The sequence below is a fragment of the Narcine bancroftii genome, chromosome 9 (assembly GCF_036971445.1).
Source record: "Narcine bancroftii isolate sNarBan1 chromosome 9, sNarBan1.hap1, whole genome shotgun sequence".
NCBI classification, from domain to species: Eukaryota; Metazoa; Chordata; class Chondrichthyes; order Torpediniformes; family Narcinidae; genus Narcine; species Narcine bancroftii.
In genome coordinates, this window is record NC_091477.1 from 118127884 (window position 1) to 118272062 (window position 144179).

The 144179-nt window shown below is 43.5% G+C and overlaps 3 protein-coding genes across 7 annotated transcripts; all 3 read right to left on the bottom strand.

The window, feature by feature from the left end:
• Nucleotides 1-7778: 7778 nt before the first annotated feature.
• LOC138742712 (succinate receptor 1-like) lies at nucleotides 7779-39798 on the bottom strand. Of its 4 annotated transcripts, none has more exons than XM_069897471.1 (4): nucleotides 39676-39798; nucleotides 31471-33114; nucleotides 17585-17870; nucleotides 7779-12553 (listed from the first exon to the last, which is right to left on the bottom strand). In XM_069897471.1, the coding sequence occupies exons 1-2, from the start codon at nucleotides 39676-39678 to the stop codon at nucleotides 32137-32139; spliced, it is 981 nt and encodes a 326-aa protein (XP_069753572.1). In that variant the 5' UTR covers nucleotides 39679-39798; the 3' UTR covers nucleotides 7779-12553; nucleotides 17585-17870; nucleotides 31471-32136. The 4 variants fall into 4 exon arrangements, with proteins under 4 accessions (XP_069753572.1, XP_069753570.1, XP_069753571.1 ...); XM_069897469.1 differs by having other exon boundaries at nucleotides 7779-12570; XM_069897470.1 differs by having other exon boundaries at nucleotides 7779-12237; nucleotides 12425-17870.
• Nucleotides 39799-42594: 2796 nt separating this feature from the next.
• On the bottom strand, nucleotides 42595-59538 carry LOC138742711 (succinate receptor 1-like). Its single transcript, XM_069897467.1, has 3 exons — nucleotides 59364-59538; nucleotides 50845-52153; nucleotides 42595-42744 (listed from the first exon to the last, which is right to left on the bottom strand). Exons 1-2 carry the CDS (start codon nucleotides 59502-59504, stop codon nucleotides 51191-51193), a joined length of 1104 nt encoding a protein of 367 aa, XP_069753568.1. The 5' UTR covers nucleotides 59505-59538; the 3' UTR covers nucleotides 42595-42744; nucleotides 50845-51190.
• A 5525-nt stretch (nucleotides 59539-65063) lies between these two features.
• On the bottom strand, nucleotides 65064-72594 carry LOC138743078 (succinate receptor 1-like). Of its 2 annotated transcripts, XM_069897894.1 has the most exons (3): nucleotides 72294-72594; nucleotides 71400-71571; nucleotides 65064-67503 (listed from the first exon to the last, which is right to left on the bottom strand). In XM_069897894.1, exons 2-3 carry the CDS (start codon nucleotides 71406-71408, stop codon nucleotides 66493-66495), a joined length of 1020 nt encoding a protein of 339 aa, XP_069753995.1. In that variant the 5' UTR covers nucleotides 71409-71571; nucleotides 72294-72594; the 3' UTR covers nucleotides 65064-66492. The 2 variants fall into 2 exon arrangements, with proteins under 2 accessions (XP_069753995.1, XP_069753996.1); XM_069897895.1 differs by lacking the exon at nucleotides 71400-71571.
• Nucleotides 72595-144179: the final 71585 nt, after the last annotated feature.

The window sequence follows — 144179 nt, forward strand, 5'->3', positions numbered from 1 at the left end:
GGTAAACAGAGGCTTGGCTCGGCAAATCAGACTGGAGCTGACTTTCAGAGGTTATGGATGATCATTTTAAATGGGGTTAGTGAATGGGTGCATTTGGAGTCGTCATTTCAACGAAACAGACAGCAGGACTGAAACTGATCACTTATACTTTGTAGTGAATTTGCTTTGATGAAAATAAATTCTGGCAGTGCCTTCCACAGAGAATGAATTACTGGAGTTGAAGGAGTCCTGACACATCATTATAAAATGATCACCAAAAGGAAATTTAGAAGAAATTCTTTTAGGATTCATTGGGCCACATTTTTCAAGCTGTGTACTTGATACAGTTATTCACTAAGTTCCAAGTTGAGTCATGTCTTTCTCCATCACACGTAATGATTTCAACATTGATCATGCAATTCTTTGACGATTGCCGTTTCTTCACCTCCCACTTCCTTCTCTCCCCCACCTCGCCATCATACCCCTCCCACCCCTCTCAGGGTGACGCACGATTACATTGCAGGATGATGCCAAATTCCTGCTGTGAGCCAATGGCCCTTTGGTAAAAGCAACAAGATCATGTTCTTCCAGATACCAGGGGAGTTCTCGATTGGAAAAATGTGCATTAACTTGGGAAGCACAAAGAAACTACAGTCAGTAGCTAAAATGTGCATGTGTCGTCATCGAAATAAGAGAAAGATTACGCTGGTGAAACAGGATAACCTGGCTGATATGGATTCATTATGCACTCCATTGTAGCCATTCTCCATCTATTCTATCTGTGGCCCCTTTTGGACTCTGATCAAGGTTTATGGCACCCCCATCCCTCTGAAGCAGTCAAGTGTAGTTGGTTTCTTCCATACTTCTACCGGAAACATTAAAATATTTTATGATTTCAATCCGTGGCCCCCTCTTCAATGTGCTGTGACCCCCCTCCTCCCTCCCCCCCCCCCCAGGTGTAGCACATGGCCCCCGTTGAGAATAGATGATCTCTATTGAATTTTATGCTCATCATTCAGAGTCAAAATTATTTCCATTGATGTTTTAATTTTCACTCATTTGTTCCCAGTATAATACTGATGGAGCAGAAAATAAATTGCTGGAGCATCTCAGCAGGTCAGACAGTGCCCATAGGTAGAAATGGCCTGTGAACATTTTGGGTCTGCACCCTTTATCAAGACTAGCCAGTTTCAGGTGCATCCTCCGCCTTGAGGGCAACTGCAGGAGTGGATCCCAGCCTGAAGACTCAACTTTCAAGTGACAGCCATAAAAGGCTGAGGACACAGGCTCAGAGGGGTATGCAGAGGGGTCTCTGATGGAGACGGAGCAACTGATGCTGCAGCAATGGGCATCTTCCCTACCCATAAACCCCCACTCAGTTGGAACCGCTCTGTGTTTCCCACACAGATCCAGCTGCGTGGGGGTTTATCGGTAGGGAAGACCGCCATTACTATGCTGCATTTTGAGCAGTAGAGAGCGGCCCCAGTGCAGTGACAGCCCGCACCGGCCGCCCACTGATGGCCCCGCCGGCCGCCCTGATGTCCCCCACCGACCGCCCCCTCCCCGCTACCCGACAGCTGCCCCTCACCCTGCTGCCTGAAGCCCCCCCTGCCGCTGCCCAACAGCCCCCCGCCCCACTGCCTGCTCTACTGCGGAGGGGAGATCAGAGGTACATTGGGGCAGGTACTGCCAGTGGTGGATGTTGGGGCAGGGGCAGCTGGCGGGGGATTTCGGGCAGCGGGGAGGGGGGCTGTCGGGCAGCGGGGAGGGGGTTGTCAGGTCGTGTGATGGGGGGCTGTCAGGCAGAATAGAGTCATCAGCCCGCCCACATTCAGGTGCCTCGGCACCGGCAATCTGCCGATTATCCCTCCCGGAGGAGTGTTGGTGTAGGTGCCTCAGGCGTTCATTCAGCCCATTCAGGTGGGTACCTCATCAGCTGCATAGGGGTAGAATATGCGGCTTTACATTAGGGTATTCTGGTCACCTGAAAGAGCCTTCTGAAACAGAATAGGTGAAATTACATATACACAAGAAGCTGGGAGAAGGGCCTCAGAAGTGATAGAGCAGAAGGTATGGGTGGTGAAGAGACAGGTCGAGGGATTTGGAAGGGAAGTTGAAGAGAGAGAGAAAAAATCAATACAGGTGTGGGTAAAGAAGAAATGGGAAAAGTGGAATCAGATAGGGTGGGTATTACATGAAATTAGAAAAATAATCAATGTCTGTGCCATGAGGTTTAAGCTGAACTCCTGGTAAACCATTATAATCAGTAATTGGAGACAGATGTGGCCCTTCATCTAAATAGAAACTTGGCTGCACCTATTGGCATTTTTACACAGAAAGTAGAATTATTCAGAAAAACAAAATTAGCATACTTGCCTCCTGTGTGTCCTGATGTGGTCGTTTACACAAAGGCACTTTTACACAGCCTTCCTGTGTGGTTGAGTTTGTTGGAGGGGGAATGTCATATTCATTAGGCCTGTTTCTCAAGGAGTGGCTGCGGTCATTTTAAACTAGAGCCGCTCTGTAAAAATGTGCAGGGGTCCCAGGGGAAAAATTACAGAATGGAATTTACATAATGAATGCGCGTGTGTAAAAGTGCCTTATATCGCCTCACACAGGCTCATGCTGCAGAACAGGCAGTAGTCTTATAAAGGGAGCATTTTGTGGTCCTCGAATGGATACTACAAGGTCCACTTTGCATGTAATGATTTCCTTAAAGAAGCACAAGCTAGCTGCACTGAACATCTTCATGAGGATGTCTTGTAGAGTCATGGACTTTTGTTACATGGTAATTTGACCACTGACCAAATTGTTTTCCAAATCTGGTTCCATTTGACTGCATTTGGCCAATATCCGTCCAAACCTTTCCTATCCATGGAATGGTGTAAAGGCCTTTTAATCACACCTGCGTCTACCACTTCCTCTTGCAGCTCTTTCTCGATGTTCACCCCTGTCTCAAAGTGTTGGCCCTCAGGTTCCAATTAATCCTTTTTTCCCTCCCCTTAAATCTATGACCTCTAGTTTTAGACTCCCTTAAATCTAGGGAAAAGGCTATGACTATTTCACTTATCTATGGCCCTCAGAATTTCAGAAACCTCTCCAGCATTCCCCACCCATCCTGTCAACCTCCTATGATCCAGGGAAATGAGTCCATCAGTTGTTCCTGGCAACAGTGAAGCAATTAGTCATCCTTCAAGTTCAATCCCTGCAGCCATAGCTGGTACACTACTCCCTATATTTTGTCTAGGAACTATCCAACCAGATGGCATTAACATCAACTGGTGTCTGCTAACCAGTGGCCTGTTCTTCCTCTCTTCCCTTTCCCTCCAGCTCTCCATCCCCTTCCCTCTCCTTTCACAGTCCTCCCCCCTTTCCCTGTTTGCTGGAGTGCTCTCCCTCCATTATCCTGTTGGTTGGGACTGTGCTCCTCCCCCTGCCTGTCGCCCCCACCATTTTCTTTTGGCACCTGCCTGCATTTTATCTCTTACCTTGATGAAGGGGCTCAAGACCTAAACGTTGGTTATGAATCTATCTTTGCTGTATCAAGTTCATTGTTGCCTCTTCTGAGTTTCTCCAGCGTTGTGTTTTTACTTCAATCACGGTGTCTGAAGACTTTTTTTTATTCATATCAAATGTGACCTCTTTTATTAAAAAAAGGTTTATTTTCCATTTTAAAAATTAATATCATTATTTTAATTAATTTACATAATTATACTTTTAAATACATTTATTTGTTCTTATTTTTAAAAGTAATTTTCTTAACTCACCCAGGCATAAAATGTTATGGACCTCACACAGATAAATGGTGGCTTGGTTACCGTAGTGTTTAGTGCAATGCTGTTACAGTGCCTGCGTTGTTTGCAAGAAGTTTGCACGCTCTCCCTGCATCTGCGTGGGTTTCCTCCAGGAGCTCCGATTTCCTCCGACCATTTCAAACGTGCAGGGAGTTGTAGGTTTATTGGGTGTAATTGGTCGGCACAGGCTTCTGGGCTGAAATGCCTGTTACCGTGCTGTAGGTCTAGATTGAAATGCGATTAGTGCCCAATGGGCAGCATTCACATGATGGGCTGAAGGGCAAGTCTTACTCTATGACTCAATTAACCATTTAATTATTCAGCAGCCACAAAATGATTCCAATTATCTGAATAGTTAGGATATCAAGGGTTATGGAGAGAAGGCAGGGGAGTGGGGATGAGTAGAAGAATGGATCAGCTCATGATGGAATGGCAGAATGGACTTGATGGACTGAGTGGCCAACTTCCATTCGAATGTCTTATTTAGAAAGAGTATGAATAGCCTGAATCTGGTCAGAGAGATATCTTGCCCCGGGTTCACCAATCCCCCACAAGCCCGTGCCTCACCTTGCCCACTCTCTTCTACTTGCACTAGCTTTCTCCACTCTTCATCATGAAACTTGAAGAGTTCCAACCCCAAACCTTAGATCAGGCACTAGTAAGAACTTACAGAATGTTGTGAGCAGTTTTGGGCTCTACATTTATGAAAGGATGTGCTGACGATGGAGAGGTTTCAGAGGAAGTTCACAAGGATGATTCCGGGAATGAAATGGGGGCGTTTTCAGCTCTTGGCCTGTACTCATTGTTGAAAATGTTGAAAGGAACGGATAAAGTAGATGCATCGGAACTCCTGTCGAGGTCTCATCTGCATTGGTGAGACTGGACGCTGATGAAGATGGCAGTGCTGCCGGACCCACTGCTGCCACTGGTCCCTACGGGTCTGCAGTGCTCCCGTGGGGTCCAGCTGCCCAATTGACTGCCATCAGATCCACACGGGCTTGGAATGGCCCATTGAGGGAGGAGACGGTGGTTTTGGTTGAAATCCTGCGCCCGAGGGGCTGCAGACTCTGGGGAAGCAGAGGACGGGAGCAAGGCACCAGAGGAACATGCCCCATCTGAGAGGGAGAAGCAGAAGAGATGACCCATGGGGACGGTGACCATGGGGCTCTGCGGCTGAGGAAATCAGTGCATGCTGCGGGCTGTTGGTGACTCGAGGCGAGGATCCTTTGGAAGCCAAGGGCTGCAGGAGACTGCTGTCGGGAGACTTGCGTCGGACTTAAATTGGCTGGAGGGGTATTGGTACCGGGATGGGAGGAGATGCCAAAGGTACTGGAGGGTCACTGACGGTGTCGGAGGTTTGGATCTGGAGCTCAGGTCACCAATGGTTTGGACTGGACTCTGTGTGGCTGTGAAGGCTCCGGAAGTGCTGGAGGCGAATCCACGGACTCTCGGTGACTCAATTTTGCTTCTCTTTCTCTGACTGTGAGGAATGTAAGAGTCACTTAGGCAATTCCTGCCGATGGTGAATCTGTCTGCCTTACAGCAGGCAAAAAGGAATTTCATGTAATCGGACACTGTTTATTACTACGACAGTAATTTGAATCTTGAATCTTGAATTTTGAATTTTGACTGTGGGGGGGGGGGGAAATTTCATTGAGTACCTTCACTCTGTCAGCTACCACAGCAAGGACCTCCCAGTAGTCAACCATCTTAAGTCCATGCATATTTGTCCATTGCCTTGTGTTCTGCCATTTCATGATTACCTGCAAATTGGATGAACACCACCTGATATTCTGTCTCTGCCCTCTCCAACATTGTTTTCTCCAGTTTCCATTAACCCCCTCCATTTTCCCCATCCCTTGGCCTCCTTTCCTCTGTTCCCAAAGGAGCCAGCTCAAGTCTTTATACGGGCCAGAGATCAACAGTCAGCAGGTGGGGCCAGTCTCCCAGGTTGCCTACCTGCAGGTAGAGTGGTTGCCCTCTGCAGTTGGCCAGTAGGAGTGCGACCAGTGTAGTGATTGTATCCCCACACCCTCTTTCCTATCAGAGAGTGACCCTTGACCCACACCCCCATCTCCCCATCACCCTCACCCTACCTTTCCACCTGTATCAACCTCTTATTTGTTACCCTGTGCTCCTCCCGCTTCCCCTCTCCCCCATCCTCCTTCCCCCACCTTTTCATTCAGATGTCCATTTGTTCTTCCTCGTTCCTGATGAAGGGCTCAGGTCCGAAACGTTGAGTGACTTTTACTGTGATAGCACAGTTAACATAGCATTTAGCTATAACAAGGCCAGTGACCAGTGACCAAATCCACCATTGTCTGTAAGGAGTTTGTGTTCTCCCCATGCGCTCCGGTTTCCTTCCACCTTTCAAAAAGTACAGGGGCAGTAGGTTAATTGGGATGTATGGGCAGTACGGCCTTGTGTGCCGGAAGGGCCTGAGTCCATGCAGCAGGTCTAAATTTAAAAAAAAACTTCCTATGGATGCTGAGTTCTTTCAGCTCTTTTGTCCTGAACCAGACTGTGGCATCTGCAAATGTTCTTGTTTAACATTTACTCGTGGAGAAAGCAGCTAACCGCTGGCCACAGCTCCCAAACTTTGGTCCCGAGCAGAAGGGAAAAATCTCAGCAACCACCTGCTGACAGGAAGTGGTTGGACCAACAGCGGCAGAAGTCAATCAGCCTTGTCCTAACCGCAACCTGCTATTTCCGAACCTGAAGGTTAAGATCGCAAGCATCCACTGAACGGGCCCTTTGCCCCCTCACCTACTGCACTGTAACTTAGGGAGAGCATCAGTTCTGGAAGTGTTTGCTTTTAGATCTTACTACCAGCAGACTGTTTGCTCCGGAGGCTGTTGATGACACCACAGGGTGTCATCTATGCTTGCCCTTGTCAGAAGGTTTGGTTCCTTCAAGTTCGTTTATTGTCACAGGTACTGAAGTCCAGTGAGAAAGTTTGTTTTTCAAACAATCAGCTTATCGCCTAAACATAGCACAGCCCTTAAAAAGGTCTTGCCAAAGCATAGAGAATTACAGAAAGAGAGAGAGCGAGAGAGCGAGAGAAGATCAAAGGTAACAATAAAAACAACGATGGAGAAATTTGTCAGGTCATTGTACTTTATACAGCAAAGATTGAGAAGCATATCAACATTTCGAGTTTGTGACCTGACCTTAATGAAGGGCTTCAGCCTGAATGGTTGGTTATGTATCTTCAACTTTGTATGTATCTGTCTCTAGCAGATTGTATCTTCCGTATCTGTGGTTGTACACCTGCACCCCACAGTTCTTACTAGTGGTAACGTACTCTTCAAAACAAACTCCCCTGTATCGTATCATATCTTGTATCATATCTTATATCAGTCTCCTCTCATCCTGCTTGCAGTAGGCCTGTGATACATCGCAGCAGGTGCTAAAGACTTACACAAGGTCCCTGAAATATTTATTGCTGTTTATTATTGATAATTTGCTCTGGAATTGCACTGTTCCCCCATCCTGGGTTCTTTCACAATGTCTTTCTCCTTAATAAATATAAAGACAAGGGAGACTTCATTTATCACCTTACCTCTCTCTGAAGGCTTCAGAGCCTCGTTGATCCCTTAGAGACTTGATAAGAGAGATACATATACTGTATATAGATATATATAAAGAGAGAGAGAGAGAGAGAGAGATAGGGAAAGGAGAGTGGGAGAGAGATAGCAAGAGAGACGGGTTTATAAAGTGAGAGGGAAAGTTAGAGAGATAGAAAGTGAAAGAGAGAGAGAAATCAAGAGAAAAGAGAAAGATGGGAGAGAGATAGAGAGAGAGAGAAATCAAGAGAAAAGAGAAAGATGGGAGAGAGAGAGAATATATCTGACCCCACAGAGGATTATAACATAACGTTCACTAGACTATATTTCTATCTCTGATCAGGTTTGTGCTGAGATGGTTTTAGCAATGTTAATGTGCCTGAGCTGTACTCATGACACAATGTGTCTGGCTTGGTTCAAAGCAGGGAACACATTCTGGGAAGTTTTAAAGTTTGTTTTTATTCTTCTTTCATGTGGTATTGACAACGTCCTTTGTTCTCTCTCTTTAGAGCAGACTGGTAATGCAATTATTCCTGCTGTGCAGAAATACTGAGGGGAGAAAGCAAACTAAATAAACACAATTCTGTATTTTAAAGTGGTAGCCCTCCTTGCAATAAGATTACACCAATCTTCCAGTTATAGCTGACAATCTGATGGCCCTCCCTTTCTCTCTTCCTCGCCTTGCCCTGCGCTGAAGCCTACATGTACTCACAGGAGTGAATTCACCATAGACTGGGGGAGGTGTAACACTCAGGGCATGAGCAGTTCATTTCCAGAATGCATTTCCAGTGCCAGTAAACCCTGCCTCTACCATTGCTGCTTGGTGACAAGTTTGACCTTCCTGACTGCAGTGACGTTGTGGCTGATGAAGTAAAATCCCACAGGCACCAATGACGGAAACTGTTGCGGTCTCTTTGATTTAATACATTTTGCATTCTTCTTCCCCTCTTTACCTGTAGAAATGGTACTTCAACTCTCTTCCCCTTTCCCATCTCATTCCTGCTCCTCTTTGCAGTCATAAAACTTGAGTCGCAATCTCTCATTACATTACTGGTGATTTAAATGTGATTTCCATGGTTAAAATGGGTACATCTTTGGTGTTGAACTAGAACTTTAAAATCTTCCAACCATTTCTGAACGAAAGCAACTGTGTAAATCCCGAGATGTTGGTGACCATAGCGATGGACCAGTGAGGGGCTCTGTAGCTGAAGCACAGGCGAACTATTGGTAACTCGAGGTGAGGAACCTACACAGGCTACTGTGGTCAAAAGGCTGACGGATTGCTGGAGACTGGCTTCAGACTGCCTGAAGGGGGTTTCCAGGCATCGGACTGGGATGCGAGCGAGTGCTGAACACTTCCTGATCATGACGGAGGTTTGGATCTGGAGCTCAGATTGCCGGTACAACAGGGCTCTCTGCCCACTCCCCGCGAGTCCTCAGCTCCGTAACCCGGCTTGCTTGCAGTGTGGATCTGCCCACCACAGGAACCCCCCCCCCTCCACCAGAACCGGTGTTCGGAAGTGATGAGCCAATTTGTACATTCAGATGGGTGACCCCTCCACTGCAGGCACGGTACTGTCACTGGTTGGCTTTAAGTCATTGTGTGCCTGCTTGAGCTGGTCGACGGTGAAGGTTTCTTGCCAGCCACCAATGTCCAGGACATGTGTCATGCCGTTGTGATGAAGGACCCACCTATGGGCGCTGAAGCGCAGTCACCTCGTGAAAACCTAATAGCAGTCCTTGAGCTCTTTTGAGACATAGGAGGCAATTACACCATGTCATAAGGTTGGGTTAGGGGCTAAGATGTTAACTTTTTCCTGTAGCTGCATCAGGAGTGCCGTGGGCGAGTCTTCCTGTCCCCAAGCTGCTGGCAGGAACTCACCCGAGACAGTAAGTGGAGCCATGTACACAAGCTCAGAAGAAAATGTGGCCAGATCCTCCTTCGGTGATGATCATATGCCCAGTAGCACCCAAGGCAACTCTTCTATCTAATTTGGGTCTTCAAGGCACCCCATTAGGGCTGTCATCAAATGGCAATGGAATTTCTCCATTGGACTGTGGGTGGTAGATCATGATATGATGTAACTGGGTGCTGAGGAGCTGGGCTAGTGCCCTCCATAATGCTGAGGAACTGCGCTCCCCTGTCCGAAGTTATGTCAGCTGGTAATCCAAAAAGAACTACCCAGTTCACAATGAGGGTCTTGGTGCAGGGTGTCATGGAGGTGTCCAAGAATGGGACAGCATCCATCCATCTTGTGAATCTGTCGACAATCGTGAATAGGTACTTGGCACCTCTCCAAGGTGGCAGCGGTCCAACGATGATCACGCGAATGTGGTCAAGTTGCCTGTGCATCAGAGGAAAAGACTGGAGAGAGGCTTTCTCATGTCTCTGTATCTTGGAGGCCTGACAGTGCACACAAGTTCCGGCCCAGTGGTCAACCTGTTTCCGCAGGCCATGCCACATAAACTTGTCTGCGACGAGTTGTGTGGTTGCTCAGATTTATGGGTGTGCCAGGCCATGAACTGCATCGAACACATAGCATCTGTAAGTGACAGGTACAATGGGTAGAGGATGGCCTGTGGATACATCGCAGAGAAGCCTAGCCCTGGAAGGTCCGAACTTCCAGTTTGAGCCCTGAAATGGCAGTACGATAGGATGGTTTCTCACCGTCCTGCTGCTGCAAAAGCTGCGTAGTCAGTCCCTGGAGATAAAGAATGGATTGAATGAACGGGCGTCCGAGATAGTGCACCCGCCATGAGATTCTTCTTGCCCGCAATGTGTTGAATGAAACTAGGAGATATAGGAGAGATTCCCCTGTTGCCTTGTCAACCACGGGTCCAAATCCTTGGCAAAAGCTATTCTGAGGGGCTTGTGGTCTGTAAAGACGGTGAAATCTCTTCCTTCTAGGAAGTGCTGGAAATGGTGGATGGCGAGGTAAAGGGCCAAGAGCTCACAGTGTATTTTTTGTTCGGGGGGGGTCTTAAGAGTCTGCTGATAAAGGCGAATGGTTCCCAATTTCCATCAACCAGCTGCTCTAGGATGGCACTGATGGCCGTGCTAAACGCATCGACCGTGAGGGCTGTGAGCACATTGATTCGGGGATGGACCAACATGGCCTATTCGAAAGCTGCTGCCGATTCTTCATCCCATTTTAGATCTTTGGGCTGTCCGGGCAGACGTGTGAAGAGGGGTTGCATAATTCTGGCTGCTGGTAAAAAATCGATCGTAGAAATTCACCTATAGACCCTTCATAATGGCTGGTTTGGAGAATTTGTGTATGGCCTCTACTCTGGATGGAAGTGGCACTTCTCCGTGTCAGTCGATACAGTGCCCGAGGAATTCGATGCAAGGCAAAACTGCCATTTAGTTGGATTGATAGCCATGTCATTCTCATTGACCTGCTGGCAGAGTTGACGCAGGTGCGTGCTGTGCTCCTGGCAATGAAAATGTTGTCCAGATAAATGAACACGAAACCTAGGCTGTGACACATTGAATCAATAAGCCTCTGGAACATTTGTCCCACATTCTTCAGTCCAAATGCCACGTGTAGGAATTTGAACAGCCTGAATGATGTGATGAGTGGCATTTGGGAATATTGTTGGGGTGCACTGGAATCTAATGGTATCCCCGAACCAGGTTGATCTTGGAGAAGACCTTAGCGCCGTGAAGGTTAGCGGTGAAATCCTGGATCTGAGGAACTGGGTTCCTGCCTGCAGTCATGATATCTTTGAGTTGGCAATAATCTCTGCACAGTCTCCATCCTCCAGAAGCCTTCGGTACCATGTGTAGGGGGGATGCCCGTGGACTGCCCGAGTGACAACCTATCCCCGTTTCTACCATCTTCCAGAACTCCGACTTGGGGAGCTGCAACTTGTTAGGAGGCAGTCAGCATGACCGGACGAGTAGTGGTGATCCTTCCGTGGGAATATGGTGCTGGACGCCGTGCTTGAGTACAGCTGCAGAGAACTGTGGGGGTGACAATGCTAGGAATTATGCCAAGATTTTGGCATTCTTGTTCTGAGGAAAAGTCACCAAGTCCAGATGGTGAGCTGCTAGAGTGGCTTGGCTTAAAGGGAGTGATTCAAAAGTTTTGGAATTGTCCAATCGACGTCCCTTCAGATCCACCAGGAGGCAGTGAGTTCGGAGGAAGTCCTCGCACAGCAAGGGTTGTGACACGTCGGCTAATGTGTAGGTCTTCTTAAAGTGACTGGATCTGAAGTCAAGCAGTATGGTCTGCTTTAATATTGCTTTTGTTGGCAGCAGTGAGGGATGCCTAGACTTTCCAGCATGGGTGTCCTGGCTCGTGGGAGGCAAAATGCTGACTTCTATTCCTGCGTTGATGAGGAAATGTTGACCGAAATGCCGGTCCCACAAGTAGAGGAGGCTGTCTGGGTGGCTGGCCATCGTAGCCATTAGCGACGACCAGCCCAGGCATTTCCCAGGTGTGAGCAAAGTGGGTGGTAGCAGCAGGCCGCAGAACCCCATCTCTGGTGGTAGTAGCACCACTGCTCCTTTTCCAGGTTTTTATCCGCTGTAGCTGCCATCTTCCTCTTCTCTGGGGCCGGGGTTAACCGAGTGCCCTGGCGCGATGCAGCAACTTGGACGACGGTCGAATTGCCATGTTGCTTGGGGCCAGGAGAAGTTGAATGTCCTCTGGCATCTGCTCCAGGAATATTTGTTTGAACAGCAGACAGCTTATGTGGGTTGTCCATAAGCGCCAACATGTTGTTCATGAGGGCGGATGGTGTTTAACCTCCCTCCCCCTGTCCTCAGTCAAGCACTTGGAATCGGGCCAGCTACAAGTCTAAAGTGTAATAAAGCCCATCGTTCCTCACTCTACGGCTTTGAGTCTATCAGGGCGTCGGGCAATTTCTGCTGATGGTGAAACTTTGTCCACCTTACAAGAAACAAAATGAAATTTCATGCAACCTGTTTTATTGCATGACAATAAAAATAATCTTGAATCTTGAATTTCTAAAAGCTCCGAGGACAAAATGCAGATTGAAGGAGCCTCTAGTTTACCACAGCATTGAAAGCATTAACTGTGTGGATAACTAAACGACATGGGATTTCAGAGATCTTACTGTGGCAAAGCTGTCTTCTTGCTCTTCGAATGTGGAAGAGTTCAACACAAGAGGAGTTGTTGAGGAGTTGATTATCATGTGCAGTGTGCAGACAAGCCAAAACTCTTAATTGCTGCAGTCAAACAGGTACTTGGAAAGAAAGAAACCTAAAACAGTAAACTGATTGAATTAATTAAATTAAGAGAGACAATAAATACATGATAAAAATAAATATTCACGGACATTCAAGGGCAAAAAAAGAGTGACTTGCGCGAGTGCAGACAGTCCATGGTTGGTGCCAAGTGTCTGATAGCTAATAGAGCAGCATGGTTAGCAATGCTACTACACCTGTACAGCGCTAACGACCCAGGCTTGAATCCGCCACTGTCTATAAGGAGTCTATACGTTCTCCTCATGACCTGTTTGGGTTTTCACCCACCTTCCCCCCACAAAAAAAAACATATGGGGCTGTTAGGTTAATTGGCTGTTATGGTTTCATGGACTGGGGCTGGGACTCATTCCTTGCACCTTATATGTCAGTGATTTGGGTAACAGAATCGATGGCTTTGTGGCCAGGTTTGCGGATGATACAACGATAGCAGGGAGGCAGGTGGTGTTGAGGAAGCCTCGAGTCTGAAGAAGGACTTACAACAGGTTAGGAAATTGGGCAAAGAAATGGCAGATAGAATGCACTGTGGAAAAATGTGTGATCGTGCCACATTGGTGCAAGGAGTAAAGGTGGAGACTATATTCTAAATGGGCAACGAGTTCAGAAGCCGGAGGTGCAGAGGGACTTGGGAGTCGTCATGCAAGATTCCCTGAAGGTTAACTTGCAGGTGGAGTCGGTGGTGAGGAAGGCAAATGCAATGATAACATTCATTTCGAAAGAGAAAGAAGATAAAAGCAGGGACGTAATGCGAAGGCAGTGGTTCTCAGCCTTTTTCTTTCCACTCATATCCCACTTTAAGCCATCCCTCTGCCATCGGTGCTCTGTGATTAGTAAGGGATTGCTTAAGGTGGTCTGTGAGTGGGAAAGGAAGGTTGAGAATCACTGCTCTAGACCCAATTGTTACTGAAATATTTTGCTTGAGAAAAATTGTCATTGCCCCATTCCCTTTGGAGTTCTGAAACCGTGCGCATAACGAGTCAATGAGGGACGATTAAAACAGTGGTTTTCAAACTTTTTCTTTCCACCCACATCCCACCTTAAGCAATCCCTCACTAATCACAGAGCACCGATGGCATAGGGATCACTTAAGGTGAGATGTGAGTGGAAAGAAAAAGGATGAGAACCACAGCCCCTAATCTAATGCACCCATTCACTCGATGCCCGTGATAACACAAGCTGGTTTTAGCAACCATCTGGAGTTTTTTTCTCGTCCTGTGTGCTGGCAACTCCGTGCCACACCAGCCAGAATGCTCTCCATGGTACACCTAAACTTGAAAGGCCTTGAAGGAAAAGGGTCTAATGAAGGCAACAAGGAACTGGTGTGGATGGACATAGATGTGATGGGATGAAGGGTCTACTCTGTGAAGCCTCAGTAACACCATGTCTCTCAACCAGTCTTTGTCCCATTGCAGAATAACAGTACCCTCTTAGAACGTATTATAACAAGGTACATTGTTTTTTAAAGGAGATAGATTGTGGGGGTTTAGTGTAGGTCACATAACACATAAACACCTCACAAACAGATCTCATTTAAAATGCAAGAACTTCGCTGAAAGTGAGAGATTGATGCACCAGTAATTTTGAAAAAACTTTGAAGAATCTCTATGGAGACTTCACAAGTAGATGTTAATTGGACTGATGCTGTGGAGTAAATGGAAAGTAACAGATGGCCAGACCCAAGAAACTGATTCCAGTGCCGCAATCTGTCTGGTTGCAGTTTGCTGTTCTAAGAAGGTCATGTGGTTTTGTGAGGGGAAAGCTGGGTACGAGAGGGGGCGAGAGGGGGCGAGAGGGGGAATTGGAGTTCTGCAGCATGACAAACTGGCAGCTTGTGAAGACCCCATTTTGAAGACGGGTTGTGAGTTCTGAGTTCAGCCTGTTGAAAATCCCTTGTAGTCCTTACAAGAGGAAATGGCTGGCTAGAGTGTTTCTCCTGAATTAAGGGAAAGAAGAGGAACTCTGTGGTGACCTGGAAGAAGTGGTTATCATTTGGAAAACCCAAGGTGGGGCAAGTTCCTTTGACAAGTCACTGAAGTGGCTGATCGGAGGAAATCAGTCTGTGTGTGTCCAACAAGCAAAAAATCTCTCTCTTAAACCAACCTTCCTGAGTGGTAACCATTTACCTTTTCACAGGAGCCTGGTGAAAATTCATAAATGTTCAACTCTGTGCACAGTATTACCTGATACTGGTGAACTTGGAGAAGTGGGATTGGGCTGTGAATCAAAAAACTTTCCTGAACATATACTCATTACATACACATGTACTTAGAATTGGAAGGGGGTTAAGTTAATAGTAATAAATTAAAGTTTGATCCTGTTTTTATGTTTCAAGAAAATTGAAAGCAACTTTTGTTTAAGTAACCATTTGTCTTGGTGAATTTCTATTGCTGTTGGGTTTTGGGGTCCTCTGGGCCCGTAACAGTTCCCTTCCATCTATTTTGGCGTCACTGGCAAACTTGAATGCATTGCACTTGGTCCCCTGCTCCAAGCCTGGCTATTTATATGCCTAAACTTGAAGACGAACAGCTGATCACCATGGAACCTCCTTGCCCTTCCTTTTATTTCCTGCAGCTCCTTTGTTTGGTGTGTGAAACACTGAAACAGATTGCAATCTACTTCACCCACTCGGGAACTTAGAGTCAAAGCAAATTGCAAATTATCAAACAAGTTCAAAAGTAGACTGAAATTTGCAACTAGTTGGAGGCATGCATCTAAAGGGGAAATCATGAATTCTTCCTGTTTTATTGAGCAAATGAATTGTTTGCTCAACAATAGAACATCGGAACATAGGAAGTAGGAACAGGAGTAGGGCAAAAATGGCCCATCGAGCCTGCTCCGCCATTCAATACGATCATGGCTGATCTAATTTATGACCTAACTCCACCCACCTGCCTTTTCCCCATATCCCCTAATTCCTCTATCATGCAAAAATAGATGCATTCTCCCTGGAAGGATGTAATGCCTGGAAACAATGGTTTTCACAATTATACCAACTTAGCTGGCTGCCTTTCCATGATCATGAGGTGTCATAATCAATTTTTTAAACCATCGCTATTTTGTAAAGGTTTTGTTTTGTCACATTATATCTGATAAATTGAGAAGGAATGTAATTTAAAAAAAGATACTTAACGGTAACAGGCCCTTCCAGCCCAAAAGTCTGTGCTGCCCCAAATACCAATCAGCCTGCTGATCCCATATGCTTTTGAACTCGGGAGGAAACCGGAGCACTGACCCACGCAGATCACAGGGAGGTCATACAAACTCCTTACAGACGATCCTTAGTACAGTAATAATATTTTGTTAACTGTGAGCAGGTCAAGTCTAACATCGAAATGGCCACACAGAAGCAAGGGCTCGGTTACAGAGGTGTTGGAGTGAGAAAGATTAATGAGTACATTGTTTCCACCAGATACTTGTGGCTTTTGCCGCACAATTACAAAGTACAGGTAGTTCCTGACCTACGAGACTCACAACCGTCCACACATACGACTAAATTTAAAAAAATATAAAAATATATAACATTTACGTGGTTTATGTTGCCTTTCACCAACTATAACAAAGATACAGGGCATGTAAGAGCCAAAATGTAGGTCCTTACCTTCTTACTCGGCATTTCAGGATCCCGGGGCTGGGTGTGGCCATCTTGATTCCTGTGCAAATGCGCGAGTCTCCAGTAAGCGCATGCGTGGTTGATTCACGTATCCGAGTTTGGTTGGCACATGCGCGAGAGTTAAGGACGTGTTCCAACCGAAGTCTGATACATGAACCCTCCGAAAGCTTGCTCATGCGCCAACCGAACTCCAATGCAATAACTTACTGCACATGCGTGGTATATTCGCTTATTGGAGTTCAGTTGGCGCATGCGCAAGAGTTAAGAATGCAATTTCAATATCGTCAGGGCACTTAACCCTCGCACATGTGCCAACTGAACTCCAATATGCGAACCCACTGAAGACTCGTGCATTTGCCAACCGAAGACTCAAGCATGCACACAGGAATCAAGATGGCCGCACCTAGCCCTGGGACCCCAGAACACCGACTAAGGAGGTAAGCATGAACCAGAATGTGGAAAAATTTGCCAAGCTTGATCGGCAAATTCAGGAACCTTCAAGTTACTATTGTCAAATTTGAGATGAAAAAAGATTTAATTAAAATTTTGCTTTAAGATTTCAGTACTCCACACGTACAATTCCAACTTGCATCCGTTGTGAGATCCAACCAATTCTTTAGTCCCCATTATGATTCTCCTTTCAGTGAGAATGCATTGATTTAAATGGAGCACTTCAGCCCCTTGTTGAATAAACAATCTATTTGCTCAATAAAACAGGAAGAATTCATGATTTCCCCTTTAGATGCACGCCTCTGACTAGTTGCAAAATTCAGTCTACTTTTGAACTTGCTTGATAATTTGCTTTGAATTTAAGTTCCCGAGTGGGTGAAGTAGATTGAAGTACATGTATTCCATTGGCTGCCAAGTGCTTTGGAATAACCTGAGGTCAAGTAAGGCACTTCCCAGGAAGCTCCTACAGTCCTCCACTCTACCAACTGAGCTATCGAAGGCACTGTAGTAAGGCACTATACCAATGCAATACTTTCTATTGTTCTGTTAAGTGACAGCGTAGTGTTTTATGGTTCTATGGTTCAGTACTATGGCCTTTGTTATCTCTGCTGTATTAATTGTGACATTAACTTGGCTAATATAATATTGCTCTGCCACCTCGTGGAAACTCTTGGTATTTAATCCACATTCCCAGGACGTCAAAAGACGACAGTTCTAAGCTGCAGGAAGGTCCCTTGGACTCCTTTATTCACTGCTCACGCTTCCATAATTTCCATGGATCCTTCAGGAAACTTAAGATTCATTCATCGTCATGTAATGAAACATGTGTAACATTACACAACATTCAATTTAGTCTGCCAGAAGGCAGACAAGGATTCGCCATCTGCGGAAATTGCCCTGCACCCCATACAGTCAGAGAGAGAGAGAAGCAGGAGAGTCCCCCCAGACTCACTGAGCGTCCATGGATTTACATCCAGTGCTCCTGCAGCCTTCGTAGCCACACTTGACCTTCAATCCAAACTTGACCTTCATATCCAAACCTCCAACATGATCAGGAAGCCTTCAGCGCTCCCGGCACCCTCTCACATCCTGATACTCAGTACCCCTTCACCCAGGCTCCAGCAGTCTTCGTGGGTTCTTCGCCAGCCTCAGAGCCCCTCGCTGGCCTGCCTCCATGATCACCAACATGTAGGGTTGTCTCCTCTGCTTGTCCTCAAACAGTGGGTGGCTGTGGTGCACTGCAGGGTGAACAAACAAGCACAAACAATGAAAGGGTGTACTACAGGCTTTAATTGGCCTAAAACTTGCACACTAGGTTCTGTATCCTTTCTAGATCCGTGTGCTCAGGGGATGGTGTGAGCCTTTATGTGGGGCCGGTGATTGGCAGGGAGTAGGTGGACCCAATCTCCCAGATTACCTCCCTGCAGGTACAATAGGTTGCCCCCTGGAGTAGGCAGTGCAGGAGTGTGGACAGGCACAGGCAGTCACCGACCGTCCAGTAGTTGTATCACCACAGTGCTCCTCCCATTTTCTGGTGCCCTGCTTCCCTGGAGTCCACAACTTCTCGAACTGGGATACTCATATCAATTAAGATCTGTACAGTAGTAGGTCCTTAGACACCTGACTAAGCACAATCTGCTGGGAGGACTGGAAGAGCTCAACGGGTCAAACAGCATCAGTAGGAGAAAAAGAACAGTCGACGTTTGAGCTGTAACATCATTGAGGCATTTTATCATCTCGATAAAGAGATGACCATTCATTTACTGTTTGGCCCGCCGAGTTCCTCCAGCAAGTTGTGTTAAGCTTCAGATTCCATCTTCTGCAGTCTCCAGCATGTCTCCTTCAGCCCCTCATGCCTGAGCCTAACAAGATACCCAAATTAAACCAAATCGCTGGTGCTTGCTGATAATACATGTTGCCTGTTCCACCCACATCCCACCTTAACCATTCTAGTCTGTACTGAACTATTATTCTCCCAAGCCCCATTGACCTGCACCCTGATCATAGCCTTCAATCAATGTACCTTAAAATTCTTCTTAAAAATTAAAATTGACCCTTCATTCACCACTGCACCTTGTTCCACACCCTCTGTGTGAGGAAATTCCCCCTAATGCTCCACCAAATCTTTCCTCTTTCACAGTTAACCCATGTCCTCTGGTTTTGTATCTTACCTACCCTCAGTGGAAAATTCCTACCTACATTTACTCTGTCTAGACGCCTTATCATTTTAAATACCTCTAACAAATCTCCCCTCATTTTTCACACTCCAGGGAATAATCCGTTTAATGTTTCCCTGTAACTCAGATCCTGAAGTCTGGGCAACATCCTAGTAAATCTTCTCTGCACTCTTTCTATCTTGTTGATATCTTTCCTGATGTACTGGCAACACATATTTTTTGTTAATTTAAATTTAGTTTAAATTAAAATCATATGGTTATCAAGAAGCCTCTTAAGTGCTGTTTCAAAGCTGCTGCCTCTACCATTCCTGGCAGCCCATTCGAGGTACCTACTCTCTGTATAAAAATGTTGCCCTCCTTTAAACTTCCCCACCACAACCTTTTACTCCAAACCTACTCTAACCCATTTTATTGCCCCTACCTTCCCAACAACTCTCTCCACAATCTAGCACTCACCTACAACCTGGGGGGCTATTTACCATGGTCAATCATCCACACAAAAGTGTGGGCAGTGGAAGAAAATTAGAGCACCTAGAGGAAATCTGTGAGATAAAGCAAAATTAATTTTTATATCTGAATTTACGTGGAGCATATCTGTCGTTTGCCTGTGTGTAATGTCTGGGTATGTGTTTGCATGTGTTTTGCCTTGAGGACTGGAGAACACTACTTGGTCAGGTTTTACTTGAGCAATCAGATGATAATAAACTTGAATGTTAACAAAGGAAGAATGTGCAAACTCCACATAGACAGCATCTGTCATTGGGATTGAACCCACTCCACTGGACCTATGAGACTATGCAAAACATGTAAAATTATGAAAAGAACTGATAATCTAGAAGCAGGGAGGTTGTTTCCACTGGCAGGTGAGACTAGAACAGTGGTTTTCAACCTTTTTCTTTCCACTCACATCCTCCTTTAAGTAATCCCTATGCCATCGGTGCTCTGTGATTAGTTAGGGAGTTCTTAAGGTGGGATGTGGGTGGGAAGGGAAGGTTGAGAATCACTGCTCTAGACCCAATTGCTACTGAAATATTTTGCTTGAGAAAAATTGTCATTGACCCATTTCCTTTGGAGATCTGAAACCATGCACATAACGAGTCAATGAGGTACGATTAAAACAGTGGTTTTCAACCTTTTTCTTTCTACCCACATCCCACCTTAACCAACCTCTTACCAATCACAGAGCACCGATGGCAAAGGGATGAATTAAAGTGGGATGAATTAAAGTGGTATGTGAGGGGAAAGAAAAAGGTTGAGAACCACAGATCAAAACCTTCTTTCCATCATGCCCATAACCCTCGTTTTGCTTGCTATTTTTCCAAAAGGTGAAAATAAATCTATAAGGGGGAAAGAAGGTTGGAGAGTGGCCCAGAGGTGATATGCTATCGGACAGGAAAAGTGGTTGAGAGAGAGACTAGTAGGTAAGACAGGTATAAAAAAGAGGCAACTAGGAAGGTGAGGGGGTGGAAATAAAGGTTTGAGAGAAGGAAAAGAGTAAACACAGGTGTAGGTGAGGAAGGGAAGGAAACGACAATTCCTGGAGGGACTCAGCAGGTCAGGCAACATCCTTGAAGAGAAAAGGACAGCCAATGTTTCAGGTTGGGACATTTTTTTTGCAACTGAAAACACTAGTGCCCCAGAATCCTTAAGATGTGGAATTTTAAAAAAATAGGAGCAGGTAATCCTTTGATCCTCTTAGAAGTGCTCATCGTGCAACTACACCTCCCTCACCACTCTTCGGGGACAGCATGGTTAGCGTGGAGAGCACAGTTAGCAACGCAGTTAGCGTAAAGCTGTTACAGCAGTGGTGACCGTGGTTCGAATCCAGCACTCTCTGTAAAGAGTTTGCATGCTCTTCCTTCATCTGTGTGGGTTTCCTCTGGGTGGTCCAGTTTTCTCCCACCCTTCAAGAATGTACAAGGGGTGTTGGTCAATTGGGTGGACTGAAAGGACCTGTTACTGTGCTGTATGTCTACATTTTTAAAAACTTCATTTAATTTAAGAAACAGTACTTTTAAAAGAAGCAACTCTTCACCTGTGGATCAACTGGGGTCATTCTCTCCATCTGGTGCTCCAGATCTGGTCTCCTCTTCATCAGGGAGACTGGACACAGACTGGAGATCGCTTTGTTGACCACCTTCACTCTGTCTACTGTAATAGCAAGGACCTCCCAGTAGCCAACCACTTCAATTCCACACCCCCTTGGCACATTGCCATGTCTGTCCACGGACTCTTGTACTGCCAGGTTGAACCCACACGCATATTGGAAGAATAACACCTTATATTTGTCTTGGCTATCTCCAACCTGATGGCATAAATATAAGCCTTCAATTTCTGGTAACCCCCCTCTAAGCAGTTGGAGTAGGTTATTCAGTCAGCAAAATAGGGCCTGTATTATGCTGTATATTTTTTGTTCCATGTTCTATGCTCTTAAACCTCTGGCCCATCCCCCTATTGCCTCTCAGTACCTTCTTTCCTCTCCCACCTGTGCCCACCAGCCAGCTTGTGCTCTTCCCCCTTCTCATACCCCCACCCCCACCTTCTGATTCAGACGTCTGCTGTTCTATGACATTCCTGATGAAGGGCTTAGGCTTGAAATGCCGACTACCTACGGCTTTCCATGGGTGCTGCCTGACCTGCTACATTCCCCCAGCACACATGTGCATTGTTCCACTTCTCCAGTACCTGCTCTGCCTTTCGATGTGACCATGACGGTGAGAATGTATGTTTTAAAGCAGTAATCAAAATAATATATTTGGCAAAGGGAGAGAAAGACTACCATATAAACGTAAAATAGTCAATTCCACCCCCCCCCCCCACCCCGTTTTGGTCCAAATATCACATTTTCTGTATGACTCGTGTCAAAGTTGACACCCCTAATTTTTGGCCCTGACCGTCCGCCCATCCGAGCTCCTGATGCCCCGACTCCGAGCCCTCACCTCAACCGCCCACCCATCGGAGCTCCTAACACCCTGACTGCCTGCCCACCGGAGCTTCTAATGCACCAACTACCCACTCAATGGAGCTCACGGCACCCTGGCTATGAACCCTTGCCTCAGCCGCCCACCCATCTGAACTCCCGTCATCCTGATCGCGGGTCCTTGCCCTGGCCACAGAGTCTCTCCTGGACTCCGGATGCCCACCCCTCCAAGCTCCCAACACCCCGAATGCGGAGTTACCAGCCAGTCCCAGCCATCCAATGCCTTGAACAATGCAGGGGTACTTACATAGGTCAAAAGGATGACCCGTGAAAAATTTGACCCCCCCCCCAAAAATTTGACCCAAAATATTGATCAAAAAACTTGACGATTACACGAGTATATATGGTATTAACCATTGTGTAAGGGACACTACCTGGCTAACGTAACTCAAGAGAATTCTGAAATGTCATTATAGGGAGAAATTTGTCTGAATGTAGAATGTAGTCAGCTCATTGAGTGGAGTCACGCAACATCAGCAAAACCAAGGAGATGATTGTGGACTTCAGGAGGATAGCAGGGGTACATGGGTCAGTCTTGATCGAGGGCTCAGGAGTAGAGAGGGTCAAAAACTTCAAATTCCTGGGTGTCAACATCTCCAAAGATCTGTCCTGGAGCCTCCACGTTGATGCAATCACGAAGAAGGCTCATCAGCGGCTATACCTTGTGAGGTGTTTGAGGAGATTTGGGATGTCACCGAAGACTCTCCAATACTTCTACAGGTGGACCTGGGGAGAGCATCCTGGTTGGTTCCATCACTGTCTGGCATCAATTCTCAGGACAAGAAAAAAAACTCCAGAGGGTTGTAAACTCAGCCTCCGACATCACGGGCACCAGACTTCACTCCATTGAGGGCATCTAGATGAGGCACGTCTTATGAAAACAGCCTCTATCCTCAAAGACCCCGACCACCCAGGCCACGCCCTCTTCATTCTGCTACCATCAGGGAAAAGGGTACAAGAGTCTAAAGACGAGCACCCAGCGGCACAAGGACAGCATGTTCCCCGCTGCCATCAGATTTCTGAATGATCAATGAACCAAAGTCACTTTTCATGCACAATTGATTTATTGTTGTAATGTTTGCAGTACGACGCTGCTGTAAAACACTGAATTTCGGGACTTATTCATAACAATAAATTCTGATTCTGAATATTAAGGAAACCTAGACACTCATCTGGATAGATATGTAGACCACGTGGCAGACTCCCTGGTGGTGAGACCAGCTGTAGGTGGGAGTGCCTCTTGTTGTAAAGCAAAAATAAATCACTTGGCAGCTGCATTTGTGCTTGTTTGTCAAATGTTTGCAGGTCCACCTTCACAACAAAAGGTTCTGCCCCAAAGTATTAACTGTCCATTTTTTGCCAGGGGTGCAGACTGACCCGGTGAAACACTCCCACTTCCCCCTTTCTTGTTCAAGGAAGCTGCTGTGGTGTGGAACATACCGCCTTGAAGATGGGTGAAACAAATGGAACAGTAACTTGTGAAATGCTATTGGAACAATGCCCAAACAAGAAATTATTTTTGCAGTATCTGAAATTCAAGCAACCAGCAAACACAAAAACAAAAAATTTGCAGAAAATAAATAAGTAAAAAAATGCAGGTTTAAAATCGGGGCACCTTGCCATTATGGTTATATGCGATGAGCGGGAGGTTTGAGGTAGTGGAGTTGTTCTAGTTGTTCTATTGAACCAGTGCGGACTCGAAAGTTTCCGCTCCATAAATGATTATATGGTTTTATGGTTATTAGTTGGCGAATCACCCAACACACAGCCTCAAGCAACCAGAAAACTTACTTATCTGGCATCTACCAATCCCCACAGGTGTCGGATACCAGGGGTTTTACTGTATTTTTTGGGATAAATGTGTCACTTTCAAGGCTAGCATTTACTGCCCATCCTGAATTGTCCACATGATGATCTTCAACCATTGTAGTCCTTTAAATTTAGACATACAGCATTGTAACAGGCCATTTCGTCCCACGAGTCCATGCCAGCAAATTTATGTCCAATTAACCTACATTCCCGATGCATTTCGAATGGTGGAATGAAACCAAAACCCCGAGGGAAACCCACACAGACACGGGGAGAATGTGCAAACTCCTTTCGGACAGCATAGGATTTGAACCCTGGTCCCAATCGCTGGCGCTGTAAAGGAGTTGCACTAACTGTGCCATCCTGGAATAGAGACATTCTATCAATACTGCAGTGTAGTGTTCCGAAACTTAAATCCCACAATGCAGCAGGGGCAGCGATCTATCACCAAGTCAGGATGGTGTGCAGATTGCAGTGGAACCTGCAGGTGGTGGTATTTCCTCTTCAAAGCCAATTGAATCGGTCGCTCGGAGTAACACACAAAAATCTGTAGACGCTGTGATTGTGGTAAAAAGACAGATGCTGGGGAACTCAACTAGTCTCGCAGTGTCCATAGGAAGTAAAGATATATTCCCAAAGTTTCGGGCTTGAGCCCTTCCTCAAGGTATGAGCAAAAAGCAGGAAGGTGTCTATATTTAAAAGCTGGCAAAAAGGGAAGATTAGGAGGCGAAGTGGGGAGGAGTACATGCCAACGGACAAAAGGTGTTAATAAGATTTGATCAGAGGACAAGTGAAAATTGAGAAGTGGAAGGGGATACTTTTTAGCTCTGTAAAAAGAGATAAAGTAAAAAAAAAAGGGGAGAAAGAGAGAGAGAGGGGGGCAGAGCTAGAGGAAAGCAGGCAAGGAAGAGATGATGGACAATGACAATGCCATCCTGTTGGAGGGTGCCAAGACGAGGTATTGTTCCTCCAATTTGCGAGTGGTCTCAGTCTGACAGTGCACGAGACCATGGACAGACATGACAGCAAGGGAATGGGGTGTGGAGTTGAAAGGAGTGGGCACACCATTGCGGCGGACAGAGCCGAGGTGCTCAATGAAGCGATCTCCCAGTCTCTCCGATGTAGGGAGAACCAGATGCAGTGGACAGTCCCTGAAGATTCACAGGTGAAGTGTTGCTTCTCTTGGAAGGACTGTTTGGGACTCCCGAATGGTGGCGAGGGGGGGAGGTGTGGGCGCAAGTGGAGCACCTCCCACAGTCACAGGGGTAGGTGACAAGGGGGTGATTCGTGAAAAGAGAGGAGTAGACGCAAGAGTCACGGAGGGAGCGGTCCCTGTGGAAGCTGGAGAGGAGGAAGAGAAGGGAAAACATGTCTGGTGATGGGATCATGTAGTAGGTGGATGACATGTTAGATGTGGAGCCTGATAGGTGAGGACAAGGTCTCTCAGTGAGGCAAGCAAGTCACCCTCTCTTGAATTATTACCATGAAAAAGAACAGGGATTGGAAATCCTCCCTTTGTTCACAATTTCTGGAATATTGAACATTGAGTTGATTCGGGAACACACACAAAATATCCCGCAATTCATCAAACACTTGCAAGAAATAAATTCCACCCATTGTTCAGGCTTTTGACAGATCGCAAAAAGTGCCTTTAATTAGCAAACAAACTGTAAATTTTCAGTCACATAAATTCAAATTAATATTTCATGACCTGACATAAACACTGGGGAAATGTGGATTCCATTTACTCTTAGTGAAAGGCCGAGAAAAAGCAGCAAAACATCTCTGCTACTGAACGTTATTCAGCAATGTTTTCATATTGGATCCGTTGCGTTGAAAACCCTTTTCTGTGCTGCGAACATTCTGTCTTATGATATGTTCAAAATGATAAGAAATAGGAGCAGGAGTAGCCCATTCAGCCCATCAAGCCTGCTCCACTCTTCAATGAGATCACGGCTGATCTGATGATCGGCTCATCTCCACCTACTTGCCTTTTCCCCTTATCCCTTAATTCTCCTTCTATGCAAAAATCTATCCAATCTTGTCCTAAATATGTTTACTGAGATAGCTTCCACTGTTTTCATGGGGAGATGTGGATGTCAATGGCCAGAATTGACACTGCCATTTTAATTGAGGGGAAACTTAACAGTTGGGCAGTGAATCTGGAGTCACACAGAGGCCAGATCAGGAGTCACTACTCCCTGCTGTTTCGGTAAAGCAGCCAACATATCAGAAGTTTTATTGCATCCCTCTCATACTCCCTTTATCCTCCTTTCCATGGGAAGAAGATTCACGTCCGAAATCACACACCACTAGATTCAAGGACATGTTTCTTTTCCACTGTAATTGGACTCCTGAATGAACCACGCGCCAGTAATTTTTTTTGTTCAGGCGCCTGCCTACATTTTGCTCATACCTTGATGAAGGGCTCAAGCCTGAAATGTTGGTTCTGTAACTTTATCATTGCTACATAAAGTACACGGTTTGATCTGCTAAGTTTCTCTATTATTGTGTTTTTATTTCAATCACTGCAACTGATGTCTTTCATTTTTACACACCATATACAGAGCACAGGATTGCAATGAAGAGGAAGATCAGTTAGTTCCAACCAAGGGCAGCTCACAAGTCCTGTTAAGGGGTTCAAATAGGAATCTGATGGTTGCAAGGAAGAAATGGTCTTTAACCCGGTTGGTGCGCAGTTTACCATTCTTCAGCTTCCTTGATAATGGGAGGAGGGAGAAGAGTGTATGACCGGGGTACAATGGGACCAGTATATTGGCTGCCTTTCCCGAGAAGTGGGAGATGGAGTCCATGCAGGGGAGGGATGTTTGCATCATGTTTTTACCAGGGGAGGGGAAGGGCAGGGTGAGATGCACTAGCTTGGTCCTGTGACAGAGTATATAGATACGTTTTTGGGAGATAAATTGGGAAAGGTTTCTTAGAGTAGGTCACATACAAACACTTTAAAACAGATCTTATTTAAAATATTGGAGCTCTACCCCATGCTAGACATGTCGGGGCCTCACAGCTTTTGCAAGAGCTTTGAAGAGTACTCAAGAGACTTCACTCATAGATTGTTGTTTACAAAAGGCAACAGATGAAAGATCGTGCTGGAGCCACAGATTGTCTGGAAGAGCCTTTGTTGTTTTAAGAAGGTCATGTGGTTTTGCAAGCAGAGAGAGTTAAACAGGTTTTTTTCTCTGTGAGCGAGAGAGAGAGAGAGAGAGAGAGAGAGAGAGAGACACACACACACACACATCAGTTCTGCAGTGTTACAGTCGGTAACAGCAGCTAGGACTGGAAAAGGACAAGATGGCCAGCTGATGGAAAGCCCATTTGTAAGACAGCCTGATCAAAGCCCTTGTGGTTCATGCAAGAGGAGAGGACTAGCTGTCTAATATTTCACTTGGAATAAGGGAAACAAAAAGGAACTCTGAGGTGACCTGAAAGAAAGAGGTTATCATCTAGAAAACCCTGATGGGGCAAGTTTCCTCATAAGACACTGAAGTGGCTGATGGAAATAAAAGGAACACTAAATCTCTCTCTGAAAACTGACAAGAACCTTTCTGAGCGGTAACCATTTACCTTTCAAGCACCAAAGCCTGTTGAACTTTATAAATGTTAAATTTTGTGCACAGGGGATGCCCCCTGGTGACCTAGTGGTGTAATTACATACCCTGAGCATAAAAGCTCTCAGTCAAAATCAAAGCTCGTGCCACTTTACTGAGATGCCTGTTCGTGATGTTTCTTCGCTCATTTCCACATCCTTGGTTCTGTTTTAAATTAATGAGTCACATTTTTCATGGTTTGTCTGTGTTTTAACTATAAATATTATAGTTTACTGACACAGCAGGTACAGTTATCAGCATTTTATTATTCATCTCAAAAACGAGTCTATTTCCAAAACAGTTACATCTAAAAAACAAGTAATTTCCATTGGAAATTAATATCCAAATTGAGATAAGCACATCAAATAACATAAGAGAACACCAATTTTATTGCAATTTATGAAGGGCTCATCTTCTGAATAACTACCATACATAAAATCACGGTCTGTTAGTTTATGTTTCATTTATCTCTGTCGGGTCAGGATGTTTCCTTGCATGTTAAAGGTTATTCATTTGCTTGCAATAGCTACATAAATTGTAACACATCCTATAACCACTCCATCCTCTACAGCAGGGGTGTCAAACTCAAATTCACGGAGGGCCAAAATTAAAAACTTGGACTAAGTCGAGGGCCGAACTAAATATTTATTGAAAATTTTCAACAACATCTGCATGTTTTCTCTTCTTTCAACATATGTAATTTAAACTTTTTCTTATTAAAATAAATGTTTAATAATAGTTTTGGATAAACTCTTTCCAGAAGCATTAACAAATGAGAAATAAAATATTCAATAAATAATATTTCTCTATAGAGGATTTGTCAAATGTTGCTAGTGTGCTGTCGAATAGTACAATCTGAGGGCTATGAGAATGTGGGAGAATAACATGATTCCTGAAACAATCAAATGGGTGACTGATTGTGGGCATGAACTCTAGCAGGGTTATTTGCCATGCCCTTTTTCCATTGATTTACACACTTTTCAAGTTTTATGCCTAATGAGCTTGTATCCAGGTGCAGGACCATTTTTAACCAGGAATATATTTATCACTGTGACATGAAACTATTGGAAGATAGTTTTATCCTGAGATTAAAGTTCATAATCCTTACTCAGGCCTGTGTGTGGGAGGGCGGGGTTTGCGGGCGATCGGGTTGGACAACGACAGTGCGGGGGCATCGGCTCTCGCTGCAGGGCGGCATCTCGGTGGATCAGCGGCCCCGTCACCGTGAGTCGCGGGTCGGCCTGCGGCAGGGAGGGGGAGTGGGCAACGGTCCTGGCGAGGTTAAGCCCGAGGCCTCCGGTTCCGGGCGCTGGGAAGCAGCCTTGGCTTCCCCTGACACCGGCCAGGCCCCAAAACCAGAGTCCACGGTGAGACCCTGCAACGTAAACAGAGGAGGTGGGGGCGATTAGCAGGCTGACGCCAATGCATTCTGGGATTTGTTGTATTACTGTGCATGCGCTATACTGGCGCGGCGGCCAGCGGGCCACCTCTAATACATTTTTGAAATTATCTTGCGGGCCAAATATAATTATATTGCGGGCCAAATTTGGCCCACGGGCCAGAGTTTGACATGTGTGCTCTACAGGGTAAATCTGTGATGAAAATTTTGCAAGAATAATTTATATTCATTTTTAGCGGAGAAATGTGTGTCTTACCTTACAAAGGGGGGCCTCTTGAGTCTTGACTGAAGTGAAGATCGACAAACAGTAAGAAGACAGAAAACCGCACACTTCTGAGTCAGTCCGAGTCTGTTTTGTGCGGAGGTCTCACAGGACCTGTGACTGAGTGTTGAGCGCTAAGCCGCTTATGTTGAGAGATGGCTAGGTGGTGTTGCTAACCTCAGAGGCAGGTTGCTCGCCACCCCACCCAAGGTCACCTGGGAAGTCCGAGACATGACCTCAGGCCCACCCTGACCCCAGTGGGTTGGGAAGTCTCCTTGGCCCACATGGAAATACGCCTTAGCCCACTGGTTGAGAACAACTGGCTTGGAAGTGTATGAACCAATGCAGGGACTGGCCTCGATTGCTAAATGGGTTGGCATGGAGGAGTTGGGCTGAAGCGCTTGTTTCGGGCTGTTCTAGAATCGCGGCACAATTCTTGCACCCAGTGCTTGAGGCTCAGTTTATTTCTGCCTATGTGTTAAAATGGGCCCACTGGTCTCTCACCCCACCCCCTAGTCACAGTTTTGTTGAGGAAGAATTTTATTTAGAGAAAGCAAGTATGGGAAACATTAACAGATGCAACACACACACACACAGACACACACACACACACACACACACACACAGAGACACACACACACACACACACACACACACACACACACACACAATGAACTATTACATACAATGATCAAGGAAACATCACTACAATGTCCCACCACCCCTGACTCAGTGCAGGACAACTCTATGCTATAAGGGACACTAATTAAACACTCCCAACCCTTTTAACAGTGCACATCTTACCAACAGTTTCTCCAACACCCTTTCACACTTCTAGGTCAGGAGTGAAGCAGGGTAGTCATTAGTTGGCAAAAAAGAAAGAACAAAGAACATATAGTGCTGGAGGGTCCAGCCCAGGTCATTAGCAAGAACAAATGGTTCAGTGTCAGGAGGATTAATCCAATTACAACAGCCAATAGCCCAAGACAAAGTACAGGCAGGCTGGAGAGTCTAGTCCAGGTAATTTACAAGGATAAGGCAAGGTGTGCATTAATGGGTGGGGCGGAATTGCACCCTTGAACTGAGGAAGAGAGACTGGATTGGACACAAGAGTTATAGGCAAGAGGAAGGCAAATGGTCCTGAGGCCAAGTTCAGGCTTGGTGAATTTTGAAATTGGTCTTGGATTCGAAATGGCCATACCTGACACGACTATGTCAGGGAAGGCAGGTTAGCAATGCACAAAATAGTAGCAGCAATGGGCCATTTTCCCCCTCACTGATCTGACCTTGGCCTCAATTCACGTCGCACACTTCGCTCCCTCACTTCTTATTCTGAAAGCCTGTCATGGACTTCCAGCAGGTCCCAGATACCCTTCACCCCTCTGCTCCCTGAATCTCTCCACCACCCCACCTTTACCAATTATTCCCGCACTCAGCATTCCTCCTCATTGTTATCTCTTTCCTCCGAGTTGTGTCTGGTCCTCGATCTTCCCTATGGATCTTTTCATTTTGAATAGTTTATTTAAATTCAACGCATGTATTAATATCTAAATACAAGATTGTCTTCCATTCAAATCTAAACAATAGTACATATGTTGTATTTTATTTTGTACTCCCAACCCTTCCCATACCCTCCCCCCAAAATAACAACCCCCCAGAAAGTAAAACAAAAAAAAAAGAAGAAAGTATAGAAAAGAAAGAAAAATACATCTGGTTACTAAACTTACAATCAATTTCATCAAATTTTGCCTCTACAATATTGAACCTATATACACCAAGACATAGATAAATGTTCGAGGTTAAGGGGTCTTCCCTTTGGATCTGTACTCAGGTTCTTCACCCTCGCTTCCACCATCAAGGTCCTGATTTCTAATACCCCACCGAGTCTCTACAGCACTTTTCGTCTAACACAAGCATTGCTGGGATGATATGATGTCCTGGCTGCCAAGACTGCCGCTATCATCGGCTTTCAACAGTGAGTTAAGATTGAACTCTTATTACTTTCCTATTTCAGAACAGCAGAACACTTCCCATTTCCAATGTATTTACCTTCATTAAAAAAGTCAATCAACCTGCAGTGAACCAACAGAATTTGTATTTAATTTGATATGCAAAAGTTCACATAATATATTTGTTTGAAATAATTATTCTTATTTAAATAACTGACATGATATAAGCACAGATATTATCTACAGGACAGTTGGAAGATAAAAGGAGTGTGACTATATATTTGACAGATCGGATCAATGTATTCAGAAAACACAATCTGTTTTCAGGGAGAAGGCTTAAGAGTGTGAAAGGGTTCACCGAGAGATTTTTTTTTTCACCCACAGCCATCAGGCTCCTGAATGAACCCCACATCCATGCTTTCATGATGTTATTGTTTGGTGCAAATTCATCTTCTGTTTCAGAGTAATTTGTTACTTTATATACTTATAAATTAAATTTGCAGAAGAAGTCTTGTCATTTTACAAGGTACTTTATGACAATTAAACAGAAACTTGTTCTCCAGAAAAATACGATGATTGGAGGATGGTTATATGTGTGACTCCAAATAAATTTTTGACCAATAGACTCCAATGTAGGAATTTAGGACTTCTTACCTTGTTACAGGTGCCTCATAAATCCAGGTTGCCATTGCATAGAAGCAGAATTTTCCTAATGTTTTAAACAATACCATACAGAGGAGGTTTGAAATAAACGTCGAAAGTATCTCCAACATCTGCAGTTTTTATTTATGGCTGGAATTCACTTCTTTTTAGGGAGGAACGCTTGCTTCTCTGTCCAGGGGGATCTCCACTTCTCCCTCAGTGGCCTCTGCTTCCCCTTTTAATCTTCAGTGGGGTGTTGACTAATCAGGATAAACCTGACCTCACATGATTACTGAAGTTCCCGTCATTCTCGTCCTCCCTGCCCCTCCTTCTCCGCAACTTAAAACCAATTGGTCTTTCTCTCTTTTGCAGACCTGAACCTCACATGCAGAATGTTTTCAGCATAATTCTGATTTTGGATCCTATTTCATTTATCTTTTATCTTCTAAGTTAGCTCAGGCCTGTGCAGTAATTGGATCAGGGGTTACCATGGGAACATCACATGGCTGACCAAGGATCTCAGTCACAGCACATTGAGTAAATGGTATACAAGACCAGTTACCATCCACACATCTCCATCCGCAGTCTTAATATTCCATTGATAAGAAGAGATGAGAATAAATAGGGTAATCCCCCCCCCCCCCCCACCGCCCCGGGCCAGTCTGAACGAAAGGCCCATTATTGAACATTGCTGGTGGCTGAAGAGTGCAAAGAGATCAGCTTCGGCCCAACGAAGGGCAATTTCTTCAGAAGTGTTTCTCTGAACCGGTCTCCGAGCAGGAAGTAGAAGATGGGGTTTATTGCAGAACTGAGGTAAGCAATGGGCCTTGAGATGGCGTAGGTAGCCTTTATGCCTTTGTAGAGGCAAAAGGGCAGGTCGCGGTTCATTCTGGAGGCAATCCGCACATTTCGCATGATGTGATAAGGGGTAAAGAGCATTGTGAAAATGACTAACGCCAAGATAACTAGGCGATGGGGCTTTTCGAGCTTGATGTTCCTGCGGCGTTGCGCATCTATCTTCTTTAAGCTCTGCGCCGTTTTAATACAACAGAAGCCCATGACAGACAGCGGGAGGAGGAAGTCAACAATGGTGAGGAACAAGCTGTAAATTATACTGTCCCAGGCATCCCCTGAGCTGGCATAGTCAATGCAGACCACAATTTGATCCTCATTATCCGTGATGTTTTTTGGGCCAATGAAAGTGAACATGGGCACCAACTCCAAGGTGACAAAAATCCACAAGGTGAAACAGATCACCACTGCTGTCCGCTTTTGTTGGAACCAGTGAAGTGTGGTCGGGTTCCTCACCAGCAAGTAGCGGTCAATGCTTATGCAGGTCAGGTAGAGAACACTCAGGTAAAGGTTACAGTTGAGAAAGTATCGATTAAACTTGCAGCAAAGTTCGCTGTAGAACCATTCGCTGTTGTTTGCATACTGGATAACAAACATGGGAAGCGTGCATATAAATAAGAGGTCAGTGATGGAGAGAAAGAAGAGGTAGATGTTACTGCACTTCCACTTCTTCAGGCAGAAGATATAACCACATATTACAATGAAGTTCCCAATGAGTCCCATAATGAACTCAATGCTGTACATTGTCGTGAGGTAGTACCTTTCTATACCCTCATTGATGTCTACGCAATCCTTGTTCCTCACCTGCAAGGGACAAAGAGGGAACAGAGTTAACTGAAGGAGGCACATCAAATAACAAGTAGAGCACTGTCTAATATAGAATCAGCTCTGCTTCAGGGGGTTCAAGCACCTGTTCTGAATGTTAGCGCATAACCTGTACTGCTGAACCATCACACTTTTTCCTCTCTATCTATCCGTCAGTCTGTCTAACCATCTATCTCTATTCACCAGATTGATTCCTGGGATGGCAGAACTGATGAATGGAGAGACTAGGGTCATAGGAATGTTGAAGAATGAGAGGGGATACATTTCTGACAGGACCAGACAGTTCAGATGCAGGAAGAGTACTCTTGATATTGGGGAAGTCCAGGGCAAGCGGTCACAATCAAAGGATAAGTGATCAGCTATTGAGGACTGAGGTGAGGAGAAACCTTTTCATTCAGAGCATTGGGAACTTGTGAAACTCCCTGGCATGGTAAATTGCTGTGATCAGTTCATTAGATATATTCAAAAGGAAGCTGGATGTGGCCCTTATGACTAGAGGGACGAAGGGGTGTGGAGAGAAAGCAGGAATAGGGGATGGTGTGCCACGATCGACTTGAAGGGCTGAATGGCCTACTTTGACACCCGTTTTCGATAATGCTATAATTCTAAGCTCAAAAAGAGCAGCCAAATAATCACTCATGCAACCAGACCATCAAATGGATTATGAAGAGTTGGAGACTGTATTCAGGGCCAGTCCTGATACATCTCTTCCCCAAAGATGGACCCGTCTCTGTGGGAAGGATGTGTAACATGACGACAAATAACTCAGATTACCACGTAGTCTTCATCTTTGATCCCATGCACCTGTTAAGAAGGTGGTAAATAACACAAAGCATAAATGGAGGAGGAGTAGAGGGTGGACAAATACAATCTGGCATCGCCAGGAGTGAAGTCGAGAGCTGTCGAAATGTTAGGGGTTGCATTCAACATTGAGTCCAGAAGGCTGTAATGCGCACTCTCCCACCAAGAGCTATTACTCTTCTTGAGATTGTATTAGGTTTCATGGAAAAAAAATATAAGAGACTGAGGATAGACTGGGTGGTAATTTGCCAGGATCCAGGCTAGATCTTGACCCCAGTTGCTATTTAGACATTTTGAAGTTCCCCATGACTGTGTGGAAACTCTGATATCCATCATTCCAACGATGTCCTTGCAAGTTTATTGGCTGCTGTTAAGTGACTTCTTAGCATAGGTGCGTGGCTAAATGACTGCCGGGGACCTGCTGGAGATATGAAAAAGAACTCTTCAGGGTGAAGTGTTATGGTCTGCTCTCACAGTCCCAGCAAACCGGCTTTGGATCCTGCATTGCCTTTAAGGAGTTTGCACATTCTGCCTGTGACCTGTTGGGATTTGCCCAGAGTTTCCTCCCACCCTCCAAAACATACGGGGCTGTAGGTTAAATGGGTGTAACTGAGTGGTTTCATTGGGCCAGAATGTGCTTCCACTGTGTTGTTGATAAAAAATTAAATTAAGTTTTACAGGAGTGGTTTGGCTAAGAGGTTTCTCGGCTGAGCACTGACATTGAAACATCTGAAATGAATGATGGAAGTAAAACATGAAAATCTGCTGACACCGTGGTTGAACTATAAACACAATGATGGAGAAACTCAGCAGGTCGAACTGTGTCCTTTATACAGCAAAGGTAGAAATACATAACTGACATTTCAGGCTTGAGCCCTTCATCAAGGAATGGGAAAATATCGGCAGAGTTCCAAACGAAAGAGTAAGGAGGGAAGGTGTGGTCACAAAGGCAAGAAATGATAGGTGGAGAAGGGAAGGAGAGGACAGCAGGGATCAAGGGGAGGAGGGAAGGCTGTGTTAAAGGAGAGGGAAGGGAGGGAGCAGAACTGGAAAGGGGAAGGGAAAGGAGGAAGGGGAAAGAGGAGAGCAGGTGAGCAGAAAGCAGAAAAGTCAATGTTAGTGCCATCTAGCTGGAGAGAGCCCAGATGGAAATTCAGGTGTTGTTCCCCCAATTGGCAGGTAGTCTTGGTGGGAGAGTGCATAAGGCCATGGGCAGATATAAAGGAAGGAAGGAAGGTTCAGAATCAGAATCAGAATTTATTGTCATGAACATGACACGAAATTCGTTGTTTTGCAGCAGCGACACAGCGGGAGTTAAAGTGGTAAGAAACAGGAGGTTTGGACAGTGTAGGGTCCTTGGATCGTGAGGAAGGAAGAGAATAAACAACATGTCCAGCAGGTACATAAAAAGGTGGTTTGTAAAGGTGTGGCGATCTAATAACTTTACAAAAAGCAGTTTGTGGTGATCACTGGTACTGAATCTGGAACAGCAAACTTCTGCTTTTAAAAATTTTGAAACATCCTGTTTTACAACAGTGTGTTTCACAACCTGTGGTTGAAAGTGGGCAATTCCATGATCCTGGAACACTCCTGAATCTATGTTCTCCTCAGGATTATAAATAGTTATTCCATATTCTATGGATCAATATTCCTTCCTCCAGAGAAATGCAAAAAAAAAACCTATTGATGCTAGGATCTTCAGCAAACAACGATCTACTTGGGGGAGTCAACGAGTCAGGCAGCATGCATGGTGAGAAATGGTCGGTCAGTGTTTTGGATCTGGTCCCACGATCGAGACTTCTCCTTCATTTGCTTAAGCCCCATTGCATCCCTCCAATGTACTCCCTTTCCAAAACTTCCTGACTCCAGGAGAGACCCAACATCTGTAGATTTTCTTGTTTACTTCCAGATTCCAGAAACCTTTTTGAGGTTGCTTAACCCTTTGGACTCCAGCCATTTTTAACCTCTCATAATATACCCTCCGGACTGGGTCCATGGGTAAACTACAGTATGAACACCAGTATGACCTAGCTAATGATTGGATATAAAACCTGCCCTGGAAATCGGTGACACGGAGTAGATACACTTGTCGGTGGTCCATGAAAACCGGGACATGGGGTACATGCGCTTGTTGGTAGTCCCTGAAATTAGAGATATGAAGTCCAAAGGGTTAATTTTTTAAAAAAAAGTTTAGATATACAGTATTGTAACAGGCCCTTCTTGCCATTAGTCTGTGCCCCTCAAAAGAATCAATTAAGCTTCAATCCCCATATGTTTTTGAAGGGTGGAAAGAAACCAGAGGAAACCCGCACAGACACGGGGAGAACATACAAACTCCTTATAGACAGAGCCGGATTTGAACCTGAGTCAAATGCAGTGTTATAGTGTTGCGCTAACCGCTACACTAACCGTGTCACCTTCTTTGGAAGTTACTTTTCCCGTCTTCCTGCCATGAATTCCAAGCAGTACCAGATTGTGTTTTTCAGTAGAGATTGACGGGAATCCTATTGCAGGATTTCCTATAATCTCTGCAGCCCTGGCCCATAACAATCTCTCAGATTGAATCACAAGAACAGATTATCTGATTGTTATGACATTGTTATTCAATTGGAAGTTTCTGCATGCAACATTCAGTCTTCTGTATTGTAACCGGAACATTCTTACAAATGCTTTCTAACCGTGAAATGCTTTGAGCTGTTCTGTGATTATGGAGTGTATGAGATAACTATGCATTCTTCCTCTTGAGGGTAGGAGAGATTGGAACGAAGGGGTAGCAAGGTCAATTTTGTCATTGGATGAGTGCATGGATGTGAGGGGGTTGGAGGATTAGGGGCATGGAGTGGGTAGGTGGAACTCGTGGAATTCACTTAAATTGGTGCGGACTAGAAGGGCTGAGATGGCCTGTTTCCATACTGTAATTGTTATATGGTTATAAGGTCATTCTTTAGCCATCCTTCAATCCAACTCAAAAAGAAATGAGTGGCTATTTAAAAATTTAAAAATAAATTGAATGAACAATTTCTTTAATTTTATTAAGGTTTGTATCTTTGGCAAGTACTGACTGATCACTAATTAATCATGTTAATTCTCAGAAAAATATTATTATTATATTAAGGACGAGAACCTATTAAAAGTGCTTTTCGTTGAAACTAGACTGCAAAAGCACTTCATTCATTGTATACTTTACTGGTCTTTCAATTAGAGATTTACGCAGCTTGTAAGTCTGGGAAGTTCGCATTAACTTGCATTCTTATTTCTAATTACATGGATGGAAGAGATCTGGAGGGTCATGGAGTAGGAGTAGGTCCGTGGGACTAGCAAAATCAAGGTCAGCACAGACTAGAAGGGTCAAATGGCTTGTTTTCTGTGCTGTACCGTTCGATGGTTCTGTTATCAAAGGTCATGAGGGGAATGGGGCTGAGTGGGAAAATGGATCAGCTCAGAGTGCACTTGATGGGCCGAATGGCCACCTGCTGCAATATTTTATGGTATTAAATTCCATGGAACAATTTTATGATGATTTTTTTTGTGAATTGTTGTTTATTTCTTCTGCTGAAACATCTGAACCTCCTGAGCATTTTTCAGTTTTCAATCAAGAAAGTCTGCAGGTTGCTGTTGTCGAGTGCAGTACACCAACATGCTGGGGAAACTCAGCAGGTCACACAGCACCTACAGGAAGGGAAGGGGTCAGGGCTCTCAGTTTCCGAGAAGTTCCTCTTCAGACCTGCATTGTGAGTGGTGGTGATAAGAACGAAGGGTGTTTTCAGCGAGTTAAAAGGTGATAAGGTGGTGTACACACTGGTTGCGTCTGTCACAGATTCCTATGGCCCATTGCTGTGAGCCAGTGCAGGTACAATGGGATGCCAAATACAAAACAACGGGGCTTTCCTTTCGGTCAACAGCCATGGCTTTCAGGCAAGGAATCTGTGTCAAAGGCACAACTGGTGTGTGCCGGCAGAATGGGCACCGCAATTTCAAATCCTAGTATGAAAGCTTGAGAGTTTGAATCCAGATACAAAATGCAAGCATTGGGAAAAGTGTACCCTTCTTTGTGGATGTTATTTGGGATGGCCAGCTATAGGCTTTTTACATTTAAATTAAATTTATACAAACAGCACAGTAACAGGCTCTTCCAGCCATTGAGACCTGTTCCACCCAAGTACCCCAATTAACTACAACCCCGTACGTTTTAAAGGGTGGGAAGGAGGACTCAGAGCAAACCCATGCAAACATGGGGAGAATGTACAAACTCCATACAGACAGCGAGGGATTCGAACCCAGTCGCGGGCACTGAAATAGCTAATCGTTATGCTAACCACACCACCCTGGCATTATTTATCTGGCACTTATCTCCATGTAGCCTTGGCCTCATTCCAGTGTCGGTAGCTCTTTACGGACATTTAAAGAGGCTTAACTACTCATGCAATCTGCACTACCAAGTCTTGCCAACATCATAAAGGATCCCCCATCACCCTGGACACAACCTCTTTTCACTGCTACCTTTGGGCAGAAGGTAAAGAAGTCTGAAGACTAGCACCTCCAGGTTCAAGAACAGTTTCCTTCCAACAGCTATGAGATTCTTGGACTTGTTTCACTAATCAATCACTAACCACAAATCAGTGACTCCTCTGTAGGACCAAAAGTGACATTTTATCATTGGGATCGCTGTGAATATTTATTATTCATCTTATGTATTTATAGTCTAATTTAATGCAATTAGTTTGCTATTATTGTAATCCTTTACAAGCACCTCTTCGGCTGTACCAAGCAAGAATTTCAACGCATATGCACATTGTACAATAGACTCAACATTAGAGGGATTAAATTCAGGAGTAGAGAGATCATGTTGCTGCTCTACAAATCTTTAGTGAAACTACACTTAGATGAGTATTATGCTCAGTTCTGGTTGCCACGTTATAGGAAGGATGTGGAAACTATGGAGAGGGTGCAGAGGAGATTTACCAGGAAGTTGCCTGGATTGGAAAACAAGTCTCATGAGGCAAGGTTAGCAGAGCTGGGGACTTTTCTCTTTGGAGCATAGAAAGATGAGAGGAGCCTTGATAGAGGTCTACAATACTATGAGAGGCATAGATAGGGTGGACAGACAGCACCTGGTTCCCAGGGCAGGATCAGCAAACACCAGAGGACATCTGCACAAGGGACATTTAGGGAAGACATCAAAGATAATTTTTTTACACAGAGAGTTGTGGGTGCCTAGAAACTGAAACATTGGGAGCACTTAAGATGCATAGATTTAAAAAAAAATAGAGGGTTATGGGGTTGGGAGGGTTTAGTATTTATTTTTGGAAGGAATATATGGGTCGGCACAACATCGAAGGCTGAAGGGCCTGTGCTGTTCTGCTCTATGTTCTATGTTCTATTACCATCAATGCCTGGACATGCAAATTCTCAATGCCTCTAAATAAACTTGGAAGTAAGAAACTTTCAGGGAAAAGGCATCGACAAGGGGATTAAGATGGGAAAATGAAGAATGAAGGGGAGCTACTTCAGAGAAGGTGGCTCAACTTGGCTTCAAACATTTCCACCAGTGCAGCTAAGGATGATGCCTTTTAAACTGATCTCAATCAGGTGACAGATTTTAAAAGAAATTTATTTCTGCAGATTTGCAGAAATTATTTTTTTTATGCAGCCTTACCACATCTTTCAAACCTACCTTAAAATAGGTGAATGAGCAAACTTGAGTCCATTGAAAAAGAGGAAAATGAAATATTTGCTTACCATAACTTTAGCTTGAAAGTCTGTAGCTCTGGATTATTATCTTCCAATGGTTGGCAGATAAGATTCATGCGACCTTTCAATGAGGCCACTTGCCAACCAATGTCACAATGCCAAGTGAACCATAGAGTTAGAGGTGGAGAAAGTTTTAATGGTTTTGATTTGAAGATGTTGTTTGGCAACTCAAAACACACACGGCAGCCCCGCCTTCAAACTGAGGTTGGAGGCCAAGAAGAAGAAGTAAGTGTTTTCAAAGTTTGAAAACCATTGTGAGGTAAGATGCAGTTGAACAAGGAAGTCAGCAGATGCTGTGATTGTAATGCAATGCGCGTATGTCCTGGAGAAACTCACCAGGTCATGCAGTGGTGTCCGTAGAAAGCAAAGGGTAAAGTAGTAAGTAAGTTTCAATTAGGAGAAGGCCCTTCAACTCCTCACAACTTGTTATCCAGCCTCTCCTTAATGGTGTGGTTTTTAAAAAAAAATCAAGTCTGTTATTCCTACATTTTGTTGGACGAAGTGATGTAACATTTTTAAGAAAGTTAGGTCAGCAAGTTCAAAGTTCAGATTTATTGTCAGTGGGCATACAGGGCATCACATACAACCCTGAGATCCCACTGCACTAGAGCAAAAAAAAAACCCTTTTCTCAAGAAGGTACATGTAAACAAATAAAGAAATGTAAACAAACCGGTTGGACAATAAATCGATGAAGTGTAAAAGTGAGAGTCCTTAAATGAGTCCCTGACTGAGTTTGTTGTTGAGAGATTTGATGGTGGAGGGCGAGTTGCTGTTCCTCAACCTGGTGGTGCGATGAAATATGAAATCAGATTAAGGTCAAAAAGCTACTTATTTAGAACATCGAACATTACAGCACAGTACTTAGCTTGTGCCAAGCTAAGTAAACCTAATCGAAACTTCCCTTACCTCATCCCCATAACCTTCTGTTTTTCTGACGTTAGTGTGACTATCTAGGTGTCTTTTGAATGTCTCTATTGTAGCAGCCTTCACCCACCCCCCCACCCCCCTCGGCAATGCAACTCAGGCACCCACTACTATCTGTAAAAAAAAAGTACTTCTGACATCTCCCTTAAACTTCCCTCCATTCACATTAAATAGATGTCCTCTGGTATTTGCCATTATTACCCAGGGGTAAAAAGGTGCTGGCTGTCCTCTCTATCTGAGCCCTTTATAATTTTATACACCTCTATTCAGTCACATCTCATCCTTTGTCTCTCCAAAGAGAAAAGCCCTGGTTCTGTCAACCTTGTGTCAAGTGACACAATTCTCCAATCCATCCTCTTTAAATCTTTCAGAGCCTTCCTGTAAGAAGGTGAGCAGACCTGAATGCTATACTCCGAATGTGGTCTAACCAGGGTTTTATAGAGCTGCGACATTACTTCACGGCCCTTGAACTCAATCCCCTGACTAATGAAGGGCAGCATTAACACAGCATCTTTCATGATGCCAAAGTATTATTTTTATCACTTGTTCATTTTTCAGGATTTACACAAGTCCAGTTTTTATCACTCATTCCTAATTGTCCTTGAAGAGATAAAAGCATTTAACTGTACATTCTTAGAGTAGGAGGAAGCCACTTGAGCCTGATCTGGGTGATTTAACTGTGACTGGATATTCATTTCCCTCAAATCTTGGTAATATTTCATTTCTTATTAATAATCTTTCTACCCCTGCCTTAAAGGTTCCCCCCCCCCCCCCCCCCCCACCCCACTCACTCTACCAAGCTGCCTAAGCCTTTTGTCAGCAATGCTTGGAGAGCTGCTCCCAGCAGTCTTTCTCCCTTCATGGTCGTGTGAAGAAATAAACGGGCAGACTATTTTCTAAATGGGGAGAAAATTGAAAATACCAGATGCCAAGGCTCCTCGAACAGGATACCCTGAAGGTAAATTTGCAGGTTGAGTCAGTAGTGAAGAAGGCAAATGCAATGCTGGCATTCATTTCAAGAGGAATAGAATATAAGAGCAGGAATGTAATATTGAGGGTTTATAATACACTGGTGAGACCTCACTTGAAATATTGTGAGGAGTTTTGGGCTCCTCATTTAAGAAGACACATACTGACTTTGGAGAGGGTTCAGAGGAGATTAACAAGGACGATTCTGGGGATGAAGAGGTTATCTGAGGAGCGTTGAACAGTTCTTGGCCTGTACTTGGAATTTAGGAGAATGAGAGGGATCTCAATGAAACATTTGGAATGTTAAAAAGGGAGGGACAGAGTGGATGTAGAAAGGCTGTTCCCCATAGTGAGAGAGTCTAGGACAAGAGGGCACAACTTGAGGATTGAAGGGGGTCCACATAGAAAAGAGATAAGGAGGAATTTCTTCAGCCAGAGAGTGGTGAATCTGTGGAAGTTGTTGCCGCAGGTGGCTGTGAAGGCTGTTGTTGGGTGTATTTAAGGCAGAGTTTTTGATTAGCAAGGGCATCAAAAGTTATGAGGAGAAGGCCAAGCAGTGGGGCTGAGCAGGAGAATGGATCAGCTCATGATTGAATGGCAGTTCAGACTTGATGGGCTGAATAGCCTATTTCTGCTCCTATGTCTAATGGCCATATGGTCTTTTGGGTCTATTCTTCCATCCCTCCACACTAGCATTTTAATGAGTAACTCTGGTTTTAACTTGGCCTGCAAAATCACGGGCATCTGCCTTCATTTCATCGAGAACATCCACAAGGAGAATCAGCTTCTATCATCAAGGACCCTTCCCATCCAGGCCGTGCCCGCTTCTCACTGCCACCATCAAGGAGGAAGTACAGGAGCCTGAAGGCGAGCACTCAATGGCAAAAAGAACCAGCTTCTTTCCCTCTGCCATCAGATTTCTGAATGGATAACGAACCATAGACATTGCCTCACATTCTCTTCTTTTGCTCAAATTTACTATTTTGAACTTTTCTTTAAAGTTATTTACCTTTGCTCTGTTACTCTGCACTCCTGCACTTACACGAGAGTTTAATGGACTCACAGTGGAAATGCTGTTGCGATGCTTGATGTTTAACTATAGAAGCTCACTGTAGCCTTGTAACTTCAGAAGATTCTGGATCTGCCATGATTGTAGAAAGAAGCTATGGAAGAGGAACAAATTCAATAGTTTGATGTTAAAAGGATACCTGCAAATCACCACTAGACTTCACTGAGCATGCGATTGGCACCCAATCTTACATCTGGTGAGAGTAAGAGCTGGTTGGGTAAGGGGTTGGTTTATTTTTAGTTTTGTAAACTTCCTTGAATAAATCTGAAATGGAAATGTCTAACCAAGACCTGTAAAGTTGGTACTGATTTTAAATAACATATGTCTGCTTTCAGTGCAGGTGAATATTCTCAAGTTAGCACATTAAACAAAACTTTTGATCCTCGATTAGGAAAATGAAGATTTATATGAAGGGTGGGCAACCTTTTTTTTAAAAACTCACATTCCATCTTAAGCAATCCCTATGCCATAGGTGCTCTGTGATTAGTAAGGGATTGCTTAAGGTGTTATGTGTGTGAGAAGAAAATGTTTGAAAACCACTGTTTTAATCGTCCCTCATTGACTCATTATGTGCATGGTTTCAGAACTCCAAAGGAAATGGGCCAATGACAATTTTTCTCAAGCAAAATATTTCAGTAACAATTGGGTCTAGAGCAGTGGTTCTCAACCTCCCCTTCCAACCCACATCCCACCTTAAGCAATCCCTTACTTATCACAGAGCACCGATGGCATAGGGATTACTTAAAGTGGGATGTGAGTGGAAAGAAAAAGGTTGAGAACCACTGCTTTAGATGAACAGATGGTCTAGTCCAGTGATTCTCAACCTTTTTTTCCCACTCACATCCTACCTTAAGTAATCCTTACTAATCACAGAGCACCTATGCCACAGGTTAGTAAGAGATTACTTAAGGTGGGTATGTGAGCAGAAAAATAAAAGGTTGAGAACCACTGGTCTAGTCCCTACATTCAACTTTTTAATCCCAATCTTTAGATTAAAAAGTGGGATGAAACATAAAAGTCTACAGACCCTGTGATTGTAGTAGCATGGAGAGCAGGAGTCAATGTAGCACAGGTAACTTAGATCCTGGTGTGAGCCAGGCTAGGAGGCCTGGAAACAGAGTTGAAAACCAAGTGATATTGGATGTCAGTGGAGACAAGTAGTGAGGAAGGCAACGTGGCTGTGGAAGTGAGTACACTGGGTGAGTACATTGTCGAGGAGCTTGAGACCAGCAGGAAGTGCAGAGGGGGAGCAGTGAGAGAAGCTCTTAAGTGAAGAGATCAGGAGTCAAAGCAACACATTGTGATCCTTGTGGGGGCCAAACTGGGAAGCCTGGATGAAAATGCTAACACTTGGTCAATAGATTTTTTGCTGACAAGAGATTCTTTTGATGTTTCTTCTTTTATTTACATGATGTCCCCAAAAGAATGTGTGCAGATAAGACCTCAGTTATGCTGAACTACCTTGGAAAGATCTGAAGATAGCAGTGAAGGAGGTCAAGAGATTCAGGAAAGTCTGTTGATACTGTGATTGTAGAGTAATACACAAAAGTGCTGAAGAAACTCAGCAGGACACACAACATCTACTGGAAGCAAAGGCATATAAACCAACGTTTCAGGCCTGATTTCTGTAATGTTCTATGCTCCACATTCTTAAAAGTGACTGTGATATTTGACAATCACTCTGCCCTTCCCTCACAAGCATATATGTGACTCCAGACCAATTACATTGTCTTTTGATTACATGCCGAAGGGGCCTATTTCATAGAACATAGAATATTGCAGTGCAGAACAGGCCCTTCGACACTCATTTTGTACAGATGACCTCTGGTGTTTGCTATTCTCACACTGGGAAAAAGGTGCTGACTGTCTACCTTAATCCGGTCGAATTCTATTAACTCATCTCTCATCCTTCTTCGCTCCAAAGTTAAAAAAAAACCCTAGCTCTGCTAACCTTGCCTCATCAGACATTTTTTTCCATCCAGTCAACATCTTGGAAAATCTCCTCTAGCACCCTTTCTGTATGTTCCACATCCTTCCTGTAATGAGGTGAGTAGAACTGAACACAATATTTATTCTAAATGTGGTCTCACCAGAGGTTTATGCAGCTGCAAGGTGTCATTGGGCATTGGAAATGTGCATAAACTATTCTATCAAAGCAACTGGTGCATTTCTTCATTGGAAACCACTTCTTTATTTTACAGGATGTTTCTTCAACAAAAGATGAAGAAGCAATATTTCATATATAGTTCCTGATTGTGTTAATAGCATGAAACAAATGAACATTTACAGTATGAAGTTTCAAAGAACATTTAATGTCCTTCAGAGTAGGAACAGCTTAATCTACTGCTGCTGGATGCCAACAGAGAACACTACAGCCCTTCAGCCCAAAACATTGTACTCCTAACAAAACAAAATTAAATCCGCCCTGCTACATAACCCTCTTTTTCTTTCATCCATGAGCCTGTCTAAGAGTCTCTTAAACTTATGGACAATCAGGGATCCCATTCTGTAATCAACACAGTAATTAGGTCTTTATAACTCCCATTCCATGATCAAAACTTAGTTTTACGTTTAAGAGAGTTACACCAAATATGTCCATGAAGTGTATAAACCCTGCACCAAAATCACGCATAGATCAGCTTTGACTGGTCTCTTAACGTTCTACAGCAGTTTGACCAAAACCACCATTGTTTCAAACACCAGCTAAGCTTGGCCTTCTGCTTGTTCCCAAGATTCATGCAACTCTTTCTTTTTCAATCTTTTTATTAAACATATTATAAGTAAACAATACGTGAGGAGAATAGAATCCAGAATCGAACAATAAAAACAGAAACATCAATATATTACAAAACGTAATACAATGTATAACATTATAACAGATTGAACAATATTATCCCTATCTCTGCAATTGGTGACACGTGGATTTTTCTCATCAAACCGTGTGCAGAAGGTATTCAGCCTGACAGAAAGGGAGGCTTCATTGTCACTGACTCACAAGATTGGCATAAGACACTGCTCTCCCTCTGGATTCTTCAACTCGTACGTCAATCCTGTGAGTTGGTTATGATTTGAATACTATGCCACATGTTCCTCAGGTTGCTGGTATCACAGAGGTATCTGGAGATTTTCTGGGCATACCCCCAATCTGCCTTCCTAATTGCACGGGGGAGTTCAGCCTTCGCTGATCTCAGTGCCATCTTGTTGCCCAACCTGAAAGCAGGGTCACGAATTCTGAGCAGGGCATTGACTTCCGTGTCCAGCCATAGTTTCTGATTTGCCCTGGCTATGTAGCATTTGATCACCACATCGTCCTCAATAAACTTGCCTGTGTAACTAGTCACTGAAGCCGTATGTGCATTGATGTGGATGTGGTGATCGTAGGTGGCTCGCTCCCTACATCCACTCTAGTCAGTGGATTCAAAGCAGTCATGCAGTACTGCTGTGGATTCCTCTAGCCAGGTCTTGATCTTCCTGTGAACTGGTTTGGTTCATTTTATCAGCGGTCTGTAAGCAGGGATCAAGAGGATGGATACGTGGTTTAAGCATCCAAGGTGGGGATGGAGGGGGAGCGGCTTTGTACACTCCAGGGACATTTGTGCAGACCAGGTTTCTACCTGGCAGCAAAATCGATTTACTGTTGGAACTTCGGCAGAACTGTTTTTAAAGTTGACATGTTGGAAGTTACTGGCAGTCAAACAACCATCAGGGAGAGTTTCCTGGGCTTCACAGATGGCCCCATAAAGCTCCTTCAATGCTTTCCTGACATTCATAGAAGGAGGAGCATCAACTGTTGTGATTAGAGAGGCTGTGATTTCCCCAGGTAAGTGGAAAGGCCTGGACTTCACCATTAACCATTCTATCTCTCATGAGCAGTAGGCTTTACCTCTGAGACATTTGTACACCAGTCCTTGTTTGAGATATATGCGAATCTTCCCAGGAGTAGTAGCATTTCTGTCTGTCCGGGAGGGAACATGACCTTCTAAATGGATGGCTGATCCCGAGTGGAGTCCCAGAGACATCTTTCCATTATTAAAAGGTTGCACCAGTCCTTCATTTCTCAGATGCAACAGCAGATTATCCAGTTTATTTTTCAGAGTGCCTACATTTGCAAATAAAATTGTCGGGTGCGCAGGCTTGGATGGATTTGCTTTGAGTCTTGCCAGCCCACTTACTGCACTCCTACTTCTGCGCACGCCATTCCCAACAACCTCTTCCCTGAGCTTCTGTAGTAAGTTTCAGTTTGGTGTTTGGGCATACTGCCCTCTGTTATATTTGCACAGTACCTCTAGATTGGCAGAACTAAACAAGCCTTGGGCAGTTTGTTTAGGCACCAGTTTCCAGATGAAGGTTGGATGAGGGGAATGTTTTTATTTGGTGACCATCTTAATTCCTTCATTTTGTAGATGAAAAAATCCATCCAGTTACCTCATAATCATTTATAGCCTCATTTCTCTATGTTCTCAGAAGCACCTCACAACTAATCAATTTAGAAGGTCTTATCTACTTTGAAATAAGGACCTCACAGAGGTTTTTCAAATCATGAAGGGCATAAATAAACAATAGTAATGACGTGTTTCCCAGGACAGATGATCCTCTGTAGCCAAGTTTGAGGACCATATACTGAGTCCACAGAAGGATTTAGACCGGTTGGGAGGTTGGGCAAAGATATTGCATATGGAGTGAAACATGAAAGTCTGCAGATGCTGTAATTGTAGTAAAAACACAGAAATGCTGGAGGATCTCAGGCCCTTCAGCCCATGATGTTGTTCTGACCTATACAACTCTACTCCCCAACAATCTAATCCTCCCTACCTCTTAACCCTCTATTTGCCTATGGGAAGAAGGGCTCAGGCCTGAAACATCAGTTAAATATCTTTACTGAGTTCTGCTGAGTTCCTCCAGTATTTCTGAGTTGTTAATTGCAGATGGAACACAGTACAGTATGAACATGCACTTTGGTGGAAGGAATAAAGGTGTGAGCTATTTTCTTAATGAGCATTGAGTTTGGAAATCAGAGTTACAGAGGAGCTTGAGAATCCTCGTGTAAAATTCCCTGAAGGTTAACTTGTGGGTAGAGTTCTCACTTCTCACGGGCAGTGAGAACCCTGAACGACCAAAGGAGCTGATCACACTGACCATCCAAGACTCTCATATTCATGAAACTAAATATTTATCTATTTATTTGTATATATGTATAGTTGTACTTTTGTCCTGCATGTGTATGGTTTGTCTGGTCGTGTGTCTGCCTGCTTTGCACTGAGGACCGGAGAACGCTGTTTCGTCGGGTTGCACTTGTGCAATCAGATGACAATAAACTTGACTTGGTAAGGAAGGCAAATACAAAGCTGCCATTCATTTCCACAAAAATGGAATATAGAAACAGAGATGTAATAATGAGATCAGTTTTGGGCTCCTCAACTGTGGAAGGAGGATGTGTTGGCATTGAGAGAGTCCAGAGGAGCTTTACTAGGATGATTCCCAAAATGAAAGGGTTACTGAATGAGGAGCCTTTGATGGCTCTGGGTCTGTACTCACTGGGTTTAGAAGAATGAAGAGGGATGCAATTGAAACCTATTGAATACTGAAGGGCCTGGATAGAGTGGACATAGAGAGGATGTTTCATCAGGTTGGGGAGTCTAAGACCATAGGGCTCAGCCTCAGAATATAAGAACGATTATTGGGAACAGAGATGAGGAGGAATTTCTTTAACCAGGTGTCCTGAATTTGTGGAATTCATTGCCACGGACGGCTGTGAAGGCCAAGTCACTGGGGATACCTGTATTTATGATGGAGATAAATAGATTCTAAACTTGGAAATGGACAAGAAAACCCCATTTTAAATTTCAGGGAGGGTGGGGAAATCTAAGAATGTGGTCAGCATTGAAATAGGAACAAATCATTGATTGATGGAAAGAAATAAGTCCGAGCATTGGCCTTCTGGCCTGTCAACCCATGAAAAGTTACTGATAATCTCAGCAATATTACAATAGGTGGCGATTATTCGGTCTCAGGTATTTGTTCTACCTTGACATTATGTTTGACTTATAACACCGCATAAAAAGGTTTTATTTCCTGAATACTTTTGGATTTTGTTTTGTAGATTATGGACCGCAGATCACGAAAATCATCTTAATATTTTCCTTTAGATATAGCCTATTATGTGATTCCTGTAATATTTTAAGTCTTCTAATCTATTGTCCACAAAGCAAACTGCTTTGGTCAGTCCAAGCATGTCTGGGCATGAGCTCAGTGCAGATGCTATGCAAATATTGTCTTAGGTCTGGGCATGCTTAGTCAGGATAGATGCAGACAGGCTATAAAAGCAGCTCATATATACAGATGTTGTCGACATAGATGATATGCATGTTGATGCACGTGCTCTTCAGCCAATAACATAGCGAGTGTACTTTACAATAGCATTTATTGTCTTCAGGAAGATTCAATACAACAGAAATGTCTCGTCAATGTCGCAATAGCTGTGATACATTCTGTTCTATTTGTCGTAAGTATATGCTAAAGGCTCCAAAACACAACATGACAACAAGCCTCAGCATACAAAACCATGAGGTGCAACATGCCATTGAAAATTCATTTTCTGCATTCGCACTTGTTCCCTCCAGATCTTGGTGCAGTCAGTGACGAACACGGTGAAAAGTTTCACCAGGACATTGCGACCATGGAAAAGCAGTATCACGGCAACTGGAATGCATGAATGCTGGCTGCCTATTGTTGGACACTGGCATAAGGGGCATCAGATGCTGAGTACAAATGAAAATCAGCGGCAAAAGATTTTTAGGTCACTTGAACTAATGTAATTACATGATTAAACATACTAATTCAATAAAAGTTAATTTAATGTTTCTCCAACTTCCTACATGATGCAACAAATCTGAAATTATCTTTGTGCTCAGGTTGAAGTTGCATAATTAATTCCAATTTTTTTTTCAGGATGCAAAACCTTTTGAAAAGATTTGTTATCCAGTGTAATAGGTCTTCTTCATGTCACTTTGGTTATTGAGAATTTACTAAACCTAGCAACTAGTCCAAAATGGTTTATCCCTTATCTTTAAAATAACCCTTTTTTCTGACAGTGGTCTTATTTTGCAGCCCCGACTCGAGAAAGCTTGATTTCCACAGTGCCCAAAAATCTATCAATCCCGATCATATCAGAGGTTTGGATCTTGAGTTTGGGCTGCTGATGGTTGGAACAGGAGTCTGTGCAGCTGCAGAGGCTGCGGGAGAGCTGGACGAGAACCCATGGGCACTCAGTGACTGAAGCAACTACCTTTTGCTTCCCTTTCCCTCTTACTGTGAGAGGCATCGGGCAATGCTAACGGTGACCCTTGTTTTCCTTATGGCAGACAAAAGGAAATTTTGTGTAATTTACATTTTTTGTCGCATTACATGACAAATAAAAGGAATCTTGAATCTTGACCTCGCCATGCCCTGAGGTAGCCTCTGACTTCTCTCCTGACAGCAAAACAGAAAAATGCCTGAAATAATCAGTGGGTCAGACAGTATCTGTAGACGAAGACACAGAATTAATGTTTTAGTTTAATGACCTGTCTGTCTTCAAACAAGAATGGGTTTTACTCTCAACAGAATGAGTATTTCTAGCATTTTTCCAATTGTATGTCATTCTTTAGTTTCCTTTACTTGATTCCACTCTCAAAGGCCTTGCCCTGTGAGTGCACTAAGAAGCCTAGGGATCCAAGAGATCGAGGTGTATTTTTCAAGAGGGCACCTTGCCATGAGTTTGCATGCTGACATTTTAAACTGACAGTCTGAATAGTGGCAAAGCTTCTATGTGCGCTCATAACGAGACTTTGCCTTCAGAATGAAACCGTCAGAATAGCGTGCACACACACCTTGAAAGCAAATACACCATGTTCTGCCCTTAACAATACATCATAGGATTGACAATAATTTTTTTTTTGGCAATGATTCCTAATTCTCATTGCCCTCAGCCACAAAAGTTATTTATTTCTATCTTCCTCTTTCATTCCCCCTTATCCCCAACTTCAATCAAATGGCTCGTTACCTATTTATCTATTTATTTGTATATACATACTTGTCATTAGCCTTTTAAGTTTTACATCTATAATCCTGGATGTACAATCACATCCTTCATTTCAACTGAGACCAGATGCCACTCTACTGAATGTACACTGCCTTTCTTCCAAAACCAAAATACCTTTCAAAGTCAGGTTGAAGTAAAGACTTTTTCTTTTTTCCGCGTCAGTGACAATTCTGAGGAGGTTGAACAGATCCTTTGTCCTAGTCAGGAATATCGATCTTATTTATTTGTTGCCTCTTTTTGATCTAATTTAATTAGATTAGTATCATAATTTGTCTTTGCAAGTATCTGTTCAGCTGCAGTAAGTAAGCATTTCCGTGCATATGTACATTAAACAATATGTATGACATCAAACTCATTATTACCATCATGTGACTGAGTGATGAAAATTTATTTAAATAATTAACAGTCCCCGGTCTTCAGTAGAAAACTCCATGCTTGTCTCCCTTCCAAAGCAACAGCCCTATTTCGGATGTTGAACAGTGTTTTTTAACCAATGACACTTCAAGCTGTTTACAATCGTTTCCCTGAATCTGTCACCAGAAAAAAAGTAGAAAATGGGATTGGTAATGACGCTGAGAAAAGCCACAGGTCTTGAAAGAGCATAAGCAGCCTTTATGCACTCGACCACCCCCTTTGAGATATTGATATTTTCCAATCTGGACACCACGCGAGCATTTCTCATGATGTGATAAGGGGTGAATAGTACAGAGAATATAGCAATGGCCAAAATGACCAGGGTGAGTGGCTTCTCGAGAGGAACGTTCCAGGTTCTTTCTTGTCTCAAATTCTTCAACTTGCGAGCTGTTTTCACGCAGAAAACTCCCATGATGCTCATCGGTAGCACAAACCCAAAAATGGTGAGGAACACATTGTAAATGAGATTGTGGACTGGGTTCCCGGAACTTGCATAGTCCATGCACTTAATGATGGTACTGTTATCAATAGTGGTATTGTCGGAATCAATAAACATCAATAAAGGGATTATTTCCAAGGTGACAAAAATCCATAGGGTGACACAGATGAAGATGGCTCCCTTTTTCCTCTGAAACATGTGTTTCTTCAATGGGTTGCTAACAAGCAAGTAGCGGTCAATGCTAATACAAGCCAGGAATAGCATGCTTAAGTACATGTTTGTGTAGAGAATGTACCGGTTTATCTGGCAGAGCAAACTACCGAAAATCCAATGTTTGCCATTGGCGTAATAGACCACAATCATTGGGAGCGTGCAGATGAAGACCAGGTCCGAGATGGAAAGGTTGAAGAGGTAAATGTTGCTGCATTTCCAATTCTTCAGGCAGAATATGTAACCGCTTATCACAACAACATTCTCTATCAGTCCTAAAAGGAACTCGATGCTGTACATGGTTGTGAGATAGTAGGAATCAAGGATGTCATTAATTCTGGAGCAAGTCCCATTTATTTCCTAGAATTTCAAACAGAAACAGGTGACTGGAGTTATCATTTAGTTAGAAAGCAAAGAACTCCCAGTGGCCAACCATTTAAATTTCACACACCATTACCGCACTGACGATTTGAGGCTTGCAAAATGGAGTAACAACACCTTAGCATCAATATTGATTTGCCCAGTTTCTCTCTTCCACCCTCTCTTTTCTACATTGGAGAAACTAGACGCAGACTGTGAGATGACTTTATTGTCTGCCTCGGCTCTGTCCACCCCAGTGGCCATCCATTTCCATTCCCCATCCTATTCACTTGCTGACATGTCCGTCCATGGTCTCGTACACTGCTAGACTAAGACCACCCGCAAATTGGAGGAACCTCACCTTGTCTTCCTGTCAGCACCCTCCAACTGGATGGCAGTAATATCGACTTCTCTGGCTTTTGTTAAACCCAACCCCCACCTCCCTCCACCCCAAGCTTCTCCCCTTCATTTCTTCCCCATCACCTTCTCCCAGCTCTTTTTCTCTCTTCCCTGGCTCCTTTCACACAGACATGATAAATTCTCACCTCTCCCCTTATCATGTCCAATTAACACCTTCTGTTGTTCTGGATTCCTTCCCCAACCAGCACTGTCTGAATTTTGAGATTTCCTGGGACTTCCTGCTTCTGGTTCACTCTGCTTTATTTCTTGAAAAAGGGTTTAGGCCCGAAACGTCGGCAATAAATCTTTGCGTTTTATGGATGAGTTCCTCCAACATTTCAGTGTTTTTTCACTCATCCTCTGTTCTACTGCTCTGAATCTTTCCCTCTCTTTCTCCGCCTTTGTTTCCATTTCTGTTAACCACTCCCTCCTCTCTTTCTCTCTCTCTCTCTCTCTTTCTTTCCCTACCCTTCTCTCCTCCAGCTCCCACCCCCATCCTTCTTCAATCAGAGAGCTCCCTTCTTAGCCCACTACCTCTCACTTCTCTTTTCCCCTCCTACCTGGATCCACCTAGTACCTCTTACCTATTAGCTTGTACTCCTCTCCATTATTTTCAGGACTCCTGAAGATGGGCTCAGGGTCAAAACGTCGACTGTCTTTTTTTTCCCACTGGACGCTGCTTGAACTGCTGAGTTTCTCTAGTGTTTTTGTAGTAATGTAATAAACCCCAGCATCTGCAGATTTTCTTGAGGATCAGAAGATATAGGAGCAGAAGTAGGCCATTTGGCCCATTGAGTCTGCTGCGCCATTCTAATCATGAGCTGATCCATCCTCCCACTCAGCCCCACTCCCCGCCCTTCTCCCAATAGTCCTGACCGATCAAATACCTGTCAATCTCTGCCTTAAATACACCCAACGACCTCACTTCCACAGCTGCCAGTGGCAACAAGTTCCACAGACACATGACCCTCTGACGAAATAAAGTCTCTGATTTAAAGTGAATCTAGAAATTACGTCCCTTTGTCTGAGAGTCGCCAACCATAGGAAACATCTAATATTAAAAACAAGATAACAAGACAAATGATTCCAATCAAAGTGATCCTCAAAAATGTTAAAATAAATTTCGAAGTTTGGTTGTCTCAATCTATTTGTTCTTTTGGTTGATTTTTGAAGATACTAACATGTTATTTTAAAGTGGAGACTGACACTTGTAGGACACCTAAGAAATTCTTGTCGTCATGTGGTGATACAACCATTACACTGGCCGCACTCCTACCGGCCGACTGCAGGGGGGCAACCTCTCTACCTGCAGGTAGGCAACCTGGAAGGTTGGCCCCCACCTGCTGATCACTGACCCGCATAATGACTCGAGCTGGCCCCTTCGGAGAGCCAGACATGTGGAGCCAGCAATGATACTGAGACTGGTGTTTACAGGTTTAAGCTAATTGAAGTCTGTTGTACAGTCTGAGGACTTTGCGTCAGATTTATTTCCACAGCAGCGCTCACAAGTCATTTTTGAAATCATGTCTTGGGATCAGCTGGAAGGGAAGGCCAGCTTTAGTTTAGTACTTCACTAGAAAGACCCCTCAGAAACATTTTAATTTAATTTAGACATGGTAACAGACCCATGAGCCCGTGCTGCCCTAGTACCCCAATTAACCTACAACCCTGTATATTTTGAAGGGTGGGAGGAAACTGGAGTGCCCAGCGGAAACCCACGCGGACACACGGGAGCATGTGCAAACTCCTTATAGAGTGGCGGATTTGAACCCTGGTGCTGTGATTGTGTTACACTAGCAGGGCTTCTGTACTTCATGTACTGGAGATGATCGTACTTTTTCTCTGTGCACTGTGTAACGTACAGCAAGAAATGAAAATAAAGAAGATGAAAACAGTGTTCAGGAGGATTCCAAATGGACACATAAAAGTCAGAATCAGGATTTATTGTCATGAACAAGCCATGAAATTTGGTGTTTTGCAACAGCGTCATCGTGCAAACATTCATAATATAGCCATCTTATAACATTATTATATAAAAGATAATGCGTGAAAAGTAAGGCAGTGTCTTTGGTTCATTGATCGTTCAGGAATCTGACGGCAGAGGGGAAGTAGCTGTCCCTGTGCCGCTGAATGCTCGTCTTCAGGCTCCTGTACCTTTTTCCCGATAGTAGCAGAGTAAAGTGGGCATGTCCTGGATGGTGGGGGTCCTCGAGGATAGAGGCTGCTTTTTTTAAGGCACCATCTCATGTAGACGTCTTCGATGGAGTGAAGTCTGGTGCCTGTGATGTTGCAGGGAATGTAGGGAATGGAAAGATATAGATCTTATGCAGACAAAGAATTTCCAGAAGAACCGAAGGGCCAGCACGGTGTGCAGTCATGAGCACAAGGCTATTAAAAGCCAGCGATCAGGGTTCGAACCCTATGCTGTCTGTAAGGAGCTTGTATGTTCTCCCCATACCTGTGGGGGTTTCCTCCAGATCCCTGCCTTCAAAAGATAAGGGTTTGTAGGTTAATTGAGGTATTTTGGTGGTATGGGGTCTTGGGCCAGAAGGTCCTGTTACCATGCTGTTTGTCTAAGTTAAATTAAAAATTAAACTCAGCAGGTCAGAGAGCATCCATGGGTAGAAATGATCAGTCAGCGTTTTGGGTCTGATGCTTTTATTTTTAATTAGGCATCACATAGGGCGAAGACTTTGTGGGCCAAAGGACCTTATCCATGTCATGTGTCTTTTGAGCTCTGATGTCTTTTGTGGGACCTCTTGGCCACTGAATTTGGGTAATTAAACTCGTCGCAGCCAAAACAAGCAATGTAATCTTATAATGTGCTTCACTTGCTGTTTGGATTCCCAGGATGGGAATTATGCCAATTCGGCTAAAAGTTACAGTCACACTATTTCCAGCTTTCCCATTTCAGAAGGAACTTGGTGGTCTTGTTTTAAAGAAGCTGCTTGGTTCATTTCATTGTTGTTTACAATAATTTGCCTTAAGATCAAAATCAGAATCAGAATCCAGTTTATTGTCATTTCAAGATTTTTTTATTGTCATGTAATAAAACAGAGAATGTAATATTGCACAAACTTGCCTTTAGTCTCCCGTAAGGCAGACTAAGATGCACCATCAGCAGGAACTGTCTGGTGCACCTTACAGTCAGAAGAAGAGAAGAACAAGAGAGTCCCGTCCACAACCCCCCTCCCCCCACCCGAGTCACAAAGTGGACTTGCCTCCAGCCCTCCCGCAGCCTCCTCAGCCATACAGGCTCCAGTCCATCCGAGCTCCAGATCCGAAACTGCCAACACGATCAGGAAGCCCTCAGTGCCCTCGGCACCCTCTCACGTCTCGGTTCCGATACCTGGCACCACTTCAGTCTGTCTCCAGCTGTCCACAGCCTGGTGGGAGTCCTTTGGCCACGGTGGCCAGCAGCTCGCAGCCTGTGTGGATTCATGTCCTTGAGTCACAAACTGTGTGTTCTTCAGCCGCAGAATATAATGTTTTGTTTTGCGGCAGCAGTATTGCACATTACAGATGCAAAAATTGCTGAAAATTATATTTTCATAAATATACAATTTAAAATGAAATACATTAGTCCAAAAGAAGAGAAAAAAAATGTGAGGTCGTGTCTGGTTCATTGTCAAATTAGAAATATGATGGCAGAGGAGAGAAGCTGTTACTGTAACGTAAAAGATCTACCTTTTGATAGGAGAAGTGAACGATCGCTGCCATGAACCAATAGTAGAAGTGAAACATGAAGGTCTGCTGCTAATGTGAATGCAGTAAAAACACAAAGGTTGGTGGAACTCAGCAGGTCTTGCAGCATCCACAGAAGATAAAGGGGGCAGCAAGGTTGGCGTAGCGGATAGCACAATGTCTTTACAGCGGCAGCGATTGGGACCTGTGTTTGAATCCCGCGCTGCCTGTAAAGTGTTTGTACGGTCTCCCTGTGTCTGTGAGGATTTTCCACGGGGATTCCGGTTTCCTCCCATCATTTGAAACATACCAAGAGTGTAGGTTAATTGGGTGCAAGTTGGATGGCACGGACTCGTGGCCGAAATGTTCTGTCACCGTGCTATATGTCTAAAATTTAATTTAAAAAAAAATTAATGTAACCAACATTTCAGGCCTGAGCCCTTCTTCAAGGTACGAGGTGATAAAAGCTGGCAGATGCCTGACTTAAGGGGGAGGGAGGGGCGGGATACAGACCAACATACAAATTGGATATGGATAGGACAGAAAAGGGGAAAGGTTGAGGGAGGGGGGTGGGTTTGGCTCTGTGAATGCTGAGCTGGGGGAAAAGGGAAGAGAGAGAGAGGGAGAGAGAGAGAGAGAGAAGGAGACGGTGCTTGAGAAAAGGAAGGACAGGGATAGATGAGATGGAGGGCTAACAGAAACCAGTGAAGTCAACGGTATCCATGGTGAATGGATCTCCTGAAAAAGAAAGGAACTTTCTCTGCCGATTATGGAGAGGTGCTCAACTGTATGAGGAACCAAAAATATATCTTCCTGTTTCTGGAAATTACTTCACTGTAATCTATTGTGCTTTGTTATCTTGTGTTGAAGGATGGGATAGTCCCATTTAATGAGGTGAAACTGAAACACTTCAATGAGCATAAAATTAATTCATTTGATTCATTCTCATATTGTAGTTGAAAAATAAATAAAATCCATTTCCATTGTGTTTTTTCACCAGTCCAGGACATTCCAAATTACTTTGCATGGAATACAATTTTAGGGAATACAGCAGGTAAATAACGTACAGCAACAGCTTCAAATACATGACCAGACCATTTCTACGCTACAGATGAACAAGAACCTCGAGGGTGGGACGGTTAGTGTAGAGTTTAGCGCAACGCTATTACAGCGGCTGGCACCGAGGCTTGAATTTGCCACTGGAGTTCGTGCCATTTCCTCCAGCGTCATCCCACATTCCAAGGACGTACGGGGGATTCATTAGGTTAATTAGCCACGTGGGTGTATTTGGCCGATATGGGGCTTGTTGGCTGGGAGGGATTTTTACTATGCTTCATCTCTAAGTTATAAATTAAATTTAATTAGGAGTTGAAGTAGTTTATCTGTTGAGTGGGCTCCACCATTCATGAGAGCCATAGATTACCTACTTTACTTCACTTTTCTGGTGCTATCCCACAATATCTTGATTGCAGGCTTCCACTGATTGAAAGAATTGAAAGGTTGAATTCCCCACACCAGATCATCACATATCTACTGAGGGGAATTCCAACTCCTCACAGGCAACACTCTCCGCAGAGAATCGACATGGAACGCTGTCGTCGGAGGGCAGCAGCAATCATCAAGGATTCACCCCCCCCCCACCCCCAAGGACACGCTCTGTCCTCGCTGCTGCCATCAGGAAAGAGTTGCAGGTGCCAACAGGAACCCCTCCACCATCAGACTCCTAAACAGCAAACTCAATCATGGTGAAACACCAAAATCTGCAGATGCTGTGTCTGCAGTAAAAACATGGGAATGCTGGAAGAACTCAGCAGGCCTCGCAGCATCCATAGGTGGTAAAGTTCTATTACTGACATTTCACGCCTCTATCCTTCTTCAAGATTCAGTCAGAGACTTATTTAAGCTCTCTTCCTTTGGATATTATTTATTACTGAACATTTTTTTTCTGCATTTGCACAGTTTGGTTACATTACTTTCTTTTGTATACAATCTTTTTCTTGAATACAGTTTACACTAACGATAAGTAGAAATTCTGCCTAGCCCACGGGAAAAAGAACCTCAGGGATGTTTGTGAAGTTATGTATGCACTCTGACAATAAACCTAAACTTAGAACTTTGGAATTGAGGGAGAGAGATGGAGGTTAGAGAGGGACCCCAGTGGTCCTGAAGGATAACTCGATGGCCTTACAGCTGCAGTGATTACTAACTTCACCCTCAGCTGCACAATTGGCTGCTTGGTTTGTGCACTCTCCCTGTGTCGACTGGGTTTCTGCTCCTTCCACCTCCCAGAAAAGGAATGCCGGCGGATAGATTGCCCACCCTCTTGTGAAGGCAGATGGTGAGGAAATCAGGTGGAGGTGGGAGTTGGTAAAAGACCTGCTAGAAAAAAATAGGTGACTGGTCAACAAACTGGGGTGGGTCAGGGCTGGTACAGATTTGATGGGCTGTATGGTCTTGAGAAATTTGAGGTGCAGGTCAATGGGACCAGGCAGAATAATTCTTCAACACTGATTAGAGGGGCAAAGAGCAGCAGTGCCCTATAGTTCTAGAAGATAAGGAAATTCAGGAAAATTATTCAAAATGTCAGACGAAATATTTATCTTCTTTTTCTCTCATATAAAAAGGACTAAACCTTTTAAGCTTAATTTCTTTGGCTGTGGTAATGAAATGACAAAATACAACTTGAATAAATGCATGGGTGTAAATTTCTCTGCCTGAAATTCTAGTCCCCTCCTTAATGCAGATTGCATGTTTACAGATTAACAGCCGAATTGAGATTGTGCAGACAGGAATCGGCGCCAATCTCTGGAAGATGCAAATGGAAAGTGAGCCCATAAATTTGGAGATTTTTCTCCGGTCAGCAACCCAGGGCCATAAATCAGGCAGACTGACTCCCAGTCCTGATGGCTGATCTTGGCTCCAGCCGGGCAAGACTCTGTTCTGGAGGTACAGTGAGAAGCTGGTGCTCTCAATGGTTTGGAGATGACACCTGCACATTTCAGACTCTAGAAACATTGCAGGGCAGATGTAACATGTGGAAAGTACACACGTGGTGTCTCCGAGAGTATAAGTGAAAACGCTTGAGGGTGAATTAAGCTTCGACCCTGAGACAGGGCAAAACACTTACCATTAGATGCATGAATCTGCTTCTGGAACCTATGGAGATGGCCCGAGCTAGGCAAAAGCAGAGTAAATGGTTGTACACTGCTTTTTCTGATCTCACCATGGAACTAATTATTCTGCCGACTTGAAGCTGGCTGTGTTGCATCTGAATCTTTTTAGGTGGAGTTTTCTATCCTGTTCTACGTCCTCCCCATGCAATTATTTCAGAGACCATTGACATTGTTCTATAAATACGATAAATACTGGGTTGCATCTTTTGTTTTCGAATGAAAAATGAGGAAATGGTAGCTGAGTATTTTAAAGGCAAATGGAAAAGTAAATACGCAAATATGCACTGTCTGAGCCAGAAAAGAACTTCCCTGTTGCCTCAATACAACTTGCACTGCCCATGATTGTTACCCCAGGTATTTGGCTCAAATCGAGCTGGACCTCATACAAGCTCAGTGTGTTTGGCACAGAGTTGGCTTTCCATTCATTTTGCTGAGAATTTAAAGGGACAGAGCATGGGCAATATTAGCACCAAGGGAACTGCCGGCAGCGGACCCATGGTCTAGGCAAAGAAGACCCAACCACATGGGCACAGAGGAGGGACTACAGGTCAGGCTGATATGCTGGGACCAGAGGCTTCCACTCTTTTTCATCTTGCTGGCCAATGTAGAGTCCCTGCAGAACAAACTTGATGAAGCCAGGTTTCAACATTAGAGAGTCATCAGGGAGTGCCGTGTGATGTACTTTACAGAAACATGGCTAAACGTGGACATTCCCAAAATGGCGCTGCAGCCCAAGGGCCACGCCCTCCATTGCGCTGACCGAACACCAGCATCTGGAAAAACCAGGGGAGGCGGCATTTGTGTCATCATCAATTCATCGTGGTGCACAGACGGGATGGTCATGTCCCAGTCCTACTCCCCCGACCTGCAATATCTGGTGATCATGTGTCACCCATTCTACCTGCCCGAGGGAGTTCACTGCCATCATCCTGGTTGCAGTGTACGTTCCACCCCAGGCTAACATCAGGTTGGCAATGGAGGGGCAGAGCACTGGGATAAACACCCATGAATCAGCGCATGCTGATACCTTCCCGAACATTGTCGGGGACTTCAATCAGGTTTTCCTGAAGAAGTTTCTGACAATCTACCACCAACATATCACATGCAAGACCAAGGAACCAACACACTTGCCCACTGCTGCACCACCAGGAAGAATGCATACCGAGCTATACCACGAGCGCACTTCAGCATGTCTGATGACCTGGTTGTTCTTCTACTTCAAGTGTACATGCAGAGATTGAAGATCGCAGCACCAGCGGTGAAGATGGTGAAAGTATGGTTGAGGGAGGCAGGACCTCTTGGAATCAGTGGACTGAAACATATTCAAAAACTCATCCATAGATTTGAATGAATATGCAACTGGTGTCACCTACACGGATGAGTGTGTGACCATGCACACATACAGGGTTCCCCAACCAGAAGCCCTGGATGAATCAGAGAATTTGCAACCTACCAAGGGCCAGAAAAAGGGTGTTTAAAACCGGGGATCGGTATCTTTACAAGAAGTCCAGTTATGACCTGCGGAAGGCCATCTCTGAAGCAAAGTGGCAATTCTGGAGGAAGCTAGAGACAGTGACAGATGCACACCAGCTATGGCAGGGAGTGCAGGCCATTATAGCCTACAAGGTGAGGGCAAACACTATAGATGGCTGTGATGTTTCATTATCCGATGAGCTGAACACTTTCTATACCCGCTTTGAGAAGAAGAACCAAACAGTGCCTATTATAATCCCTGAACAGGCTGAGGACCCTGTGATATCTGTCCCTGAGGGTGACATCAGAACATCATTCAAGAGGGTGAACCCTCGCAAGGCATCAGGCCCTGACGGCGTGCCTGGCAGGGTACTGAAAATCTGCGCCAACCAACTAGCCTGAGTGTTCACGGATATTTCCAACCTCTCATTGCAGCAGTCAGGGGTTCCCACCTGCTTCAAAAGGGCATCAATTATCCTGGTACCCATGAAGAGCAGGGTGAGTTGCCTCAATGTCTACCACCCAGTAGCAATAACTTCTAGTGTGATGAAATGCTTTGAGAGACAGGTTATGGCCGGAATTAACGCATATATAAGCAGAGATCTGGACCAACTGCAATTCGTCTATTGTTACAATCACTCCACGGCAGATGCAATATCACTGGATCTCCACTCAGCTCTGGATCACCTCGAAAACAGCAACTCACACATACGGCTGCTCTTCATTGACTATTAGCTTGGTCTTTGATTATTCCCTCAGGGCTGGTCAGAAAGCTACAAAATCTAGTGCTCTGTACCCCCCTTCTGCAACTGGATCCTTGATTTTCTTATTGGAGATCATAGACATTACGAATTTGAAACAACATCTCCTCCTCACTGATTATCAACACAGGTGCACTCCAAGGATGTGTGCTTAGCCCACTGCTCTACTCACTCTACACCCATGACTGTGTGGCCAGGCACAATTCCAATGCCGTCTACAAGTTTGCCGATGGCACCACAGTTGTCGGCAGTATCACAAATAGCAATGAGGAAGTGTACAGGAGAGAGATAGGTGTAATGCCAACAATCTTGTACTCAACATCAGCAAAAGCAAGAGGATGATTGTGGACTTCAGGATGAAGTTAGGGAAACAAGACCTAGTCCTCATCGAGGCCTCAGTAGTTGAGAAGGTCAAGAACTTCAAATTACTGAGTGTGAACATTTCCGAGGATCTGTCCTGGAAATTCCACGTTGATGCAATCACAAAGAAGGCTCACCAGCAGCTATATTTGATATGTCACTGAAGACTCTCGTTGACTTCTACAGGAGAGCATTCTGGCTGGCAGCAACTCTGTCTGGTATGGAAGCACCAACTCTCAGGCCAAGAATAAACTCCATAGGGTTGTTAACTCGGCCTGCACCAGACTAAACTCCATCGAGGGCATCTACATGAGGCGGTGTCTTAGAAAGGCAACCTCTATCCTCAAAGACCCACCACCACCCAGGCCACACCCTCTTCATTCTGCTACCATCGGGGAAAAGGTACAGGAGCCTAAAGACGAGCACTCAACGGCACAAGGACGGCTTCTTCCCCGCTGCCACCAGATTCCTGAATGATCAATAAATCAAAGACACTGCCTTACTTTTCATGTACCATTATTGTTATTTTTATTTTATTCTTTTTTTATATAGTAATGTTGTAGGATGGGTATAATCTGAAGATTTTCTCTATGACGCTGCTGTATAACATCGAATTTCATGACTTGTTCATGACAATAAATTCTGATTCTTCTTTGAAGAATGGAAGGAATTGCACCATCTATTGGAAAGGTGGCCCTATTGTGCCAGTAGTTTCCTGTTTCATTGAGTACCTTTGCTTTGTACACTGCAGTAGCCAAGTTGTCCCAGTGGCCAACCCTATTAATTCTTCACTCTGACATGTATAATGGATCTGTGTTAATATTAATCCTTATGGCAGGAAGAAGGTATTTTTGTGTAATATTACATGTTCTGTGCTATTACACGACCATAAAGGAAAGGCTTGTTACTGTGCTATAGATCTTCATTCTAAAGAAAAATTCCTCCGCTTCTCTGTTTTAAATGGACGCCTTTTAATCCTGAAGTTGTGCCCATTGTTCCAAGACTCCCCCAGCATGGGAAACAACTTGGTCACCTCCACTCTGTCCAGGGCTTTCTTTTTTATTTGAATATTTTATTTGCATTTTTTTAAAGCCAAACATGCAATGAACAAGAAAAAAATAATTTCACGTACATGTATCTATGATACATGTTGACTAGGATCCCTCATCCCATTTACCCTCCCACCCTCCCAAAGAAAAGAAAGAATTAGTAAAGGATAAGAAATCCCAAGGAAAAGAAAGAAAGAAGAATTGGCACGGATCTGCCATCTGCTCCACAGGCATTAAATGTCCGTGAATTACTGTCCAATCCTTTCAAAATGCTTCTATGTGGGATGGATGAAAATATAAGAGATCTAAGGGCAACACACCAAACAAAATCCACGCTGACTTCTTATTTGATTATACAAATTGGATTATTTTCCTATCTCATTAATTGTTATTGAACCATCATCCTCAAGTCACGCAGTGTGGTAAAAGGCCCTTCAGCCATTCAAAATGTCCCACCCACACCAGCCCCACCTGCATCCATCCATGGATCTGCTCTTCCACATCAGGAAGAATTAATTCCTCATTCTATACTTTGCAAAAGAAAGCATTACCATCATAAATGAACCTGAAGGCTAAATTTTAAATTGATCCCAATTTACCCGCTCTTGTAATCCAGGTTCAATACTGACCTTGACTGTTCTCTGTGTGCACATCAGGATTAGGTGGGTTGCTCCCAGATGTTTTGATCCCTTCCCTTATTCAAGATTCGCGATTTCTTTAAACAGGAGGAGTTGTTGCTTATTGTTAAAAAGAGTTGAAACTTACGGAGTTTCCTCCGTAATCACCCCCATTAAGTGGGGATGAGGAAAATTGAGATCCAAAGCATTATAGACCATTAGGTAAAAGAGGGTATTTTTGATGTGTTTTTAAAAAAGTTTCCTGAGAGTAAATCTCTTGAGAAGCAATCATGGCTGAGAGAGATGGAGTTAGAAAAATATAAAATTGATAACATGAGCTAGAGAGAAATAGAAAAAAATTAAATTAGAGGGGAAAAAAGGAACAGAGGCAGTTTGATGTAGAATTAGAAGTTCGCAGAACTGAGGAAGCCAATTAAACAGAGAGATTTTGAACGAAGAAATAAGAGAGAAGGAGATCAATCTCTTGGTTCTCGAGAGAGTTTTATGACAACTGAGGAAGTGAAGTTAGTTCCTCCATTTACTGAGGATAATATCGATAAGTATTTTCAACATTTTGAGAAAGTTTCTGAGAGTTTGAAATGGCAAGAAACCAATGGTCCCTCATGTTTTAGAGTGTAATTAGAGGAAAGGCCCAGCAGCCTTACTCTGCCCTCACCATCCAGCAACTGATTATGTACCAGGAAAAGAAGCTGTGCTTAAGGCTTATGAACTGGCTCCAGAGACATATAGACAAAAAATTCAGGACTTTGAGGAAAGCTGTGAACCAGTCTTATATGGATTTTGCGGATGTTAAAGCTGTGTGCTTTGACCAATGGTGCACATCAAAATAAATAAACAGCGACTATAACAGACTAAAAGAGTTCATGTGAGATGATGGAATTAAAACGTGTGTTTATAATGATATAAAAACATACTTCAATGAAAAGGGAGTGAAAACTTGGCAGGAGCCTCCTAAGTTAGCCGATGGATCTGCAACGACTCACAAAGTGAGATTTGTGCCCAATTGACCTTTTTCAGAAGATAAACCTTGTCAAGAAGGTCATCTGAAGTATGCAGTTAAGGTAAAAAGTAAGTGGGGGAATAGTGTTAGAGGTAAAGAAGAAAGAAAGCCAAAGAAATAACCTTTCTGGTCCATTTTGAAATAATTGTCAGTAACCTGGTTATGTGCTTTTCTTTGAAGGGAAAGCTAGGAACAGGAAACAACATCAGAAGCTTGAATTCAAAGAAGTGAAATGCCGAGAAATAAGCAGGAATTTACTGGTGAAGTTATGAAGGAATTTAAATTTTTTTTTGTTATGAGCCCACAGGACCCCAAAACCCAGCAGTAATAGATATTCACCAAGGCAAATGGTTACTTAAACAAAAGTTGCTTTTAATTATCTTTAAACATGAAAATAGAATCACACTTTAACTTATCACTATTGACTTACTTAACCTAACTTAACCCCCTTCTAATTCGAAGCGCACGTGTATGTAATGTGTGTGTAAGTCCAGAAAAGTTCTTTGGTTCACAGTCCAAACTCACTTCTCATTTGCCAAGTTCGCTGGTTGCAGGAAATTCTTATACGGTACACAGAATTAAACATTTATAAAGTTTGACAAGTATTGGTGCTTGAAAGGTAAATGGTTACCACTCAGGAAGGTTTCAGAGAGAGATTTGTTGTTCCAGGACATCCACAATTGATGTACTTCCATCAGCCACTCCAGTGCCTTACTGATGAAACTTTCCCCTTAAGGGCTCTCCAGATGATAACCCCTTTCTTTCAGGTCACTACAGAGTTCCTTTTTGTTTCTCTTATTCCAAGTGAAACATTAGACAGCCAGTCCTCTCCTCTTGCATGAACCATAAGGGCTTTGATTAGGCTGTCTTTCAAAATGGGGCATTCTACAAGCTTGCAAGCTTGTCCTGTTCCAGTCCCAGTTGCTGTCTACTGGCTGTAACACTGCAGAACTGATCTCTCTCTCTCTCTCTCTCACACACACACACACACACACACACACACACACACACACACACACACACACACACACACACACACACACACACACACACACACACACACACACACACACACACACACACACAAAGTCTGTTTAACTCTCTCTGCTTGCAAAACCACTTGACCCTCCTAGAACAACAAGTACTCTTTCAGACAATCTACAGCTCCAGCAAGATCTTTCATCTGTTGCCTTTTGTAAACAACAATTCATTAGTGAAGTCTATTGAGCACTCTTCAAAGCTCTTGCAAAAGCTCTGAGGTCCCCAAATGTCCAGGATGGGGCAGAGCTCCAATATTTTAAATAAGATCTGTTTTTAAATGTTTTTATGTGATCTACTCTAACAAACCTTTCCCATTTTATCTCCCAAAAACATACCTGTATACTCAATTTTAAACTTATTTTTTGCCCATTTATTTTCTGCGATTTTGTTTTTGCTGGTTGTTTGAATTCCAGATAACAGGCGTCTAACTGTACTTCTCAGCCTCCGACACCCCAGGGATAAAAGTCCCAATCTATCTATGCTTTTCTTAATATTCAAACCTGCTGGTCCCAGTAACACCCTCGTGAATCTTTTCTGTGCCCTTCCCACTTAACACAATTTTTGTGATGTAGGGAGGTCAAGAAAACTTGGAAATTTGGGCAGCCGCACAGACAGCTCCAAGGAAGGATATCAACCCTGGATCCTTGAAGCTGTAAGGCAGCGACCCGTGATGAATGGCAGATCAAGCTGAGGAAGCAACACAAGTCAAATGCACTTGGCGCAACAATTTATTCCAGTTGACCATCAATATTGTTGTCTTATTACAGAGCTATTTCGTCTGAACCTTCTATGGAGTTTGTGACCTTGGCAGCATGACTTTCCTTCTTATTTTCAGCCTCTGGCATTCTCAAGAAGATTTTTTGCAGCAGGTTGACAATTTGATCCTGAAATTTGTCGCCCAACATGAAGTAGAACACAGGGTTTATAACTGAATTGAAGAAAGCCACTGGCCGAGTGATGGTGTAAACGGCCTTCACGACTGACTTGTCGCATTCTGACATTTCGACCACGTCTATTCGCGACATGATGCGGATATTACGCATGATGTGGTAAGGGGTCAAGAGCACTATAAAAATTGTGATGGCCAGTACAACTATCCTACAAGGTTTTCTCAATGGGATTCTGGATTCTTGCTTCATTTTCTTCAAGCTGCGCACAATTCTATTGTACACAAAGAGCATGATACACAGAGGTGCAAGAAATCCGAAAATGGTGAGGTACAGGCTGTAAATCAGATTCCCCAAGGCCTCTCCTGAACTAGCAAAGTCAGAACAAATGCAGTCCCTACTATTATTGGTGTTAACTCCACTAAAAATAGTACCAAGAGGAAGTAGTTCAATTATAACAAACACCCAGATACTCATACAAATCAAAACAGCATTCACCTTTTTTTGAAGCCAGTGGAATTTCAAGGGATTCAGTACCAGGTGATACCGATCCACACTGATGCAGGTGAGGAACAGAATGCTTCCATACATGTTAAAGTAGAGGATGTATTTATTTATGATACAGAAGTGATGCTTGTAAATTTGACAATTGGTGTTGCTGTAATAATGTACCAGCCAGGGAAGGGTGCAAGTGAATAGCAGGTCTGAGATGGAAAGATTGAAAAGGTAAATGTTGCAACTTTTCCAGTCCTTCAGACTGAATAAATAGACCAGGATGACAATAAAGTTGCCTAGAAATCCGAAGATAAACTGGATTCCGTATACAGTTGGAAGGTAATACTTCTCTAGTTGGGGATTGATGTCCATACAGCTGTTGTTTGCTGCCTGAAAATTTTAAAAAAGACACAAATCAATACAGGCACAACAAAATGCCCCACAATGTACAGTGGGAATGGCTAATAGCTTTTAAGAAGTAGCTATGATTTTGTGGAATGAAATATACACACTTTTAATTTTGTTTTAAATTTACGGTAATGGGTCATTTTGGCCCATGAGCCCATGCCACTCAATTACACCTAATCGACCTACAATCCCCGGTACGATTTGAACAGTGGGAGGAAACCAGAGCCCCCAGAGGAAATCGAGGCTGACATGGGGATAAATGTACCAACTCTGCAAACAGACAGAGCTTAAAACACTGGTTCCGATCACTGGTGTTGGGCTAACCACGACCCATACTGTGCCGCCCCCTACCCAAACTGTGCCGCCCTCTACCCAAACCATGCTGCCTCTTGTACATACCATTTTCCATTTTATTGTTATAAAGCTTCACTGTGCCTGCATGTAACTGGACTGCCATTCCAATGTTGATCAATTGAATATTTTATTCATTTGTTTTATTGGCACATGCTGAACTACAGTGAGAATCTTACTGCTATCCAGGCATGGCAACTCGTGCAACAAATAATTCACTAATAACAAATAAGCAGGTCAAGTAAGTGTGGGGGAATGAAAAAAACAACACTGGAGAAACTAACCAGGTTAAACTGTGTACTTTATGTAGCAAAGATAAAGATACATAACCAATGTTTCAGGCTTGAGCCCTTCATCATGGTATGAACAAAATATAGGCAGGTGCCTGAATAAAATGGTGGTGGGCGGGGGTGAGCGGCAGGCGGAAAAGCACAGACCCACAGGCAGAAGGTAAAAGGTGAGTAAGGAAAGGATGGCACATGAGAAAACAGGAGGAGGTAAGGATAGCTCTAAATGGAGAGGGGAAAGGGTGGAGATCAGGAGAAATGGAGACCAAGGGATAGTGAAGAGAGGGAGAACAGGGAGTGGTCTAGCAGAAACCAGAGAGGTTGATGTTAATGCCATCTGTTTGGAGAGTGCCCAGATGGATGATGAGGTGTTGTTCCTCCAATTTGTGGGTGGTCTTGGTGTGGCAGTGCATGAGACCATGGACGTTCATGCTGGTGTGGGAATGGGGCACAGAATTGAAATGGTCAATCACTGAGAGGTCCCCGTTATTGCAGTGGGCAGAGTGAATGCCTGCAATGAAGTGATCTCCCAGTCCGCATGCAGTCTCTCCAATGTAGAGGAGGTCACAACGGGGTCACTGAATGCAGTAGATGACCTTTGCAGATTGACAAGAGAAGTGCTGCTTCACATGGAAGGTCCTGAATGATGGTGAGGCAGGAGGTGTGGGGGCATTTCCTGTAATCACAGAGGAAGGTACCAAGTGGGGGGTGGGGGGGGGGGGTGACTAGTAGGAAGGAATGAATAGATGAGTGAGTCTTGGAGGGAGTCATTCCTGTGGGAGGTAGAGAGGGGAGGAAAGGGATAGATGTGTCTGGTAGTGCGATCACATTGTAGGAAGCTGAGAATAATATACTGGATTAAGATGCTGGTGGGATGGTAGAAAATCCTGTTCTTGTTACATTTGGGGGCAGAGTGGGCCAGGGCAGATATGCAGGAAAGAGAGGAGATATGGGTAGAGGCTGAGTTGATGGCTGTAATGGGGATGCCATCTTTTTTGGAGAAGGAAGACTTCTTGGATAATCTGGCATGGAAGGCTTGATGCTGGAAACAGTGGGATAGAGATGGAGAAATTGAGAGAAAGGAATAGAATCCTTACAGGGGACAGGGTGTAGTCGAGATAGGTGCGGGAGTTGCTGGGTTTGGAGAGTTTATCTCCCAAAATGGAGACAGAGGGATTGAGAAAGGGGAGAATGTTGCCAGAGATGGATCAAGTGAATTTGAGGTCAGGGTGGAAGTTGGGAGCAAAGTGGATAAAGTCAATGAGCTCATTATGGGTACATGAGGAAGCACCAATGTCATTTCAATGGGGTGGATGAAGTGTTGAGGAGCTTTACCCATGTTCACAGTGACATTGGGTCTCCAGCCTATGGACAGCCAGGGCTGGGGAGCTCTCTGTGGCCAACCATTTCTATTCTATGCCCCATTCCCACACCGACACATCTGTCCCTGGCTTCATGCACTTCCAAACCAAGGCTACCCACAAATTGGAAGAAAAACATCTACTATTCTGTCTGGGCACTCTCCAATCAGATGGCGTCAACATTGACTTCTCCCGTTTTCATTAATCCCCTCCTTTATCTCCCTCTCTTTTTTTCCTCCAGCTCTCTGCCCCCTTCCATTAAGAGAGCAGGTCTCTCCCCTATCACTTCTCAGCCTTTTTATCTTCTGCCCTCCTACCCATGTTCACCAATGACATCTGGCCTGTGGGCCTGTGCTCCTCCTCATGCCCCTTCCCTCCTCTTACTTATTCAGGTACCTGCCTGCTTTTTGCTCATAACTTCGAAAGGCTCAGGCCCAAAACGTTGGTTCTGTGTCTTTGCTATAAAGACCTGCTGATGTTCTCCAGCAAATTTGTGTTTTAAAAAAAGTTAACGTGCACAGCAGGTTGTACAGCCATAACAATAGTGCCAGGACAGTATGAGGTTCATTTAAGTCTGTTAACAGTAGTGAAAAAACTGCCTTTGAATTTAAAGTTTTGTGTTTTCAAGCTCATGTAGCTTTTCCCATTGGAAGGGGGATGACAAAAGAGTGACCTGGGCGGAATTGGTCCTTTAGCAGCTTCACTCAGATCATGGGAGATAGGGACAGAGTTGATGGCAGGAAGAGGAGAAAGGAAAATAAATACTGTGCAGATTCAAAGCAAGGCTCTGGACTTAAAACGTGAACTCTCCAGCTCCCTCCACAGAACCCTTTGAGTTCTTCCATCTGTTATTTTGTTTTTGCTCCATGTTTCAGTATCTGCCGTCACATGTCTCTCCATATTAATACATGAAGATTGCTTAAAGAACAGGGATTCAGAATCAAGGGATAAGCAGGTCATTTTACACTGGGAGCTGCTACAATCCACAGGTTCATAGGAGCGGAAGGAAAAAAAATGGTCTCCCTTCTCTCCCCCAACCCCCCGCTGCCACTGATGTGATCTACCAGGATCAAAGAATCATTGAGGACCCCTACCACACCATCTTTCAGCTACTCTCATTGGGAAGTATCAGAGCCGGAAGCACCAAGCTGAGAAACAGATTCTTCCCACAGGCAGTGATACTGCCAAATGACTAATGAACTGCTCATACAATCCCTCCGAGGCGCCACTATTTAGTTAACAATATTTAATTGTTTTAATGCAAGTACTGCAGATAAATTGGTTGTAAATATGGGGCTATGTATGTTTATATGTTTGCATGTTTTTGCGTCGAGGATCAAGGAACAAATGTTTCGTCCAGTTGTACAATTGAATGAATGATAAAAAACTTGAATTTGAACTTGAACTTGAAGCATCTGGAGCTTTGATTTATCTGAAGGGACCAGGTGCAATATATTGAAGTTTGCTAATACCACGAAGCCAGGTGGGGAAGTAAACTTGGATAAAGGTATAAAAAGATACCACAGCAACATCATTCTCAACCTTTTTCTGCCCTCTGGGGTTCTGCTCAAAGTTTATGGGTCCCTTCCGTGCGAAACAGCCAAGTTTTGATTTCTTCCTACTTACTACCCAAAAACAAAACCCATAAAGCAATAGTTATGTTACAATGTGAAATGTGCTGTGGCTCCCCACCCCAACCCTATGATTTGAGCATCTGCCTTGTTATTCCTGCTGAAGAGTTTTCATCCCTCTATGTCGACTGCCCATTGCTGTCTGATCTACTGAGCTCCTCCAGTACTTTGAGTGTTACACAAACTGAGCCTATTGTCCACCAGCAGTCTAATACCTTGTTCTTTTTGCTGAATAAGCATTCGCTTACCATATTCATGTGTAGTCTCTGCTACTGTGTGTCGTTGTGGAAAATCTGGAAGTTTCTGGATAGAATATGCCTTGAAGACTCTATTTGTCTTGTGAGAATGGCTCGTACTTGAAATTCACCCACAAAAAAAATGGTTTCAAAGCCTGGAAGAATTTTTGTTTCCCCCTGTAGCCTGTAATGGATAAGAAGGTTAAGTGGATTGCCAGAATTCTGTCAAGAGAAGTTCTGGGTTAAAACAGTTCAGTGAAATGAGGTGCACACTTACTGAAAGATGAGGGGAAACGACAGATGTTTTTTTTAACAAGTGGAAGAGTCTCAAACAAAAGGATATCATTTCTAGATGAGGAACAGGGCATTTGCACACAAGACATAGGGACAAAAATAGGCTATTCAGGCCACCAAGTCTTCCGTACCATTTCATCTTCCAACTCAGCCCCACTGCCTGGCCTTCTCCCCATAACCTTAATGGATTGCTAATTAAGAATCTATCGATCTCCATCTTATACACCCAATGACCTAGCCTGCATAATGTTATGAACTAACAACTCTTTTCAATTTTGTTTGGGTCTAAGGAGACTTTGTTAGCATTAACAAAGAAATAGCAATGAAAAATTCACCAGATGGTAAATTCAAAATATCTTTCTTCTTTTCTTCGTGGTCGAAGATTTATGGAGGGGTAAAGGCTTTTATTAAACTATCAATAACATAATTCTTACTTATCTCTAAACTTAACTCTAAATGTAATCCTATTATTGCACAAATGTAAATATGTATGTGTAATAAAGTCAATTTTTAAAACTTCAGCTCAATTTTAGTCTTTCTTGAAGGTCTTAAATTTTCAATTCAGAAAAAAATTATAAAGTTCTTTTAAACATCAGGCTTCTCTTTACTCACAAGATGAGATGTCTTGAGGGATATTCTTTAAATAGAACTGATCATCTTCTGAGCCTCCAATGTACCTCTTGTGAAAAGGAGAATACCAGTCTTGTCTTCCCAAGATCAGATCTTCTTTTGAATGAAGATTTTGGAATCTGATTTTCCAAACTGAAACTGCTCCCTTTTTCTTAAAGAGGCAATTTCCCTTTTGAAATCTACTTATTCTCTGTCCCCCTTCTAGACGTAACACATAACAGCACCTATTCTGGTTACTGTAATTCAACCCTGTCTTCCCCAAAGTTCCAAATCCTGTGTGAGCCTTCTGAGAGTTGATACAAAAATAACTAAATTTGATAATATAGTTCTCTATATCACAACTACATTATCAACGTGGTCAGTTCCAATTCTTGGAAACCACATGACTATCAGTTTTATTTCTACCAAACATCTGGTCTTTTCAAAACAACTACATATTCATCATGGCTTTATCTCTGATTAAGATGATTAAATGGCTTAGTTTAAAAACCGGTGGCTTCCTTCAGCAGTTCTTATTGAGTACTTTGATATTTCAGTTTTTGAATAAAGCTAACACTCCATTGTTCTTGAATAATTAAGATCCACTTCAGATCCATTAGATTTGTCTTTCCAAGACATGTTGACTGAAAATGAACACACTTTCAATGGTGTATCTGTAATGAATAATTAAGATCCACTTCAGATCCATTAGATTTGTCTTTCCAAGACATGTTGACTGAAAATGAACACACTTTCAATGGTGTATCTGTAAATGTACTGACCTGAGTGTCACCCTATATTAGCCCATAACTAACTTATTAAGAATAATATACAATATTTTAACTCTATAATTTATTTTACTAAGACATTTTATAAGAAATATAACTTAACCTTAACCTAAATATTACTATTATAACAGATCCATTACACCTCCTTCCTCTGAGGAACATTTTGAACTTCTGAAAGGACAAAATTTTAAATTACAATCTCCCATTTGTTTTTAATAGGCTTCACAGTCTTACACAGCATACACCAGCTTTGGGAACAGTTTCTCCCCCTCCATCATCAGACTCCTCAGCAACAAACTCATTCAGCGACCCATTTAAGGACCCTACTCGCCTTGAAGCTATGTCCCCTAGTTCTAGACTCACCAGCCTGTGGAAACCCCTCTCTGCTTCTGTCTCATCTGTTCCTTCCATAAAATCCCCCTTGTCCTTCTAAACTCAAAGTCCCAGGCTACTCGATTTGCCCTCATAAGCTAACTCCTCATTTCCAGAATCAATGTTGAACCTCCTCTGCATCACCCTTAAAGCCTTTCTTAATTAAGGAGACCAGAACTGCACACTGTACTCCAGGTTCAGCCTCAACACTACCCTGTACAGTTGCAGCAGACCTTCCTGCACTTATATTCATTCCATCTAGCAATGAAGGTCTGATATCCTTATTGATTATCAATAACTTGCCTTATTGATTATCTGTTGCACCTGCAAACCAAACTTTTTCAATTCATGCACCTGCTCTCCTGGGTCACTCTTGCCCAATAAAAGGCTATGAGTTTTCACCATTTAAATAATGAAATGATGCAATATTTTTCTTTACAATGTTGATGATTTCCTATCCAGAGCAACAAAAACAAACTGCTGGAGTAAATCAAGTATGTAAAGATGGAAAATATTTACCTTTATAAACTTAATAACTCCCATTTCTACTTTAGTCTTGAGAAAGGGTCCTGACCCGAAATATTGACTGACAATATCTTTCCATGGATGCTGCCGGACCCATTGAGTTCCTCACCTTTGTTCATTGAAGATTCCAACATAAGAAGTTCTTCTCTTTTGTCAGGTCAGAATGGGAAATGTTGATGGGTCACTGAGTGTGAACATGCAGGTAATGCAAACAGTTAAGATGTCAAATGGGATGTAAGAGGACATATAGATCGTGGAAGAGTACAGTACAAGAAAAAGCCCTTCGACCCATGTGTCTATACTGAACATGATGTCCAAATCAAAATAAAACTCTGCTGCTTGCACCTGATAGATATCCCTCCATCCCCTTTGTATTCATGACTCTATCCCAAAGCCTCTTATGACAAGTGTATATGCTTTTAAAACTATGCCTGGCAGCTCATTCCAGGCATCCACCAAATATTTTCCCCCACACATCGAGCTTAAACTTTCTCCCACTGACGTTAAATGCATGTCTTCTAGTGAGCAATAATTTGACCTGGGCATGCCTCTCATGCTTTTATACACCTCTATCACATCACCTCTCTGTCTTCTCTCCTCTGTAGGAACAGCTTGTTTGTCTGATCTCTCTCCTTAACTTATACCCTCTAAACCAGGCAACATCTTAGCATTCCTCTCTGCACCCTTTCCAAAGCCTCCAAAACCTTCCAGGTTGAGTAGATGAGTAAGGTAACTTACCACAATTATGTGTATCCTTGTTCAGCCTACTGGGTGCATTTTTGGATGTATTTTCTGCAAAAGGAAAGGCAACTAATATTCACCAGACTGTTTCTCAGGTTAAAAGTGGCTCAAAATTTTGACCATTCATTTTCTCTCATTGGTGCTGCTTGATCCACTGAGTTCCTGCAACAGATTGTGTTTAACTCCAGATTTTATCATCCACAGTCTTCTGTCACAATACTCTTTCTTTCTTTCTCAATTTTTTTCTTTTTGCAGATTAATACTTTTAAGAAAGAGGCATTATTACTTGTCCAGGAATTTTATCTGTCTCTGTAATTGTGTTGCCACCATGTGAATCTCAAACACAATGTAATGATTGCTTCACAAATAGCTCTTTTTATTTTTCTGGTTAACACCATCAACCCACATCACCATCTCCAACAGACATCTTCCTCTGGAAAATCTAGCAGCAACTCTTATCAGTAATAGAGCTCAGAGGAGGTTCACAAGGACGATTCCAGGAATGAAAGTAATATCATATGGAGGAATGATTGACAGCTCTTGACCTTTACTCGTTGAAAGTGGGTGGGGTGGGGGGGGGGGTGGGGAGGGAATCACATTGAATCATTACGAATGTTGAAAGGTGTGAGAGAGTAAAAATAAGAAGGTTTGTTTTCCATGGTGGGAAAGTCTTGGACAAGAAGCCACAACTTCAGGATTTAAGGACATCCACTTAGAACGGTGATGTGAAAGAAGTTCTTTTGCAAGAGGATGGTGAATCTGTAGAAAGCGGTTGTGGAGTTGTACTATAAAGGATCGTAGCTGTCACGTGACAGCACTGCCCACTACCGGCCAGAAGACACATCACTTGCCAATCAAGGTTTGGCCCCTCCCCACTCATTAGTGCACACCTTGCCATTGGCTAATTTAAATTCTTTTGTAATTGACATACTTTGTTGGCACTGAGCCATTGATATCCTGTAAATTACCTGGGCTTGACCCTCCTTTTTGGACTTGAGCCATTGGCTGTTGTAATCAATTAGTTCATTCTGACAGCGAGCCATTGGCCTTTCAGCACCAGAAAGGGCTCCACGTGAGCTTGGCTCATCCTCTTTGCCATTTTCGAGGGACCACCCTGCTTGTCACCAGGCTGAGTACTATGGACCAGCACTGGAGAAATCATTGGTAGGATGTGCACTGTTATGTTGAGAGTGGTGTTCTAGTTAGTCTCCCTAGTAGCACTGAGCCATTCCTGCACTGAGTTAGGTGGAGGGTACAGTATTGTTTTTTCCTTGATTGTTGTATGTACCCAATTCGTTTTGTGTACGTGTGTGTCTTTTATTCCCGTTGTGATTTTCTCCATGCTTATCTTTTATAAATTGTGCATGTATGTGTTATGTCCATGACCATTTTCCCATAAAATTACTTACTACCAGACAGTGTTCAGAGTTCTTGCTTTTGAGACAACAAGAGGCCAAGTCATTGAGTACATTTAAGATAGGGATAGATAGGTTCGTGTTAGCCAGGGCATCACAGTTTATGGGATAAATGCCGGGCAGTGGAGCTAGGTGGAATATTGGATCCGCTTATGAATAATGATGGGGCAGACTTGATGGGCTGAATAGCCTATTTCTGCTCCTATGTCTTATGGTATAATAGACATAAGAGGCTACATGATAGATGCATGACTATGAGGGGATGGAGGGATTGCTATCAGGTGTAAGCAGCAGAGTTTTATTTTGATTTGGACACCATGCTCAGCACGGATACATGGGCCGAAGGGCCTATTCCTGTGCTATACTGTTGAATGCTCTATATGACCTCTTGCAATGAAGGACAACATTTCATTTGACATCTTAAATTGCAAGCCTCTAACACAGTGGCATGTGAAGCAGTTATAGAGGAACACATTTCGAAGGGTTAAGGTTGAAAAGATGGTGGTTTAAGAGAGTCTGACAATCAGGAGAGAGTTCCTGAATCAGAAACAGAAGAAAACTAGTGTGAACTGACATCGAGGGAAGGTGGGAAAAGAAAGAGAGGAAGGATAAAGAGAGAAAGAGGGAGAGAGAATGTTAAGGAGAGCAGAGCTGGGTGAGTCCAACGGAGACGAAGATGCATCCAGCAGGAAATGTTTTTGTATAAGTGAAATGAGCCAAGTACTTAATTGTTTGTTAAGTGGTGGGGGTGCAGAATGAGCTGCCAGTGGAATATGGGCTCCATGTTAAATTTTGATACTTAAGACAAATTTGGATAGATACATGGGTGGGAGGGGAATGGAGGGCTATGCTCTGGTTCCAGGTTATTGGGATTAGGCAGAATAGAAGTTTGGGACAGATTCGATGAGCCAGAAAGCTTCTGAGTTATGGTGTTCTTTGGTTCTAAAACAAAGTTAGTCAGAAGGCCAAGTTTTGACTTCAATGTATTGAAAGAATGAGGGTTGGGGAAAGCAGCGTCTAAAGTAGAAGTTGGCATTAGGGCATTATATTATGAACCTAAAACCAAAGTTGTGACTAATGGACACATTTCTTCACCATTCCCATTAACAGGAACTAATAGACAAGGATGTCTACTATCTGTGGCTCTCTTTATTTTGGCTAGAGATCCATTGGCGGAAACAATTCGGCGATATCCAGACATTAAGTGATTCAGGGTTAACTGGGGGAAATATAAGGTTCATGCATTTGCAGATTATGTACTGATACATTTGACAGAACCAGTAACTTCATTACAGAAATTGTGCTCAAAACTGGAAGATTAGGGGAAAGTCTTGGGTTATAAAATGAAAGCAAAATGACGCCACTTATGGGTGGGGATTATAGCCAATGACAAAGAAATACTTGGTTTAAGTGACCGTTCATAAAATATTTAGGGATTAGAACATATAATAATTTACAGAATTTATCCAAATTCAATTTTCTCCCCTTGCTTAAAAAGGTTGATGAGGATTTGAATAGGTGGATGGCCCTACCAATAACGTTAATTGGACGAGTGAAAGGTGTAAAAATGAATATATTTCCAAGAATACAATATCTCTTTCATACACTGCCCATATCATTACCTCAGAAGTTTCTTTTTCCGGAATTAAGTAAATGCTAGAAAATTTATTTGGAAAGGTACGATGTCTAGAGTCTCCATAGAAAAATTAACATGGAAACATGAGCTGGGAGGTTTATAACTCCCAAACTTAAAAAAAAAATTATTAATGGGCAGCCCTGTCAAAATTTCTTACCTCCCTCTTCGAGGGAGAAGATAAGTCTTCAAGGATTAAAAATAGAATTTCATAAAGTTGGAGAGACGATAACAAAGGATTTAAATATAAATGCGATTCAAAATTAATATCTGCTGAGAAAGAAGCCCCCCTGTTAAAACATTTCATTAATATTTGCAGCAAAATAAGTTATCAGATGGGCATTAAGGGGGGGGGGGGTATCTCCAAAAAACACCCCTGACTCAGAATAGGTTTACACCCTTCACAATGGATACCTGGTCCCGGAAAAGGATCAGGTATATTAAGGATTGTTATGAACAGGGGCAACTTTAACAATTAAAAAATAAGTATGGTATTGCAACCAATGCAATCTTCTGCTATTTTCAGCTAAGAGCACAACTAAGGGACAAATTGGGCTCCATAATGATTCTACCAAAGTGCACTGACTGATTTAAAAGGGAAACACAAAGAAATTTACTTCAGCAATTTTTTTTAACTTCAAATGGGAACCCCTACTAAACAGGGGTTTAGGCTCTGGAACCAGAGCATAGCCCTCCATTCCCCTCCCACCCATGTATCTATCCAAATTTGTCTTAAGTATCAAAATTTAATATGGAGCCCATATTCCACTGGCAGCTCATTCCGCACCCCCACCACTTAACAAACAATTAAGTACTTGGCTCATTTCACTTATACAAAAACATTTCCTGCTGGATGCATCTTCGTCTCCGTTGGACTCACCCAGCTCTTTAACATAAGTCTAGGCAGAGATAGGAATCAGAATTAAATATAAGAATTGGTGATCAAAACTGGTCCGATCTATGTCAGGACTGTATGGAAAACACAATAAAAATGTAAGATACTGATTGGTGCAATATAATTTTTTGGCCCCAGCTATATCTCACACCAACTTGGCCATGTTCCCTTTTGCATAGATCTGGTGAACCTCTTAGGGCAAATGACAGGAATTCAGTTTCTGCAGAACCCAGAACTATTCTTACTGGGGAATAATGCTGGTGCAAGACCTAAAATGAAGTTGGTCCCAACATCAAACCATATTTGTTAAAATTACATTGGCAGTGGGCCAGGAATGTGTAGTGGTTACTAGGAAGTCTGATTTACTTCTAGATATAGCTCGTTTGAATGCATAATTAAGGAAATAAGTATGACATGTTCTTTAAAATATGGCAGGCATATCGACAAAATGTAGATACAAATCTTTAATTGCGTACCATCTCACCCATGAGACCTATGCTAGTGTCCCCTCGAAATCTAGGTAAGTTATGGAAATGCGACGCCCGTGGGGTAGGCAACTGTAGAGCTCGTCGAAAGAACCAAAGACTTGTTGATCCAAACCAAGGCTTTTATTAGCAAAAGACCGGAGCTCTTCACAGGTGGCCGACCAGTCCGGAATGATCCGACCTGGCTAGGGACACAACCCTTTAAGGCCCAAACAATAGGTGTGGCTTAGCTCTCAGCCAATCGCTGTAAGCACAGTCTAGATACAGTAACTATATACACTATGTACATTGGTGATAGATCTGTACTATCACAGCAACGGACCCTCTTTTTTTTTCTTCCTTTTCTTTGGGATTTTATTCTTTCTTACTAACTGTTTTTTTTCTTTTCATGGGAGGGTGGAGGGGAAGTGAGGTGGGGGAATTATAGCCATCATGTGTCATAGATCATTATCTTTACTTTGTACTTAATTCTTTTCTTTGTTTTTGTTGATTGTATGTTGAGACCCCAACACTCTGTATCATTAGTCCAGGCCCCAATGCTCTGTATCTTCACTCCAAGCCCCAATGCTCTGTATCTTCACTCCAGGCCCCAATGCTCTGTATCTTCACTTCAGGCCCCAATGCTCTGTATCTTCACTCCAGGCCCCAATGCTCTGTATCTTCACTCCAGGCCCCAATGCTCTGTATCTTCACTTCAGGCCCCAACGCTCTGTATCTTCACTTCAGGCCCCAATGCTCTGTATCATTAGTCCAGGCCCCAATGCTCTGTATCTTCACTCCAGGCCCCAATGCTCTGTATCTTCACTCCAGGCCCCAATGCTCTGTATCTTCACTCCAGGCCCCAATGCTCTGTATCTTCACTCCAGGCCCCAATGCTCTGTATCTTCACTCCAGGCCCCAATGCTCTGTATCTTCACTCCAGGCCCCAATGCTCTGTATCTTCACTTCAGGCCCCAATGCACTGTATCTTCACTCCAGGCCCCAATGCTCTGTATCTTCACTTCAGGCCCCAATGCTCTGTATCATTAGTCCAGGCCCCAATGCTCTGTATCATTAGTCCAGACCCCAATGCTCTGTATCTTTAGTCCAGACCCCAACGTTCTGTATCTTCACTCCAGTCCCCAACGTTCTGTATCTTCACTCCAGACCCCAATGTTCTGTATCTTTAGTCCTGACGCCAACTCTTAGTACTTTTTTCATTCCAGGCCCCAACGCTCAGTATCTGTAGTCAAGGCCCCAACGCTCAGGTCTTTAGTCAAGGCCCCAATGCTCGGTATCTTTACCACTCCCCCTCCGGTTACATCACATCTTCCAACCGCTGGTCAACCAGAACTGTGCACTCTAAGCTTCAGTAGATAATGGGTCATGGAGGCCTGGGGCAAAGCATGAGCAGCCTTGCACACCTGTCATTCATATTTCACTTGAAGGCATAAAAGATTATGGGCAAACTGCTTTGAATGGGTACAGTTTTGACAGGTGCCAGATTACAGAGCTATTAGTGGACATTACTGTGCATTATGGTGCTATAACTGTCAACTTTATTAATGCAGAATAATTTGGGATTAATGCAAGGTAAACATCTCTGTACTGTACATATATTTCAATTAAACCATTTATGTTTTGAAAGTTTGGTGCATTGAAAATAGTATTGCACAGTACTGTACAGTGAATGGTGATGTACTGTTGCCAAGCTGAGGTATCTAAACTTGTTGCCAGAGCAACGTGTGTTCAGTGTGGTCACTGTGAAACCAAGTTGCAGCTGAAATTTACGTAGACGCCATGACTAAGTGTTGCTAGGGTAAGCTGGCACACTGTTTCTGTAGGGAACCATATTGTATGGTTACCACGGTGAAGTGCTTTGCATGGCACTGTGATACAGTCGCTACAATGAAAGGTGATGCACTGTTGCTATGGCGAAGTTGTGAAGTGCTGTTGTCATGAGAGGAAGGCCATGGTGCTGAAATAGTGATAATTGCCATCAATAGCGTGAGATAACAGTGTCCTAATTTTAGTGAGGCGTAAACCAGGTACTAATACAAATCTATAAGTGGAAGGAATGCAAGTTGTTGAGAGGAAAATCTGATGATGTAGCCCTTACCCTTTGGTCAAGGAAGACCATAAACCTATCTGTAGACAACCTAGAACCTCACGCTCACTATCAGGGAACATAGGAACGTAGGAAGTAGGAACAGGAGTAGGCCAAAAATGGCCCATCGAGCCTGCTCCGCCATTCAATATGATCATGGCTGATCTAATTTAGGACCTAACTCCACCTACCTGCCTTCTCCCCATATCCCCTAGACCCACAAATAAGAGGCAGGTATTTAATCAAATTAACCTCCTCAGGTTGGTAATTATGGTCCAAAGATGGTTTTGAATTTTGAAATAGTTATGAGAAAAAGATCGGACTGGTCCACAAATTAAAGTCCCGAACTGGGAATGATTAATTTTGATGGTATTAAATAGGACATTGTGAAGGTTGATTGGGAAAGGCTGTGAGCAGGTAGAGGGACCTAGCAAGTGGGAGGTTTTTAAAAATGACATAGGAAGAGCTTAGGGTCAGGTTAAATGATGACAGGACAAGAGCCAACCTCCAGCAAGACCCATGGGGTTAATCTGCATTTATTTCAATGCAAGAGACATAATAGATAAGGAAAATGTGGATTGGTTCAGGACACTGGGACAATAAATTATACAATAAAAGTCCAAAAATCCAGATGCCAGAAATCTGTACCACCCGAGAATCTGGGCTTCTCAACAACTCTAGGCTTTTGTGTACTTACATATCTGCCTGCATTGCATGCATGCATGCATTGCATATGTGCGTGCATTGCATGGTGCACCATTGTGTAAGTACCACAAACGTTCTGCCCTAGAATCCAGAAAATCCAACCCAATCCATGAGAAGTGCAGGTTTTAGGAATTTTACTGTAGCCAGAACAGAAATGTGACTGTGGAGGGTAAGACTGGCAGCTCATTGCTCAAGGATTCAGATGGTACAGATGCAATGGAGGGGCAAGTAAGAGAAGGGGGTGATTCCCTTTTTAATAAGACAACTACAATACTTAAAGATGGTGCACTTGAGGAGATCAGCAAGTGAAGACATGTGGGTGGAACTTAGAAACAAGAAGAGAATGATGACTTCTTAGAGGCCTCCAAATGGTCTTAACAGGGTAGAATCTGTTAGGTGTGTCCAAGAAAGCTTCCACAATTAATACATTGAGAACCCTGCCAGAGGGGGTTCACTGTACCTCCTCTTAAGGTACAAGACAGGGCAAGTGATAGAGGTGAGAGCAGAGGAGCACAAAGAGTCAAGTGATCATAACGCCATTAATTTTAAAATAGTTACGGAGAAAGATGGGACTGGTCCGCAAGTGAAAGTCCTCAATTGGGGCATAGCTGATTTTGGAGCAATTCGGCAGGAGCCTGCAGAGGTTGATTGGGAGCAGATTCATGGGTCAAATGGAAAGTGAGGTGCTCTTAAAGGTGAGATAGCATGAGGTCAGGCATTGCATGTTCCTGTCATGGTAAAGGGAAAGGCTGTTACCTTTACGGAACCCTGGTTGATGATGGATATTGAGGCGCTGGTCAGGAAAAATGAGGCTTACGTCTGGACTTAAGATCTTAGAACCTGAGGGAAACATGGATAGCATAGCAGTTAGCACAAGGCTAACAACCTGGTTCAAATCCGCTGCTGTCTGTAAGGAGTTTGTTCGTTCGCCCCGTGACAATATGGGTTTCTTCTGGGTGCTCCAGTTTCCTCCCAAATTCCAAAGATGAGTGGGATAATGTGACATTGGGGCAGGAGTGGGCTCATGGGCTGAAAGGGCCTATTCCTTTGCAGATCAAATAAAACAAATGAACACCGGAATTGTCGGAGTATGCTTAAGTGGGAAATCAGGAGGGCAAAAAGAGAACAAGAGATGGATCTGGATACAGGAATATCCAATGAGATTCAAAAGATGTATCAAGAGTAAAAACATGGCTAGGGAGAGAATTGGATCCATTAAAGATCAACAGAGCTGCCTATGTGTGAGACCACAGGAGAAGGGTAAGATTTCGAATCAATTTTTCTCATCAGTCTTTACTGGAGGAGAATCACAGAAGACAAGGAACTGAAGGAAAGGAGTGGTGGAGTCCTGGACCATATTAGAACTACCAGGAAGTAGGTCTTGGGGTATATTCAAGTGAACAAATCCCCAGGGCCCAATGAAGTGCATCCTCCCACCTTGGGAGAAGCAAGGGGTGAATATGGGGAGTCCTTTACTATTTATATTATTCTTTGGCCATGGGTGAAGTGCAGGAAGATGGAGGGTGTCTCGTGCTCTGCCATTACCTTCAAGTCAAGACAGGCTTATTATCAACCGATTGCACAAGTACAACCTGGCGAAATAGCGTTCTCCTGTCCTCGGTGCAAATCATGTAGACACACAACCATATATAAATCCACATAGAGACAAACAACACATATGCAGGACAAGTATTCGTAGAGACAAATAAATCAAATATTATTTGGTAAATATGAGAGTTTTGGGTGGTTGGTGTGAGCAGTTCCTTTTGGTCGTTCGGCAAAAGAATTTTAGAAAAGGCAGCAATGACAAGCTAGTGACCGTAAAGTCAATGGCTGGAAGAGATTCTGAAGGACAAGATCGACCAGCAATTGGATAGTCAGAGACTGACTGGAGGTAATCAGCATCATGCATGGGCAATTGCGTCTTATGGATAAGGTAGAGTTTTGAAGAAGTGGCCAAGAGAATTGATGAGTGCAGTGCAGTGGATGTTGATTATTTGGACTTTAGCGAGTCCTTTGACAAAGTCCCACGTGGCACGTAAGTCTAGAAGGCTAAAGCAAATGAGATCCAAAGTGAGTTGGCTGTTGGATTCAAAACTGGCTTAGTGAAACAAGTCAGATTGTAGTAGTGGACGGATGTTTCTCTGAGTAAAGGCCTGTGGTGTACAGGGACCAATGCTGGTTGTAATAGATATGAATGATTTGTCTTGCAATGTAGTTAACTGGTTTAGCAAATTTGCAGATGACCCCAACTTCAACCACGGTATCTGCAGGCTTTTGTATTTTAGTTTATACATGACACTGCTGCTTTCCTCATCACTTATTGCATTTTTAATATAAACTCAGGTCCCCCTGAATATCTCCAAAGCTTTCCACATAATTTTGTTTCAAAAACTGTACAGTTCACTTCTGAAGGACACAGATACATTTGTCTATTTCCTTCACTTTCAGCAAAAATTATAGACATGAATCAGAACCAAAGAAACATTAACAGGCAATGAATTCACTGCTTGCCATCAGATCCCAGGACAAGCGAGTCGCATCTCTTGGTCAATTCTTATAGTGCTCCTTCGAAGGGAGTGTTGAAGAGCAGAGGGATCTGGGGGAATGTTGAAGAGCAGAGGGATCTGGGGGTGTGTTGTAGGGCAGAAGGAACTAGGGGAGTGTTGTAGAGCAGAGGGAACTAGGGGAGTGTTGTAGAGCAGAGGGAACTAGAGGAGTGTTATAAAGCAGAGGGATCTAGGGGAGGGTTGTAGAGCAGAGGGATCTAGGGGAGTGTCGTAGAGTAGAGGGATCGGGGAGGGTTGTAGAACAGAGGAATCTAGAGAAATGCTGGAGAGCAGAAAGAAGGAAGAGGAAGTAATGGTGATGAAACTTGTGGTGATTAATTCCTTTGGATTACTCCCTTTCAGTGAAACTACTGATTCCTGATGATGCATTGTACCATCTTCTCGGTTCCTCTCCATAAGATTGGAGGGGTCAGTGCACAGAAGGAACTTCATCCATTCAGAAGCCAGTGAGCTGAAAGCTCTTAATCTCTATTGTATGTCCCCAAATAGATCAAGCAGTGCCATTGAGTCCACCTCGACAAAACAAATACCGAGGAATCTTATGGAAGTGGGAGTGGGACAGTTAGAGGAAGCATTGGAAGGAAGGCTGCACACTTAGAATCCAGAAATGCTGTGTGGTGTTGTAAAGCTCTGGACTAGTTGCATCAGGGGAGGTCAAGAGAGGAAATGTCTTCAAGCTGTGCAGTGACCCTGAGAGCCTAGGAAGGCCTTTGTTCAGTGTTAGAGTTTGAGAAATGATTTCACATGCAGCATTGATTTGCATTTCTCCAATGTTTTTCCAACACACCCATCTCCCAACATTTTGCTCATACTTTGACGAAGGGTTGTAGCCCGAAACGTTGGTCATGTATCTTTGCTCTATAAAGTACACTGTTCAACCTGCTGAATTTCTCCGGCATTGTGTTTTTCCTTCAATCAAGGTGCCTGCAGACTTCCGTGCTTTACTTCCATCTCCTTCTGTCTATCATCCAACACCATCTTACCTGTAAAACTCATGACCAAGCTGAAGGATCTGGAGCTCCTTCATACCTATGCAATCAGATCCTAGATATCCTCATCAGCTGAAAACAATCAGTGTGGACAGGACCAGAGAACTGTTTGCATTATGGCAAGTCACCGTTTATTTGTCCAAGGATTATTCTAAATATTTATAATTTATATTCTGGATTCATTGTCTCTTAATTTAATTCAATTATTTCTAAACAAGTATTTGTTCGACTGCAGTAAGTAAGAATTTTGACTCATTTGTTCATTGTTATATGTGTATGACAGTAAACTTAATACACCCGTCCTCAGTTTATCACCTACTGGCCTCTGTCTCACCCTTCCTCCTCTCCTCTTTACTGTACACTGGTGATCTTTCCTCTTGTGAACCCCATGCTGTCTGTAAGAAGTTTGTATGTTCTCCCCATGTCTGCGTCTATTTTCCCCGGGGACTCTGGTTTCCTCCTGTTGTTCAAAACATTCTGGGGTTGTAGGTTGATTGGGTGTAATTGGGTAACATGGGCTTGAGGTCCGAAATGGCCTGTTACCGTACTGTATGTCTAAATTTAAAATTTATATTTAGGCCGGCACAGTTGGCGCAATAATGCATTTACTGCGCCAGTGATTGGGACTGGGGTTAGAATCCCGTGCTGTCTGCAAGGAGTTTCCCCAGGGCCTCCGGTTTCTTTCCACTGTTCAAAAACGTACCAGGGGTGTAGGTTAATTGGGTGTAAATTGGGCGGCACAAACTCGTGGTCCAAAATGGCCTGTTAACATGCTGAATATCTAAAAAAAAGAATGAAAGGTCCTGACCCAAACTGCCAACCCTCTATTTCTTTCCAAAGATGTCAGTTGACTTTCTGAGCCCCACAAGCAGCTTGTTATTTGCTGCAGATCCCAGCAACTGTGTTCACATGTTTTCTTGTTGCAGTAAAATCCACTTAATATGATATAGTTGGTGGGATGATGTTGCCAGGTTAGCAAATTCACTGTTTGCAGTCTCACTTACTCCATTATTACGTTAACACATTGTAGTGCACTACCAGTAACCACCAAGACTAGGCTGAGGGAACGAAAGGCTTTAATGTACAGAAGAACCTTGCTGGCCCAGGTCTAGATATAGGAATGGTGGGAAGGGAGAGACCTTTATGGCCCAAGACCATGGGGGAGGAGTCTGTGAATGTACATATTCTATCACCAATGTGTCTATGTACAGATGGTAGTATAGGATGACTGTGATTGGCTGAGAGTGTAGCCACACCTACTGGCAAGTCTTAAAGGATTGCTGCTAGCCAGACCAGGTCATTCTGGACTGGTCGACCTACTTGTGATATGCTCCAGTCTTTTAGCTAATAAAAGCCTTGGTTTGGATCAACAAGTCTTTGGTTCTTTCAACACGCTCTACAGAGTCATAGGGTATAAGTCATCAGTGGGCGAGAAAACATATCACCACACACATTTTAATTTCTTTTTTAACTGTAGAACAATATATTTTCCATTGAAGCTTGGTTCAAAGCATGGGATTTAAAGCCTCAATAATCTTTAAGGAGTGTGGGAAACATAACTTGATTTTATAAGCTGGTGCCGGGAACTGAACTGGGTGAGGTTAAAAGCTTGGTATAGCGACACCAATATTCTGAGCAGGGAGCCCTACAAAAGATAATAGACAGGGCCCAGGGCATCACAGGCAAAACTCTCCTCACCATTGAGAACATCTATGGGGAACGCTGCCATCGGAGAGGAACAGCAATCATCATGGATCCACACCACCTAGCACACGCTCTGTTCTCGCTGCTACCATCAGGAAAGACATATAGGTGCCACAAGACTCCCATATTAATAATAAGGGAAAACTAATTAGAGGAACTTTGGTTCATATTCTCTTGTTAGAATATGATTCTAACAAGACACCTACAGCAAGCAATCTCTTCTATGCATTAAGAAAAAGAAAGCCAAAAGGTGATAAAAAAGTATTTCTCTCCATACTTCTACCGACTACGTAAGATTTTTGGAGACTATTTTTCTCAGGCGGTTTCAGAAATTTTAAAAATCCCTGCATTGCTCTGTTTGGTTGTTCTCAACAGGAAAATGTTTCCTTGAACCGAACTCAGCAAAGAGTTGTAGCTTTTACTCTGTTGACAGCCAGACGAGCAATTTTGATAATTTACCATCGACACACGTGCATTGGATACAAGATATCATATCTTGTTTGAACTTGGAGAAAATCGGATGCACTGTTAAAGAAATTACAATAGAATTTGATAAATTATGCCCATTCATGGATTACTACTATAATTTGATTGCACAGGCCTGAGTACTCTGGGTGCTACTTGATCGATGTGCCTGAAACTTGCTCCTGGCTTATTTTCCATTTTTTTTTAAAAACTTGCTGTTTGACCATGAGGGGTAGGAAAGTCTTTTTGACTTTCTTTCTTTTTTTTCCTCATTCTTGTTTTTCCTTTTTTTTTTCTTTTTGCTTGCTCTTTCTTAATACCAAGCCAAATTTCCAGGAGACTTAACCGGAATACATGGTGGGAGAATCTTCAAAATTCAAATTTGTTATCAGACGACAAACATAACATCACATGTAACCCTGAAATTCCCTTTTTTCCTGTGAGGCGAAAGGAATTTCTACTTATCAGTAACTGTACACAAGTACATATACTCTATGAATAGGCCCTTTGTCCTAACTTGCCCACACCTGCTAAATTCACCCGGCCACACTAGTCCTATATTCCTCTAAATCAATCCTGCCTTAACCAGCTCCACGTGTAGCCTGTTCCATGTACCCACGACCTTCTGTGTGATTTTAAAAAAGTTACTGCTCAGCTTCCTGTTCAGTCTCTCTTCCCTCACCTTAAAACTCTGTTTACTGATTGCCCTACTTTGGGCAAAAGACTCTCTGCGTCAACCCAATCTATTCCTCTCATGAGTTTGTACACCTTGATGAGATCACCTCGCATCCTCCTGTGCACCAAAGAATAAAGCCCCAGCCAGCTCAACCTCTCCTATAGCTCAGGCCCCCAAGTCCTGTCAAGCTTCTCGTAAATCTTCTCTGCACCCTCTCCAACTCAGCGACATCTTTCCTGCAGCACGGTGACCAAAACTGAACACAGTCCTCCAAATGTGGCTCATGAATGCCTTACACAACTGTAACATGGCCTCCCAACTCCTATATGAATGATGAAGGTCAATGTGCTGAAAGCCTTTTAGATCACCCTATCTTCCTGTGATGTAATGTAATTATACTCCTAGAACCCTCTGTTCTTTCACACCTATTCCTATACCCTTGATCCCTATCATTCACTGTGTTGGTCCCACCCAAATTAGATCTCCCAAAATGCAGTCTCCCATTTCTCTGTGTTAAATTCCTCATTCTGGATGGTCAGAGTTGCTGCTCACTGTCCAGTGAATCCTCTCACATATTGGGAACAGGACCTGGATCACTGGTGATGCTAAATATTAAGCAATTTTTAAAAATGTAAACAATACCGCTCAGAACAAGTCCTTCCGGCCCACAAGCCCATGCCGCCCAAATACTCCAAATAACATACAAACCCCCCCCTCCCCAACACGTTCTAGAGGGTGGGAAGAAACTGGGAGCACCCAGAAGAAATCCATGCTGTCATGGGGAAAACTTGCAAACTCCTTACAGAGAGCATGGGATTCTAACCCAGGTCACTGGTTCTGCATTGTTAGTATGAGAAATGAGATGCTGGAGCTGTAATATGATGAAAACTCCACCGGTAAAGTGAAAAGAATCCATTCCCGTTTCAAGGATTGTGCTTATTTTATACCTTAGTTGCCAAGCCAATTTGTGTCGTAAATCATTCAATTGAGTCAATGCTAACAAAAAGATGGCGTTTTGCAAAAGGCTGAAATGGGAGGTTTGGCACACTGAGTATCTTCAAAGCTCACGAATTGAATAATCACTGTCTGGCTGCACAAGCAAGATCACAAAAAAATATTGTATCACTATTTCAAGAACCAGAAGTAATTTTCAATGTGAATTTTAAGCTCTTTCCTATTCAGTTTACTTTAATTAACATGCAAAATTTCTTCTTCTAAAATGGAAAATGACTCAACTTCAGTGAATTGATACTGAATTGAAGTGGTTGAACCAAAACAAGTGAATATTTCAACATCATGTTCTCCAGTTATAATGTTTAAACCAAAAAGAGGTAGGTAGTATGGATTGTGGAGGGGGGAGGTCATGTGACCTCTCTGTCTAGAATTTAATTGGAAGAGGCCATCAATATGGGACTCCGCCCACCCGCCCCGCCCCGCCCCGCCCCTCCCCATTGGTGCACACCTGACCATTGGCCTCTTTAAATCACTCACTGATGGCCATTGGCCCCTTTAAATTACATACTGATTACCTGGGCTGGACTCCCCAACTTACTGCACTTTAAAAGCCTGCCATGTGCTGCAGCATAGTCTCCCTGCTTCTTGGTTCTCATGACAAATGCGGCACTATGCCAGGCTGTGAACTGTGGACATCGCTGGAGGAGTTGTTGGTAATGTGTGCGCTACACTTAGAGGGGGGGAATGTATAATTGTGTGGGAATACTTAGCATTGAGCTGAAACCCTCCCTCCCCCTAGTTGGTACAGGGGATTGAGAGTGTCTGCTGAAGTCCCTGTCTTGTAAGAGTGTGTTAGTAACTCTACATTACTGCACATGAGCTACAAAGACAGAGTAGATGTAGAAAGGTTGTTTCCCATGGTGGGAGAGTCTAGAACAAGAGGGTGCAACTCTAGGTTTGAAGGGTGTCTGCTTTGAACTGAAATTGGAGGAATTTCTTTAGCCAGAGAATGTTAAATCTGTGGAATTTTTTGCCACATGAGTTTATAGAAGTTCTTGATTAGCCAGGGAATCAAAGATGCAGTGGAACTGAGTGGGAAAATGGATCAGCTAAATGGTGGGGCAGATTCATTAGGCTGAATAGCCTGGGTCTTATGCTCTTAAACAGTGACATTCAGTTGTAGGTCAGCAATGGAGTAAATAGTGGAATTGCGAAGTAAAATGTAATAACATGACAGAAAGAACTCTAGAAGTGTGTGGAATCAATTTGGAGTTAAATGAAGCTTATTGTTACACAATACATAGACATGTTGAAAATCTAACTTGCCATGGCTACACAAGTACAAAACATGACAACACATAAGAGAAGAAAAGATAACAATATAAAAGAGGTAGATAATAAAATAATCTTGTGGACTTGATAAAGGGGAAAGTGTGATGGAAGTGTGTAGAGGTTGTCGAAAGAACCAAAGACTTGTTGATCCAAACCAAGGCTTTTATTAGCAAAAGACAGGAGCTCTTCACAGGTGGCCGACCAGTCCGGAATGATCCGACCTGGCTAGGGACACAACCCTTTAAGGCCCAGACAGTAGGCGTGGCTTAGCTCTCAGCCAATCGCTGTAAACACAGTCTAGATACTGTAACTATATACACTATATACATTGGTAATAGGTCTGTACTATAACAAAGTGTTTTGGTAAAGTTCCACACAGGAGATTATTCAGTGATGATGGCTATTGTGATATTCTGACATGGCAGAGGGTTGCTTTTCAGACAAAGCATAGACTAGGGTCTCAGATGGCCCAGCTTGACAGTTTATGACCAGTGGGATTCTAAAAGCTGAGAAAATAACAATGCTGAATCAATGAACTGAAGAACAGCTACTGGAAATCTGAAGTTGAACAAGACTGTGGAATATGCTCAAGAGGTTAGGCAATAAATCTGGCAAGTGAAGTTCTGAGTTAATGTTGCAGATGGATAATGCTATTCTGAACTGGTCAGATAACCATATAACCATATAACCATTTACAGCACAGAACAGACCAGTTCGGCCCTACTAGTTCATGCCGTAACAAATCCTCACCCTCCTAGTCCCATTGACCAGCACCCGGTCCATACCCCTCCAGTCCTCTCCTATCCATGTAATTATCCAGTCTTTCCTTAAATGTAACCAATGATCCCGCCTCGACCACGTCTGTCGGAAGCTCATTCCACATCCCCACCACCCTTTGCGTAAAGATGTTAGATGAACTAGAAAAGCAGGCTATCTGAAATGGTTAGAGTCAGTTCCTGTTTGAATTTGCTAGAGCAATCTTCATCCCAAAGGGAAAAGCCGGAGTTCTGTAAACTATTAATCTTTTTTTTAATCTTGCCCACTGATAATTGTTTCCACCATAGTTTGTTTTAATTTTGGGGTTCAAACAAGTGCAATATTTTATGTCTGTCCTCAGTGGTTTGTTGGGTTATTTCATTGGTTGTTGGGAAGCAACCATTGAAATGGGTCTGGGATCTCCTAAAAATCAAACAGGGCAAGGGAGGACATCTTCCCTTCCCTAAAAAAGGATGAATATCATCCATGGGTGGGAGTAGCAACCCCCAGAGGACATCTGTACAAAGTGAAGGGAGGAAAGTTCAGGGGAGACATCAGGGGTAAGTTTTTTTTTAAAGAGTTGTGGGTGCCTGGAATACATTGCCAAAGGTGATGGTGAAGGCTGAAACAATAGGGAGGTTTAAGATTCTTTGGTAGGCACATGGATGGAAGAAAATTAGAGGGTTATAAGGTAGGGAGGATTACTTTTTTTGGTGGAATATATAGGTTGGCACAACATTGAGGGCTGAAAGGCCTGTACTGTGCTGTAATGTTCTAAAAGGCAGATCTGAACTGGATGGGTTTTGAGGTCAAATATTGATTCTCCATTGAAAATCAATCTATTCTTTCTCTTTCAGTGTTTGGGTGGGATTTTTTTCCTTTTGCAACTCCCTGGTTGATTGCTCTGTCCTTATTAGCTATCCCTTGCACTTTGGTTTTGATTCTCGTTCTACTCATTGTACATACATGATTAGGACTTGGCTTGGCACGATGCAAGCCTACATGTTTCATTGTTTGGTGGTGCATGACCATAAACTGTTCAGTGTTCTCTCACTCCCTGTTTACAGACACTGTCCATGCAACTGCATGAGATGCCACACATGTCTCTTCACCTTTTCTCTTCCCACCATTCCAATGTATCTCCAGGTGAACCTTGTGATTCTCATGCACGGCATTTGCTGTTCTCAATTTCCCCTGTTATTCAACATGGCACCCATGTCCTTGTGGGATATGACCTTGCAGTTCACTGGTGGAGGGGGTTTCATGTCTGTGGAGTGAAACTCCAGTCTGCAAATGCTGTGGTTGTAGTAAAAGCACAGAACTGTTGGAGGAAAGCAGCAGGTCTTGTAGTGTCCATATCAGGTAAAGATGAATAACCAACGTTTCAAGTCTGAGTCCTTCAAGGTGATGGTATTGTGAAGAAAGCCTCTACTTACTCAGGAGTTTGCAGAGGCTTGGTATGACATTGGAACCCCTGCCAAACTTACACATGCATGATGGAAAGTGTGCTGTCTGGCCTGATATGGGAACATCAAAACCCTGTACGGAGACCCCTGCAAAAGTTAGCGGATGCAGCCCAGGACATCACGGGGCAAAACCCTACCCACCATGTAGAAAAACATCTACAGGGAACGCTGCTGTCTGAGAGCAGCAGCAATCATCAAAGATCCATACCACCCAGCACACGCTCTGCTCTCGCTGCTGCCATCGGGAAGATGGTAGTTGCTAAACACTCGTTTAAGTGTCTCTCACACCACCAGGTTCAGGAACAGCTGCTCCCCCTCCACCATCAGACTCCTCAACAATAAACTCAGCCAGGGACTCATTTAAGAGCTCTTGTTTTTTTTTACCTCTGTTTCACACGGTCATTTCTTTATCTGTTTACATGTTTAGCTGTGTACAGTTTTTTTTTTTTGCCTTACCAATAAGTGCTAATTCTGCCTGGCCTGCAGGAAAAAATTTCAGGGTGGTATGTGATCTCACGTATGTACTCTGACAATAAATCTGAAATGTTAAAAAAAAACTGAATAAAATGCAGACAGGTATCTGAACAAAAATGCTCGTTGGCTCCAAAGGTTGTTGAGTGACCTGTTGAGTTCCTCCAGCATTTTTGGGTGTTAATGTCTGTGGGTTTTCTTTGGTATTGCTGCTATTGTGCAGAGCTAACAATAGAATTTCATTTAGTTAGTACAGTCTTTCTCAATCCTAGCACATGAATATCAAGATCAGGCCAGTGCTGCACTCAGATAAGGTTGCTCACATGCTCATGGTTTGCTTACTGCTAGAATTGCAACGGAGCTATTTGGCTTCTATAGCCCATAAACCCATGCATAATTCATATAGCAAACATTCGTTTGCTACATTATTCAGGGAAATTGATTTCCTAGCCATGGCATTTTTCAATACTGTGATTCACCTTATTTATGCAGCGGAGCAGGTTATGTCCCTTAAGTAGGTTCACGTCGATGGTGCGCTCACGAGCTGATGCTGTTTAAACCTCAGGCCTACAATGTGCTGGTCAGGCCTTCCCAGATGCCCAAGGAATCAGATTGGGCTAGAGCTCCATGGACACGGGGATTAGATGGACCAAGAGCCAGACTGAGATGTGCATCAAATATCTGGGGAATCTGATATCTGGCCGGCACGGTTAGCGCAATTCTATTACACAGTGCCCGTGGCCCAGGTTTGGATCTGGTGCTGAGTGTAAGGAGTTTAAGTTCTCCCATGTCAATGTGGATTTTCCTTGGCTGCTCCAATGAGGAAGAGACCAGGGAACTGGGCCCAGAGTGAGTCATTGTCCAGATATTCAGAAACCAAATTGAGGCCAGGATCAGACAAAACCATGACCCAGAGTCCAAACTGAGCCAGGGACCAGGGAGCCCCATGAACCAGAGGTTGACATGGTCTCGAGATAATGAGCCTTTCTTTACAGTTCCATTCCTGGGATATTTTGGCATTAATATCTAAGCTAAAAATTTTTATGAAATCTGCTGACATTCTAATGAGTTAAAATGATTCCTTCCAGTTCAGCAAGGTCTGAAGAATGAAAACATTTGATTGTTATACCAAAGTTCTGATTTATTGTCAGAGTACATATGTGACATTACGTACAATCCCGAGATTCTTTTTTTCCAGTGGGTGAGGCAGAATTACCACATATTGGTAATGGAAAAAACGGTCCTCAAGAAGATATGTATACATGTAAATAAATTTTAAAAATGTAAACAAACTGACAGTGCAATACAGAGAAAAAAAAGTACAACAGTTCTTAAATGAGTCCCTGATTGAGTTTGTCGTTGAGTCTGATGGTGGAGGGGGAGCAGCTGTTCCTGAACCTGGTGGTTTGAGCCTTGTGGCACCTAGACCTCTTTCCTGATGGTAGCAGCTGGCTGGTGTGGATCCTCGATGATGGCTGCTGCTTTCCAACAGGCGTGTTCCCCTTAGATATTCTCGATAGTGGGGAGGGTTTTGCCCTGTGATGTCCTGGGCCGCATCCACTACCTTTTGCAGGGCTTTATGCTCGGGGGTATTGGTGGTCCCAGACTAGATCATGATATGGCCAGAAGCTGATCAGATAAAGGACTCGAAGTTCGTTTTTGGGGCCTATCTCTTATTGTGCTTTCCTTTTATTGTGTTCTCTTTCATTTGTGCTCAGTTGCTTAGTTTCTAATCCTGTCAATGTCTCTCAGTACTCGCATATTTCATTATTAAATTGCTTTGTGCAATTATAGAAACCTACTGCTGTTTTTCACATGGAGAGCTGGGAAGAACCTTCAGGTTCAAGAATGGTTTCTTTCCAACATCTCGCGGGCTCTTGAACTTCCCCTTGTTGCACTGATCACGGACTGCCCCGACACCATAGGGGGACTGTTGGAATGCCATTATTTTTTGTTCACCATGGTAACTGTGAACATCATTGATCTACTCTCATTATCTGAAATCTGATTCTTTTAATTTTTTAAAAAATCAGATAAACAAGGATATCCAAAATCCTCATTTATCCATTTTTTTTCAGAGCTGAACTGACCAGGGACCTTGGGCTCCTGGTGGTGGCGGCAGCAGAATCGGGAGGGGGGGTTGGGGCCTGGCAGTAGCGGGGACCTCCAGCTCCCAGGCAGGACCCTCGGCCTCCCGGCACGAGTGGGGTCTCGCTGGGGAGGTGTCAGAGATTGGCGGTGGCCACCATTTTTTTTTGGTGAGAATTAAACATTTTGATGCTTAAAAGCCGCTGGTGGCTGTTGATACAGTTACAAGTGATTTGCTGTTGATACTGGGCTGCTTTTGAATAAAATGACCGGTTCTCCAAAAAAAAGCGCCCAGTCCCGACCATTTTGGATAATTGGAGTTGTACTGTATATTTTTTGTATTTAATATCTCTTTTTAATTTAATGTAATGAACACGACTGTTTTCCCCCTTAAATCAGTACCTGTACAGCTGCAGCAAGTGAGGGTTTGGTTCGCGCGTAACATACACTAACTGTGTTGGCTTGTACAGTTCCAATTAAGTTTTGTCTCCCCTTAAAACACACATGAAAAAACTCTGGCCTGCCGGCCAAATTTGGCCCGCGATATAATTATATTTGGCCCGCAAGATCATTTCAAAAATGTATTAGAGCTGGCCCGCTGGCCGCCGCGCCAGTATAGCGCATGCACAGTAATACAACAAATCCCAGAATACATTGGCATCAGCCCGCTAATCGCCCCCACCTCCTCTGTTTACGTTGCAGGGTCTCACCATGGATTCCGGTTTTGGGGCCTGGCCGGTGTCAGGGGAAGCCAAGGCCGCTTCCTAGCACCCGGAACCGGAGGCCTCGGGCCTGACCTCGCCAGGACCGTTGCCCACTCCCCCTCTCTGCCGCAGGCCGACCCGCGACTCACTGTGACGGGGCCGCTGAGTTTTACATCTGGAGGTTTAACAACTGCGGTTTCCGAACTTGAATTTGCACAGAGAAAATAATGCTGGGAAGACGAGTTTGACATCCTGATGTTTTTAGAATCAAGTTTACTCTTCGGAACATGGGTCGCAGAATTTGTTGTTTTGCAGCAGCGGTATTGTGCATTGCAGGTACAAAAATTGCTATAAATTACATTTCCGTAATACACTATTTAAAAAGAGATTATTGCAAAAGAATGGGGGGGGGGGAAAGAGCTGGTGTCTGTGGTTCATTATCTATTCAGAAATCTGATGGTGGAGAGTGAGGAGCTGCTTTTGTATCATCGGGTGTTCGTCTTCAGGCTCTTGCGCCTCCTTTTTGATGGCAGCAGTGAGAAGAAGGCATGGCCTAGGTGGGGAAAGTAAATAGGTACAGTAGTGCCAGAAAAATACTTTGTGTTTCAACAGTGCAGGCAGGTCTTTTTGTTGTGTCAGAGTGCTTTACAGTTTGGGTAGTAACTGGAGGTTCAAGTGCCTGTTAAAAACTGTTCTGTGAACTTCAGTTCTGGTCTTCAGCTCCTGCTCATTTTGGCAATTTCCTCACAAATACAGATTGTGATTGGCCCAAAGCCAATGCGGCTGTGTACCAAACTGAGAGCACTGGTCATTGCGTGAGAAGGACGGGCGTAGCACATTGAGAAATCTTCTACAAGACAGAAGATGGCTCTTTGAAAGATGCTGCACAGAAACAGTAAGATTACTTTAATCCAAAGCCCGCAGGAAAAGATCTGGCCATAAGTTTTGGGGCAAAACAGCAGAAATGCAGAGAGGCATTTAGGAGTACACTCAATCCATTGTAATTCTAGTACATTATTTTTGGTGGGGGGAGGGGACTGGCTAATGCCTCAGGCTCTAGATTGGTAGATGCACACGTTCACTGAAAACCTGACATTTGAGCTTGCACATCAATCACTGCACACATTACAGGTGACATCCAAGAACGATGAAGAATTTTGTTCACTGCAAATGACTGGGATGGCTGTAGTCCAAAGCCAGAGTGCTGTGGCCAATTCCGAAGTGACAAGATCAAGGTTGGAGCATTCTGGTGTGACCGGATCCCATCAATTCTTATCATTGTTATGGCCCATATTCTCCACAGTCTTGCATGTTTTGAACCGACAAATTCATTAAAAAAAAATGATTTGCAACATGAAATCAGAGCCTCCAGACGAAACCTACCCAATCACTGGAAGAAGGTACAAACTCCTTACAAACAGTGCCGGATTTGAACCGGAGCTTCTGGCCCTGTAATAACATTGCTTCAGTGACCAAAATTACATCACATTCTCACAGCCTGTAGATCGAAAGCTAAAGACCAGCAACTAAGGACAATGCCAAATGAGACCAGGAAGGAGGATTTACATAAAACATTCCTTTACACAAAACTGACTTCAGTCTACCCATTCACCGTCGACAGGAATTGCAGTCCGAGAAAGAGAAGCAAGAGTTTCCCTGAGAGTCACTGAGTGTCCATAGATTCACTTGCAGCTGGCACAGTCTCCAGTACAAAATGAAGAAGGGTTATCAATCTCTGGTTAGGCCACACTTGAAATATTTTGTCCAGTTTGGTTGCTTCATTACAGGAAGGATGTGAAAGATATGGAGAGGGTGCGGAAGAGATTTACCAGAAGGTCTCCTGGATTACAGAAGGTGCCCCATGTGGAAAGGTTAACAGCTAGGTTTTTCTCTTTGAAGCAAAGGAGAATGAGAGATGACTTAATAGAGGTGATTGGAGCACTGCCTCCGGTGCTGACCCTTGGTGGGCAGGGAGATGAGACACAGCGCTCCTGCGGGGAGCAACTGCCCAGTCTGACTGCCATCAGCTCTGTACGGGCTTTAAAAGGCCCGTTAAAGGAGCCGGCGATGGCTTTATTTAAATTCCCGTGACCGTGGGTTCTGTGCCCAAGATGACAGCATCTATGATCATCGGTAGCCATGAGGTGTTGCAGACTCCGGGGAAACAGAGGACTGGTACAGGGCACCTGAAAACAGAGAGATCACGCACCCCCCCACCCCCCACCACCACCGCTGTCTGGTGAGAAGAAGCAGAGGAGATGACCCACGGGTCGGTGGACCAGAGAGGGGGTTCTTCAGCTGAGGAACACACAGATGGCGGAGGGGTTGGTGACTTGAGGTTTCCCAGCGGAAACTGGAGAAGTCGGTCGGAGCAAACAAAGGCCATTTGGATCTGGCATTCAAAACAATGTCACTGTTTTAAAACTGATGTGTATTAAGAGACCAGTCAAAGATGATCTGAGCATGAATTTGGTGTAGATTTTATACCCTCCATGGGCATAATTGGAATAACTCTATTAATAGTAAACTAGTTTTGATTGCAGATTGAGAGTTGCAATTACTAGCTTGAATACAGAATAGGATCCCAACTTGTCCATAAGTTTAACTTAATTAACAATCAGTCTAAGTTTCTGTTGCAACAATGTGTGCCTGCTATGATTATAGCTTGAGTCACAAAAAATTTCTATTTCCATTACAATACATGCACACCATAACATAATTAATGAAGTTCCTGAAACTTAGGGTCACTGTTATGCTCCACTTTATTTGCTACCCTATCAGTACAATGCACATCTCTATCTAGTTGTCGGCCTCACCATTCCTTCCTCTCCCACAGACCTCAAAACTATTGAGATCAGATCTTGGAGAAACTGTTTCTTGAAATGGACTGTGTCCATTGGAAAAGGAAAGCTAAGTATTATTTGTGGGGGATGTGTATCTTGAGAACCTGTGCCACACGGTTGAGTCTTTAAAAGAGCTGTCAGTAAAAATAGTTCTCTGTAATATACAAAGATGGGTTCGTGGATCAAATGTAATGCATAAGCATGTGAAGATTTGCTCTGTGTATGTTTCCACATGGTGAGGTTGGAAATCAAAACAAATTTTAGGTGCTGAAAATCTGAGGAACAAAAAAGTACTAGAAATACTCAGCAGGTCAGGCAACATCTATGGAGAGTGAATTTCTTTATCAATATTTTTAATGGCTTTTACAGAAATAGTACACAAGTAAAATCTATTAATCAAAGATAATATATATAAAAAAGAATATGGAGAAACAGTGATATAAGAAGAATTAGACTATTATATATAAACTCAATATCTTAACAGTCACAAAGAAAAAAGTGGCCAGCACTTAAACAATTAATCAATTAAGAAAGGGGGAGATTCAAACTAGAGGGCATGGTTTAAGATTGAAGGGGGAAAATTGTAAGGAGAACATGAGGGGAAATTTCTTTACGCAGAGGGTGGTGGGGATGTGGAATGAGCTTCCGGCAGACATGGTCGAGGCGGGATCATTGGTTACATTTAAGGAAAGACTGGATCGTTACATGGAGAGGAGAGGACTGGAGGGGTATAGACCGGGTGCTGGTCAGTGGGACTAGGAGGATGGGGATTTGCTACGGCATGGACTAGTAGGGCCGAACTGGCCTGTTCTGTGCTGTAAGTGGTTATATGGTTAACATACGGCTAATTGAAAGAGTTTTTAAAAATTAACTATTATACTATACTACAAATTCTACCCCCTTCCCTTCTGAAGTTATCTGCTCAGTACATAATTTCACCACCTTTAAAAAAGAAAACAACTCACAAAGCAAGATCCAAGTGATCTTAAAAATTGCAAAAAAAAAACTGATATAAGGACCCCATAAACTTAGAAAATTTAAATCTGTTACAGGAAAAGAACATCTGATTTTTTCCAAGTTAGGCATGCCATCATATCAGAATTTAAGTTAAGATTTTAGGTCATCTGCGGAGAGGAGTTCGGGATTGATTTTGCAGGCCAATGGCTCTTCAATATATGGTGGTCATTCATTCTTAATTGGGACCATTTATTTGAAAAATAAAAAAAAAAGGTAACCTGCACTGGGATTAATATAGGATCAGTGCAAATGGATAATTGTGGGTCTGCACTGATTCAATGGACTAAAAGGCCTTTTTCATGCTGTATCTTTCTATGGTTCTATGAACATTGAACATAGAGGCACAGTACAGGCCCTTTGGCCCTCCGTGATATGCTGACCTGTGGTGATACGACCACTAGCCTACTGCAGGGTGGGGGGGGGGTGATCTCTGTACCTGCAGAAGGACCACCTGGGGGCTGACTCCACCTGACCCACTGTTAATCAGCCAACCTGAATATAAACATGAGCCGGCCCCTCCTGAGCCAATCACTCGGGAGCCACCACAGCTGAAACTGGTGTGTTCAGACTTTTAGCAGGTTAAAGCCTGTAGTACAGTCTTTTATGTTTTGTGTCCACTTGCTGCTACCACAGCACGTCACATGACTTAATAACCTAGTCTAACCACTGCTGAGAATTTTCCCACTCCATAACCCTCCATTTTTCGATGTACTGATCGAATAGGCACTCAAAAGTTCCTGTTGTACCTGCCTCTACAGCCATTGCCAGAAGCGCATTTCATGCATTCATTACTCTCTGTGTGGAAAAACCTTTCCCTTACATTCCCCCCCCCCCCCCCCATGCTTACCCCCAAGCACCATAAAACTCTAGTCCCTCGTGCTATGAAATTCAGCGCTGGGAAAAAGCCTCTGACCATCCATACAGTCAATGCCTCTCATCATCTTGTACACCTCTATCAGGTCACCCCTCATCCTCTGTCACTCCAAGGAGAAAAGGCCAAATTCATTCAACCCATCCTCAAAAGCCATGTTCTCCAATCCAGGCTACATCCTTGTAAATCTTTTCTGCACCCTGTTATGTCTGTGTTTTTTTTTTGAGTGAAGTTCCTGTTCGGTGCACACATACATTATACAATGTGGATGACGATAAACTCGTATCAAATTAGAATTGGTCAGAATGCCAACTTGGTTGGGATGGGTGAATTGGGCCAAAGGGCCTGTTCCACGTGATATGACCCAATGACTCTCCAACCCCTTCTGGTGAAGATGCTCCCACAGAGGTGTTGGGGAAGGAATTTCAAGGATTACATCTTCTAAAGGTGAAGGACCAATGATGTATTTCCACATCAGAGTAGTGTGTAATTTGTTGTTCCTGTGTGCCTGCTGCACTTTTTCAACTTGTGAGAAGAAATTGCAGAATAAGAGACAAAAATAACAGTGGCTTATCGATGGGAGGCAATAGACAATAGACAATAGACAATAGGAGCTGGAGTAGGCCATTTGGCCCGTAGGGCCAGCACCGCCATTTTAGATCATGGCTGATCATTACCATCAGTACCCCTTTCCAGCCTTATCCCCATAACCCTTAACTCCGTTACCCACAAGAGTCTTATCTAACTCTCTTTTGAACATAGTCAGCGAATCCGCCTCTACCACCCTCTGTGGCAGAGCATTCCACAGATTCACACTTCTCTGGGTAAAAAAATGCTTTCTCATCTCCGTCCTGAAGGGCCTACCTTGTATTCTTAAACTATGCCCTCTAGTCCTCGTCTCCCCCATCATTGGGAACAAGTAATCAGACTTCACCTTGTCTATCCCCCTGATGATTTTGTATACCTCAATCATGTCCCCCCCTCATCCTTCTAAACTCCAATGGATACAAGTCCAGTTTTTCTAGCCTTGCTGCATATGACAACCCTGCCATCCCTGGAACTAACCTTGTAAATCTGCGCTGCACACCCTCTATAGCTAATATGTCCTTCCTCAAGTTTGGAGACCAGAACTGGACGCAATACTCCAGGTGGGGTCTCACCAGGGCCCTGTATAACTGCAGAAGGGCGTCTCTGTTCCTATACTCCAATCCCCTCTTTATGAAAGCCAAAATTCCATTTGCCTTCTTCACAGCTTTCTGAACCTGCCTTCAGTGACCGGTGAACAAATACACCCAGATCCATTTGCACTTCCCCACTCCCTAGCTTGTCTCCATTTAAATAATACTCAGCTTTCCTATTACTTCCCCCAAAATGAATAACCTCACATTTGTTCACATTGAAATTCATCTTCCATTTAGCCGCCCACTCCTCCAGCCTGTCCAAGTCCCTCTGCATTTTCCTTACATCCTCCTCACACCCCACACCGCCACCCAGTTTAGTGTCATCTGCAAATTTGCTCATGTTATTTATAATCCCCTCATCCAAATCATTAACATAAATTACAAACAACTGAGGACCCAACACCGATCCCTGAGGCACTCCACTCGTCACATCCTGCCATTCTGAAAAAGACCCATTTACTCCAACCCTTTGTTTCCTATCTCTTAACCAATTTCCTATCCATGTCAGCACCTTACCTCCAATACCATGCTCCCTGATCTTGCCCACTAGACTCCCGTGCGGTACCTTATCAAAGGCCTTCTGGAAGTCCAAATGGACGGACCGGCCGATGAATAATTTTATGGACAATTCAGCCAACTAAATCAGTGCTGTCTACCATAGAACAGTGCTATCAGTTCTATTTCCATTTTCTTATTCTCAAATGATTTTCCTGCAAGACCCTTCATTAACCTGGGAAAGAAGAAAAAGAAGGTAAGATTTGAACTGTAGAGAGTGTAGGGGAGGAATCAATAGGACAAAGGGGGTTAATCAAGAAAGTCTGCAGATGCTTACGTTGAGTGAAAACACAAGACGCCGACGTCAATGCTACGTAACCTACTGGAGAAACTCAGCACGTCACTTAGTATCCTGAAGAAGGGCCCAGGCCTGAAATGTTGGCTACCCATTGCTTCATACAGGCACTACGTGACCTGCTGAACCTTTCCAGCATATATGAGTATTGTGATTGGAGAAAGGAAATGTCTTTGATAGATATGAGGCCAGGACTGCCATGGTGGGGGTGTGGGGTAGTTATAAAAAGATTTCTCAGGTCAGTTTCAGATTTCCAGATACATGCAGGAGACTGTAAGTGCTGGATTCTGGAGCAACAAACAATCCTCTGGAGGAGTGAATCACGAAAGTCTGCAGACGCTGGGTTTTTTTTGGTGGTGAGATCACATAGTAGGTGACGGAAATGGAGCAAGTTGATACAGTAGATGTGGTAGAAATGGCGGAAGCACAGCAGATCCCCCCACTGATTCAGATTTCTGGAATCTGCTGGGGTATTTTTCTTGAAGTTTCTCCAAACAATCTTTTTGCTGCAATGAGAGTAACTCCAGTCTAAACCATGACTCCAGAAATATTCCTGTAAATCTGATCTGCAGCTACTGGCAAATCGTACATGTGCCGAATGGCCATCGAAATGTATGTTGATCTGATTGTGGCGAAACATATGAAAAGATTCTGTGTAGCTGCTCTTGTGATGATTCTTTCTTCTTGCAATACAATGTTCCACACTGCAAAATGAAGACAAAGCATCATTATGTTGTAGTGCTGCCAGCGCTGATATATTGTGTGGTAAAATGTTTCCCGTATGACCAAATATCTTGTTACATGATATGCTCAGAAAAGCTTCTATGAAGCCAATTAAGAAAAAATGAGAGTTAGACTTAAAATGGGCGCAGACCTCGCCTTGTCAGATAGGTGAAGCAGGTCGATTGAACAAAGTCACTCAGATGTTGCGTCAGTTGAATGATAGGACATATGAAAGAAATCTAACAGAACAAAGGCTCCTTTGCATTCATGCATCAGGAAGGAAGTGAAGGGGGGGGGGGGCGTGGCAAGATGGCATAGAGGGAAGTTGTGTAGTTCCACCTTCCACCAGTTAGACTCATAAATACCTGATTTTAAAACTTGTAAAAGTGGCTAAAAATAGTATTTACGGACTTTGGAATAGTGGAAGACTGAAATGGTTATAAACATGAAGAAATCACAAGCTCAATTGCAAAAGAAATTACCTTATAAAAGTGTTGAAGAATTGAGGCCTACCTACCAAGTTGAAGCCATGGAGTCGTCGATTGGAGCTCCCAAGCCTCAGAGGACTCCTGCTCTTCTAAATATTACACTGGTGCCGATCGCGCATTCGCAAGATGGCACCAGTTCAGTGACAAGCTCGGCCGACCCTGACTCACGCGCCTGTGAACCAGGGTGCGCGGGTGGATCGGCTGAGCGAGGACAGACTCGTGAGCCTGCAGTATAGCTTGGTGGTCTGGGGGCGCACAGTAGAGCGTCGGAATCCTTTGAAGGTAATACAGGCAGGGTTTTGAGGTTGAATTGTAAAATTTTTGCTGAATCATGGACTTTGTTAAATATCTATGCACCTAATGTGGATGATGAAAGGTTTATGTCGGAGGCTTTTTTCTTGTTAAACCAGGACAAGGAAAATATTTTGGTTGGGGGAGATTTTAACTGCATTTTAGATCCTTTGTTAGATAGGTCTCCAAAAAGTATAAGGAAATCAAAGACGGCAAAACAATTAGGGGCCTTGATGAAAGATTTGAATTTAATTGATATTTGGAGAAGAGTAAATCCTACAGAGAGATTTCTCCTTCCATTCATTTAGACATGATTCATTTTCTAAAATAGATTGTTTTTGCTATCGGCACATTTACAAGGTAGAGTACTCCAAGCCAAATATAAAAGCCGGGTCATATTGGATCATTTTATGTTGTTTTTCTCTTGTCCAAGTATGGAAGTGGTGCAACTGTCTTATAGATGGCAGCTTAATACAATACTATTAAAGAAACCAGAATTTGTTACTTTTGTTAAAGAACAGATTGCTTTATTTCTGGTTGAAAATATTAATACAGTAAGCAGTAATTTTGTATTATGTGATGCTTTGAAAGCATATTTGCGTGGGCAAATTATTAGTTATACTACGAAAGTTTAAAAAAAACAATATGTGGCGGAAAGCTTAACATTGGAGAAAAAAATTACTGAGTTGGAAAAGGAATTTCAGAAAGATGTTACAGAAGATAAAAAGGCAGCTTTAGCGAAGCTGAAACTACGTTATAATACACTACAAACCTATCAGTATGAGCATTTAATCAATCAATCTAAGCAATGTTATTATGAATTAGGTGAGAGGGCTCATAAGGTGTTAGCATGGCAATTAAAACAGAAGAGACATCACGAATTATTAATGCAGTTAAAAAGAATTCAATAGTTACCTATAAATCTTAGGAAATTAATGACCAGTTTTATTCATTTTGTCAACAATTATATACTTCTGAGGGAAAGCAGGAAGCTGGTTCCATTGATTCTTATTTATCTAAATTAAATTTGCCTGTTTTCAGGGAGGAGGAAGTTAGGGAATTAAAAGCTCCATTTACAGATATCGAGATTAAAGAATCTCTTCGAGAGATGCCGAATGACAAGTCACTGGGGGATGATGAATTTTCAGCTAAATTTTATAAAGTATTTTATGAAGATTTATCCTCAGTATTTGGAGATGTTCTACAGCTAATAACTGAGGATTAGGTGTTACCAGAATCTTGTTTGAGTGCTATAATTACTGTGATTTTAAAGAAAGATAGGGATCCATTGAAAGTATCTTTGTATAGGCCTATTTCTTTACTAAATGTAGATTATAAAATTATGGCGAAAGTATTAGCGAATAGATTTGCTAAATATTTACCTCAGTTGATACATGTAGATCAAACAGGTTTTATTAAGAATAGAAATACATCTGATAACATTCTTAGATTGATCACATTGGTCAATGCATTTAGACAGCATCTGGATGTGGTAAAATCTTTTGATAGGGTTGAATGGAATTTTTTATTTAAGGTTTTAGAGAAGTTTAACTTTGGCCCTTATTTTATTGGTTGGGTTAAAGCTTTATATATATAAAAAAAAAAACAATTTTTAGGGAGGTGACAAATGGTCAAACTTCTTTACCATTTAAATTAATGTGGTTGAATCGGCAAGGTGGTCCATTAACACCAGCCTTGTTTACATTGGCTATTGAACCGTTAGCTCAGACAATATGACAGAATGGTAAGATTAAAGGGATGAAAATTGCAGATGGTGAATATAAGATTAATTTATTTGCAGATGATGTGTTGATCTATTTGACAGAACCGGAGCAGTCTTTGAAATATTTGCAAGATTACTTGCTGAAGTTTGGGGAGTTATCTGGATATAGGGTAAATTGGGATGAGTGAAATATTACCAGTTGGGGAAGGAGTCTATTCGGAATATAAAAATATTATAAAATTGAAATGGTCAGATAGAATTAAATATTCGGGAGTAACAGTAAATGCACTGTGGATGAACAAAAGTTCATTATCTTGTAATTAAAAATAGAGGCATATTACATGAAATTGCCTTTTGTCCGCTGTAAGGCAGACAGATTTGCCATCGGCAGCAATTGCCTGAAGTGCCTCTTACAGTCAAAGAAAAAAAAGCAAAAGAGAGATCCCCCCCCCCCCCCCCGAGTCACCGAGTGTCCACCTGAGCTCCCACCCCCTCTGTAACCACACAGAGTCCAGACCAAACCAGCGGCAATTTGAGCTCCAGATCCGAACCTTCGATACAGTTAGGAATCCTTCAGCGCCCTCAGCTCCCTCTTGCGTACTGGTTCCCCCTTCAGCCAGTTTCGAGCCCATCTACAGCAGTCCGCAGCCTGGAGCGAGACCCTTCACCGAAGTCTCCAGCAGCCCTCAGCCTGTGAGGGTTCCTTGCCGCGGCTCACCAACAGCCCGGCGCCACTGTGGGTCCTTCAGCTACAGAACCCCTCACTGGAATGCTGCTGTGGACACAGTAGCGTCACTAGGGTTGGTGTCCCCCCAGTGCGGTAACTCGTGGTGTTAACCCCCCCCTTCCCCCGCAAATTAGCAATATTTGAAAAAATATATATAGTTGTAAAAATATAAAATAATATGTGGTAAATATAGATTTAAATTACTTAAATGTGATATTTCTTATTTAATATTAATACCAACAACAAAATTGTTTTGGAAAATCGTTCTACATAGAATTTCAACATTATTAGTTCCTGAGCGGGTGCTGTTTTGATTTTTCTCCTTCTTTTCCTTTGATTTATTACTTCATTCTCAAACAAGTTATTGATCTAGGTTCACAAACACTATTGACCACAATTAATGTAGCTAAAACATCAGAAAAGTTGACAAAAAGAGCAACTATAAAAATAACAGGCAGCAACAAAAACAACAGCATGGGCTTATAGTCCTTGCAGATGAAATCATGTGATTCGAAGCGTCGTTGATATTGGGTGATAATGACGGCTCTGACCGGAGCACAGTAGAAGGTTCTAAAAGTAAATTAGCATCTAGTTATAGCCTTGCACGTATATTGATACATATATGCTGGGCTTACGAAAAATGTTGTTGATCTAACTAACTGCAAGGATATTTTTATAATACATTTTAATGCCAGGAGTATTGTAAAAAAGGTGGATGAGCTGAAGGTGTGGATTGATACTTGGAAGTATGATGTGGTAGCGATTAGTGAGACATGGTTGCAGGAGGGATGTGATTTACAACTGAATATCCCTGGGTTTCATTGTTTTAGGTGTGATAGAGTCGGAGGGGCAAGAGGAAGTGGGGTTGCATTGCTTGTCAGGGAAAATATTACAGCGGTGCCTAGGAAGGATAGATTAGAGGGCACATCCACGGAGGCTATTTGGGTGGAACTGAGGAGTAGGAAAGGAGAGGTTACACTTGTAGGGATGTATTATAGACCACCCGGAGGGGACCGAGACCTAGAGGAGCAAATCTGTAGGGAGATAGTAGATATTTGTGATAAGCTCAGGGTTGTAATTATGGGAGATTTTAATTTTCCACATATAGATTGGGAAACACATTCTGTGAAAGGACTGGATGGGTTAGAGTTTGTGAAATGTGTGCGAGATAGTTTTTTACAACAATATGTAGAGGTGCCGACCAGAGAAGGAGCAATGTTAGATCTACTGTTGGCAAATGGGATGGGTCCAGTGATGGAGGTTAGTGTTGGCGAGCACTTCGGGTCCAGTGATCATAATGCCATCAGCTTCAATGTCATTATGGAAAGAGAGAAATCAGGGCCAAGGATTGAGGTTTTTGATTGGGGAAAAGCTAGATTTGAGGAGATGCGAAAGGACTTGCAGGGTGTGCATTGGGACAATTTGTTTTATGGGCAGGATGTAGTAGAGAGATGGAAGTCTTTTAAAGATCAGATTTTGAGAGTGCAAAAGCTTTATGTTCCTGTTAGGTTAAAAGGAGGGGCAAAAGGTTTGAGAGAGCCGTGGTTTTCAAGGAATATTGGAAACTTGGTTCGAAGAAAAAGGGAGGCGTACATTAGATATAAGAAGCATGGAGTTAAGGAGATGCTTGAAAGATGCATTGAATGTAAGAGGAATGTTAAGAGAGGAATTAGGAAAGCTAAAAGAAGGTACAAGAAAACTATGGCAAGCAGGGTGAAAACTAATCCAAAAGAGTTTTACAAATATGTTAATGGTAAGAGGAAAGCTAGAGACAAAATTGGTCCCTTAGAAAATCAGAGCGGAAAACTGTGTGTGGAGCCTAGAGAAATGGGGGAGATATTGAACAGTTTCTTTTCTTCGGTATTCACTAAGGAGAAGGATATTGGGAGATGTGAGATAAAAAAAGCAAATTGGGTAAATATGGGGAATATAGAGATTACAAAAGGTGTAGTTTTAAGGCTTTTGAAGAATATAAAGGTGGATAAGTCTCTGGGACCAGACGGGATCTTCCCCAGGACATTGAGAGAAGTGAAGGAGGAAATAGCAGAGGCTCTGGCGGTAATTTTCCAAATGTCATTAGATATGGGGATAGTGCCGGAGGATTGGCGCATTGCGCATGTGGTTCCGTTATTTAAAAAGGGTTCAAGGAGGAAGCCTGGCAACTATCGGCCTGTAAGTTTGACGTCTGTGGTAGGTAAATTAATGGAGAAAATTCTTAGAGATAGTACTTATAAACATCTGGATAGACAGGGTCTGATCAGGAGCACTCAACATGGATTTGTGGGAGGAAGGTCATGTTTGACCAATCTGATTGAATTTTTTGAAGAGGAGACTAGGAATGTGGATGAGGGTAGAGCAGTGGATGTTGTCTATATGGACTTCAGTAAGGCCTTCGATAAGGTACCACATGGAAGGTTAGTTAGGAAGGTGCAGTGTTTAGGTATAAATTTTAAGATAGTCAAATGGATTGAACATTGGCTGAAAGGGAGAGGCCAGAGAGTGGTAGTGGATAATTGTCTGTCAGGTTGGAGGCCGGTGACCAGTGGTGTGCCTCAAGGATCTGTATTGGGCCCATTGTTGTTCGTTATATACATTAATGATCTAGATGATGGGGTGGTGAATTGGATTAGTAAATATGCAGACGATACTAAGATAGGTGGAATAGTGGATAATGAAGAAGGTTTTCAAGGATTGCAGAGGGATTTGGGCTGCTTAGAAAAGTGGGCTGAAAAATGGCAGATGGAATTAAATGCTGATAAGTGTGAGGTGCTTCATTTTGGTAAGAAGAATCAGAATAGGACATGCGTGGTAAATGGGAGAGCATTGAGGAATACAGAAGAGCAGAAAGATTTAGGAGTGACGGTACATCGTTCCCTGAATGTAGAAACTCACGTGAATAGGGTGGTGAAGAAGGCTTTTAGTATGCTGGCCTTTATCAATGTTACCTGGGTTTAAGCATCTAGAGTATGGGGAGAGATTGGACAGATTAGGTCTTTATTCTTTGGAGCGTAGAAGGTTGAGAGGGGATTTGATAGAAGTATTTAAGATTATGAAAGGGATAGACAGAGTGGATGTGGATAGACTATTTCCATTAAGAGGAGGAAAGATTAAAACAAGAGGACATGAGTTAAGAATTAAGGGGCAGAGGTTTAGAGGTAACATGAGGGGGAACTTCTTTACTCAGAGAGTGGTAGCCGTGTGGAATGATCTTCCGGGAGAAATAGTGGCGGCGGAGTCAATTGTATTATTTAAGAAAAGGTTGGACAGGTATATGGATGAGAAGAAGATGGAGGGTTATGGGCATTGTGCAGGGAGGTGGGATTAGAAAGGGGTGTTTGGTTCGGTGCGGACTAGAAGGGCCTAATGGCCTGCTTCCGTGCTGTAATTGTTATGTTATGAAGCATTGCAGAAAAAATTTATAGGCAGTCATTTTGATGTCACCCCCCCACCCCCACTCTGATGGTGTTGCTCGGTGCGGTCCGTAACCCATGCAACCCCCTAGTGATGCCAGTACGTACACGTGGCCCAGTGTGTCATCTCCTCTGCTTCTCCTTCTCAGATGGGGGCCCGTGTTTAAAGCTGCTTTGAAGACCAACTTTGTAATTGTCACTCAAAGCTCAGGGATATATCTTGAATCAGAAAAATGCAAACGGATAATGAAAGATCTGGTCAAGGAGTCAAAGGTTCGTGCATCATTGCTGATCATCTCCATTTCAGTCACAGACTCCAATCAGCCGTGGCTTGTCACCATCATTGCATTAAATGATACGGTGTTGCCCATGGTTACACGGTTGCTAAGTTCTGGTTCTATCCTCAACTGAGTAATTGCCAGTTGAAGGTTAAATCTGATTTCCGAGTGAGATTTACCTTTTCAATGTGTTAGTCCCAGTTTTAATGTTCACGGAACAAGAACACACAGGCATTTGTCAACAAATCTGATGGACAAATCTTAGCACTTGAATGGGGGTAACCAACGGGGGATCCAACTGCCAAGTCCGACTGATGTCAGCTTTGTACAGGCTTTGAAGGGCACATTAAAGGAGCTGATGGTAGTTTTATTTAAAATCCCGCCATCGTGGGGTCTGCGCACAAGATGGCACCGCCTATGATGGCCAGCAGCTGCGAGGGACTGCAGACTCCAGGGAAGCAGAGAACTGGCGCTGATCACCAGAAAAGAGGGAGACCACCCGCTGTCTGAGAAGGAGAAGCAGAGAAGATGACCGGTGGGGCAGCGGCCACGGCAGCGAAGCAGTGAGGGGCTCTGCAGCTGAAAGACCCAGACATGTGGGGACTCGAGGCGAGGAACCCTCGGAGACTGCGGGCTGCTGGAGACTGCAGTCAAGGGACTCGCACCAGGCTGCAGACTGCTGGAGACTGGCTCAAAAATGGCTGAAGAGGTACCAGGTGTGGGCCTAGGATGCGATTGGGTGCCAAGGGCATGTCAGAGGTTCAGATCTGGAGCTCAGGTTGCTGATGGTTTGGACTGGACTCTGTGAAGCTGCAGGAGCACTGGAGGCGAATCCACAGACACCCTTTTGCTTCTCTTTTGCTGACTGCAAGAGGCATTTCAGGCAATTTCTGTTAATGGTGGATCTGTCTGCCTTACAGCAGACAAAAGGCAATTTTGTGTAATATGACTCTGCTTTTATTACATGAAAATAAATTGAATTTTAATTCTTAAATCTTGACTTGACAACCACAATTCCCACAGATGAATTCACTATCCCACAAGGCCAAGGACAGCTCAGCTATGATCCAGCAGCTGATCAGAACAGTCTCCTCCAGCTTGCATTATTTAGGCTTCTCCTCTGGCAATTGGGAATGAGATGGTGACATTTAAAGGGTGAAAGTTCAACTACGAGTTTATTACCATGTGACTGTGTGTGTGTGTTATATATATATATATATATATATATATATATATTCCCAATTGCCAGAGGAGAAGCCTAAATATATATAAATATAAATATATATAAATATATATATATATATTTTTTTTTATATATATATTTATATATTTTTATATATATATATATATGTTTTTATATATATATATATATATTTATATATATATATATATTTATATATATATATATTTATATATATATATATTTATATATATATATATTTTTTTTTATATATATATTTTTTTATATATATAGATATATATATATATATTTATATATATATATATATATTTATATATATATATAAATATTTATATGTCTGGTACCAGACATAACAGCATTTTTCTGGACCACGAGACACACACAGACAACCACAATAAATATATATCATTATTTTGGAATAATTTACTCGTTACTGGCGACTGTTCAGTGGCCACAGGCTGTGGGCTGTGGGCTGCTGGATACCAGGATTTGATTGGGCGCTGAAGACAAGAAGGGCCTCGAGGGCTGAAAGTTTCCTGATGGCGTCAGAGGTTCGCATTTGGAGCGTAGAAATTTGCATTAGTAAAACAGGAAAGTCTGCAAACTCCGTGGTTGTAGTAAAAACAGAATGCTAGAGAAACTCTTGCTGAAGGGCTCGAGTCCAAAATGTTGGTTATGTAGCTTTATCTTTGCTATATAAAGTACACTGTTTGATCCGTTGTGTTTCCCCAGCTTTGTGTTTTTACTAGAAATTTTCTCTAGCATACTTGTGTTGGGTGCATAACATGAAAAGAGTTTCCACATTGAGCTCTTCTTGTGAAGCTCAGCTCCATGGATATTAGATACAAATAAGGAGCAAGATAAATCAGTCAGCCTGCCTCACTCTATCAATGAGATCTGATTGTGACCAATTCAATGGTCCTACCTGTTTCTCATACCTTTCATCCATTTGCTTTTGAAGATGTTCAAAGGCTCAGCTTCCACCACGCTTCAAGGAAGAGAGGTTCAAAGACTCACCATCCTTGGAGGGAATAAAAAATCACATTTAACTCATCCATACTTCGAATGACTGGCTCCTTCTTTTCAAACAAGTGACTCTAGATCTGGATTCTCCCACAAAACGGGGGAAAAAACCTACCTCATTCTTTCAGGAGCCAATACATTGGCACAAAACTCAATTCCATTGACTTCAGTGGACAGTGTTCTGGAAGGGGAGTGCCGTGAAATGTTGCCACCCAGTTTTAAGATTACACAGGTAATCGAGGCCACTCTGTTTCCCATCTCCAGAAAAAAAAACGCCCCTTTCCTTTCTGAAATTTTTTTTATGCTCGTGGATGATACTGAACACTATCGCTTGCTAGTTCGCCTCTCTTTGAAAAATATTCTGTTTCACACCAATTTTAACCGAACTGATGTTTGTAGAATCACTGGACTTTGCTCACGGCTTGATCTTTCATTTATTAGGATCTAAGTACTGCTGTAAGATCAGCATTTATTGTCCTCTCTTAATCCCCCTGATAAAACTAGGGGGTGAGCTGACTTTGAATGCTGTGGCTCGTCTTGCCAGCACTGTCGAGGAGGGAGTTTCAGGATTTGGATCCGGCTGCTGCCAAGACCGCAAGAAACTGCAGAGAGTTGTGAACATGGCTCAGGCTATTGCATACACTCTCCACCACACCATCAACTCTATTTATACCACTTGGTGTCTTAGAAAAGCAGTCAACATATTAAAAGACTTGTCCCATCCCGACTGCCCTCTCTACTCAGGAAGAAGATTCACGAACCGCAGATTCAAGGGGAGTTTCTTCTCTGCTGTTACCAGACACATTAGGGTTAGGTTAACCCTTACCCAAACCCTAACCCTAACCCAAATGAAGAAACAACACCAAAATAGTAAAATTATGTTGGTTTTGCTCCATACCAACCCTATACTTTTATACTTTTGTGTATTAAGTGCTGTACCATGAATGAGATGTTCACTGGTTTGCTTGAAAAACAATCTCTATCATTGAATCCAGACACGTAGAACCATAGAACAGGCCCTTCAGTCCTTCTAGTCTCTGTAAAACTATTTTTATACCTAGCCCTACTGACCTGGTACCTGACCATATCCCTCCATACCCTTTCCATTCATGTACCTGTCCCAATATTTTTAATGTCAAAATTAAGCACGCATTCACCACTTCAGCTGGCAACTTGTTCCACACTCCCACCACTCTTTGCATGAAGAAGTTCCCCCTCATGATCCCTTTAAACCTTAACCCACATCCTCTGATTTGTACTGTATCTCACCTAACCCCTTCTTGTATCTATACGCATCAACATTTTGTATACTATCAAATCTCCCCTCAATCTTCTGCATTCCAGGAAATAAAGTCCAAGTAAACAAACAGAAATGCTGCAGGAACTCAGTGGGACTCGCAGCATCCACAGGAGCTGAAGAATCGAGGGACATTCCACACACGTAACAGCATCTAGGCTCGGAAATAATGATCTTGTAGTGGGCTGAGCAACCGTGCAGTTAGATGGACTGAATTGCTGCCCCAGTCATCTGACACAAAAAGGTGTGGGCCCCCCTTCCTTTCTGAGGAGAAGCCCGTGTTTAACGACATGCTTTGCCCAGTGGGGGGGGGGGGAAACAGCGCCGCTTCTTGGCTGCACGCCGCTGGGCAGGTAGTGAAGCCGTGACATGCTGACGTCGCTCCCTAAGGCCAGCACGCCCCTCACAGGAAGTGGGCTGTCCCCTCAAGCAGCGCGTGTAATTCAAAGTTAAGTCGATTAATAGTTCACTCTCGTGAAGTGATGACGTCTCTCATTTCGGTAGCGCTGCCGTTAGCAGGCGCTACAATCTCACTGCAGTTAGTAATCTGTTGGTTGTTGAGCCACCTTGGGATTTTGCAATCACTTCAGACCCGGCTCTATCAGGGTAAGCTTCTTTTAGTTCAGGTGAAGGTCGGCACAGTTAGCGCGGCACTATTACAGCGCCAGCGACTGGCGTTCAAATCCGGTGCCGTCCAATTGTACGTTCACCCTGTGTCTGCATGAGTTTCCTCCAGATGCTCCAGTTTCCTCCTACTGTTCTTTCTTGTTAAAATATTTTTATTGATTTTCATAAAAACATACAAATCAATAAAATGATAAAGATTAATAAATCATTTAGTACATCAAGAACATATGTAAGTTGTAAATCATATCCATAATTTGTATTCCAAGTACTAAATATATTTTTTTATATATATATATATATAAAGGGAAAAAATGAGAAAAAAGGCAAGATGAAAAAAGGAACAAATAAAAATAATGTTCAAAGATGTACTGGGGTTGTAGATTAATTGGGTGTAATTGGGCAGCCTGGGCTTGTGTGCCAAAGGGGCCTGTTACCGTACTGTATTTCTGCATTTTTAAAAATAATGAAGGGTTGCAGACCCGAAACGTTGACCATTTCCTTTTCCGCAGATTCAGCCTGACGTGCTGACCTTTTCCAGCATTTTCTCTTTTTGTTTCAGACTTTCAGCAATTGCAGCCTTTTACACAAAACAAGACCCGTTTTCAGCTTGCTTGTGTTAATTTCCTGGAGAAAGTGGACATGTGGTGGATGATAAGTAATGAAGAAGTGTCTCGGCAGCTGCTTCAGATAGAAGGTGGTGTGCAGTGATGAGCTCAATCAAGTACACATCAGACCCAAATGACTGGGACAGAAAAAAATTAACGTCTTTGTGGACATTGCAAGGGGGAATTCGCTGATGAAATGTGATGAGATGAGAAAGTGAGTTTTGTATCACTGGAATGGAATTACAAAGGAGATGATGGAGAAATCAGATCTATTATTCATGAAGGTGAAGATAATGCTCATTTATGGAATAATATTTCTATATTCATGAGCATCCTTGGCAAAAGGCCTCAGTCTTGGGGGGTAATTACCAATTTAAGGTGGATTGTAGAAAAACATTAAATGGCAGGAGAAGGCCATTCAGCTCTTCAACACTGCACCACGATAGAGTAAGATAATTGCCAGTCATGTGACCTCAGTCCCGACTCCTGCTTTCTTTCCATACCCTTTGACCTCTTTAGCCATATTCAATTCTGTTAATATTAATGGGAGGATTTACGATGTTAATGGGAGGGCTCTAAGCAGAGTGGACAAACTGAGAGGTCTTGGGGTCCGTGCCCTTAGGTCACTTGAAGCTGCTGCACAGGTTCATCGTGTTGTTAAGAAGACCTATGATGTGTTGGCCTTCATTAACCATGGAATCAAGTTCAAGGTCCATGAGTGAATGTTACAGCTACAAGACTTTGGTTGGACCCCACTTGGAATATTGTGTCCAGTTTGGTCAGATGTGGATGCTACAGGGAGGGTGCAGACGAGATTTGCAAAGATGTTGCCTAGATTGGAGAGCATGCCTTACAAGGATAGGTTGAGTGAACATGGTCATTTCTCCTTGGATCGACAGAGGATGAGGTGTGACCTAATAGAGATGTATTGATTATTTAGATGGACAGAGGCTTAGTCTCCAGGACTGAAATGGCTGACACAAGGGGGCATAGTTTAAGGAACATGGGAGTAAGTACAGGGGGATGTAAGAGGTAAATTCTTCACGCAGAATGTGCTTCCAACAACAGTGATGGGTACAGGTATAATAGGGCACTTTAAGAGACTATTGGATAGGTACATGGAAGAGAGAAAAATGGAGGGTTATGTGCAGTAGGGAAATTCTCAGCGAATGATGGAGTAGGTTATTAGATCGACATCACACTGAGGCTGAAGGGCTTGTATTGTGCTGTAGATTTCCCTTTCGAATATATCTAATGAACTGGGCTCAACCACTTTCTGTGGTGGGGAGTTCAACTCTCCTCAAATCAGTCCGGAGATCATGCAAATCTATACTTTAAATGACACACGTGGAAAAAATAATCTGTACAATCATTGGGTCCATTTATGTTTGTGCTGGGAAGGAAGGGAGTCACCCTGCTCAATCTCATTTCCTGCCTCTTTCCTCGTAACCTGCTCCACCCAAGAACCACATTGGAATGAAGTGAAGGATTCTGAATCTACCTTTGAGTTCAACCATGATTTTGCCAGATCTGCTCTACCCTCTTGTTAAGAGCATTTCTTGCCATCTCCACTCTTCTCCTTTCTAAATTAACCTTCTTTCCATGCTGTAACCTGACCTTGATGGAGTGGCACCTTCATACCAGTCAGAAAGGTTCCTGTACCTTCTCTATTTTTACTCCATGTAACTCAGACCCACCAATTTGAGTCAAAGCCTCTTAATCAGTACTTAACAAAAAGCCCAAGTATACAGCTCAGTCAAAATGACTTTTAGCAGGCTTCCTCAGTTCAATAACCATTGGCCGTGACATCCATATCATCTGAGAGAATCAAGGACAGAGTTGTTGAATTTGCCAGGTCAGTCTGCATTTGTGAAGAGCCGATAATTACATTTTACTGCTTCAGAGTTAGAATTAATGAAAAATTCATGCAAATATTCAGTCCTGCCACAGTTCATCTGCCCTGCAGTATACTCTGCCCAATTCAATCTGCTTCTCTTTGCCCTCGTCCTCCACTGTTTGAGAAGGAGAAGCAGAGGAGATGACCCACCAGATGGCAACCCCAGGACCGGACCAGTGAGAGGCTCTGAAGCTGAAGAACGCACAGGCGGCAGGGTGTTGGGGACTTGAGGGTAGGAGCCTATGCTTGCGGCTGCGGTTGAGGGATTCAAACTGGGCTGTGGACTGTTGGAGACTGGCTCAAGACCGGCTGAAGGGGTGCCAGGCATCAGAATTAGGATGTGAGATGGCGCCGAGGACACTGAAGGGTTCCTGATTATGTTGGAGGATCGGATCTGAAGCTAGGACTGCTGATGGTCTGAACTGGACTCTGTGTGGCTGCAGGGCCTGAGGGAGCCCTGGAGACAAATCCATGGACACACAGTGATTCTGAAGGGACTCTTGTTTGTTTCTCTTTCTCTGACTGTAAGAGGTAAATCCTTTTGAATCATAGAACACTGTCTTTATTATATGAATCCCAAACTCAAACTGAGGTCTTCCATTTCTCTGCGATTGATGCAACACATCCACCGCCTCACAACTCGAGATATTTGGGTTCGATCTGGATCTTGTGTGGACTTTGCATACTTTCCCCGCGACCATGGGAGTTAAAGTAAGAACATATGAAAGAGGAGCAGGAGTTGGCCATCCGGCCCGTCGAGCCTGCTCCGCCATTCAAGGAGACCGAGGCTGATCTGGCCATGGAATCAGCTCCACTGACACATCAGTTTTAATTCCCCTATTCTTCAAAAATCTTATCGTGTCTTTAAATACATTCAATGGGTCAGTCTCATCGACTGCTCTAGGCAGATATTGCACAGATTTACTACTCTACCAGAGAACCAGTTTCTCCTCATCTCTGTCACAAATTTACAACTCCGTGCCTTGTCCCCTTGTTCCAGTCTCATCTGCCAGTGGAAACAACCTCCCTGCTTCTCTCTTCTCTATTCCTATCATAATTTTTTCACATCTCTATAATATCCTCCTCACCCTTTTGAATTCCAATGACTCCAGGCCTAAGCTACTCAATCTCTCCTCCAAAGGTAACCCACTCTTTTCTGAAGTGAAGTTCCTCATGGGTAGTCTCCCATGTCCCACTGATGGCCACTGTAAATTTCCCCTAGTTTAGGAGAATGGGAGAATTTGATGAAAATTGGGAAGACTTCTTTCTGATATTGTGAAATCATTGAGGTAGAGAGAGATTGAAGAGGATGGGGCTTTATTCCTTGGAGCCTTAGAGTTGAGGGTCATCTCATGGAGATGTAGATTCGAGATTTTATTTATTGACATAATAAAAACAGCGTTTTATTATTTTTGTCTTATTACTGTCTTAACTGCTTTTGTCTGCTGTAAGCCAGACAGATTAGCCATCGGCAAAATTTGCCTGAAGCACCTCATACAGTAAGAGAATGAGAATCAAAAGAGAGCACCACCCCCCCCCCCCCCCCTAGAGTCGCCTCCAACTCTCCTGCAGCTGAGCCACACAGAGTCGAGTCCAAACCATCGGCAACCTGAGCTCCAGATCCAAATCTCCGATATGATTATGGACACTTCAGCCCCCTCGGCACCCTCTCGCATACCAATTCCGATACTTGGTACCCCTTCAGCCAGTTTAAAGCCAGTCTCCAGCAGCCAGCAGCCTCCATGGGCTCCTCTCCTTGAGTCACCAACAGGCCGCTGCCTCTGTGGGTCCTTCAGCTGCAGAACTCCCCACTGATCCGCTGCCGTGGGCCCCGTCCCGTGGGTCATATCCTCTGCTTCTCAGAAAGGGAATAGCCTCCCTGTTTTCTGGTGCCTTGCACCAATCCTCCACTTCCCCAGCACTGCAACCCCCTCCGTGGCTGCTGCCGATCATAGGTGCCGCCATCTTGGGTGCAGACCCCGCGGTTGCGGGATTTGAAATAAAACTACCGTCAGCTCCTCTAATGGGCCATTCAAAGCCTGATGCGGGAACACTATTTCTCCACTCTCCCCGAGTCCACACTGATGGCAATGCAGCCGTTACAGCAGCTTGAGTTGTGCAGCCATTTTTTTGGAATGATTTTCTTAGGATTTGATTGGATATATACTTTGTCTTTTGCCCAGAGTAGGGGGAATCAGTAAATAGGAGACTTAAGTTTAAGGTGAGGGCAGAGAGAACCTGAGGGGTCCTCATCGTGGATATCTGTCGAGGTCAAGGATGACGGACTTCATTCCATTGATCTATTTTTAGGGCTCTCAAGTGGATTATGAATCCAATCTTGGCTTTGAAAGATCTTCTGCATTCAGACAGATAGTTCTAGATGGAAGATCGGGCTTTGATTGTTGATGCCTCCTTCTTCTAGTTCTGCACACCTGTTGGCTTCAAAAATTGCTGTACCTTCTCAGATGATGGCTTCCCAGAGTTTCCTGTCCTTGGCGTTGGTTTCCCAATTACTAATGTGATGTTACATTTCTTCATGTTGGTTTTTAAGACGGCTTTGAATTGTTCAGTTGTCCATCTCTTTTACGTTTTCTCTGTTAGTTCAGTACAACTCCGATTATCCAAAATGGTTGGGATATTTCGGATAAACTTTTTTTTCTGAGATCCAGTCATTTTTTTTTAAAAGCAGCCCAGGAACAACAGCAAATCATTTGTAACCATGTTTAAACAACAATAAGATAAGGATTTTTAAGCATTAAAATAACGTTTATTCTGACCAAAACAAAAAATGCTGGCCACCGCCGATCACCGACACTTCCCCACCAAGGCCCCACTCCTGCCTGGGAGCTTGAGGTCTGCTGCTGCTGGGAATCCAAGGTCCGTTGGTGCCAGTGCCTGTGACCTGAGGTTCCTGCTGCTGCCGGCGTTGGGAGCCCGGCGTTCCCAGTCAATTCAGCTCCGAAAATTCTTTGGATAACTGATGATTTCAGAGAATCCAATTTCGGATAATCGGAGTTGTACTGTTGAACACAAATGTCCCCAGGCAACATGATTGAAGAAAAAAACACCGTGCTGAAGAAACTCAGCAGGCCAAACAGTGTCCTTTATGAAGTAAAGATAAAGATACAGAACCAACGTTTCGGGCTTGAGCCCTTCATCAAGGTACTGAATAAGCAAAATGTAGGCAGGCAACTTCTGTTCCTCAGAGGGTGTCAGGTGTATGGATCAGGCTACTTGAAGAGGTGGTTGAGGCAGATACTAGTTCAATGATTAAGAGAATATTGGATGGATATATGGATAGGATGAGTACAGAGGGATATGGGCCAGAGACAGGCAGGAGGGACTAGTGTAGGTGGGATATTTTGCTCAGCACAGGGAAGTGGGGCCGAAAGGCTTGTTTCAACACTGTATGGGGGTGTGACTGACTCCATGATCTTTGCAAATAATTGTGGGGATTTGAGGGAAGCTCTCACCACGGTTTGGTCAAATGGGCACTGGGAATGTTTGTAGAAGCTATGAGTGGAGGTTTCAATGAAGGTCAGTGCATGTGCTGTTTTAATTTAATTTGGAGATACAGTATGGTTGTATGCCCTTCCAGTCCATGAGTTATATAGGTACTCCCATGAGACCAATTAACCTAATAACTCTGCACCTCTTTGGAACATTGAAGCACCTGGAGAAAACACGCATACCGTATATACTCGTGCAATAGTGGAGTTTTTTTGGAAAAAATATACAGGTTAGTTTTTGGGGGATGTGTCGACCCGTACACGGGTCATACTCTTGACTGTGGTAAGTACTTGTGTCTTTCAAGGCATCAGGAGCTCAGATGGGCGGGACCAGGTGGTAAGTTCAAGTTCAGGGCGTCAGGGGCTCAGACGAGTGGGTGGTCGAGGTGAGGATCCGTCTTCGGCGCGTTGGGAGCTCCGGTGGGAGGGTGACTGCGGTGTCAGGAGGTGGGTGGCGGGCAGTCAAGGCGAGAGTTCATGGGTTGGAGCATTGGGTGCTTGGATGGGCAGGTGGCGAAGGTGAGGGTTCACGATTGGGGCATTAATTGCTTGGATGGGCAGGTGGTCGGGGAGTCGGGAGCTCGGATGGGTGGGTGGTTGGGGCATCAGGAGCTCGGATGGGTGTAAATGGGGGGAGGTGTCAACTGTTACACGGGTCATACAGAAAGTATGCAATTTTTGGCAAAGGGGGGGTCGACTATTACACGGGATCAACTATCACACGAGTATATATGGTAGGACATAGGGATAATGTAAAATTTCCTACAGACAGCGACGGACATGAACCTGGGTCACTAACACTGAACAGGTACAGAATTTTTTATCTGAAACCCTCGGGACCAGACATTTTTCAAAATATTTCGAATAATGGAATAACGGTAACGGTGGTATGCTAAGTAATTGCGTGGATTTCAGATTCGCGCATAACAAAGACACATTCCAGTTAGATGGGTCTCTGGACTGGGGGAGGGGGGTAGTTGTGGTGGTACTCGATGGGTGGGTTACAACAGTGCTGAACAGGGGTGTTTGCGGCGGTGCTGGATGGGGTGGGTTGTGATGGCGCTGAATGGGGGGTGGTGGAGGCGCCACTGGACAGGGGTTAAATGAAGTGAGATAAAGGTAGTCCATAAAATTATTAGTGTAATTTTTATTATTAAGTAAAACATACAGTAGAACTTCAAACTCAGCTAACACAGGACATTCAAACATGATTTGAGCGTGGGTAGCGTCAGGTCATGTTTGACACCAAACGCAAGCTTTGGTATGCAGACGGCATCCACGGTTTTCGGAGATTTCTGTTTTTCAGAATTTCTGATAAAAGATTTTTTACCTTTAATAGTATTGCACCAACTGTTACCTTAACCCAGCCATCTAATCAGTTGGTCTGCCCCTGAATACAAGTTCCCCACCAACAGACTTCCAGAGATCAAAGGCTTCTCTGCTGAAGTTATTTGGATATCCAAACCTAGCCCATGCTACCCATATTAATCCATCAGTCCGTCTTTCCAATTTGAATTAACACATTTGATTGGCATAAGCCAATGCAAAGTTTAAAAATCGAAACTGACAGGAGATTGTTCTCATTGCATAAGTGGATTATAAGTGATATAATCGATCAAGATTTAGTTATTTGGGGTGAAGTGAAAACTCTGCAGAATTCTTTCTGAAGTGGAAAAAAAGAAAACCAAGTTAGTGAAAGAAAAAGCAAGAATGTGCGTGAAAATGCTTGTTATCTGGGACCTACAATGACCGTGGAGTTATCCTTAATTGTTATTGGAAAAGCAGCAGTCAATTTAAGTTCAGCAAGATCCCACATTAACATCAAGTATTAAATATTGATCAGGACATCCTTCTGCAGGATAGTGCTGTGAGATCTTGGTTTAAAATCCTTCAAACCTTCCCTGATTTACCGGGATCATTGTTTAAAGTGGGCTCACAAGATCTGTAAGAACTCCGACCACCCCCAACACATCTTCCAGCTACTCCCATCAGGAAAGAGATACAGGAATATTAGGGCCAGAACCACCAAGTTGAGATATAGCTTCTTCCTATGGGCAGTGAGACTGATAAATGACTGCGGAACTACTGAAACAACTTCCCGTGACCCTTTATTAATAATGTTCATTTTTAATATATGTTTATGAGGCATGTACTGGGCATCTATGTATATGTAAAGTTCGACTTCTCGGTTTCTGCTAGATCACTCCCTGTTCTCCCACTCTTCCCCATCACCCTGTCTTCTTTCCTACAGCTCTCCACCCCCTTTCCTCTCCATTCACAGAGCCATCCCTTTCCCCCTGTTCGCTGGTGTGCCCTCCCTCCCTCCCTCACCCCCCCATTTTATCCAGGCGCCTGCCTACGTTTGGCACAACATCATGGGCCGAAGGGCCTGTACGGTGCTGTCATGGTCTATGTTCTATAAAAACAAAGTTCACTGAAGTAAATACTTGATTGTCACTGTGAAAGCAGAACAAAATTTAAAAATGTGACCCGCGGTACTCACAAATACAAGAAAAACAAGAAAACAAAGCCAAAATACACTAATTGGCGGAGTTTAATTCTCTGACGGCTCTGGGTTAGAAACTGTTCTCGAGTCTGTACGTCCGTCATTTAATGGACATGCATCCGGGCAACAGAGCAACAAATGATGGCGCAGGTCAGTAGAGTCCTTAAGGATATTGGCTGCCTTCCCGATACAGCGAGATCGCAATAAATCCTCCAAAGTGGACAAGGAGAACCCAATAATCTTCTGGGCCATATTGATAACCCTCTGAAGATCCCAGTTATCTGCTGCTGTACAGCTGGCAAACCACACAGGAATGCAATAAGTCAGCAGGCTTTCAACAGAGCAGCGGTAGAAGGACACCTGTAACTTCTCCTGTTGATTGATTTTTCCTCAGGGTTTTCAGGAAGTGGACACATTGATGTGCCTTCTTGACTAAAGTGGTGGTATTCATAGTCTAAGAAAGATCCTTAGCCAAATACGTACCCAGAAACTTAAAAGTCGTGACCCTCTTCACACAGTCCCCAGATTGCAAAACAGGAGTGGAAAGGTCCAATACACAAAATTGCAGGAGAAACTCAGCAGGTCATGCAGCTTCTCCAGGAAGTCAAGGGTGACTGACCCATCATCATGGCATGAGGTGCCTGAATATAAAGGTGGGGGAGTAGACAAGAGGAGGGAGGAGCACAGGCTAACAGGCAAGAAGTCATACTTGCAAACTGATGAGAGGGTAGAAGAGACAAAACTGCGAAGTGATCGAGGGAGGCATTAGTTCTAAATGGAGAGAGAAGGGAAGTGGGCAGGGAGCTGGAGGAAAGGAGACTGAGGGCCAAGGAAAGGAGGAGACTTGGTGGAGGGGGAAGCAGAAGTTGGAAAAGTCAATGTTAATGCTATCTGGTTGGAGAGGGCCCAGACGGAATATGAAGTGTTTTTTTTTTCTCCAATTTACCAGTGGCCTCGGATTGGCAGCGCAGGAGACCATGGGCAGTTGTGTGTGGAATCAAAATGACTGACCACTGTGAGGTCCTTGCTGTTTCAATGAAATGATTTCCTGGTCCGGCCTCCCCGACATTGAGCAAGCCACATTGAGCAAATCTAAATAGGTCATATGCATTAAATGGTAGGCTTAGGAGATGTGCAGAGCAACAAAGGGATTTAGGAGTGATGGTAAATAGTTCCCTCAAGGCTGATACTCAGGTAGATGGTGTGGTGAAGAAGGCATTTGGAATGTTGGCCTTCATAAATCGGAGTATTGAATTCAAGAGTAGGGAGGTTATGATGAAATTGTACAAGGCATTGGTGAGGCCAAATTTGAAGTACTGTGTACAGTTTTGGTCACCAAATTATAGGAGATATAAACAAAATAGAGAGAGTGCAGAGAAGGTTCACGAGAATGTTGACAGGATTTCAGGGTCTGAGTTACAGGGAAAGGTTGTGCAGACTGGGGCTTTTTTCTCTGGAGCGTAGAAGATTGAGAGGGGACTTGATAGAGGTGTTTAAGATTTTAAAAGGGGCAGACAGAGTAAATGTGGATAGGCTTTTTCAATTAAGAGTGGGGGAGATTCAAACTAGAGGGCATGGTTTAAGATTGAAGGGGGAAAATGATAAGGGGAACATGAGGGGAAATTTCTTTAAGCAGAGGGTGGTGGGGATGTGGAATGAGCTTCCGACAGACGTGGTTGAGGCGGGATCATTGGTTACATTTAAGAAAAGACTGGATAGTTACATGGAGAGGAGAGGACTGGAGGGGTATAGACCGGGTGCTGGTCAGTGGGACTAGGAGGGTGGGGATTTGTTACGGCATGGACTAGTAGGGCCGAACTGGCCTGTTCTGTGCTGTAAGTGGTTATATATGGTTTTATATATATATATATCTATATATCTATATATATATCTATATATCTATATATATAGATATCTCTCTCTCTCTCTCTCTCTCTCTCTCTCTCTCTCTCTCTCTCTCTCTCGTTATATATGGGAGCATCAGATGCAGTAAATGACCCCTGCAGGTTCACAGGTGAAGTGCTGCTTCTCTTTGAAGGACTGTTTGGGGTCCCAAATGGTGGAGAGGGAGGAGATGTACTTGGAAGTGTAGCAAGTGAGAAGATATACAAGGATGTTGCTGGGATTTAAGGAACTGAGTTCCAGCGAAACGTTAAATTGGTTAGGACTTTATTCCCTCGAGTATAGAAGAATGAGTGGAGATATAAAGGTATATAAAACTATGATGGATAGAGATAGACTAAACGTAAATAAGCTTTTTCTACTGAGGGTAGGATAAAAATGAGAGGACATGGGTTAAGGGTGAAATGGGAAAGGTTTAAGGGGAATATTAGGGGAAACGTCTTTACACAGAAAGTGGTGGGAGTGTGGAGCTGAACTGGTGAATGAGGGCTCAATTTTAACTTTACAGAAAAATTTGGACAGGTACGTGGATGGGGTGGGGGGGGCGCTGCACATGAGGGGTTTATTGGCTGGGTGCATATCAGTGGGACACAGCAGAATAATAGTTCAGCACAGACTAGAAGGGCTGAAGAGCCTGCTCATGTGCTGGAATGTTCTATGGTTCTATGAATCTTCTTCTTGTAGTCACAGGGGTAGGTAATGAAGGGGCGATTCCTGGGATTCTTAAGAAGATGCAGTGCAGAACCTGGGAATTTTGACTAAAGAGGGCACACAAAATCATTGAGGACCCCTTTCACCCTGCACACAATATCTTTCAGCTGCTCTCGTCAGGGAAGTGATACAGGAGGATCAGAGCCAGTAGCACAAGGGTAAGAAACAACCAAAGGAACTGCTCACACTAACCATCCGAGACTCTCATATTTCTGAAACGATATTTATTTGTGTTTATGAATACTTGTCCTGCATATGGATCGTTTGTCTGTTTGTGTGTCTACGTGTCTTGCACCGAGGACCGAAGAGCGCTGTTTCGTCACGTTGTACTTGCGCAGTCAGACGACAATAAACTTGACTTGACTTAAAATCCAGCTAATATCCAGGAACTCAAAAGCCTGCATCAGTTTAAGCACACTGCAGTAAAGTGGAAGAGGCTGTGTAACATGCACGCTGTACTGTTTGAGAGGGAGATCAGTGTTTACAGCTGGGTTCTCAAGCAGGAGAGGAGAGACAGCATGCGTGGGAAATGCCTGTCGTCCAATATCCAATGACCTGCAGCTCGGAGCCACGGTTGAAATGGAGGAAGCCTGCCAATGAGGGAGAGTTGCCTGGTGACATCACACAATCCGTCTCCTTCCAATGAGAATAGTTGTTCAGCTGTATCTGAGGTGCCCACTTAACTGTGAGCCTGTGGAGAGCACTGGGCTGGATTTCCAGATGGAAATATTAATAAGTGCTGCGTGATATTATTTTTAAAAAAGGAGAATCTCGCTCTGGCGCAGCTGAGCTCATTCATTTTGCTTCAGACCAATTAACAGTAAGAAAGCCTTACTTTCTCTTGACTTAATTGTCTCTCTGTGCTGTGGGAGCTTGGGGTGGAAGGGGTGTTTAGACCTGCCACAGAGCCGGGGCATTCACTGTTTCATTTGACTGCAACAGGTAGTGAGTCAGACGAGGTACAGTTCAGCCATTAAGTACCAAACTGTTGTGGTGACTTCGTCAGATTTATGTGCTTTCCCTGTTGCCATGGAAACCACCTCAGAAAGCCCCGTCTTCATGTTGTTTCTCCATTTGCTGATTTCCCTGAGGCTGATGCTACAGCGTTTTCTCACAGAAAAGGGGATTCAGTGAGGTGCTGGCCAGATTTCCCTGGGACAGCTGTGTCGGGGCAGAGTCCTGCGGGAGTACCCGATGCTTCCCTCCATTTTCTCGTCGCTGGCAGACGTCGTCGGGTCCTGGCGCAGTGAAACAGCACGGAACGTAACAGGAGGCGTCGGTCTGCTCCCAGACTTCAGACTGGGTCTCACGGTGGGTGGTCTTTCCCTTGTGGCTCAGTCTTGCTGCTGAGTTGGAATATTTTGGTCCTTCTCTGGAGAATTAAACACACCTATACTGGCTGATGCTCTCTCCAGAGAGGATAGCTTGCACTGATTAAAGAATTTGGTTAGATAATCATCCTTGATTGTTTGCACAATGATGTGGCTTCAATTCATTGTACTTTGAAAAGATGTATGGAGAGGAAGAATAGCCCAGAATGCAAACTTGGCCGGCATGGACAAGTTGAGCTGAAGGGCCTGTGGCTGTTAGTTATGACTGCTGTACAACATGCACAAAGAAAGGGTCTCAGGAGTATTGAGGAACAAAGGGATCGTGGTGTACAAATCCAAGCCTTGTTGAAGGAGACAGGAGGTAGATAAGTTGATGAAGAATGCATATGCAATTATTTCCCAGGGCTTAGAATATAGGGTAAGGGATAGGATGCTGACGTCTTATAAAACATTTTAAAGTGAGGGGGAAAAGTGTTGAAAGGGATTTGAGAGGCAACTTTTTCCACATAGAGGATGGTGAGCGCATGGAGCGAGCTGCCAGAGGAAGTGGTAGATCTGGGAACAATGATGACATTGAAGATACATTTGGACAGGTTACGTGGACATGTGACATAAGATTTGGTATGATATGATATGATACAATGTGATATGAAATGATATGATATAATCTATCATACAATATGTTACGATTACATGTGTTACACCTCAAACTAACAACAACAGAAGGTGCAATTCAAGAGGGTTAAATTTTAACCTTAAATTTATTAATGACAATATAACATCTGAACCCAATTAACCCCACTATAACTATAACAAATATACAGATATCATATCTTCATAAACAGTGTGTATGTAAAAAAAATAACCCAGACCATTACAGTCTGTGTTGAATATTCAAAACGAGAAAACTCCCCTCAAAACCCCCCAGGTCAGTCGGTCAAGTCAGTCAGTCTGAAAACACAGTCCACAGAATTCAATCCTGAAGCTCAATGTCCAAATTCATTCCCCAACCAAATAACGGAAGGACATGGTATTGAATGTTGGAGAGAGAACTGACTGATGTTGCATTGCTGTGAACCCTACGAATCTTTTTTCAAGGCCTCCTTAGATGACTTCTCTCAGTTCTCAAATTGTGGTGTTTTTAACCCTTCATTATCTTATGAGGCATGTGCCTTTCCCGCAGGAAGTCCCACAGAGTCCCCAGCAGAATTCCATCCTTTATAATGGCAGTCCATGGTCCAAAGGTTCAGTCCCTGGTCCATAACATGTGACATATACAATATATATGATGTGATATGATACAATATTACATGACATATGATATGATGTGATACAATATAATATAACATGATGATATTATATGATATCTTATTATATGATATTACATGACATGATATAATGTGAGATAATGTGACATGATGTGATAGATTTTATTGTCGTATACACAAGTGAAATGTACGGATGCACCAAAATTCAGAGATACATAAGATAAATCTACAATAATTGTATAAATTAAATTACCATAATGCGCTCTGTGACAGAGAAAGAGCTAATAAATATAAAAAGATAGATAATTAAATATTAATGGTCGCATTAAGCGCAAAAAGGTTACATTTCAATAATGTAGACAAATCCTTTGGTGGTCCCGGAATAGTTCAGGGTTAGATCAGGTCAGATAATGTTTATTGTCATGCAATAAAACAGAAATGTAATATTACATGAAATTACCTTTAGTCTGCCACAAAGCAGAACAAGATTCACCATTAACATTAGCATTGCCTGGTGCCCCTCACAGTCAAAGAAAGAGAAACAAAAGGGAGTCTCCCAGAGTCAACGAGTATTCATGGCTTCACCTCCAGTGCTCCCGCACCCTCTACAGCCGCAGAAGACTCCAGTTCAGCTCAAACCATCAGCAACCTGAGCCCAGATCCAAACCCCTGGCACAATGAGGAAGCCTTCAGCGCCCCAATGCCTTTCGGGAGCATTTCTTGCCCTCAGCACTTTCTTAAATCCTGGGTAGTACAGGGAGGTTCAAGGGCCAGATAGTATTTGGGAAAAAAATGTAAAAGTCCTGGTCTTCGGGCTTTTGTACCTTCTGCCTGATGTTACCAGCGAGAAGAGGTTGTGACCAGAGTGATGGGGGTCCTTTATGATGATGGCGATGGAAGTCTAAAGTACAGGGCTATATATAGGCTAGCTCAGATAAGCAAATTGGTCACCATGAATGAACTGGGCAGAAGGGCATGTATTGGTGTTCGAGTCATGGAGTCTAACAAAGGTTAGACCACAGATGATGTACTATGTGCATTTCCTGCCACCACTCTATGGGAAAAGTATGATTGACCTGGAAATGTGCAGTGGAGATTCACCAGGACAATAGGCCTTTTCATACTTCTGTGTAAAATGGGGATTCCGGGGAGATTTTCCCGGGAACTTTCCCGTGAACTGGAAGAGTGAAAATGTCGGCCCAGGGAAATTTTTGATAGGGTCGAGGACCTGGGTAATTTCCCCTGCGGTCTGAATCGGCAAATGGCCGAGCGAGGGAAGCTTATGTGCTGCATCACCGATCAAGAAGGAAGGCATAAAGGGGAGAAAATGACACTGTGTATATTCAAGAGGGAAATGTTGGTGTGTATTTTGGTTAATATGGTTAATAGAGTGAAAAATTTAAAAAATTAAAAAAAAAGAAAGAAGAGGTATGTGGGAGAATTGTTTGTGCAATAGGATTGTGGATTGAACACATAGGATTAGTTTTATTGATTTTTTTGGGAAAGCCTCGTCCGCCATTACTGTGCGATCCGACTTCTGGTAGAGGTAGTAGCCTTGGAAGGTACTGCCTCAGTAGGTTTCTGCAGTGCATCATGTACAGGGAACGGTCCGTGCATGGGTCATGGAGTGAGTGAATGGACGTGGACGGGGATCCCTGTACATTACATTGCATCATCTCAATGGCCTTTAAGTTGAGAAAGGTGCTGCATAAATGCATTTAGCTTTCTCGAAGTGTAACAATACTTAAAGAAAATGCTGGAGGAACCTCAGCACATCAGGAAGAATCCATGTAGAAACAAAAGATAATCGATGGTCTGGGCCAAGAAACCTCATTTAATCTGGCTTTGATCCCAAAACTCTTGCATTCCAAAGTGTGGTTGGAAAGCAGGGGCATTAATCCTGGGAACCTTGATGTGTGAGCTTAAAGAACTGCAGCTGTGCTATGTCAAGTAACACGGCATTACACTTCTAAGTAGTGGCCTCACACAATGAGGTTCTAGTTACAGTGTTGGAACGGTGGGTAATTACTTCCCTGCAAACAATCGAGACAGACCGATAACCCTACTGGGAAGGTCTTTTAAAATACACACTATATCACTGGATGCTATTGATTATTTGCTCATGCTTACGATCTTCTGTTGAAGTACATTTTTATACTTATTCTCGGATTGATACTGTTGAAGGCAGAATCAACACTATTTTCCCCTGGAGGCAAGGTCGTCAAATATATTTTAGAAGGAGATGGTTGGATTTGCAGGCAGAATGAGCACTGGGGGGATGGAGGGAGAGAGGGAGTATAAGATTGAGATGGGGGATTAATCTTGATTTTTGGAAGAGGTGTGAAGGGCCGAATGTTCTCTCCCACTCCTAACGTTTGTGGACCAGTACTCTCATGCAGTACAGAGGGGATATTGCATCTTTGGCCATGACATCTTTCAAGTAGGACATGATATCAAGGCCCCCATCTCCACATATAAGGTTCCAGACCACTATCTTGAAAGAGAACCCGAGACATAGCTCACCGGCCCTGTTCCCTGTAAGCTGTACGGGTGTGCACGCACATACATGCTTTGCAACCAGTACACACAGCTCATTATTGTTTTATTTAATGGAACAACAAACTGAACAAAGTCTAGAATAAAATCATAACTGAATATATTTCTTCATAAAACATATCAATACACTTTTATTAGCCATGAGGCTGTGCCAAAATTATCTTGAAACAATTTCAAGTTTATAGTTGCACAAGCATTCAGTGCACACATACTTTTGTCACAGGAAAATGTACGCATAACGTAAGATTTTTGCGCTCAGTGACTACTAAAAATTGGACGGAACATTGCTTGCTGGTGTCTTGGAAAATATTCATCCCTCAATCAACTTCGCTGACATCAACCTCAGGATGTTCATCATCATTTTGATGTCCGTGGGATCAACCTGTGTATGTCTCTGCGGATGAGAGATTAACCTTTCGTATGAGCATACTGCTGAAGGATCTTGATCAGAGATGTCTGTGTGCTGGTAGGTTGAGGGGTTGGGTCAGATGTTCATGGCAATTAGGAAGGAGGGATATGCATTCAAGGAAAACTCATCCCTCAATGTTAAAAAAAATCACTTGCTGGTGCTTGGTTGGGAATGGTTCTTCAATATGTGATAGCAACTTCAAGGTGACAGAACAGGTCAGAGTGACATCTGATCTCTACCATACAACAGATCACACCATATACCAGTTAATGCCTCCAGGCTGTCCCTGTTTGTCGTATTAGAGGATTCACAGAAATATAGGAGAGAGGAAAAGGATTCTATCCACCATTCAATATATGGCTGAGCCAATCTTCCTCCTTCGATCGAAAAAAAACTCTCCATTATTCTATTTAATAATTCAGCTATCCCACATCATTGATTCTCCTTTGCACTGTTAACTGTTCTAGGATACACCACTTGCCTTTCTAGTTTCAACTGAAGTCCATTGATGTTTGTGTGGCCACTCCATGGGTAAAAGTGTTGGCTTGGAATATCAGCCTCATCATCTCCTCACACACAGATAATGAAGAGAGGCAACAATCACAGCCTTTATTAAATGCTAACTGTTAGTATTATTGAAGAGAAAAGAGCCCTTCTTCAAGGTATAAGCAAAACACGGGAGAGCATTTGAATAATGACAGAAAAATGGGAAGGGAAGGAATCCAGACCAACAAAAGATGTTCATTGGATATGATAAAATGAGAGGTGAGAATTGATTTTGGCTCTGTGAAAGGAGATAGAGAGAAAAGGGAATGTTTTGATCTTTAAAACTCCACCTCCAAGACCTTAACCATTTTAGGTTCTCTTGACTCTTGATCTCACTTCCATTCCTTGACAATTCTCCCGCTGAGGTCCCTCATATCATTCCTTCATAAATGGAATCCATTGCCATGTATGTGACTGCACCCTTACTACAGGCATTAAACCAGAGGCAAAGTTGAGGCAAGTAAAAACATAATGCTGGAGAAACTCAGCAGGTCCAACAGTATCCTTTGTATAGCAAAGATAAAGTACACACCCGATGTTTTGGGCTTGAGGCCTTCATCAATGGTTGATAAGTGGCAAGTAATCTACACCCAACGTAAGTGCCTGCAGTGGCTATCTCTTACAACTTAGAGATAAACGCGTACCCCTGACATTTCAAAGACATGACCAGAAACTAAACTGGACAAGCTACATAAATATTATGGCTGCAAGAGCCGATCACTGTGATCACCTTCCCGCCATCTATGGGGCACAGTCAGGAATGGAATGGAATACCCTCCACTTGCCTGGAGAAGTATAACTCATGCTATATTTTCCAAGATAAAGTTCAACTCAACTGGCCCACCATCCATCATTTGATTGGCTACATTTGGAAATACAAAGTGCGCTCTCTACCCCTTCTCTCTCCCACCTCATTCCTGTTGGACCTTCTCTTGTTGGATACCATCTGTGCCTGCCACTTTAAATATTGATTTAAAACTTTGATCCCTCATCTTCAAATCACTCTGTTATCTCAGTTCGTTCTATTTCTTTCATTCCTCTCAGATATTTTCCCTTCTCCATTTCTGGCCTTCTGCTCAACTTGAATGTTGGTGGCTGCGCCTTCAGCCCACCGAAGCCCCGAGACCCTCAATATCCTACCTTTTTGCACCCCAATCTTACAGGAGGTTGCTTCTCACAACCAATCTCCGTGACCGGATTTTTGGTCACCCATCTGAATGTAGCCTGAGATGACCTGGTCTGAATGAAGCTCGAGATGACCTGGTGTGAAGGTAGCCTGAAATGACCTGGTCTGAATGAAGCTCGAGATGACCTGGTGTGAATGTAGCCTGAAATGACCTGGTCTGAATGTAGCCCGATATGACCTGGTCTGCTAAACCCTCTTGAGAAGCATCTTGAGAGGTTTTTACTCCTTAATGGTGCAGTTTAAAAAAAATAGGTCACTGGTGTTAAATTGCTGAAGCTCTTGAGAGATTTCAGTCTCCCTACAGCTCCTAAAAATAATTATTACAGTCATAAATCTAGCTGAATATTCAGATACTAAAATAGGGAGAAAATTTAATGGGAAATTAAACATATTCTTTATTCTGCTGGGGGTTATGAGTTGCAAACTGAAAGTGGAGATGGATTCACATTAGGGAGTTAATCCTCTATCCTTCGAGCAGTCTTGGATTCCCCTCGCCCACTCCTTTTGTTAGTCCTCTCAAATGTAAATGGAGAGATAAATAAAGAAAAGCTGGTGAAGAAAGGGAAGTCACGTTGCAGCTATATAAAATTTTGCTGGGGCCACATTTTGCAGTATGGTGTGCAGTTCCATTCACCACATCACAGGGAGAATGTGGATGCTTTGGAGAGGATGCAGAAGATGTTCACCAGGATGTTGCCTGGATGGGAGTGCATTAGCTCTAAGGAGGGGTTGGAGAACCGTCGATTGTTTTCTCTGGAGCACCTGATAGAAATTTATAAAATCATGTTCCTGGCCTCTGACCTGCTGTTGTATACACCCATTTCAGTTTCTGGTCAATGGTAAGCCCCAAGGATATTACTAATCGGGGATCCAGAGAAAGTAATGCCATTTAATGTCAGGGGGGTGACAGCTGCACATTTTCTTGTTAAATGTCATCTTTGCCTTCCATTTTAGGCAAAAACTTGATTTTAAAATAGGGTAGATGGTCTTTCGACAAGGGTGGAAATATCTCACATGGGCTGCGGGCTGCTGGAGACTGGTTCATGGGAACCAGGTATAGGAACTGGGATTTGAGAGGGTGCTGAGTGCAAGATGGGCTCCTGAATGGACCTCTGACTATGAAGGCTTCTTGATTGTATCAGAGGCTTGGACCTGGTCGGCAATGGTTTGAACAGGGCTGTGCGGCCGTAGAGGCTGTCGGAGCGCTGGAGATGAATCTATGGACATTCCGTGTCTCTGAAGGGTCTCTCTTTTGCTTCTCTTTCTCTTACTATGGGTGCTGGGCAATGCTTTTTGCTACTCTTTGTTTGCCTTAAGGCTGACAAGTGTTGAAGTATAACATGTATGTAACATTTTAATGTATTATTTGACCATATCAAATAAGCACCATAGCTTGAAGGTGAGAGAGGGAACATTTAAGAAAATGTATGAGGCAATATTTTTCAGATTTCAGATTTCAGATTTATTGTCAGAGTACATTACATACAACCCTGAGATTCTTTTTCCTGCAGGCACAGCAGAATTATTACTAATTGGAAGTGCAAAGAATAAAGTGTACATAGCGTATACATGTAAACAAATAAAGAACTGTAAACAGATAACCAATGCAAACAAGCTGATTGTACAATAAAGAGAGAATTAAAAAGAAAATCAATAAAGTGCACAAAGAGTCCTTGAATGAGTCCCTGATTGAGTTTGTCGTTGAGGAGTCTGATGGTGGAGGGGGAGCAGCGGTTCCTGAACCTGGTGGTGAGAGTCTTGTGGCACCTACACCTCTTTCTGATGGCAGCAGCAGCGAAAACAGAGCGTGTGCTGGGTGGTGAGGGTCTTTGATGATCGCTGCTGCTCTCTGACAACAGCGTTCCCTGTCGATGCACTCAATAGTGGGGAGGGTTTTGCCTGTGATGTCCTGGGTTGTGTCCACAAACTTTTGGAGGGCTTAATGCTCAAAAGTATTGGTGTCCCAGTACCAGACCGTGATGCAGCATTTTCCATCACAGGCGGTGAGTACCAGGTGCCTGGAACATACAGCCAGCAGAGATGGTAAAAGCAGATATGATAGCATGAGATATTTGGACAGGCCAAGAATAGGTGGATATGTGGTAGCAGAAGGGATTTAGTTTAATTTGACATTATGGAGAGTGTGTCATCAGGGGCCAAAGGACCTTTTGCTGTGCTGTACTGATCTATATTCTACATTGGAAAATTGTGCGTACTTCCAGTCACCAGGCTACAGAAAGGAAGAGATCAAGCTAAAGAGGGTGCGGAAAAGATTCACATGACTGGTGGGCTTGTGTTATAGATTGGGAATGTTTCCCCAAGAGCAGAGGAGGGTGAGGGTGACCTTACTGAGGTTTGCAGCTTTTTGAATCCATGAACATATTAAGGAACTACTTCAGTTGGGAAAATAGTGGCAAAGAGAATTCACTCACAAGAAACGTGAGATCACGCGCTGGGAGATCAGGTGATAAATGATAGATGAGGTGATGCAGAAAGCATATGGGTACGTGTATTGCTGGATAACTCAGCAGGTCACGCAGCACGTGTAGGGAGCAAAAGGCCATCAACTTTTCATGCACTCAACCCCAGCATCTGCAGAGTTTCTTGTTGAACTCCATTTGGGAGTTTGTATTTATTGAATAAGAGAAGGGACGCGAGAGCAGGAAGGGTGGACAGTTATTGTCCAAAACGTGACTAGATTTTCAGCGATTTTCTAAATCCATTTAGGCAGAATGAATAGTGAAGGCAGAAACCTGCATCAGTTGAAACAAATAACCACTTGTACAAAGCTGAGTATCAGGAACTGGTAAGTGAAATTAGATTGCTTGCTCTGGTCCTGCCAGAATTTTACAGGCCTCTCTTTTCTCTAAATTCCAGTGAGTAGAACCCTTGCCAGTCCAGTCTTTCTTTATGTCGGTCCTGGAATCTCAGGATTCAGACAATGGAATCGATGAAAGGCATTATATGAAATGCAACCCTTACTTGAATGGAAATCAATAGTTTTTGATATTGAGAGTTGTAGAAGTTTGCGTGAAGAGAAACGTTCACCTCCGTCTCAGTCACTTTTATCACCCCACTTTGCAAATGTCCCAAGAGCTACCCCGACTCATTGGAACAGTTGCAATTCCTTGAGAAGTGCTACTTATTACCTTCAAGGTATGGTTCAGAAAGACCTGGGCAATTCAGTTATCAATCAATCAGATAGAACAGATGGAGAAAGGTTGTTTCCCATGGTGAGTGAGTCTAGGACAAGAGGGCACAACTTCAGGATTGAAGGGGATCTGTTTAGAACAGAGATACGGAAGGATTTCTTCAGTCACAGGGTGGTGAATCTGTGGAATTTGTTGCCACAGGCCGTTGTGATGGCCAAGCTATTGGGTGTATTTAAGGCAGAGATTGATTGGTTCTTTATTATCCAGGGTATTAAAGGTTATGGGGAGAAGGCCGGGCATTGGGGCTGAGTGGAAAAATGGGGTTCTGCTCATGACAATAGCAATGGTAATCAGGACCGAGCTGCCATTACTTAAGAAGAATATGGATGGGAGGAGGTTGGAAGGCTATGGTCTGGGTTCAGGTCAGAGGAACAAGGCAGAAAAATAGTCTGGCACAGATTAGAAGGGCCGCAGGGCTTGTAATGTTCGATGATTCAATGACTGAATGGTGAGGCAGACTCAGTGGGCCAAATAGCCTATATTTACTCCTGTGTCTTATGTTCTTGTATTTGATGCCTCATTTCTCTGTCTCAACAGAAATCCATTGGGTAAAATGGTTGTTAGTTTGGTTTAACTGACAAGTTCTAGGTCTCATTAAGACAATGATCTCCATACACCTGGACATGTTTCTCCATGGTAACAGATACCTCCATGTTGATTGGATCCATGTTTTGCCGTATTATAGACAGTAAATCATAATGGACATTGATGGAAGGAGAGGTTGGGAAATACTTTTGACAACAAGCAACTAAAGCAAAAGATGTTGTTATTTGTGGAAAGATTTTTTAAAACATAAACCCACAAGACTAATCATTTAAGCACTGCACATCGAGCCATTGACTTACAGCACTAATGGCCTGCATTCCATCAGACCTCTTGGGCTGTCTATGTGGAGTTTGCATGCTCTCTCTGTGGCGGCTTGGGTTTCTTCTGGACCCTCTGGTTTCTACCCAAATCCAAAGGCCAGGGGGTCAGTAGGTTGCCGTCACTTATGTGTACATGTTGTTACAAGCCCAGAAGACCCCAAAACCCAGCAGCAATAGATATTCACCAAGACATATGGTTACTTACAAACAAAAGTTGCTTTTAATTATCTTTAAACATGAAAACAGAAGCACACTTTAACTTATCACTATTAACTTAACTTAATCCCCTTCAAATTCTAAGCACATGTGTATATAATGAGTGTATAAGTTCAGAAAGGTCTCTTCAATCTGAGGCGCCTGCAAGCTCACACCAAGACACAAGAGAAACTTGTCCGTGAACTACTCTTTGCAGATGATGCCGCTTTAGTTGCCCATTCAGAGCCAGCTCTTCAGCGCTTGACGTCCTGCTTTGCGGAAACTGCCAAAATGTTTGGCCTGGAAGTCAGCCTGAAGAAAACTGAGGTCCTCCATCAGCCAGTTCCCCACCATGACTACCAGCCCCCCCACATCTCCATCGGGCACACAAAACTCAAAACGGTCAACCAGTTTACCTATCTCGGCTGCACCATTTCATCAGATGCAAGGATCGACAATGAGATAGACAACAGACTCGCCAAGGCAAATAGCGCCTTTGGAAGACTACACAAAAGAGTCTGGAAAAACAACCAACTGAAAAACCTCACAAAGATAAGCGTATACAGAGCCGTTGTCATACCCACACTCCTGTTCGGCTCCGAATCATGGGTCCTCTACCGGCACCACCTACGGCTCCTAGAACGCTTCCACCAGCGTTGTCTCCGCTCCATCCTCAACATCCATTGGAGCGCTCACACCCCTAACGTCGAGGTACTCGAGATGGCAGAGGTCGACAGCATCGAGTCCACGCTGCTGAAGATCCAGCTGCGCTGGATGGGTCACGTCTCCAGAATGGAGGACCATCGCCTTCCCAAGATCGTATTATATGGCGAGCTCTCCACTGGCCACCGTGACAGAGGTGCACCAAAGAAAAGGTACAAGGACTGCCTAAAGAAATCTCTTGGTGCCTGCCACATTGACCACCGCCAGTGGGCTGATAACGCCTCAAACCGTGCATCTTGGCGCCTCACAGTTTGGCGGGCAGCAGCCTCCTTTGAAGAAGACCGCAGAGCCCACCTCACTGACAAAAGGCAAAGGAGGAAAAACCCAACACCCAACCCCAACCAACCAATTTTCCCTTGCAACCGCTGCAATCGTGTCTGCCTGTCCCGCATCGGACTGGTCAGCCACAAACGAGCCTGCAGCTGACGTGGACTTTTTACCCCCTCCATAAATCTTCGTCCGCGAAGCCAAGCCAAAGAAAAAAGAAGAAAAAAAAAGTTCAGAAAGGTTCTTTGATTTACAGTCCAATCTCACTTCTCACCCCTCCAAGTTCACTGGTATCAGGCAATTCTTAGACTGTGCACAGAATTCAACATTTATAAAGTTCACCAGGCTTTAGTGCTTGAGTGGTAAATGGTTACCGCTCAGGAGGGTTCTTGATGGTTTTCAGAGAGAGATTTGATGTTCCTGGACACAAACTGATCCATTTTAATCAGCCACGACAGTGTCTTGCCAAAGAAACTTGCCCCATTAGGGTTTTCCAGGTGATAACCTCTTTCTTTCAGGTCACCACAGAGTTCCTTTTTGTTTCTCTTATTTCAAGTGAAACATTAGGCAGCCAGTCCTTTCCTCTTGCATGAACCACAAGGGCTTTCACCAGGCTGAACTAAGCACTCACAACCCGTCTTCCAAATGGGGTTTTTCCACAAGCTTGTCAGCTTGTCCTGTTCCAGTCCCAGCTGCTGCTGACTGTCGAACTGCAGAACAGATCCCTCTCTCTTACTCTCAGAGAAAAAACGGTGCCACTCTCTCTGCTTGCAAAACCCTCTTAGAACAGCAAGCTGCACTCCCAGAGAGCCTGTGGCTCCAAACTACTCCTCCGATCAACAGATGTTGCTTTTGAAACCAACAATCTATTAGTGAAGTCTCTTTGGCACTCCCCAAAGATTTTGCAAAGGCCCCCAGGAGCCGCCCTGTCTGGCTTGAGCAGAGCTCCAGTATTTTAAATGAGATCTGTTTGAAAGTGTCTGTGTGTGACCTACACTAAAAAAAACTGCCCCAATATATCTCTCAACATATCTACAATCTGTCACAATATGCATACTTGGTGCAGCTACATAAGATGCACCAAGCACAAAATTACCACAATATATCATGAGAGAAAAAGAGATAATAGTAGAAAGGAGATAACGATACTGGAGCATCACAGAGCTGCATTCTTAGTTCCCTGCTCTACTCGCTATGTGTGGCTCGGTATGACGATAACACCATCTACAAATTTGTCAACGATACCACTGGATTGCGTTGTATAAAGGAAAGTGATGAGTTATCAAACAGGAGGGAGACTGAAAACTTGGCTGAATGGTGCACCAACAACAACCTCACACTCAATGTCACCAAAATCAATGAGCTGATTGCTGACTTCAGGAAGGGAAAGCCAGAGATGTATGATCATTGGTAGATCAGAGGTGGAGAGGGTGAACAAATTTAAATTCTTGGGAGTCACTAACTCAGAGGATCTTTCCTGGACCCAACACATGAATGGTATCATGAAGAAAGCACGTCAGCGCCTTTACTGCCTCGGGAGTTTGTGGAGGTTTGGTATGACACCGGAAACCCTGTCAAATTTCTACAGATGTGTGGTGAAAAGTGGACTGACGGGCAGTGTAATGGTCTTGTAGGGGAACTACAATACCTCTGAGGGTAAAGCCCTGCAAAAGGTAGTGGACCAAGCCCAGGAGATCACAGGCAAAACCCTCCCCACTATCAAGAACATCTAAGGGAAGGCTGCCGTCAGAGAGCAGCGGCGATCATCAAAGATCCACAGCACCCAGCACATACTTTGTTCTTGGTGCTGCCATCAGGAAAGAGGTCTGGGCGCCACAAGACTCGCACCACCAGGTTCAGGAACAGCTGCTCCCCCTCCACCGTCAGACTCCTCAACAATAAACTCAGTCAGAGACTCATACTTTTGCATTTTTTTGAATTTTAAAAAAATTCTCTGTATTGCACACAGTTGGTTTATATTTTTTAATTTGTTTACATGTACATTGAGTACAGTATTTTTTTGTACAACCAATAAGTGGTAATTGTGCCTTTTATGGATGAAAAGGAATCTCAGTGATGTCATGTATGTAGTCAGACAATAAATCTGAACTTTATCTTTAATAAATATGAGAGAGGTAGTAAATATTCGGTTGCAGTTTATACAAGAAAAAAAATTGAAACTTCAATCTTGTAGACAGATATTTTGTGGGCTGGAGTAGTTTGTGATTCGGGTTGGGTAGTACAGGGAGATCCAATGCCCTGATAGCTGTTGGGCAACAACTGTTCCTGTGCTGTCTTACCAAAAGGTAGCAGTGAGAAGAGGTTATGATCAGGGTAATCTGGACTCTTCACGACGTTGGCTACCATCTTGAGGCAGCATGCCCGCTGTATTCAAATTCTAGTCATTGTCTGATACTGCAGCTGCAACCGTCGAGGATCATCAAAATGGCTGAGAATATCAGTGGGGTCTCCCTTCCATAACAACATTCACTGGGAGTGTTACTTAAATTGGGCTCAAAGAATTATTGAGGACCCTTACCAGCCAGCGCACAGTACCTTCGATCCACTACAATCAGGAAGGAGGTACAGGAGCATCAGAATCAGGATGGCCAGGCTGGGAAATAGCTTCTTCTTGTAGACTGTGAGATAGATGAAGAGTATCCTATAACCGAGTAAATCATTCTAAAATATTTATACATCTTTATTATCTCTTTATGTATATAATTGATTATTTTGCACTGTGTTTTGTGTGTGTATGAGTGTACACTGTGATCCAGAGAAACGCCATTGCATCTGGTTGTACACATCCAGTCAGATGATAAATTTGAACTTGAACAATCCCTTCGACCATGAGCACACACAATGGCTGCCATGTTTACAATCTACAAAACCCACTTGCCCTTCTTGCCCTGTTCAGCAATAGCATCTCACACATCAGTGCCAATGCAAAATCTCTTCCAAATCTCACACTAACTTCATTTGGAAAACTATCTTCCTTCTTCAGTACTCCTGTGTATAAAACCGAATGTCCATAGGTTCACCTCCAGCGTTTCCACAGCCTCCGCAGCCAACCATTGGCAACCTGAGCTCCAGATCTGAACCTCCGACACAGTTGGGGACCCTCGGCGCCCCCTTGCATCCCGTTTCCGATACCTGGTAACCCTCCAGCCATTCGCATCCCAGCGTGAGTCCCCCGTCAGCAGTCTCCAGCAGCTTCCGCCTCGAATGCACAATGGGCCACAGACCCTACCTCACTTTTTCTCTTTGTTTGCACCAGTTCATTTATTTATTTTTAAAATGTAATTTATAGCAATATTCGAACCTTTGATGCTGCCACAAAACAATGAGTTTCATAACGTTCCTGACAATAAATTCTGATTCTGACTGTGGAAATCTATAATATAGATATAAACATTCACAGAAATCCTTGTGAAAAATAAAGTGATTAATGTATCAGATGGAGAATCAAGAGTCTGTCAAGAGTCATGTGGCTGATGCAATAAACATGGACACTCATCTCCTCGCTTGTCGGGAAGGTGTAGCAGCGACTGCACTTCCCGAGAAGACTGAAGCGGGCAAGGCTACCGGCCGCAATCCTGTCAACCTTCTCCAGGAGCTCTAGTGACACCGTCCTGGCCGGCTGCATCACAGTGTGGGTACGGATGCTGCAGAGAAATGGATCGGTCAATCCACAGGACCATACCAGGGGCAGAGTCGATCACTGGAGTCTTCTTCCCCCATCCCACCATCAAAGTGAGACCAGGTTCATTGTCAGAAGAGGGTGTGCAATATCATTGAGATCCATGGCCACCCTGCGCATAGCATATTTCAGCTGCTCCCGTCAGGAGGATCAGAGCCAGCACCACTAGGCTGAGGAACAGTTTCTTCCCACATGCAGTGAGAATGCTGAACGACCAAAGGAGCTGCTCACACTGACCATCCAAGGCTCTCCTAGTGTTGAAACTATATTTATTTATTTGTATACAGTCATGGACCACATAACTTCCATTTGGGCAATGTCGAACCACATATATGTCCGTGGTCCCATAAGGTTATAATAGATTTCAGAAATCCTGACCGGAGAACAGGACATAGCGGCTTCCCGCACGCAACGAGTATGTCATGTCTCTTGTATACAAAGTGATTGCGCTGCCAGGCATATAATGGTACCGTACATGATTATCCAACTGCACGAAAACCAACCAGGTCGGGTCAGATACAGCAATGAGCTCTCTGAACCCTTCTCCATTAACAATGGCGTGAAGCAAGGCTGCGTTCTCGCACCAACCCTCTTTTCAATCTTCTTCAGCATGATGCTGAACCAAGCCATGAAAGACCTCAACAATGAAGACGCTGTTTACATCCGGTACCGCACGGATGGCAGTCTCTTCAATCTGAGGTGCCTGCAAGCTCACACCAAGACACAAGAGCAACTTGTCCGTGAACTACTCTTTGCAGACAATGCCGCTTTAGTTGCCCATTCGGAGCCAGCTCTTCAGCGCTTGACGTCCTGTTTTGCGGAAACTGCCAAAATGTTTGGCCTGGAAGTCAGCCTGAAGAAAACTGAGGACCTCCATCAGCCAGCTCCCCACCATGACTACCATCCCCCCACATCTCCATCGGGCACATAAAACTCAAAACGGTCAACCAGTTTACCTATCTCGGCTGCACCATTTCATCGGATGCAAGGATCGACAACGAGATAGACAACAGACTCGCCAAGGCAAATAGTGCCTTTGGAAGATTACACAAAAGAGTCTGGAAAAACAACCAACTGAAAAACCTCACAAAGATTAGCGTATACAGAGCCGTTGTCATACCCACACTCCTGTTCGGCTCCGAATCATGGGTCCTCTACCGGCATCACCTACGGCTCCTAGAACGCTTCCATCAGCGCTGTCTCCGCTCCATCCTCAACGTTCATTGGAGCGACTTCATCCCTAACATCGAAGGACTCAAGATGGCAGAGGCCGACAGCATCGAATCCACGCTGCTGAAGATCCAACTGCGCTGGGTAGGTCACGTCTCCAGAATGGAGGACCATCGCCTTCCCAAGATCGTGTTATATGGCGAGCTCTCCACTGGCCACCGTGACAGAGGTGCACCAAAGAAGAGGTACAAGGACTGCCTTAAGAAATCTCTTGGTGCCTGCCACATTGACCACTGCCAGTGGGCTGATATCGCCTCAAACCGTGCATCTTGGCACCTTACAGTTCGGCGGGCAGCAACCTCCTTTGAAGAAGACCACAGAGCCCACCTCACTGACAAAAGACAAAGGAAGAAAAACCCAACACCCAACCCCAACCCACCAATTTTCCCTTGCAACCGCTACAACCGTGTCTGCCTGTCCCGCATCGGACTTGTCAGCCACAAACGAGCCTGCAGCTGACGTGGACATTACCCCTCCATAAATCTTCGTCCGCGAAGCCAAGCCAAAGAAGACATGAATTACCTATAATATGTAAGTCTTGAGAGTTATAATAAATGCCGATGTTACTATCATATGGTGTTCACACAAAGTCTAAATCACATAACGCCCTATTTCACAGAATGTACAGTGGATGTTAAGCGGCACATGACTGTATATGAAAACTTGACCTGCATGTGTATTGTTTGTGTGTTAGGTCTGATTATGCATTCGCATGTTTTGCACCGAGCGTCGGAGAACACTGTTGTGTCAGGATGTCTTTGTGCAACCAGATGACGATAAACTTGGCTGTTCTTGAACTGAGCAGGACTGTCGTGGCACAAAAAGGCAGTTCACCACCATCTGCTTCAGAGCAACCGAGACAACGTAATAAATGTTAGCCTTGCCAGCTACGTGTAGATC

Excerpts from the sequence above, each read along its gene's own strand:
- LOC138742711 (XM_069897467.1), bottom strand. The coding sequence starts at position 59,504 with ATGCAACACAGCCAGCTTCAAGTCGGCAGAATAATTAGTTCCATGGTG. Across the intron at positions 52,154-59,363 it reads GCAGATTCATGCATCTAATG|GAAATAAATGGGACTTGCTC; the intron begins GTAAGTGTTTTG and ends TTGAAATTCTAG.